Source organism: Mytilus edulis, chromosome 12 (assembly GCF_963676685.1).
Source record: "Mytilus edulis chromosome 12, xbMytEdul2.2, whole genome shotgun sequence".
Taxonomy (NCBI): Eukaryota; Metazoa; Mollusca; class Bivalvia; order Mytilida; family Mytilidae; genus Mytilus; species Mytilus edulis.
Window position 1 is genome coordinate 65,402,390 of NC_092355.1, and position 125,161 is coordinate 65,527,550.

General features: G+C 32.0%; 3 protein-coding genes and 1 pseudogene across 3 annotated transcripts; 2 read left to right on the forward strand and 2 right to left on the reverse strand.

Annotated features, from left to right (window-relative positions):
* Window positions 1-16,192: 16,192 nt before the first annotated feature.
* On the reverse strand, window positions 16,193-23,199 carry LOC139497782 (toll-like receptor 13; annotated as a pseudogene).
* A 7,651-nt stretch (window positions 23,200-30,850) lies between these two features.
* LOC139498944 (MAM domain-containing glycosylphosphatidylinositol anchor protein 1-like) lies at window positions 30,851-61,664 on the forward strand. The gene is made up of 8 exons (XM_071287534.1): window positions 30,851-30,927; window positions 46,432-46,499; window positions 47,583-47,723; window positions 48,350-48,444; window positions 49,554-49,686; window positions 54,214-54,395; window positions 58,687-58,771; window positions 61,468-61,664. The coding sequence occupies exons 2-8, from the start codon at window positions 46,436-46,438 to the stop codon at window positions 61,473-61,475; spliced, it is 708 nt and encodes a 235-aa protein (XP_071143635.1). The 5' UTR covers window positions 30,851-30,927; window positions 46,432-46,435; the 3' UTR covers window positions 61,476-61,664.
* Window positions 61,665-77,809: 16,145 nt separating this feature from the next.
* On the forward strand, window positions 77,810-79,347 carry LOC139497783 (toll-like receptor 13). Its single transcript, XM_071286017.1, has 2 exons — window positions 77,810-78,652; window positions 78,895-79,347. The coding sequence occupies exons 1-2, from the start codon at window positions 77,810-77,812 to the stop codon at window positions 79,345-79,347; spliced, it is 1,296 nt and encodes a 431-aa protein (XP_071142118.1).
* A 28,959-nt stretch (window positions 79,348-108,306) lies between these two features.
* LOC139497952 (leucine-rich repeat-containing protein 15-like) lies at window positions 108,307-111,298 on the reverse strand. The gene has a single exon (XM_071286204.1). It carries the CDS (start codon window positions 111,283-111,285, stop codon window positions 109,720-109,722), a length of 1,566 nt encoding a protein of 521 aa, XP_071142305.1. The 5' UTR covers window positions 111,286-111,298; the 3' UTR covers window positions 108,307-109,719.
* Between the last annotated feature and the right edge of the window lie 13,863 nt (window positions 111,299-125,161).

Genomic DNA, 125,161 nt, shown 5'->3' on the forward strand with positions numbered 1-125,161 from the left:
TTAGAAACACATGATCAAAACGAGTGCTCGCTGAACAGTTTGTATCGTTACTGTTAGAAAGAAATTCGCACCAATTAAAACATATTTGTCTTTCGTCTCATTTTTGTGTGAAGTTACGTCAAAAAGTCCGAATGAAAAAAAAAGGACTGTAAGGTGACTTATAGTTGTTATTGATAATTTCTGTGTCATTTGGTGTTCTGTGAAGAGCTGTCTCATTGGCGATTGTACCACATTTTCTTTTTTTATGCTACAAACATTTCTTGACAAACGGAAAATACGAACAGACAAAACAGATAATAGCCAATAAAACAGGTAAAATATAATCTTGATGTTCTTATAAACCAACTTTGAGAGATAACTTAGTCATCAGCAGTCTAACAATGAATGTTCTTGCACAACCAGGTGTAATCCACCATTTTCTACATTTGAAAATGCCTGTACCAAGTCGGGAATATGACAGTTCTTGTTCTTTCGTTTTTTTTTAGGTGTTTTGTCATGTGATTATGGACTTTCTGATTGTATTTTCCTCTGAGTTCAGTATTTTTGTGAATTTACTTTTTACTTTAATATGTGAAAAATCCGCCGGTGCCAAAATTGCAGGATTTCCTTCCTTTCCGGAACATCTGAGATAATCCCTGGTTTTGTTGGGTTATGTTTTTAGTTTTCTATGTTATTTGGACTGCTGTTTGTCTTCTCGTCGGTTACCGTTTTTCGATATGGCTATGTCGGTTTGTTTTCGACCTTTGAGTTTGATTGTTCCTTTGGTGTATTTTGCCTCTCTTTGCAAAAATAAAGACAAGTACTGTTATTCGAGGATTTGTACAGTTGAAAATAATGTTGCCAACATATTTTTACGGAAGCAGAGTTATGAGAGTTGATCCGATCTGAACACACTTTTAGAGAATCGGGTAGCAGTCTTGTTTTCTCGTGTATGGCCGAGTAGAGATCGAAGAGTGGTCGCGAAGGTATCGGGTATTGGTCGAGTTGGTCTGGGATAAAATAAATATACAAGTCGCAGTGATGTGGCAGCGATCGGAGATTGGTCGAGTTAATCTTGAAATGATCGAACCTTAGTCGAGCAAAGGTCGAAATGATCGAGTTCTGATCGGTAAATATTTTGTATTCCGACCACACTCGGTCTCTTCACGATCCTTTAACGATCAATTCGACCGCTACTCGACGAATTCTCGATCTCTTCACGAGTGACTTGCTCCTCAATCCTTACTCGATTGTTTTTGACATGTCAAAAACTCTCGGGTAGAAAGTCAGATCGATGACGAGCAAGGTAGACTATCCCGACCATTCTTGTCGATTGAGCCAGACCAGTCTCCCGATCACGTAATTTGGCTTGATCGGGCTTGATCGAGTTGATCTGATCGGCAGTATGAACCTAGCTTTATTGATAAATTATCAGTCACCAGACTTTTTACGATCTGATCGCAATGCTTGACCACCGTTAGTATTCTTTCACGATCATTTCTCTCGATAAACCGTGTAAATGGTCTAACAAGGAACGTTTTTGAATAATTTGTCGGATGGGGATATAGGTATAAAAAGATTGTGAAACATTAAACGACAGAGATGTAAGATAAATATCCTATATCAAAGTAAAAGTACATTCCCTAGGGAAAATTTTTTCGTGAAAGAGTGTAGATGTTTTCATGTGAATTGATGAAGCCGAACAGACATAGGATATATTGAATACGCTGGAAAACCAACATTAATTAAGATGAAGTAGTTTATATCACACTACCATCAAAATATTTTAACAAACAAAAACGAAATTAGTATTGTTATCTTCACGTATCATGTTTGACGTGTCGTAATCATATCTCGTACGTTTCAATAATATGTTGAGAAGGATATGTTTACCCTTCCTGGCGCGGATGTCAACTAGTGTTGTGAATGCTTATCCTTTCCCAGGTTATTTTCATGAAAGCAACCTCACTTCAATGTGAAATTGATGATTTAAAGAATGGTAATGAGGCCAAATACTTCATCAAAGTTATAAATTTTAGCTACATTTGTCGTCAATATGATACTCGTTCATTCGAGAAATAAAAACCCGTAGTATCTTGAATATTTTTTTATGAACATCAATTAACAACAAAATTAATGCATCATTTATATCTAAGAATGTCAGAAGCGCTAACTACCATGATACTAGGGATATCCTCGGGAATGAGAAGTACAAAGGCATCGTTCTTCTACTTGTAAACATTAATCATAGGGACAATGATGCATTAGAAATATCAGTGGTGTCGAATGAAAAAATACAAAAAGCAATATGAAGACGAAAAAAATGAAAAATTATTTTTTTTCCAACACGTAAATACTCTTTGATATGATGTCTTTCGAACATAAATAAATAACTCACCCGAAACTTGATCACTATTAAAATATTTGATGTGGTAGTACTGCGTACCGATGCTTTTGTAAACACTTTTAAAACTACTCTATTTAATCTGTCATTCTGTCATTATCATATCCTTTTTAAAATAAAGAGTAATACTACCGTGATATTTTCAACAACAGGTGTTTCCATGTATTATGTATTTCAACAACAAAATATCGACTTCCGCATGGCATAATAACTTTTATATTCTTCATATCCATTCTCAATTTCATATGAGGCCAACAAGTTTAAATTGTATACAACTACATTTAAATCAAAAAAATCATTTTTATAGGAACTCAACAAGATAAATTAGCATTGTACAGTTAAAATCAAGGCATTAGACCACTTTGATATAGTTTTCCCAAATGAGACCTCATTATATTAATAAAAACATAAATAATTCTTAAGAAGAATCGAAGAAAATATAACTTAATACGACAGTAATAGAACTGCAACCTACGATCAAATTACATTGAATATAATTAACAACCATTTACCTTTTAAAAAGGAAGAATTTCAGAAATTTTATATTGTATGATTCTTTTGTTATATAACGAAAATGACTGTCGTTTACATGTTTGAAAGGATTAGTCAACGTAAAAATCACTATTTTGCATTTTATTTTAGACATTAAAAGAGGGACACAAGATACCAGAGGGGGGGGGGGGGTCAAACTCGATATCCGATATTATCTGTGAAACAGTTATGCCATAACGTCAACCAACTCCTGATGGCGTTAGTAAAATTTACAAAGGGATGATTTCAACTTCACCATTTGGAACTTTTAGTTTAATAAATTCCTTGTGACGTATCAATTGGGAGATATATACTACGTATGCAGGCGCAGCTGGAATTTTCCTAAATAGAAATGGGAAGTTCACAATTGAGAAATTGAAATCAATTCTTCTGTCGTAAAGTTTTGTTTTCAACCGACCCTCATTGTCAATTTCTAGATGTAAGTCAAGATATGAGGCCGACTTAACTGTATCTTTTGTATTCGTTATCTCTATACCAATAGGATAGATGCGTTCAACATAGTCACCAAATTTTGAATTGTTTAGTAAGAGAACATTATCTTTATAATATATATACATACAATGTATATATTAATATCTTCCAATCAGGTAACATTAATCGACCCCATCCCTGCTGTATACTAAGAAAATATGTCTCTGTATATTCAATCCGACGACTTAACTGTAACTTCCGAAGCTGATATATGGTTACAAAATTCGTGTCTTTTTTACTGATTAACCCGGTCTGAAACTAAATAAGATATACTGTTGTAGATACACAAACAAACAAAGAATAAATAAAACACAACACATATTGTCAATGTATTTTTATGATATGACTGTGTTAGATAACACCAATAGAGAGGGGAAAATAACATTACAATTAGTTACAGATTTTGAGATGACATAACGCTACGCAATGTAAAGTTCTCTGTTGTCAGCTATTGTAGTCCGAGATTTTTCACTCCAACCTGCAAAATATATAAAAAGTGAATTTGATTTCAAAAGTTTATTCGGAAACTGTTGTTTAGTATAATGTCATGAAAGATCTTGATATCAATTTTGTAAAATGTATGTACAATATTTCAGCCCACCACTCGATGATGGAATTAGAAATGTATTGCGTGTTATCTAACATATTTAGATAAATAATATAGGCAGCTGAATAAAACGCTAGTTACATTTCATACCATACGGACTTCATTTGTAAGAATGCCCCGTTCACAAAAGATTCTTCAAAAGAATTTTGCCGAAGAATGACTACATAAGTTTTACAATAGAGTTGGTTGACCAATACTATGTGCCTGTGTTTTAGTTGTGGGAGACTGATTTTTTTTTTCACATTGAAAGTGATTCATACTAAGCAGGAGACGTTCAATAAGGTGTATTGAGTAATAATCTAATGTTTGATGTAACGCGTCTTCTGATTGGATGACTTTGTTTTGTTTATCAGCTTATATACATAATTTTGTCATGTGACCGTGACGTATTTAACGTTGTTCATGATTTGCTCCGGTTTAAAATGAAACTAAGAATTACATTTTAAGAAATGACTTTGATATTTGTTCTGCCTATTGGAAGAAAACATAAAAATGTGGTGCACACTTTAAATAGCACGCTACGCGAGTTATTCAGAATGTCCCACAGTTTTAATGTTATTTCTTCATAGACAGAAAAATTATTACAGTCATTCCTTAATTGACAAAATACATGTATAGCAAAACAGCTGTTTTATATTTTCACTTGCAATATGTTGTAATGGATATGTTGTGCTTTATGTCAATGCAGACAGAACATTAATACGATTAGCCTAACTTTGCTATAACGAAGACACAATACTTTGTATGATTTTACCTTATGAAATGGTAATTTTCTGAGAGTAATTTTTCGATTACGTAAACGTATAATAAGAAATGAAATGCTGCGATTTAATAAATTACTATATTATGATTGATCGCAACGCGGGTAAAGTATCACGTTTTGGTTGGTTTAAAGCATTCATGTGGTGAACCGCTATGGATCCGTAGGGAGTCGTTAATTTCAAAGAGGGTTTGTGACTTCACATCTACTGTTTATGGTGACGTTATATATTAATGTTGTTTTTCATTATTTATTTTTCAACAAAACGCAGCAGCGAGCGATGATTTGGTTTTACGGTTTACTACTGACCCCGTACGGACCATCGAGGCTAAAATAAATTTAAAGAGGATAAGGCCTCTAGCCTCACCCCTATGGATGTTTATAACCTTATATGGATCTGTAGGGGGTCAGTAGCGACCATATAACTTTTAATGTAAGATATAAATTGTTAGATATTTAAAAAAAGGCCAAATAAAAAATGAAGCTTACTGCTTTTCACATATGTATGGAAGTTCTGTGTCACAATGTCCATCGTTCCATTTATATTGATAGTTTTTCATCATCAGAATGCAATCTTCACCTGTGGTGTTACCAAAGTTATCTGGTTGTCCTGGATACCAATCGTTTATAGTAATTACCACCTTGCTATTTATCCATATCCAAATTCCTTCGGTAACAATATCTGTCCCGCCTAGCCAGTAATCTCAAAACCAAAATTAAATGCATAATAATATTTATTGAATAATGAATAATTGATAATGTTTCTTTTTTTAAAAGAGTAGATTCGATAATGCCTTAATATGGCAAATTTTTTTAAGCTAAAATTTCAACTTAGAATTTATTGGCCATTATCAAAATAAAGTATAGCTAAAACAATGACTAGTCTTTTGTGGCAAATTTACGATCCTACGTTTTATTCATGACATCATAAACATTACTGATTTTGGAAACTTATTACAAGTGGAAATAAAATCATAATTGTTATGGTGATGTTATTTATAAAGCCAATACAACTCAAAATGATGGATCGTTTGAATAATTTGTTTTAAAGGATATCAATTTATCAAAGCTTATATATATATTTGAGCATGCCTTTAAATGTTTGTCTAAGACACTTAACAACGTAGTTGTTCTAATATCAAATGATATAATTATACTGATTCAAATTATGTTCTCAAACACAAAACTATTTTTTATTTATAACTATATTTAAGAAATGTCGACTTCTCTAATATCGTGAGGGGGTGTCTAAAGTCCTTTTTATAGACATGGTTTTTTTTCAGGTTTATATGTAATGATTTGTTGATTTGGAAGTTACTAAGCAGACAATGGTTATGATCTAATTTTTTTTAAATCAAGAATAATGATCTTACTAACACTCTTCTTTACTTATTTCACATAAAATTAGTTTTGGATGTAACGCATCTTCTGATTGGCAGATATTGTTTTGACTATCAGTTCAAAATACATAATTTTGACAAGTGACCGTGGCGTGATCAACGTCTGTTCACGACTTACTCCGGCTTAAAATGGAATTAAGAATCAATATATAATTAATCGAAAGAACATACAAATGTGGTGTGCACATTAACGAACCCGCTACTCTGATTGTTCAATGTGCACTTATTTGTAATGTTATTTCTTAATATAAACAGAAAAAAATATTACAGTCATTCCTTCTTTATACTGGTTAAGCTTTTTGCTTTATTTGTTCTAATATTAGTCATTGAACATCGTTTTCGTTATATGTATCAATTCAAATGTATTAATACAGGGAACAATAACAATGACATGAAAGAGGGGTGCAAGCCTGTGATATATGCAACATTCTATAACATTCATAAGATATATATTATATACTTTTCTGATATGTTTTGGCCACGGTCTTTATACAGCTCCTCTGCATAGTAGTTCTCACTTCAGCAAGCATGGAATTTTCACTTTCACAAGACACCTACAACATGTAACACATTGTATATCCCAAATGTATGAAAACTTTAAGTATTTATTGGCTATTGAATAATAAAAAAATACACTATAAAACTAAGTCAATATTGCATTTTTTTATCAACAATTTAACCACTCAACATAAACGGATTATATATATTTACTGTCGTTAGATTTTGTATCATGTACATGTTATTAGTTGTGATGTTAAAGCGTATACGAATACCACCACAAAGACTTACAGATAATTTGGAAAGAAAAGATGAAATTGTTCATCAATATTCATGATATTAGATAAAATTGAAAAAATATTGCATCAGGAAAAAAGTAATAAAGCAATCAGTTGATGTTAGATTAAAACTTGATTGGCAATAGAAGAATGTACATAGTTGATATACGTATTCAACATTTTAAAGAACATTTTACTCTTAACAATAACCACAATAAACCTATTTCTCGTATCAAACATAAACTAAAAGAACTAGTTAAGGAATTTGCTTTTGTCGCGGCCGATAAAGCTGCTAATGACATTATTATTGTTGACGTAAATTTTACATTGAGGTTTTACAAAAAGAAATCACCAATTCACGAACATTCTAACTGACTCCATTTTCAGAAAACGACATCTGTAACAAACATAAACTTTTAGCTACCGTTTTGCAAGCATAACCAAAACAATGAAAGTCCCAACTATGTATTGGCTTCCGAAGCTACACAAAACATCTTACAAATATAGATTTATTTCGTCTTCAAACCATTGTTCCACTACTAAATTATCTATTCTTCTTACCAGTACACTTGGTACAATCAAAAACCTGATAATAAATTGTTCAAATAAGGCCTTCGAAAATAGTGGAATTAATTACTTTTGGAGTGTCAAAAACTCGTTGGAAGTACTTGATAAATTGCATGCTTTTGTTTTTGAATCTGTTCAAAGTTTTGATTTTTCTACCCTATATACCACATTGCCTCACATTCTCATTTAGAAAAAATTCACACACCTAATTAAATGGGCATTTAAAAAGTCAGAATGAGAATATATATGTTCAAACTCTTTTAGGTCATTTTTTTAGTAGTAATAAACAAAAAAACTATGTCAATTGGACATGCTTTGATACTATATCTGCCTTTGAATTTTTACTAGATAACATTTTTGTTCGCTTTGGAGATTTCGTATATCGTCAGGTTATCTGAATTTCAATGGGGACTAACTGTGCACCACTTATTGCAGACCTGTTTTTGTATTGCTATGAGTTACAATTTATGACAAAAATCAGCAAAGACCCATCGAAACAACATCTGATACACAAATTTAATAATACTTTTAGATATTTGGATAATATTTTGACTCTCAATAATGACGACTTCAGTATGTATACTACAAAAAATTATCCTGTTGAACTTACTTTAAATAAAGCTAACACTAACAATGACCACTGCCCTTTCCTCGATCTTGATATATATATATATCATTTACGGAAAGCTTAATACTAAAATTTATGATTTGTCACCATCTTACGGTGTTTATATATCTTAACTTGTACGATTCGCTTGTGTATGTAACAATGTTTTAGATTTTAACGAAAGAAATTTATGATTTACTGAAAAATTAATACACCAAGGTTTTCGATATCACAAACTAGTCAAAACATTTACTAAATTTTATCATCGGTATACATGGTTTAAGAACATCATTCGTAAATCAAATGGCAAAATCAAATGATAAAACAAATCAAACGAACGGACAACAACTGTCATATTCCTGACTTAGAACGGGTATTTTGAAATGTAGAAAATGGCAAATGTAAACAAAGAAAACGAACAAAAAATATCATGGCAAGATAATAAAAAACTACCAAAAGACAAACAACAGCCTAGACAAAACGAAAAAAAAAAAAGAAAAAAAAAACACGAACTCATCTAAAAAATGGATATCATGTGTTCCTAAAGGGTAAGCAGAAACTGCCTTAAAAATGCACCTCGATAAATCACATAAAATGTTGGAGATTTGTTATTTATGAAGAATGGCCAAAAAGTCTAGATTGCTATTGCGATTTAAGAATACTCTGCATACAGATATATGTATCAGAAATCATTGCGATTTATTATTGAACTATTTACACAGTCATGATTTGCAATAATAAAAACCACACACTAATTTTCCTAATTTACAGTAATCTATAACTAAACTTACCTTTGCGTGGTGCCATGTTTTTATGTCAGTACTGAAATAATAACAGTTACTTCCTAATCTCAACCAATTCAGTGGACATGTGTTTTTTGCTGGAAAATATAAGGTTAAGATTCCTCAAAAAAGCAAGTTAGTCCGCTGACTAACCATGATAACCACATGATATATTCCGGAGACAATGTAAACAAATTATTATTTGTGTTGGAATTTAAGATAAACGTTGTATCTGTTTATCCTGCCGAAGCAATTGAGATCATCCCCAGTTTTTAGTGGGTTTCGTGTTGCTCAGTCTTTAGTTTTCCATGTTGTTTCATGTATACTATTATTTGTCTGTTTGTCTTTTTTTCATTTTTAGCCTTAGCGTTGTCAGTTTATTTTCAATTTATGAGTTTGACTGTACCTCTGGTGTCTTTCGCTCCTCTTTTATCATTGCCTGTCTGACATATTTTGACGTTATTGCAGTATATATCATTTTGGAATATTATTAGAAGCTAATCTGAAGAAAAGTAATATAAAGTGATATAAGTTACTGATCAAGCAAAAAATATATATGACACCTGATAGAAATAGAAATGTATTGCCTTTAAAGATGAAAGTTAGCTCAGTAGTAAGTAGTTCTGTACTTTGACGATTAGTTACAATCCTTTTTTTCAAATTGTAGTCTTGAGAAAAAGTTGAGGTCACGAAAAACATGCATAATCATTCCATTTACTCAAAGTACAAGTGCAAAGTCAGAAACCTGTAATTCAGTGTTGTTTTATGCTGATACCCGTCATTTATTTTTCGTCAATTGATTCAATCTTAAATAAGACCATTTATTTCCTTTTTTGAATTTGTTTACATATTGTCATTTCGAGGTCTTTTATAGCAAACTATACAAGTGACTAATCTTGAATAGTGTCTCGTGACATGCGTACTAGCGATATGTTAACCACACGCGCGGATTCGGTTTGTTTGAACGGGTGCTCGTATCCCCAGGAACATCACTAATCGTTCACATAATAAAATAAATCAACAAAAAAAAATCGGTAAGTTCATGTTTTACCTTTTTGGTTCTAAAAATGGCTGACATATATGACTATGTGCTTTCGGAATACATATTTCGTCCAGACTGCAGTTATGATCTTGACATACAGAGGCTAAGTTCTAAAACACACATTTCACAAAGTATGTGGCATTTCAATGGAAAAAGTTATAGACAAGCAATAATCATCTCCTGTTTCACTAATAAGTCATCGTATTTACTTGTAAGTTTTATGGTAGCATGACCAACTCGTAAAACCTTTTTTCTGTTTAACATTGTAATATACAAATTGCAAATAGATATAGAACAAATAATAATAACGTATTTGATGATTTTTTTTTTCTTTTCTAAAAAAATTTAAGCCTTGTAACATGAAACATTTATAATCAGAAATGATGTGTATCGGATAACACTAAAACGTTTGTGTACAATGAAACATTGGTATGATATAAAACGTTTTTGTGAACTAAAACGTTCAAATTTGCGTGAGATGTGTAGATTTCATAACAAGTAAGAATTGAATGATGTCGCTTGATATCATAAAAGTATAGTAATGCAATTTCATTTTAAAATAAATAAACCTTCATCCAATTATATTTTCATATTTTAGATTAAATAATGAGGGTTGATCAAGCGATGTGCAATTAAAACTAGTTATTGAGCATATTTCTCTTATAGTCAACACCCTAATTGGGTAAATAAAAAACTCCACGAAGTGTTAATCATTGCTGCTTATAATTATGAAGTCATATGTCCTGTTCCGGCGTAAGTTTTTCAACTTAACACAAGACATTTGAAACTTTTTGAACGTTTTAAAATGTAATAAAATGGGACAAAACTTTATTTCCAGATGAAAAGTGCGAGAGTGTTGTACATTATTGAATAAAGAACATACATGAATGTTCGTTGCCATGGAATCATCGTTGACCTTACGATAATTTAAATGTTGTAATATCGTTTCATCGTGATGGATTCGCCTATAAAAATAACATATTTTTGGCATCACTCAGTGCAGTAACAGGTCGCAACCTTGAAATTCATAACGTTAAAATTCGTAAGCGGAAAAAAGTAATAAAACAAAAATACTGAACTCAGAGGAAAATTTAAACGAATTTCATATAAAACAACTTACGGGTGGAAAGGTTGATGCTGCAACAAAACTATCACCATAGCTATCTATTAAGAGAGCAGTACACCGCTCTGGTTCAGCATTATTAATTTGGCACGTTTTATTGTGTTGTATAAAATTAATGGATCTACAAATTTTCATCCTTGAGCAAAGATGAGCACATAATGACCACATGCTAACTGCCTGTGTCTCAAACACCACATTTCCTACGAATATTTTATGTGGTGTTTGTCTTAGTACCACGATATCACCAACACGACAATTTGAAAACGTTCCTATTGCGATTAACAGTATTTCGATGAATTTTGCCATACTTAGTTCTCTCAGCTAAATATTCTTATGATAGTGCTTGCTAAGATTCTGTGTAATATTGGAAGAAGTAGCAACATCACTTATGTTGTTAGCAATGAGTGTAATTAAATATTAATCATTGTTGCATATACAAACACTTCATTTAATGAATAATATGGATTAATCTTACATTTTACGTGCACAATCATCCAATATAACATGTCAACAATGACACGATTGTAAAATTGTAATTGCAAAATAAAAGTCTTAAGAGGTATCGATAATGTAGTTGTCTTTGTTTGATAAAGTAACCACGATGTGTTATTGATGTCATTTTCGAGTCTGTTTATTATCTTGAATAGTGCATATTAAAAGGATTGACCAATATTTTGAAAATAGATTGTTACAACCAATAATGATGCACTTGATACAATATCTCATTTTTTAATAAAAATAATCATCTAATTCGACAAGATTGTGAAACCAAACGATGGTAACGAGTGCCAACAACGTATTTGAATTAAGAAATTAATAAAACCAAACATATTTTTATATGCATATCAATTCAAGTAAATAATTCAAAACCGTTTTCAATATTCAAAATATGAAACTTTTATTATAAATAAAAATTTAATTCAGAATTTATACGATTTAATAATTATGCAAGTATGTCTTAAATTGCTCTGCCTAATGAGTTTTTAAAATATCATATTGCACAGAAAGAGAAGCTTTTGAATAACTTCTTCCATTTAAATGAAATTGCGACGTCGGCTGAGAGAGCATGGTATATATTGTCCGTTATATTTATTAACAAAACCTTGTACATGTACACATTATCTTTTTAAAAATAAAAACAGAAACTTTATTCATTACCGCTTTCAAAACTTCATTCTTTATTCAATTTATGTTTGGAAACCACAGACTTTTCAAACCAGTTCGCATTGGAAAATATGAAAAAGAGAGAAGATTTTTACTTAATCTGCCCTTTGCCAACAAAGGTCTCGATGACGTCAACTAAGGCAATATCCTTCATCGTAAATTAGTTCAGTCGAAAATACCTCCTTATTTTAAAGATCAGTCTGTACCAATCATTTCTTATACCTATACCAAACCAATTGCACCTAAAATGTTCAATTAGAAACACGTTTTTCAGGATCTCAATATTGACGACTTCAATTCTAAACCTCCTGGTTGCACTTGTACAAGTTTCCAATTTACATATAATCCGGCTTGCCATGTTATTACCGGTGACCTCAACATGGTCAATAACACTTCCCAAAGGTCCGAAATATCGTGAGCCTAAATCCATCAATTGGAAATACATCTTCAAAATATTGATGAATTCAGTCGAGGATTATGACAAGCAATTGGCTAAGCGCGAGAAGGAAGTCGTAGATACTCTTTCCGAATGGATTAAGACTGTGAGGTCGTTGATACAAATCAGAATTAAGAAATTTAATGGGTCTATCAATCCCCATGCTACGTCAAAAGACCCAAAATGTTGCAAAACACTTGTCTTACCTCCATGACAAATATGTTGTTCTCCCCGCAGAATAAGCCCCAAACAACATCGTTTTTGTGTGTAAAACTCATTACATTAACTGCTTGATAAATGAATTAGGTATTGACAATTCACTTGGAAACTCAACATATACCCTCACGACACTTACCAAAGAGGAAATCTCGGATAATCATACGTCTTTTCTATATTCCTTTGGAATTTCAACCAAAGATGAAGAACAACTGGATCTCCCATCACTGTATTGGATACCGAAACTACACAAGAGTCCTTACAAACAACGGTATAATGCTGGGTCTTACAAGTGCTGAACGAAACCTCAAAGTTATTTTGAAACTGCCTATTCTAGAAGTGGCGTGAATCAGATCTGGATATTAAAAAGTTCCAAAGATCTTTTACAGTACATACAATTTAATTCTCTTTCATCTTGCAATAGTATTAACACTTATGACTTTTTTTACCTTTACACAAGTATTCCACATTCCAAATTAAAAGACAAATTGAAAGAGTTGGTATTGCTTTGTTTTATTAAAAATAATGGCCAACGTAGTTACAAGTATCTTGTTTTAGGGAGGGATAAATCTAACTTTGTAAAGGATTCACAAAAAATTCTCTGAAACTGACATTATCAAGATGATTGATTTCTTGATTGACAACATATTTGTTACGTTTGGAGGACGTGTTTTTCAACAGACTGTCAGCATTCCAATGGGAACCAATTGTGCCCTTCTTCTTGCCGAGTTGTTTCCTTATAATTTTGAGGCTGACTTCATACAGGAACTTCTTATGAAGAAAGATAAGAAGTTAGCAATATCCTTTAACTTTACTTTCCGCTATATAGATGGTGTTCTCTCACCAAATAATTCAAAATTTGGTGACTATGTTGAACGCATCTATCCCATCGATAATGGATACAACAAAGTACAGTTAATTCGGCCTCATATCTTGACTTACATCTAGAAATTGACAATGAGGGTAAGTTGAAAACAACATTTTACGACAAAAGAGATGATTTCAGCTTGGCAATTGTGAACTTTCCATATCTAAGTAACAACATTTCAGCATCACCTGCATACGGGATATATATCTCCCAATTGATACGATATTCCCGTGCTTGTATTTCCTATCATGATTTAATTGATAGAGGGTTGCTGCTCACAAGGAAGCTATTAAAACAAGAGTTCTAAATGGTGAAGTTGAAATCATCCCTTCGTATATTTTATGAATGCCGTCACGAGTTGGTTGACCGTTATGGAATAACTGTTTCACAGATGATATTGGATATGTTCCTTACGTCGTTACTACAATCCCCTTCCCTTTCATGATTGTGACCTAACGAATTAAACTATTTACTGGGTTTGTAATAACTTAAGTAACACGATGGGTGCCACTTGTGGAGCAGCATCTGCTTAGCCTTCCGGAGCACCTGAGATCACCCCCTGTTTTGGTGGGGTTCGTGTTGCGTAGTCTTTAGTTTTCTGTACATGTGTTGTGTCATGTGTTCTATTATTTGTCTGTTTGTCTTTTTCATTGTTAGCCATGGCGTTGTCCGTTTATTTTCGATTTATGAGTTTAACTGTCCCTCTGGTATCTTCCACCCTTCTTTTAAATATATAACATAAAACTATCGTCGCAATGATATGTGATTGTCTGGAGTGGGATCAAAAAGGGAGGTATTCATTTGTATGATCTGTAATGCGATTGGACATTTGTCTTTATTCAGTGAGAAATATGCTTATTCTGTAAAATTCTTGAGTTCAGATCCTGCATATGAAAATTTCATTATTTTGACATGATAGATCAGTTTGTCTATATTGACGACACATGAATGACGAACACTACCCCGTATCCACCCCACCCACTGTAATCTGTCACTGCACAGTAGAAATGATACCATTTATCAATTTTATTACTATATGATTTAAACTAAACACAGTATCTTAATTTCTTTGTAATAATTTGAATATCTTTGATAATAAACAGTAGATAAGATGACATTAGGCATATTTGATCATATTTGGTATGTGATATGAAGTAATAGTATTGAGAAGCTGAACATTCAATTTTATAACAGAGACAGTACCATTATAGTTAACGAATATTGAAAGAAATCTGGAATTTTGAGTAAAAATTTTATTAACTGAATTAAATTCAACACTTGATATCTAAACTGTACAACAAAATATAAAATATTGCCTATCAATCATTTGTTTAGATAATATTGAAATATATTTTTAAAACATTTATTGTAAGTAAAAACAAATTATCTATACCCCCACCCCCACCCCATAGAAATTCAAGGAAATGGCACCCGTTCTAGAGCATTAGCCTTCCAGCCCTTTAATACCAATACATTTTTGTTTTAAATTGTAATAAATTATTGGTCCTTCAAATATGAAATTAAAGACGTAGGAATTATGCTTGCAAAAAAGACGTTTTGATTCTGCAATCTCATTCAATTGTTTACTTATAATATGACTAAAGCGTTTTAATTTCGACTATAACACACCTCATTTTTGTATATATCAAACTAAATTAGCCAACCACAGATGTACTAAATGATATGATTGATAAATAGATGTTTACGCATGAGCAAAATAATCCGCTAAAAAAAAAAATAAAAAAATAAAAAAATAGCGTATTACAAATTGCAAAAAACGTAATGAGTTCGTAAGTATTATAAATGAAAAAGTACAGTATTTTAACGAAATTTAGTATCTTATTTGATGAAGATAATTTCAAAGTTGTTTAAAAACTTGTGTCTACAAATGCAAAATTGTAAATGCAAAATCATGGTTAGACTGGTGGACGTTTCGTCCCCGAGGGTATCACCAGCCCAGTAGTCAGCACTTCGGTGTTGACATGAATATCAATTATATGGTCATTTTTATAAATTTTCTGTTTTCAAAACTTTGAATTTTTGAAAAACTAAGGATTTTCTTACCCCAGGAGTAGATTACCTTAGCCGTATTTGGCACAACTTTTTGGAATTTTGGATCCTCAATGCTCTTCAACTTCGTATTTATTTGGCTTTTTAACTATTTTGATCTGAGCGTCACTGATGAGTCTTATGTAGACGAAACGCGCGTCTGGCGTATAAAATTATAATCCTGGTACTTTTGATAACTAATTAGACATCTGAGTTACATAAGACAACTCATCTGCATTAACACGACACATATAATCCGAATCATTAGTAAAAAAAAAAACTACTACCTAAATTTAGATTCAAATGCCATTATTTACAATTCACATTTAACAAACTTTTAAGAATCATATTTACACTCATTAATAAAGTCAATCTTTCATTTGCTGGATCGTGGAATTCTTTTAACAGATAAATTCTGAAAATGTTTATAAAAGTGCTGTTTGAAGATGATTTAACGGTTTCCGTAAAGTCTCAATTGCGCCTGCCCAAAACAGATCCTCGCCGACACCAGTTTGATACCGTAGACCTAGACCACTATCTAATAGGGCTCGTAATTGATTAGTCATATGCTTAAAGTCGATAGTCTTCAGCATTTTTAAAAAGCAAACGTCTCTTCCATAACGTCTGCGTCTCTCCTGGAGAACATCAACTTCCCATTGACACCATTGACTTTTCGCAAACTCATTAGATAATATTACAACAACTTTCCATGATTTCTCTAAATATTTATTTATGTTTGCAGTAATTGATTCTCCTACTTCAAAATTTCTATGGTGAATACATACCTTGATACCTTAGGTTTGTTCTATTTTTGGAAAAAAAATGTTTGATGAACCCATTTGCGGTCTGCATCACAATAAACGACAAAAGCGTAATATTCGAAATCATCTGCTTCTGGTAATTGGAAATACCCTTCACGTCTTTTGTGTTTAATTCTCTGTAGGTATATACAATTCTTAATATTTGTATGACATTTCATACCTAGAGTTATCACTCTTCCTGTTCAAAATTCCTGTACATGATAATACAATTGCAATAGTATAATATAATTGATTCCAAGGTGGACACTCCTTTTTAGATTCAGCATATTTTTGAAGCAGTATATTGTCAAGTTCGGTAGGCTGTCGGCACTTGTGAAATAACGGGTACCTTAACAGCTTGACTGCTGTTGCCTGTCACCATTCAGTGAACCATAGTTGATCACAAGTACAGGCATACGGGTTTCGACTAAGATCTAATTATTCTTATGCATTCAGTACTTTCAGTGGAAATGATGTTTGATAGATTATTCTAATTTTGTTGTTTGCCAAGTAAAGCTTTTTAAGCGAAGTCATATTACGAAAAACAGTATTTCCGTCAATCCAACTAATCAATTTATTTGCATCCAATTGCAATGTCTCCAAGGATTCTAAGTATAGAAAGACGTCTTTTGGAAGAAATTTGAGTCTCCCGGACGAAATACTTAACACTTTAAGTTTTATCAAAGATGAAAACATTTGTTGCATCCGTATCTCTGTGTTGGGTAGGTAACTCTTATCAAGATAAAGGAATGTTAGATTTGAAGCGAGTAAAAAAATAGTTTTTGGGTTAAAGTTTTCCAGATCAAAATGAAAGTTTGTCTCTTGTAAATTAAGACTAGACAACGATGAACTGTTGAATGCAAGGTCGTCTATCTTTTTCAAAGGACTACCTATTTTGATAAGCTGAACCGAATACAGAAGTGTATTGTTTACAAATACATTATTATAAATTCGGCTGATAGGATTTCCATTTAGGACTAGCATTTCTAATTTTGGCAAGCATACAAAGGAATTATTCTGAATAGGACCAATACTATTATAACTCAGATCCAGATACAACAGGTATTTAACGGCGCTTATGTGTCCTTGTCCATCGACACACCAGTCAGGGACTGCTGGAAGTATATTGTTATCTAGATGTAGTTTTCTTATAGTACTTGATACTCCGTTTATATTAATGTTTTGTATCAGATTATTGGACAGAGATAATTCAAACAATTTGTTAAGTGGAGAAAGCAAGTAACATTTAATGCCAGTAAATGTATAACCCGTTATTTTCAGCCTTTTTCACCTTATTGCTTGTAAAATTTGAAAACATCAAACGGCAAATGAGACCAACTGTTGTGTTCAAATATTAAACGTTCTAGACTCCGTTTGGTAGAAAAGCTGAGTGCTTTAGTTTAAACATATTTTATTTGCTGAATTAAAGCAAAATGGATTAGACACAAGTAAATCATACTTATGAAGTCTTCTCCATAATACAATATAAAGTTACAATAATAGTATAATATAATGGACATGCATATAAAACAAACAATTTATGCAATATAATACTAGCTTTGATAGGTGAACAAAGAGGATAGAAAGTAAGAAGAGAAAAAGAAAGTTTGAAAAGTCGTGTAATTCTGTGACGATGACTTGTGAATTGATGACAATGATGACGTTCCGTGTCAGTAATAATAACGCTCTATCAAGGTATAAGAAATCTGTTTGACCTTTTTATGAAATTTTTGAACATGTTTGAAAATTTGAATATTTTGTTGAGTGCTATTTTAATAACCTCCACTTTCAATCGTGTTTCGTCTGATATATGCATATTAGAAAGAAATCTCAATTTAGCTAGCGCCATTGGGTGAATATACGATATTTAATTGTCAGTTAAATATAACTTTTTGAGAACAATCTTTGTCAAATTATCAATTGCGCCTGTTCCAAGTTAGGAGCCTCTGGCCTTTGTAAGCATTGTATGAGTTTATGAGTATTTTTATTTTAGTTTATTTTATACATTTCGTAGTTTAGTATGACATTCATTATCACTGAACTAGTACTGAGTTTCACTGTTTGGTCGTGTTTTTATCTATTTTACACATTCTCCATTTCCATTCTCAATTTTATGTGATAATATACAATTCAAATATGTTTAGGATTTTAATGCAAGAAAGCATACTTCTCTAAGGACAATTATAAGATATCTATGTGGTTAAATTGCTATGTGTTAATCTTATAATGCATTTCAAAAAAGTTTCTTTTTTAACATTTTCAGTAAGTTCTTTGAGACTTTAAAAATCCAAAGTTTGTTTCACTTCAAATACTTCATATGAGTTATTCAACCAATGGTCCTATTTTACATTATCTATTTTAATGATAAATGTCACATTAAATGAATTAGAAATAAAAAAAAACCAACAAATTATGTTCACAGGTAGCTAATACGAAGTCTCCTTAACAAAGTCTATATACTGGCTGTCCGAAAATATTCATTTATTTATTCGAATTTCAAATCTATTTAAAAGTTTTCTATAAATTGAAAACAAAATCTGTTCAAGCTCAAAGGTCATTTCAATAATTAACCACTGCCCTTTTGACTTCTGACCACTGTGTTCTGAGTAAACCTCTGCCTTTTCTTAGTCTTTCAAAGTACCCCTTTATAAACACCAGTGTACAAACAAAACCCTGAGCTGCATAGTTTGATGAAAATCCAAGTTGATTTGTAAAGGTTATAAAAAAAATTAAAGATGCCTATCTGAATTTATATAATAATTTTTATTTTTATAAATTCCTTTATTTCACAGCAATAAATCAAACCACCTAATAAGCATGAATTTTGTTTGATCAATATTTAGTTTAGTTAGATAGGCTGATTAACACCAGTCAACACTAAATTTGAAGGTCAAGACTAGTCGAGACAGGTCGAAACTGGTTGGGACTGAGCCGAGACTAGTCGAGACAGGTTGAGACAGGTCGGGACTAGTCAAGACAGGTCGAGACAGGCCGAGCCTTGGTCAAGAACATTTCAGACTACACAAAGATCATCAAGTACTGAATCAGACTAATTAAGTAAAGTCGAGACCTAGTCGAGTACACTTAAGTACAGTTAAGTACTGTCGATACAATTTCGAGACTAGTCGAGTAAAATGTGTGCTCGATTTTACTGGTCGAGCACAAAAACTGGTCAATTCAGACACTGAGCAGTTTGTAGTGATATGTTTGGATGAACTATTTACCTGACTCATTCTACCAAATATTTATGTTTTTCTAGATTTTTTTTTGTATTTTCCGATAATAAAAATGACTGTTCGCATGCAATAATTAATACTGATGAAAGTGGCATTAAACACTAAAAATCGATAAATCCATCATTGCTTATTTCAGACGTGTTCTACACCGATCATTGGTTTTGTAGACACAGAATGTATTAACTTGAATCGTTATTTTGCAATGTTTTGCATCACAAACTTGTTGCTATACTTTTTACATTATGACTTTAATAGTTGCCGCTGCTATTGATGCAGTTTCAGGCAAATTAATGTTTACTTCGATACCTCTTAGAAAATAAGGATACTTTTAATCCCGGAGTATGTTGAAAACGCCTATCAACTTTGTTGACAAACAAAGGACATACAAAAGTGGTGCAAAATGTTGGAAGGACAAAACAATAAAGGTCCCACCTGCTTTTTAAGGTCCTTATGTCCATCACAGATTACGTGTGGTGAGCTTTTTTTTTATTAGCCTATACTAAAATTAACTTTCAAAGTTAAAGTAAACTCGTCTTGCAACTGTTGATCAACACCATTTGATATAGAATTTTTATTTTCAAAATGGAAGGGTGTTTTATATGTCGAAGAATTTCAAAAATTTTGTAAATGTATCGCGCAGTCTCTATTTCAATGCATCATTCTGTAGTTATTCTTCGTGAAGCACAACTGTTTCACACTAACTGTTTCTGTAAAAGTCCTATGTGCAAATATGACTAAAAAGTAGCTTTAGAGTTTAGTCCCTGCTAAATTGAAGTCCTTATCCTTTCTGGAGTTCCTAGAGAAGACATTTCTTTGTTTTCTTCACTCATTAAAGTTACTAAATGTAAAAAAGGATTGAAATTATCTAGAGCGTCTTGACATTTACTTAACTGTTAACATATTTGAACTGCTTAGATATTTAAATGGAGTCAATAGACACATTGGAAATGTCGCATTTGTAATCCTACGATTTTCTATTTCATTTGTTAAATAGACAGATTTGCCATCCATACAAATCTGACACTGAAATCCACAATGCATCTGAAAAAAAAACCATAATGTTTAAAAAATTATGATAATCTTCCCTATAAAAGATAAAGCATAACAAACATTGATGTCCCCCTAAAAGACACAGTTTTTATAGTTTACATTCATCAAAATGACAGAAAGTATATTTATAGACAATCGAATGACGAGCGACGGAATAGATATTTTTTTTTAATAAGCTCGTTTCTTCTTTTTTTTTTCTCTTAGGTCCTTGTATTTTCTCTTGTCTTGTATCATATATGAAATAACACTTTAACTGCATGTTTGATAATTTGTAAGCTTCATCAAAAACAAGTGTCGCGTAAACGTCAATAAGCCGCAACCTAGCGACACAAAAAACCAAAGGCATGTGCAAGTTCGACGTTGCAAAGAAATGTGAGTTTTTCTCAACGAGACACCATCCGAGCGACAAAATATATGTATAAATGAACTAATCATTTGACTCATGCTACCAAATATGTTTTTCTTTCTCGATTTTGGGGGTATTTCCCGATTATAAAAATTACTGTTTGCATGCAATAGTCAATACTGACGCAAGTGCCATTAACACTAAAAGTCGATAAATCCATCATTGTTTATTTTAGACGACGTGTTTTACACCGATCATTAGTTTGGTAAACATGAATCTATTAACTTGAATTGTTATTTAACTAGAGCAATGTTTTGCATCACAAACTTGTTACTATTATTCTGCATTATGTCTGTAAAATTTCGCTGGTCATGTAGCAGTTTCCGGGAAAATTAATGATTGCTTCGATACCTCTTAAAAAAGACAATTTTAAGGGGAGGGGGCGCAGACTGACTTAAGGGGGGGGGGGGCTCGTTCAAGTCATGCTTCAGTGATTCCCTATATTGGAGTTTATCAATAATAGTGTGAAGATTCTTGGTAAGTTCGTATATAATCTTTCTCTTTTTCGTGCACTTCAGGAGATTCAATACCTATGGTCTCGAGCTACAAAAAGCCTTCTAAGTCGTGTTCCTCGGTTTAACGTGAAATAGGTACAATGCTCATGATGCTGATACTAGACGTTGTTGAGTACTGTGATTTTTCTGAATGTAACGGTCAATAAAGTAAGTAACCTAGTTTTGATTTGACTGCGATGGGTTTGTTTCCGCGAACACATTTATCTTCAACTATTTCTCAATAAAAATCGGCCCCAATTAATAGTGCAATTTTTAAAGGTATCCTGTTGCGTTAATGGAAGTGCCAGTTTTAGTCCTTTTAAATAGTTACTGATCTTGTCAATGTAACGATTGTGGTTATGTAACGGCGTAGCTATCAAATGGACGATTAGCAACAGTAACTGTATTGGGAGTTTAATGTCCAGTTTCATTTTCAATATAAACTAGCACTCGTGTTTCTTTCTCCAAATGAAGATTGTCGTCCCCTTCTCTCTGCAGTTTAAATATATGCGCAAGACTCTCCGTTACGAAAGACTTTTAAGCGCCTTTATCAAACAAAATATTCGTATCTGTACAATGACAATCAGACCAAACGGGGGCTTTGGCAGTTTTGAACAATATGTTTGAGCGAAATTGTGCTGACGAGCGTAAAATTGTCGAGTGTTCTTGTATTGTATTCTTCAAAAGATTTACCCCACTTGATGTATATGTCGTACTTTTGTTCATTCAACTGTGAAAAGAATCACTTGTGTCAGTGAAACGGTTTCACATCTTTTATCAAGGTTTGCGGTGTTTTCATATACACTAAGTGTGGTTTCGTTAACTATAGTTACGACATGAGCTTTTCGATTTGCATTCCTATATTTGATGTGTACCGAGACAGTTGAAACTAATAAATTGTTACGTTTAACAATAGCCAGGTGTTCATCTTAGTCGCGTATTTTCGGGCAATTAGTAGGTAAATGATTATCTTAAGAGAAAATGCAGGGCTTAGCTGTTTAAAAATGCTGACCTGCATTGTTAGTACGTGCATTGTGTTTTCTTTGTGATTTAGCAACGGCTACAAAAGTTGAATACGTTATACACTGTCTATATGAGTAACTTGTCCAGCTTCCATGATTTGTATCTCTTTATGTATGCTTCTTCGAATATCTCGTAATAGCCTTTTTTCGTATAATGCTCCCGAGCGAGATGATTCCTAATTTCTCCGGGCAGTTAACTAAAGAACAGACAAACTGAAGTGCAACAAAAAAAATAGCAACACACACAGAAACGAACTATAAAATAACAACTGCCATTCTATTGATTTGGTATAGGAATAAGCGACACGAACCCCATAAACAAACTTGGGGTGATACCAGGTGCTCCGTAAGGGTAAACAGATCCTGATCCACATGTGGAACCCGTCATTATATAAGACACAAGGTCTATAGTATAATTCGGTAGTTCATATTCGTGAAAACGGAACGGGATTGTAGTTACGATATAAGGAACATATAAGATATCATAAAGATTTTCACGCATAGTTACAGGGCCGTAACTAGCGTCTTTTAAAAGTGAGGCAAAATCTATTTTCGCGGAGCGTAGCGAGTCGAAAAAATTTTGGGGAGGGATCTTGGGGCCGCTCAAAGCCCCAAGAAGCTCTGAGAAAAATAACACAAAATCGTTCATTCTGGACGTTTCCCGGACTTTCTCTTCAACTTTGTACTTTATTTGGCCTTTTTTACTTTTTTGGATTCGAGCTTCACTGATGAATCTTTTTGTAGACGAAACGCGCGTCTATACAAAATTTAGTCCTTGTATCTATGGCATGATGAGTTTATTTACATTGAAACGCAATTAATTTTTAGCAATTTTTTTTTGACAATATTCTGTCTATAAGCAAACACATAGATTCATTGTAATTTTAGACTTTTAGGTTTTAGGGAAAACATTAAAAGACCGATATGTAGGATAAGGCAAAAATCGTAATTCTCACTCATAATCATTAATACCGGACTGTTCTTGTCTTGTATTGTGCCTCGACTTTTTTTGGTGATTTTTTTTTACTAGATTTAAATATAGTGACAGTGCAGTATTATACTTTAAGTACTAGTACTGTTTAAGTCGACACTAGGGACCATATTGACCTTGTTTTACGGTATTTATGATTTTTTTTTCTGTTGAAGACCCTCGAGCAACTATCAAGATGAAGAACAGGAAGAAATACTCTGACCATTGATCATTTGTATTTTTTCTATGTATTGGCTTTTTGTGCGATTAGGTCCAGTGCACGTTTACTCCATATTCCTTTATTTTCTGTTTAAGAGTCTGAACACGTCGTGATACCAGGAAATTGGATACCTAGCTTACTTTAATGTGAATCATTTCAGCTATTTAGTTTTATCTACCCAAAAAAGCCAGTTTTGGATTCCTTAATATCAAGTTCAATTCTCCATGCAGAAACTCCTTTTTTTCTGTGTCCAGTAGCATCGTAAAAATTTTCTCGAGCAATGTCTGGACATCGGTGGACATGCAACATTGCAAAACCACACGTTTACAAATGAAAATCAACACTCAGACTATAGTCATAAAGTTGGATAATAAATGAACAAAAGACAAACCGGGACACAAAAGTACAAACAATAGACCATCAACTCTGAAAACTAAAAGTAGAATAGAAACATAATCACGCAAAACATGCAGGGGCGACACCAGAGAGTGAAGAGAACTTGCCTCTTGCAAGACGCTTTCCGTGAAAACAATGTCAATCTTTTGTTTCATTTTTTTTTTAATTTCTAACATGAGGTATTTGCCTCATTTGCTTCAATGTAGTTACGGCCCTGCAGTTATAGCATGATGTAGATGTTGTGTCTTTATTGATTATTTGTAGTATGTTGTACTTAAAACATAATCAATGTACGTTGTGTTTGTTTCAAATGTGAGACCCGTTGCTTCCTGAAAACAAAAATCCGGCGATAATTTGCATTTGATGAAAGAGTTTGAAATGAAATTGAACGCCATTAGAAAAATGGGATAATACAGAACCAATATTATTTGTATGCACTCTTGAACCAAAATTGCCAAACATATTCAACGTTTTGAAATCATACCTTCCAGGTAGAAGGATGGAAGAACTGATATATATATATAAGCTTCTGCAGCTTTTAAATTGAAAAAATGTATCTAATTAAAAATGATTCGAGCCAAAAGTGATTTGCAGTAAAACTTGTGCGTGCTTCACATAATGATAATTATTTTTGAGACCGGCAATATGAAATATTTCCACATTGGACAGAATTTCTCCGTAAATGTATATTCGAAAATAAATCAATAGAATTGATTGTGAAAGGGTCCGAATTCACAAGAACAAATAGCATCCGAAATACAGGCAAATTCTATTCAGAATACACAATGAAACGCGTCAATTGATCATTTAAAATATTAACATTTTTCAAGTGCAACAGGTGGTTCTAAATATACCTATATGAAATGGAACAGTATTTCATTAAGATATTTAAACCTCAGCTAAAAATGAACGCTCAGTTCAAGAGTTTTAGAACTTCCTAACAAACAATGGTATAAGTCAAGTCTCCTCTTCTCTCTTCATTGACAATATTTACATAATCTTGACAGTTCTCTACAAAAGGACAAAAGCGCTGGTGAAAGAAGACTCGATTTTATAATGTTCATGTTATTCTATCAGTTATTGGTAATTTATTTTCCAACTATCAATTCCTGTATCAAGGAACCTTTCATGTATACATTTATATTGCACGTCCTCTTTGAAAGAACCATGTGAAATTCCACAGACGTAAGCATAATATAACTATAAATCAATCAGTAAATAAAATGTTGGAATAAAATATTATAGACGTAACATTTGCATCATTAAAAAGTGTAGAAATTGCATAATCAATTAAATTAACATAGGAAAGCAGAGTGTGTCACAAATCAATTTCGCCCACCTTGTCAGTATCATAGATGTATTCTTAATTTTCTCTAAAATGTCTAATATATTAAATGTTAAACATAATATAATAAAATAATGTTACAGCAACTTTTGCTACAACTGCAAATTAAAGGTGGTATGTTTGCCATTGAGACAACTTTCCACAAGATAGCAAATGACATAGGAGTTAAAAATATATGTCACAGTACAACCTTCATCAATGAGCAGAATTTATTCTAAAAAGTATAACAATTAAAACGAGACACTAACGCCCGTATTTATGTACATAACAATGATACAGCAACAAATAACAACAACTAAATAACAGACTCCTGACTGAGGACAGGCATATACATAATATGACAGGGTTAAACATTTTTCCAGGTGTCCAACTCTCAATTTGCCTTGGACAATGGTGTAACCGTGCAACATATAAATAAACTATAAACATCCGTTGAAAAGGGCTCGACTCAACAGATCCATACAATGTCTGATTTACATCTGAATGGACATACCTTTATAAATGCAAGGGCAACATCCTACATGAACAAAGAAACACAGATACAGATTTAAAAAGCACACCCATTATAAATGCAAGGAAGACACATTAACTGATTAAAGAAAAACATATTACAGATTCAGAGAAGTGCATTTTTTCTTAATGTAAGGACAACACATTAAATGAATAATAAAAGACAGATCATAAATTTCGAGAATAACACCCTGTATAAAGATCGGGACAAACTATTTAAAATATTTGTAAGAGATAAGGTGAATGAATTTTGTACATACTTACACGTTTATTTTTTGAACACGTATCATTATACTCTAATAAGCACTCTCTTTAAAATAAATCGACCACACAATTAGTAAAACATCACCTGCATCTATCTATAATAACATTAACGGTACCATGTTTTCTGCGTCAGATGTGCATTTCGACAATACATGTATCTTCAGTGATGTTCGTGGCCAAAATATGTAAAGTCCAAAGCTCATATAAAAGATGAAGAGGTATAATCCAAAAGTTAACATGCTATTATATTTATAAATAAACAAACGGTCCCACTCTTTTCTATAAATGCATTTTGTTTTTATCTTTTTGTAATTTTCACGGGAACATTTACTAAATAAATCGAGGATTCGACAGAACAATTTTGTTATCAATGATACTCATCTTTTTCCATCAGTATTCTGATTCGTGCTCCACTGATGAGTCATGTGTAAGAGTGTCGTAATGAGGTTACCTTTTTATGTTGTGTCATGTGTTCTATTGCTTGTCTGTTTGTCTTCCTTCATTTTCAACCAGGCGTTTTCAATTTATTTTCGATTTGTGATTTTGACTGTCCCTCTGGTATCTTTCGTCACTCTTTTACAGATAAATAACGAAAATTCATGCACAATGTTTTTTTTTACATTTTGAAATGTTAAAAAGATATTTTAACCATTTAAAAAAAAAAAAAATATCAGTGAATATGTTATCAGAAATATTTATTGAAACGTATAGTACTACTTTCATTTACATATATGTAGGTGTTTTTTTGTATATTTCGTGTAGATATATTTTGCCTTTTTATTTGAACGAGACATTCTTTATTTTCTGATTACAAATTACAAAATCGATCATTAAGTCAAAAAGTATAAACAACAGGGGAAAGATGTTACATATTCATAAATTATTTGCGTAGTCAGCTAAGTTAGGAAAAAAAGCAACATATGCCACTAATCGTTGTTGCACACCTTGCAGAATATATTCATCTTGATATATCAATAGGCAATTCATTTTAAAAGTTATCTTTCTATCTACAGGTCTTCTATTACACCTCGTGGTAAGTTTTGAAATATTTTCTTAGATACAAAGTTCTTGTGATTTGAAATTGTTAAATTCAATAACTGAGGTAATACTACAGTATTTTCGAACATCAAAACAGTGGTGACGTTGCTTCGCCAAACATTTTTAAAGTCAATGTACCGTTTTAAATAAGACGTAACCGCTGTTTCGGAGATTGCAGTATTTTATCAAATAATTGTTAGCTCAAGTTTTTTGCCGAGGGCTTTTGACAATCACAACAAAGGTATCCAATGTGCATGTAAAATTCAACTGAGAGACAAAAATTGATACAAACATTGCTTTCATTTTACTATTCGTCTTTGGTTGGATTAATTACTGATTTATAATATCGTCATATAATTTCAAGAAACAAATTTGAATATCGTCAGATTGGGAGGATGAAGTTCTATATTCGATTATAAACAAACCACTTTGACATACGAAAGTATTTTTCGCGATAGTGTAGTACACCAAAAGAAGAAAGATGTACTGATTCTCTGAATTCTCAGTTGAAATTTGTTTTCTGATTTGTGATACCGCCATATCATTGTCATAATCAATTGTAAATATTGTCAGCTTTGGTATCTGTTTGTTTTATACAAACTGTGAAATCTTCTAATATTTCATTTGATTGATTGATTTCAATTAAATGTATGCACATTTAATACCTTTCTATTATCAAATTTTGTTTATCTCTGACCTTGTTGTTATTTTATGCATGAACAAAACGTTGACCAATCAGGTCAATGTTTTAAGCAATGCAGAACAACTCGTCCAAGAGACAAGTCGGACCGTCTAAGATGACAACTCGGACCGTCTAGGATGACAACTCAGACCTCTTGTTTGATTTTCTTAGGATTTCATAAAATGTACGACTAACTACAGGAGCTTTCGTTTTTACATGCGGGACAGTTAAGGGGTATTTTGAGGGGCCTAAAGTTGGCAGGGTTAACCGTAGAACCCTATGGGATTTTATTTTCAAATAACTATTACTCGAAGATAGTGTGTGATTGATACCCGGACTCTTCAGTTATGAGATGAGGACAATAAAACAAATGAAAATTATAGGGTGAGTCCATTGGGGTTATCCCTTCCCCCTTCAATTTGAAAAATTGCTTTTATCGAAGTTCCCACCCCTGAACCGTATATATTCGTGTATGGAACAAAATAAAAAATAAAATAAACTATAGGGAGAGTCCCTGGGGTAACCTAACCCACTCATGTTTAAGAACTCGTAAACAGTCGATATCTCTACCCTAAACTCTATATATTCATGTATTGGACAATATAACAAATCGAAAAAAATATAGGGGCCTAATTCCTGTATCAAGGAACCTTTCATGTATACATTTATATTGCACGTCCTCTTTGAAAGAACCATGTGACATTCCACAGACGTAAGCATAATATAACTATAAATCAATCGGTAAATAAAATGTTGGAATAAAATATTATAGACGTAACATTTGCATCATTAAAAAGTGTAGAAATTGCATAATCAATTAAATTAACATAGGAAAGCAGAGTGTGTCACAAATCAATTTCGCCCACCTTGTCAGTATCATAGATGTATTTTTAATTTTCTCTAAAATGTCTAATATATTAAATGTTAAACAATGTTAAACATAATATAATTAAATAATGTTACAGCAACTTTTGCTACAACTGCAAATTAAATGTGGTATTTTTGCCATTGAGACAATTTTCCACAAGATAGCAAATGACATAGGAGTTAAAAATATATGTCACAGTACAACCTTCATCAATGAGCAGAATTTATTCTAAAAAGTATAACAATTAAAACGAGACACTAACGCCCGTATTTATGTACATAACAATGATACAGCAACAAATAACAACAACTAAATAACAGACTCCTGACTGGGGACAGGCATATACATAATATGACAGGGTTAAACATTTTTCCAGGTGTCCAACTCTCAATTTGCCTTGGACAATGGTGTAACCTTGCAACATATAACTAAACTATAAACATCCGTTGAAAAGGGCTCGACTCAACAGATCCATACAATGTCTGATTTACATCTGAATGGACACAACTTTATAAATGCAAGGGCAACATCCTACATGAACAAAGAAACACAGATTTAGATTTAAAAAGCACACCCATTATAAATGCAAGGAAGACACATTAACTGATAAAAAAAAAACATATTACAGATTCAGAGAAGTACAATTTTTCTTAATGTAAGGACAACACATTAAATGAATAATAAAAGACAGATCATAGATTTCGAGAATAACACCCTGTATAAAGATCGGGACAAACTATTTAAAATATTTGTAAGAGATAAGGTGAATGAATTTTGTACATACTTACACGTTTAATTTTTGAACACGTATCATTATACTCTAATAAGCTCTCTCTTTAAAATAAATCGACCACACAATTAGTAAAACATCACCTGCATCTATCTATAATAACATTAACGGTATCAATTTTTCTGCACCAGATGCGCATTTCGACAATACATGTATCTTCAGTGATGTTCGTGGCCAAAATATGTAAAGTCCAAAGCTCATATAAAAGATGAAGAGGTATAATCCAAAAGTTAACATGCTATTATATTTATAAATAAACAAACGGTCCCACTCTTTTCTATAAATGCATTTTGTTGTTATCTTTTTGTAATTTTCACGGGAACATTTACTAAATAAATCGAGGATTCGACAGAACAATTTTGTTATCAATGATACTCATCTTTTTCCATCAGTATTCTGATTCGTGCTCCACTGATGAGTCATGTGTAAGAGTGTCGTAATGAGGTTACCTTTTTATGTTGTGTCATGTGTTCTATTGCTTGTCTGTTTGTCTTCCTTCATTTTCCACCAGGCGTTTTCAATTTATTTTCGATTTGTGATTTTGACTGTCCCTCTGGTATCTTTCGTCACTCTTTTACAGATAAATAACGAAAATTCATGCACAATGTTATTTTTAACATTTTGAAATGTTTAAAAGATATGTTAACCATTTTTTTTTTTTAAAGAAATATCAGTGAATATGTTATCAGAAATATTCATTGAAACGTATAGTACTACTTTCATTTACATATATGTAGGTGTTTTTTTGTATATTTCGTGTAGATATATTTTGCCTTTTTATTTGAAAGAGACATTCTTTATTTTCTGATTACAAATTACAAAATCGATCATTAAGTCAAAAAGTATAAACAACAGGGGAAAGATGTTACATATTCATAAATTATTTGCGTAGTCAGCTAAGTTAGGAAAAAAAGCAACATATGCCACTAATCGTTGTTGCACACCTTGCAGAATATATTCATCTTGATATATCAATAGGCAATTCATTTTAAAAGTTATCTTTCTATCTACAGGTCTTCTATTACACCTCGTGGTAAGTTTTGAAATATTTTCTTAGATACAAAGTTCTTGTGATTTGAAATTGTTAAATTCAATAACTGAGGTAATACTACAGTATTTTCGAACATCAAAACAGTGGTGACGTTGCTTCGCCAAACATTTTTAAAGTCAATGTACCGGAGTAAATAAGACGTAACTGCTGTTTCGGAGATTGCAGTATTTTATCAAATAATTGTTAGCTCATGTTTTTTGCCGAGGGCTTTTGACAATCACAACAAAGGTATCCAATGTGCATGTAAAATTCAACTGAGAGACAAAAATTGATACAAACATTGCTTTCATTTTACTATTCGTCTTGGGTTGGATTAATTACTGATTTATAACATCGTCATATAATTTCAAGAAACTAATTTAAATATCGTCAGATTGGGAGGATGAAGTTCTATATTCGATTATTAACAAACCACTTTGACATACGAAAGTATTTTTCGCGATAGTGTAGTACACCAAAAGAAGAAAGAAGTACTGATTCTCTAAATTCTCAGTTGAAATTTGTTTTCTGATTTGTGATACCGAAATATCATTGTCATAATCAATTGTAAATATTGTCAGCTTTGGTATCTGTTTGTTTTATACAAACTGTGAAATCTTCTAATATTTCATTTGATTGATTGATTTCAATTAAATGTATGCACATTTAAATACCTTTCTATTATCAAATTTTGTTTATCTCTGACCTTGTTGTTATTTTATGCATGAACAAAACGTTGACCAATCAGGTCAATGTTTTAAGCAATGCAGAACAATTCGTCCCAGAGACAAGTCGGACCGTCTAAGATGACAATTCGGAAGATCTAAGATGACAACTCAGACCTCTTGTTTGATTTTCTTAGGATTTCATAAAATGTACGACTAACTAGAGGAGCTTTCGTTTGTACATGTGGGACAGTTAAGGGGTATTTTGAGGGGCCTAAAGTTGGCAGGGTTAACTGTAGAACCCTATGGGATTTTATTTTCAAATAACTATTACTCGAAGACAGTGTGTGATTGATTCACGGACTCTTCAGTTATGAGATGAGGACAATAAAACAAATGAAAAATATAGGGTGAGTCCATTGGGGTTATCCCTTCCCCCTTCAATTTGAAAAATTGCTTTTATCGAAATTCCCACCCCTGAACCGTATATATTCGTGTATGGAACAAAATAAAAAATAAAATAAACTATAGGGAGAGTCCCTGGGGTAACCTAACCCACTCATGTTTAAGAACTTGTAAACAGTCGCTATCTCTACCCTAAACTCTATATATTCATGTATTGGACAATATAACAAATCGAAAAAAATATAGGGGCCGTCATGTGGGACACCCTACCCCTCCTGTTTGAGAACTTGCAAACGGTCGTGGTCCCCGCCCTAAACCACATATATTATATGGGACAATATAATATTGGGTCTCCCAACCTCCTCTGTTTTTAGAACTTGTAAATGGTTGAGATACCCACTCCTAAACAATATTTATTTCTGTTCGTTACTTCAAAAAAAGATTTGAATGACATACAGGGTCAATTTCGCAGGCGTCACATATGCATATCACTTTATCATGTTTATCTACACCAAAAAATAGAAATATCAATGAATATGTTATCAGAAATATTCATTGAAACTTATAGTACTACTTTCATCAACACATAGGTGTTCTTTTGTATATTTACTTTTCGTGTAGATATATTTTGCCTTTTTATTTGCAAAAGACATTCTCAATTTGCTGATGCAATAACAAAATCGATCATTAAGTGACAAAGTATAAACAACAGAGAAAAGATGTTACATGTTTGAAAACTATTCGTAGTCGGCTAATTAAGGAAAAAAAACAACATATGCCACTAATCGTTGTTGCACACCTTTCAGAATATTTCATCAATTTCTTTAATTCAACTCAGTAGGCAATTCATTTTAAAAATAGTCTTTCTATCTACAGGTTTTCTTTTACACCTCGTGGTAGGTTATGAAATATTTTCTTAGATACGAAGTTTTTTGTGATTTTAAATTGTTAAATTCAATTGATGAGGTAATACAACAGTTTTTTTCGAACAATGGTGACGTTGTTTCGCAAAACTATCATTTTAAAGTCAGCGTAGCGTAGTATAGAAGACGCAACCGCTGTTTCGGAGATTACAGTATTTTATCAAATAATTTTTAGCTCGTGTTGTTTGCCGAGGGCTTTTCACCATCACAACAAAACTTTAATGCAATATTTTTTCTGTTATATATGCATATCAAAATATAAAGAAGTCTACTGTAATGTTTTTTGAAAATCAATTTTAATTTTGCTGAAAATCCCGGGATCCCTTTATGCATGTGTATAGCGCAGGAATAGATCACTGAAGATTATGAAAATAGTTTTGGAAACAACGGTTTATCGAAGTGTAAACCAAGGGGGAAAATGTAACTTACCAATCCCGTTCAAGTATTTAGAGATATGCAAATCATATAAGAATTATTGATTTATAATATCGTCATATAATTTCAAGAAACAAATTTAGATATGGTCAGTTCGGGAGGATGAAGTCCTATATTCGGTTATAAACAAATATCATGAAATTAGAAAGTATTTTCGCAATAGTGCAGTACATCGAAAGAAGAAAGAAACACTGATTCTCTTAATTCTAAGTTGAAATTTTTTTTTTTTTATTTGTGATACCGCCATTTCATTGGCATTCTCAAGTGTAAATATTGTCAGGTTTGGTTTAAGTTTTTTTTTTGCAAACTGTGAAATCTACTAATAATTATATCTGTGAAATGTTCCGAGTAAAAAAAGTAAAATTACTTGTACAATTAATTGATACAGTCAATATTATTGATTATTTTGCACAGATAGGGCTGTAATTTGTATTTAAAAATGTATTCTGAGTTAACAGGTTTGCTTATTTATATTTCATATGAATATTTCCCCCTATCTATCTTAAATGCATTTGCAATTGGATTAGGAAACGATGATAGTCCGTCGGAAGGGGGGCGATAAATGGCTGACCCGTGTTAAGAAAGGGTCATATCTCTTGCACGTTAAAGACACCCTTGTAGATTTCGAAAAAGAGTAGGCTAATGCCTCTACAAGGCAGCACTCGCACCCGCAAAGTGGAAAGGGATTAATATACGTTGCAAAACTTGTTTCCCAATCCACTATAAATAAATATGTTTAAATTAAACTAATTGGATTAGGGACTTTTAGTTTCGAATTTTCCTGGGCATTCGGTATCTCTAGTATTTCATTTCTTATATTTATCACGAGTATCTTTTGAAAAATGAAGATGAACCACAATGTTAACCTGCAAGTATACTATTAAACATTAATTTGTCTTGTCTTTGCTGATATTCGCAGGAAGTATTTCAATGTCAATAATATGTATGAATTATTTAATAGTGTTCCAATTCAAAATATTTTTCATTCTAAAAAGAAGTTGGAATATTTTTTAAAATGTTATAAAATATAAAAATGTCATGTTATATTTAACACTATTTTATCTTTTATCACGTTATCTTTATTTGTCTTAGTCAAGAATCTTAGTTTGTTGAAAGACCTGTTGTCTGATTTTTGAAATATACTTTAATTTGTAAAAATATTCGAATAAGCTCTTTGTCGCTTTGTGCTAATGTGGCGTAAAGCAAACAATAATTAATCAATCAATACATAGTTTATATTTACTCCTGTAGGATAACTTAAAAATTGACATCATGTACAAACATTATCAGTTTTCAATGGTGAGGTCAATTTTTATTATCTTAAAGAGAAACTATTGCATGGTACTCTAAAATAATATTGCTGTCTATTGTCTCATATGAACAATCTCGATTTTGAAAAAAAAGCATTATCAGAACTGATTTACGTACAAGCAAATTGTTTGAAATGTACTGCATTAATGGCAATCAACAACCCTGAAAAAGGGGGGGACAAAAAAAAATAAACAAGACTTAAAAACAATTTTTATCCAGACTTTGCAGATGACGATCAAATGTAGGCAGTTTTAAAAGCTTCCTGATGCTAGCATCCTATATCTGATGATAATTTATATAGTCCGATTAAACAAAAGTATTGTTAATCACGATATTCTTTAAGTTTAAGAAGAGTGTGATTATTTAATTAATTTCAATTGAATTTATGCACATCAAAATTCCTTTCTATTATCAAATTATTCCGTTTATCTCTGACCTTGTTGTTATTTTGTGCATAAACAAAACGTTAACCAATCAGGTCGATGTTTTAAGAAATGCGGAACAACTCATCCCAGAGACAAGTTGGACCGTATAAGATGACAACTCGGACCGCTTGTTAGATTTGCGTAGGATTTCATACAATGTACGACTAACTAGATGATCCATCAATATTTCGTTTGTTCATTTGGGACTATTTAGGGGTCTTTTTAGGGGTCTTAAAATGGCAGGGATTAACTGTAGAACCCTATGGGATTTTATTTTCAAATTGCTACTACTCAAAAACCGTAAGTGGTAGACACACGTAGTCTTCGGTAATGAGATGAGGACAGTAAAAAAAATAAAAAAAAATAAGGTGAGTCAACTGGGGTTATCTCTTCCACCTTCAATTTGAAAATTTGCTTTTATCGCAATCCCAAACCCTAAACCGTATATATTCTTGTATAGAACCAAAAAATAAACTAAAGTCCCTGTGGTCACCAAACCACTCCTGTTTGAGGACTTGAAAACATCGAAATCCCCGCCCTTAAACCATATACATTCATGTATGGGATAATTTTACAATTCAAATAAGATAATGGGGTAGTTATTTGGGTCACCCCGCCTGTTTGAGAACTTGCCAACAGTCGTTATCCCCACCCTAAACTACATATATTTATGAATGGGACAATTTAACATTGGGTCTCCAACCCACTCGTGTTTGAGAACTTGTAAACGGTCGATATGACTACCCTAAACCATATATATATTCATGTATTGGACATTATTACAAATCAAATCAAATAAAGGGGACGTCATTTGAGTCACCCCACCCCTCCTCTTTGAGAACTTGTAAACGGTCGAGATCCCCGCCCTAAACCACATATATTCATGAATGGGACAAAATAACATTGGCTCTCCGAACCCCCTCCTGTTTTAGAACTTGTACATGGGATAAACATGATAAATGAGATACCCACTCCTAAACCATATGTATTTCTGTTCATCATTTCAAAAAGATTTGAATGACATTCAGGTCAATCTCGTAGGCGTCACATACAAATGTATGCATATCACTTGATCATGTTTATCTACACCGAACCATTAAGTATTAGACTTTACTTAAAGTCAGGCGACCATAGGAATTACGAATTATGGCAGCTTTGTCTGGAAGACCTCGTTACAGCATTCTGTTACAGTTATTTTTTGTTTATTTTAAAATTTTATTGATGAAAAAAATGAATCTATGTTAATCGAATTCACTTTAATTATCTTTTGAATATTTCTGGGCCTATAAAAAATTTCATTTCTTGCTTATTTTAAAGAAAACATATAAATTGTTCAACCAGTGTAAAGCCCACGAATGATTGACCAACTGTTGTATAAGCACATGTCATTTTATACCAAAACTTCATATGGAGTGACATCATGGACTTAGGGTAAAGTTTGGGGTCATTTACATTAAATATTGGGAGGTCAGTCAGACCTCACCCCTGATCCCCGTAGAATTTAACATTCCAATGATCTGTGTCTCATTACTTTCGTACTGAAGGACCGATGAATATTGTTCCTCCCTGGATAGCAAGTCCATTCATAATATTACAAACTCGTACTAGGTTAACGTATATCACTAAACGTGCACTGGTACAAACGTTAACTAACAGCTGGAATAACTGCAATAATTGCGAACTTGTACCTCTGCAGATTCACCATTACACATATTATTAGTTACATAGTGTGCTAGTGACCTAATATGGTATATATGGGGTCAGTAAATTCCATATGGGGTGAGAGAGCGAATCTCGAATCCCCATATGGAATTGACTGGACCCATATATACAGTACTACGTCACCAGCACACTGTGTAACGAATTTATCTTACCGACGATCTTAACGTGTGAAATTAAGACTAAAGATTCTCAAATGAGCAAGTCTTCATTACTGTTAGCAGTAAAAACATACTTCCATTGATCCTACAAAAACAGATGCCAACAATAACGACTTGTAAGGTTTAAATGTGTTTTATGAATTTATTACAATCGTAATCATCAATATCTTCGTCTGTTGGAACTTTTAAGTTTTTTTTCTCAGTACTTTTTTGTTTTTATAAAGGGACATAAAACCATTACTAACAGTGTATGAAATAAGCCCCGCCCCCTTCTTAATTTATATGGAATATAAAGGGACGTAGCTCCACTGCTAATCATTTATGAGATAAGCCCCGCCTCTCTACTAACCTAATTTCAAATATACACGGTTTGCACGCGGACGCTTTTAACCAATCATATACCTGGAATTGTACAGGAGGTAAGATAAACATTGATGTATGCGTTGCTTTTAAAAACCTTGATACAGTATCAGGGCGTTCTTCAATAAAAGTGTGAATTTCAGACCAAAAAAAAAATTGAAAATCAACTTCAGATTTATTTTGAATACCTCCATTATAGACCTGTTTGTAAATAAAAAGTGCAATCTTAAGTACTGTTTTGTAGGGGACAATTGTCAACCACGAAACTGCTTCTAAACGACATCAAATTGCACTTTAAGTCTCCTATAGACATTACAATTTGTTTTACTTTATATACTAGAAAGAATTGGAGAACCATTTTTTATCGATAAAGATTAGACAGTTCTTCAGTACAACTTATGTAACGTAGTTGACAATTTGATGAGTTTCATAGTTGACAAAACCGTTTCGTAGTGGACACAAAGTTTCGTAGTGGACATCAACCCTATTCTATGTTGATGAAAATAACATGAAATTGAGCTGACATTTGTGATATCAATGTTGCGCCATCTATCGGAATATTAAAGTCACGCCCATTCCGAATATATTAATCTAGACCAAAAGTAGCACTTGGTGTACTCGACTAGGTCTCGACTTTCCTTAATTAGTCTGAATCAATACTTGATGATCTTGGTGTAATCTGAAATGGTCTTGACCAAGGCTCGACCTGTCTCGACTAGTTTTGACCTTCAAATTTAGTTTTGACTGGTGTATTGCTGTCAAATTGAAGAATTAAATTAATCTTGGTAAAAAAGCTAGGATTTGCAATTCGGACAAAATAGAGAGAGTACATTTCAATTTTTTTAATAACTTTTTCAAATCAACTTGGATTTTCATCAAACTATGCAGCTATCTTAGATATATATTTAGCTTAATGAATCTCATGTCATTTTGTTTTTTGTTGTATTGCTGTCAAATTTAAAAAAATTAAATTAATCTAGGTAAAAAAAGCTTGGATTTGCAGTTTGGAAAAATAGAGATAGTACATTTTAAATGATTTCAGAACTTTTTCAAATCAACTTGGAATTTCATCAAACTATGCAACTATCTTCGATATATACTAAGCGTACTGAATCCCAGATCATTTTTTTTTTTTTTTGTTGTATTGCTGTCAAATTTAAGGATTAATTTAAGCTAGGTAAAAAAAGCTAGCATTTACACTTCGGACAAAAAAGAGATAGTACACTCTAGAAATTGACAATGAGGGTCGGTTGAAAACAAAACTTTACGACAAAAGAGATGATTTCAGCTTTCCAATTGTGAACTTTCCATTTCTAAGTAGCAACATTCCAGCAGCACCTGCATACGGGGTATATATCTCCCATTTGAACCGATATTCCCGTGCTTTCATTTCCTATCATGATTTTTTTTATAGAGGTTTGCTGCTCACAAGGAAGCTATTGAACCAAGAGTTCCAAATGGTGAAGTTGGAATCATCCCTTCGTAAATTTTACGGACGCCATCACGAGTTGGTTGACCGTTATGGAATAACCGTTTCACAAATGATATCGGATATGTTCCTTAAGTCGTAACTACAATCCCCTTCCCTTTCATGAATATACCTACCGAATTAGACTATTTACCGGATTTGTAATCACATAAGCAACACGACGGGTGCCACATGTGGAGCAGGATCTGCTTACCCTTCCGGAGCACATGAGATCACCCCTTGTTTTTGGTGGGGTTCGTGTTGTTTATTATTTAGTTTTCTATGTTGTGTCGTGTGTACTATTGTTTTTCTGTTTGTCTTTTTCATTTTTAGCCATGGCGTTGTCAGTTTGTTTTAGATTTATGAGTTTGACTGTCCCTTTGGTATCTTTCGTCCCTCTTTTAATTCTTTTTATAACTTTTTTCAAATCAACTTGGATTTTCATTAAACTATACAGCTACCTTGGTAATATATTGTTCTTACTGAATCATAGGTCATTATGTAGTTTAGTGTAATGCTGTCAAATTTAACAATTAAATTAATTTAGGTAAAAAAAGCGAGGTTTTGCAGTTAGAACAAAATTTAGATAGTACACTTTAAATTTTTTCATATCTTTTTCAAATCAACTTAGATTTTCTTTACAACTATACAGCTATCCTGCTAATATATTGATCTTACTGATTCACAAGTCGTTATGTAATTTGTAGTATTGTGGACAAATTTAAGAATTAAATTAATGTAGTAAAAAAAGCTGGAATTTGCATTGCAGATAAAATTCAGATAGTACACTTTAGATTATTTTAAAGCAACTTGGATTTTCATTCAAACCTACAGCTATCTTTATTATATATTTTCTTACAAAAAAAACAGGTTATTTGGTAATTTAGATTATTGCTGTCAAATTTAAATATTTAAATTATAGGTATCTATCTGAATTTTGTCAAAACTGAAAATGTTATTACCTATTAACTAGGTCATTAAATTTGACAGCAAAACACCAACATACAAAACAACCTTGGTTTTTGTATGAGAAATTTATAATAAAAATAGCTATAAAAGTTTCATTACGATCCAAGCTGATTCAAAAAAGTTATGAAATCTTAAAAAAAAAACATTTTTGTTTGTTTAAACAAGAATTTAATGTCATGAACTTTCATAACAATCCTTGATAATCTTTTAAAAAAGAAAATGTGTTCCAAAGTTTCAGTCAAAATTTATTTTAATAAAATCTTAAAATATTTTTTTTGTCAAATGTAATGACATGGCACTATACGTGGTTTAATAACATCAGTACAAGTGAGTTTTACAAGTAATAAGAAAGCCCTACTTTTCTTAAACTCGTGTATTAATAATCTAGTGAATTCATAAAGCCTTGCGATTTAGATTTTACCAGGATGATGCAACTTTGAATGAATGTTATTTAGAATTTAAAACTCTCTGGTAGATGTGATCTTTTTAATAAGTTTGCCCCTGGCACGATGTATTGCTTTATAAATCACCACAAATCAGAAGAACTATTTTGATAATTTCTTTAATGTTTTATCCCTTTTTGATATATTTATATAATATGTATCAAAAAGGAATAACACATTAAAGGAATTATATAACTATTTCATATATTCTTTTTTCCCAAATTATAAGGAAAGATATCTTTCTAATATCATAGCTGTTTGACCTAATTTAATTAAATTCTTAAATTTGACACCAATACACCAAACTAAATAACAACCTAGGATTTAGAAAGACGAATATATTACAAAGATAGCTGAAGAGTTTGATGAAAATCCAAGTTGATTTGAAAAAAATATTGAAAAATTTAAAGTGTACTATCTGAATATAGCATGAACTGCAAAATTCTAGTTCTTTTAACCCAGATTTTTTTGATTCTTTTATTTGACAGCAATACACCAAATTTCATAACAAACTGAGATTCAGTAAGATTAAAAGATCACCAAGGTAGCTGTATAGTTTGATGAAAATCCAAGTTGATTTGAAAACGTTATGAAAAAGTTAAAGTGCACTATCTCTATTTTGTTCAAACTGCAAATCCTATTTTTTTTACCTAGATTAATTTGATTCATAAATGTAACAGCAATACACCAAACTTCATAACAAACTGAGATTAAGAAAAATTAATATACCACCAAGGTAGCTGTATAGTTTGATCAAAATCCAAGTTTGATTTGAAAAAGTAATTGAAAAAATTAAAGTGTACTATCTGAATATAGTACGAGCTGCAAATTCTAGTTCTTTTTACTCAGATTAATTTGATTCATAAATGTAACAGCAATACACCAAACTTCATAACAAACTGAGATTAAGAAAAATTAATATACCACCAAGGTAGCTGTATAGTTTGATGATCACTGGGTCGATACCTCTGCTGGTGGACTATCAGTCCCCGAGGGTATCATCAGCTCAGTAGTCAGTGCTTCCGTACTGACATGATTAAACAAACTTTACAAAAATTGTCCGTTTATAAATTTTGAAATTATTATGAAACTAAGGTTTCAACTCCCTCAGGCAAAGTTGGCTTTAGATGAATTTGGCTATTTATTTTAGGTATTTTTAACATATAGCTCTTCAACAATTTTCGGTACTTATACATCTCGGATTTCAAATGTTTGGCTTTGAGCGTTCCTGATGAAGGTAAATCCAGAAAAGCGCTTCGGACACAATAAATTATTAAACGTGTTGTTTTATATTTTTACATCACTGAGTCGATACCTCTGCTGGTGGACTATCAGTCCCTGAGGGTATCATCAGCTCAGTAGTCAGTGCTTCGGTACTGACATGATTAAACAAACTTTACAAAAATTGTCCGTTTATAAATTTTGAAATTATTATGAAACTAAGTTTTCAACTCCCTCAGGCAAAGTTGGCTCAAGATGAATTTGGCTATTTATTTTAGGTATTTTTAACATATAGCTCTTCAACGATTTTCGGTACTTATACATCTTCGAATTTCAAATGTTTGGCTTTGAGCGTTCCAAATGAAGATAAATCCAGAAAAGCGCTTCGGACGTGTTGTTTTATATTTTTGATGAAAATCCAAGTTGATTTGAAAAAGTTATAGAAAAAATTAAAGTGTACTATCTCTTTTTCGTCCGAACTGCAAATTCTAGCTTTTTTGACCTAGATTAATTCAATTCTTAAATTTGACAGCAATACAACAAAAAACAAAATGACTTGTGATTCAGTAAGATCAATATATTACTAAGATAGATGTATAGTTTAAAGAAAGTCTAAGTTGATTTGAAAAAGTTATTAAAATTTAAAGTGTACTATCTAAATTTTGTCCGAACTGCAAAACCTAGCTTTTTCACCTAAATTAATTTAATTCTTAAATTTGACAGCAATACACCAAACTACATAGTGACCTATGATTCAGTAAGATCAATATATTATCAAGGTAGCTGTATAGTTTAATGAAAATCCAAGTTAATTTGAAAAAAGTTATAAAAAGAATTAAAGTGTACTATCTTAATATAGCCCGAACTGCATATTCTAGCTTTTTTGACCTAATTTAATTAAATATTTAAATTTGACAGCAATAAACCAAACTAGATAACAACCCATGATTCAGTAAGATAAAATAGTACAAAAATAGCTTAAGAGTTTGATGAAAATCTAAGTTAATTTGAAAAAGTTATGAAAAAAAAATAAAGTGTACTATCTCTATTTTGTACAAACTGCAAATTCTATTTTTTTTTACCTAGAATAAATTATTTCTTAAATTTGACAGCAATACACCAAACTCCATTACAACCTAGGTTCAGTAAGATTAATACATCACCAAAGTAGGTGTATAGTTTGAAGAAAATCCAAGTTGATTTGAAAAAATTATTGAAAAAAATAAAGTGTACTATCTGAATATAGTCCGATTTGCAAATTCTAGTTCTTTTTACCTAGATTAATTTAATAATTAAATTTCACAGTAATAAAACAAAAAACAAAATGACCTTGGATTCAGTAAGCCTCATATATATCTAAGGTAGCTGCATAGTTCGATTAAAATCCAAGTTGATTTGAAAAAAATTAAAGATGCCTATCTGAATTTATCATGTTTATATAATAATTTTTATTTTTACCTATTGTAAAATTAAATTCTTTCATTTCTCAGCAATAAATCAGACTACTAAATAAGCTTGAATGTTGTAAGATCAACAATTAATTTAGTTAGATGTGCTTATTTACACCAGTGTAAACTAAATTTGAAGGTCAAGACTAGTCGAGACTGGTTGAGACTAGTCGAGACAGGTCGAGCCTTGGTCAAGACCATTTCAGACTACACCAAGATCATCAAGTACTGAATCAGACTAATTTAGTAAAGTCGAGACCTAGTCGAGTACACTTAAGTACAGTTAAGAACAGTCGAAACAAAGTCGAGACTAGTGGAGTAAAATGTGTGCTCGATTTTACTGGTCGAGCACAAAAACTGGTAAATTCAGACTCTGAGCAGTTTGTAGTGATTGCAATAGTAACAAAAATTATTCTATTCTTAAAAGCACGTACCAAGCTGTACAGTGATTTTTTTAGAATTTCAGAATTTAAAAAAACAGACTGAAGGAGATATAACCCGTTTTGTAGTGAACATAAGCTAAAAAACAGTACCACTCTGGTCCATCTGATGTGCTAAATACTTTTTATCAACAATTTAACTACCGTTATAAAAGTATTAACTTAAGTAAAAGTGTTATTAGAATTCATTCAGAACCTTCTAAAAGACAAACCGAAAAAGCACCTTGCGAAATTCTTTAATTTTCCTTTTGTATAATATATTGGTGATGTCCTATCATTAAATAAACCATATTTCAGCTCATATATTCCAGCAAATTTGAAATTAGGGATACTACTGACACTAGAAGTACTGATTCATACTTTTTGACACAGATGAACGACTTCACACGAAAATCTATGATGAGCAGGACGATTTCAACTTCCCGATTATCATATTCAAATCTTCAGCAGTAACATACCCTCTGCTCCTTTGTATAGTGTTTGCATATCTCAGTTTATACGTTATGATCGTGCATGTTCATATTATACGAACTTCATATACAAAAGTGTGCTACTAACACAGAAACTGCTGCAACAAAGTTACGAGGAAGACAGACTAAAAATGACACTCCGTAAATTTTATGGAAGCCATCACGAAGTTGTTGATCTATACGATGTGTTTTTGTCCAAACTAATTAAGGACATTTTTACCACGTGTTAGGTTGAGGTTTTTTCAATACGTCGTCTGATCTTTTAAGTACCGAACGTGACTTATTCCTGATTGTGAATGTTTTGCTGAGCGTGAATTCGAACTTTCGCAGTATTTTGCTATCCAAAACTCATGTATTTAGTTTTGATGTTATGATTGTTATTCTCATCAAGTTTTGTTAAATGTCTTATCGTTTTTTTCTGTTCTTTTCGTGTGTGACGGAAACGATAATTAATCACCGACTTCATTTATACGGTTTTTGGTTTGGGTCAACTAAATTCATACCATGTATTTGGTTTACTGTTTGATTTAGAAGAAATACCGACATAGCTAGATAATAAAATTAATTATCTATTTACTACCAACATTTTATATTGATAAGTATTGTAATTTACATAGTTATTAATACATGTTATATCAGTATTGCAAACCTAATCTTGAACTCTATCCTATTTTTTGGAAATGTTAAGAAATTTAAATGTGACGTCACTTTGTGGGTCGATTTCTTCGGCTCACATATAATGCATTGTTCGGCTGTCTCTTTTTTATGTGCTGATTAAGTTTGTTTTACGTGTTCGTTTTTATTCCGTAGTTAGTCACCACCTCGGTGTTCACATGTATATATTTTATATATAATAATATATAGATCATGTGTATAAATTTACCAATGGAAAAATTATGAATTAATTCTAAATACTGAGGATTTTCTTATCCCAAGCAGATTAACTAAGCCGTAATTGGCACACTTTTTTTGGCAATTTTGGTCATCAATGCTCTTCAACTTTTAACTTGTTTTGCCTTTCGAACTGTTTTTATCTGAGCGTCAATGATGAGTATTATGAAGACGAAACGCGCGTCTGACGTATTAAAATGTAGACGAAACGCGCGTCTTGCGTATTAAATAATAAGTCTGGTACCTTTTGATAGCCTTTTTTGTGTGTTTCTTTGTCCTGTATGTTCTGTCATTTATTTGTATTGTAGTCCTATCATTTAATGTTGTCATTTGAATGTTTGAGTTAACATTGCCATAAAAGCGCAAGGTTTGACTAGTTACAAAACCAGGTTCAACCCACGATTTTTTTTTTCTAAAACTGTCCTGTACCAAGTCAGGAAATTGGCTATTGTTATATTATAGTTCGTTTCTGTGTATATGACATTTTAGTGTTGTGTTTCTGTTGTGTCGTAAATCTCCTAAAAATATTTGATGTGTTTTCTTCAGTTCTAGTTTGTAACCCGGATACACTAGTTCTAGCTCACAGTGTTTATTAAACAAATATATTTCAAAATCATTAGTGATCATTAGTCTATTTTTATATTAAGAAAAACATATTTCTAAAAGCAAATTATACTTAATTATAAAGAGGGATTTTAAAAATCCATAGCTCTATTTTCAGTGATTTTGGAAACTCTCTTACAATTTCAGGGATTTTGCAAAACCACTGAAACTGTTAGTGAGTTTACAAAATCACTGAATAGTCCAGTAATTTTACAAAATCCCTGGTTTTACAAATCCCTGGTTTTACAAATTCCCTGTAACATATGAACTTGTTATTAAAGCTTTAGTGATACGGAAAACAAATTGCTCTTATTGCCCTGCCAAGTCTATTTTGTGCTTTAATAGTTCTCTATTCATGATGTATCTATTAATAACCTTCTATGATTGATAAACAAGCAGTTATATATTCATCACGTTTGCACGAACTTTTTTTCTCATCCGTTTCAATACTTCATTCTCTGTACAACTATCTGGAAACAACAAGTCAATACAAACATACAGATTTAATGCCAGTAGCAAACTTTGCAGACCAGTTTGTATTGAAAGACTGAAAAGTAAAGATGGTTTCCAATGTTTTTTTATCTACTTGGCATTCCATCTCCTTTGATTTGAGCGTCACGGTTGTGTCTTGTGTAGATGAAACGCACGTCTGGCGAGCTTGGTTGTGTTTTGACATTTACATCGAAGATTGTTTTATTAAAATCAGAATTGACTTACAGTTTTATATGATAAATAATAAACACGACTGTAATCGGTTTAGACATCTCAGACATTAAACAAATCACAAAGAACACCACTTAAAACTAAAACATGCGAATCCCATTAAACCAAGCAAGAGGTAATCTTCTTCTTTAAACATATGAAAATTGATTTAAAAATGTCGTAATAAGGTATTAAAATAATTGGAAAGCAAAATGTACATGATGTATGAGCCGCTTCAGTGCATACTATCTTGAAAATGTTATATTTAACAATCCGAACCCGTCAGGTTGTCCTTATTGGTAAGTTTGGACCTCAATTTTTGTTTTTTTCGAGCTTGAAATAGCAATCAAAATTGATCACAAGTAAGTGCATTGCACTTGCATCTGGCAATTAGCTCTTTCTCAATAATTCGGAATATAGAATTAATATAGAACAATATCAATTTCAGAATTATGATGAAGTTTTTTTGTTTGATTGTAATCATCCTCTGCACAGTGTATGTGATTAATGGCAATAGTAAGTATGTCATAACTACATGTAGTATAGCTTGTTCGCTTTTTGATCAAAGACGATTTTTTATAATTGCTTTTTTGACCACAAACAATTATGTTTTGACATGTACAGTGCTGAGATTTGGAGCGAGGGTCAAAACAAGGTCCACGTGCAAGATAACTTTGAACTTGGTTTACCAATCTAAACAGAGTTACATCCAAATAGAATTAGTGTACAAGACTGCTTTCAACCGATACACTGTTTACAAAATGTGTTAACACAAGAGTTTGGGAGACATTTAAAAAGGAATAAAAACTCAAGTTGAAAAGTGTTGCTGTTCAATAGAATTACTAGAGAAATGCGTATGAGCGTTGTAAAGTTACCAGAACCTCTTTTTTGGAGATGGTGACATTGATTATTACGATTTTTTAAGTAAATATGACTCAATTTATGTTTAATATTCAATTCAATACATTTCACCAGAAACAGAAACAACCTGTTTAGATGAATACGTATGCACACACTAAACAATTCGAACAAATTGGCAATGGAACTTTAACTCGTAAGTTACTTGTAAGTAAGGGGACGTGTTACAGTAGTAACTGAAGAACACGTAGGTAGATACTTGCATTCTGATTTCAGCTTTAAACCCCGTCAGCGGAGATTAAAATGAGAGGTGTGGTTTTCAAGAAATCATAAATACCACAATAACATAACACATTAAAAATCAACACTTTTCTCAAAAATATCACATTTTTATTTATGTCCTATATTTTACGTGGGTAATATTGAAAATATGATTGTGAATCATACCACATCCTCTTTTTTAGATGTATGTTTTCGTATGTTTCCCTCAAAATTCTGTTAAATACCATGTTTGATCTGATAATTAGATATACTAGAGCTTGGAGGGTATATCTCTATCTATTTGCTAGAATAACTGCCGAATTTTCAGCAATTTGACGGTAATATTTAGCACTTTTCCAATAATGGAATTGTTTACATTTTATGAACATATATCTTTAGTATTAAAACATGTATCACATCATAAACTGAATAAACAAGAGCGAATGATATCATATTGTATCGATGTACTGTTCTCTTTAGTACTCACTGGACAATGTCTGGCTTCTAATGGTAAATGTGGAACAAAAGGTCTAACGTGTGAACAAAAGTTTGGACCAGGATGGATTAATAAGGGCACATGCTGCCACGAAAAGCCATGTTGCGAAGAGGAGGAATCCACAGGCAAGTGTTTGAATAAGATACCATGCTGCCACGTTGCAAATAATATTGAACTGTAAAAGTTGTTTTTGAAACAATTCATAGAAAAGTGTTTTCCTCCTCTTTCATAGATAGTTTGTACTCGACTTCAAAGAAAGTGGCGACTAGTGCATCCAACAACAACGTCATTTTAAATCTAAAATTAACATATTTATACAAACTATATCCGATTTGAACTTTTCCCGTTGAAGACAAAACAATTACGGTAGATTGCATATAGTGCGACGTTGTCCTTAATGATGTCTTCATACTGCTATTTTATTTGTTTTGACTGTAACGTTAACTGCTAATTAAGTCATCACATATAGTACTAGCCAAAATGATTCCTGAATCACATAACCATCAACAGATAATCATTTCAATTTGTATATTATTATTGGTTGGAACAGATGCAAAATTAAAACCAACAATATGAACACAAACAGTTTTTATTATATTTTCGAGATGCTACATTGTACGCATGTTGTAGTGAAATATAAATCAAAATAGACAAAAGGACACCCCTAAATCAATGGTACAGTTAAGACTTATTGATCTTATTAATATGATTCCATCGACTTAAACATATTACGATTTATTATCATTAACAGTTAAACCAGAAATAACCTATAGCTGTGGATTTGAGACAACTGAACAATGTTTTTTTAAACTAGCTAGATATAATTTTGATTGGACTCGGGGATCTGTAAGTTCTTTAACAAAAACAAGTATATTTTGTCTCTGCAAATATACGGTAAACATATTGAATGTCCATGTTAGTTTTAATATTTGCATTTTAATATCAAAATTATATACACTTCTAACATATATCTGTGTCAATATTATATTATTTTTCCTTCACACATACATGAAAAGTACCTTAGGTATGTAAAAATCTGTAAATATAAATACTCATGTAACAAATAGTGTGTGTCTAGGTGTAAATAACGAATTGTATTAAATTGGCAGATTAATGGTTAAGATGTGATTTTTATCGATCTTATTTCACAAAGACAATTTACATGATTAAGCAATCAAGGCATACTTTGGATCTGCAACATGTCATTTGCATTAAATATTTAGAATCGGGTAGTTTTATCTGACCGTATTCAGATAGACAAAGGGGTCATCTAAGTGTAAGAGTATGTTTTAAATTGAAATATGTGAGTCCATGGTATATACCCCTCATATCCTTTTATTATAAAGTTTCTTATGATTCCGTAATTTTGAGTGACGTAGGCATACCAAAATTACAATTTTATTTCAGCATCTATCGAAAACCTACGACTTCCCGAGTTATTTGTGTCAGCATTAAAACAATGCAAAAAAAAAAAAAAAAAACGAAGCTTAATTTAACATGCACTTTAATGGTTCTGGTATTAACATTTGATTATTTCAATAAATCAATTGTATGCTTATTTTTGTAATCTTAAAGGGTTATAAAGTGTTAATCGGTGGCATATTTTTTAGATTGTTCAGTCTATTACATTACAAAATAACATACAATTTTTAAAAAGCAGTTTTGAATAAATTCACAGATTACAAAAGTTCTAAATGGTGAAATTGAAACCGTTATGGAATAACCGTTTCAAAGATGATATCGGATATGTTCCTTACGTCGTAACTTCAATCCCTGTCCCTTTCGTGAATTTGACTGCCCCTCTTGTATATGTCGTCCCTCTGTTACAATGATTGCTAGTTTCTAAGTTGATAAGGTACACCTTCAACATGTGTTTCTACAAATAACGCAATGAACGTGGATAGAAATACATATTAATTTTATTGGTTTTTATGTTTTAACTGTTGTCGCTTTAGGGTTCTACTCCTACCAGTGGCACTGGTCCCACATCAGCAGCCGAGGGGATATACTACATGTTCATAGAGACAACCATTAACAAACGCCCTGATTCATTGGCTGTACTCGATACAGATGGTACAAACTTTCAAGGTAGGACTTTCATAATAACTGGTTATTGTGTTTCCCTAGTTATTTTGTTCATTTTCATTATACTTTATGTTCACAAAATAACAGACTACCTGAAATCATGAAGGTTATAACTAGACTTTAGAGGAATGTTTGGGATTGACATGGTTGCCTCTTCTACAGGGTGGTTTGTAAAAGTTTTTTTCTCTATCAAAATGGTTTCGATTGATGGATTATTTATTAGTACAAAAATATGCCGAATTTAATGTTTTGGTTAGAAAGAAAAAAACTCATGAAATTGTATATCAGTTATCAATAATACCATAACACCATGCAAAAAAGCAACCAAGGATTCAAAAGGCTTTTTGATAAAACCAATAAGAGTACCTCACAATATTTTAGATTAAATATATTAGAGTTGATTATCATCCAAGTATTCTTTTAGATTAAATATATTAGAGTTGATTATCATCCAAGTATTCTTTTAGATTAAATATATTAGAGTTGATTATCATCCCAGTATTCGTTTAGATTAAATATATTAGAGTTGATTATCATCCAAGTATTTCTATTCTATAAGTTAGTATTGGACATCATTCTGTCCCGTTTAAACAGGTTTTAGTCAGTAAGAGTGGAGTAAAAGATATTGAGGTTACTGCTTTAAAAAAGATATACTCATTTAAAAAGACATGATATAAGCTCAATGATTTTATAAAAGAAATGGATGTCAACGATCATAAATTGATACCCAAGAATAAAAGTATCTAAAAAAAATCTTCTTTACAAATAGTCGTTCGTGTTTTAACGATATGTAATAAGTAGAAAATTCCAACTATTGTTCGATTTTTTTTAACTGAACGTTGCAATGTGAAATGATACGACTTGTTGGTTCTGGGAATATATTTTCAGTTTGTTTTTCATATACGTCTTACAGTATTTCGTTATCCAGTTTATGGATTGTAGGCAGAACGTAGGCAAAGGGTGTTTTTATATATTGGTTTTCGTATTTGATGTATTTCGATATTATTGAATATATCATTTGATCACTTGGTGTAAATTAACCAAATATCAGAATTGACGAACAGACGCCATTGATGCCTTGATTTGTATATCACTACAACAAATAACAAACACTAATTTTGTTTGGATATTGAACTGTCATGGCAACATTTAATCAAAATTCATTCAAACAACAACAACACGATTGAACTAATCAGTGTATCACAGCTTGGCGTTCCAAATTAAAGCTGGTGTACTGAAGGGCGGCCCATTCAGAAATATTTCAGAATTAGCAGCTGGGCTATCCATAGTCTGCATAAAATTGATTACATTTCGCTCCGGTTGTGTGACTGGGCTTCAGCATGTTACCATGACGGATATTTGTATGAAGACTGGAGCATCTGAAAAATAAATAAAACCAGCAGCAAACAAAGTTCAGTTCATAAGGGTGGGAGAGGACGGGTCTTAATTATTTAGCGTCCTCTCCTTTCGGTTTTCAATGTAAAAGTGACCGTTAAATTGCACGGACTTTTACTACTCGGCTATCACATGCTCAAGTTATCATAATAAGAGTAAAGGATGACTCGATTTGTCGAGTCTCAAAACATGTATATGTTAATTCAATAAATAAATTTAATTTACATTTAATTAAATTCTTTTATTTCGTCTAAGTAGCTGTCGTTGTTCATGTTGTATACAATTTCATTAATTTAAATCGTGGTATTTTTTTTGTTGATTTCTAGTTTTTCAACATAGTCTATTTCGTCGTTTGACTAATATTCACCCTCATTGGCGTAGATGTTGTTATGTTCAACTACTGTAATGTTGTTGTTTTTCTGCTTTATTGCTCTTAATTGTTTGAATGTGTAGTAAAGTACGTAGACATTGCATTTTCTTTTTTTGTCATGTTTTTTTTTTGTTTTATTTGGTTTTTAATATGAAAGTTCCATTTTTGTGTGGAATAAGTGTTCTATAGGATTGTCGCCTAAACTAGGAGAACACTAAATTTTCTGACTTTTCTGTAAATGAATGATTTGGTGGCAGTACAGTTTTCTATTCATAGAAGAAATGATTTAATCAGTTTACTTGCGAATTTTATTATAAATCTTTAAGGATACTTGTCCTAGAGATTTTTCGCGTCGGTATAAAGTCCAAGCCCTAATTACCACTGGTATTTAAAAAGCGATAACCGTAACTGGAATTACGACTATCCCAATATGGCGACGGCAGATATGGGTAAAATCTGTACAGTATTTTTTTCTCAAATGTAGCATTTGTGTTGTCAATAGTTACTCAGCTGCAAGGTTTTTCTATACCCTTACATCATATTTGTATCGTAACGGTGCTCTAGTTCTTTGAAAATTGCTGTTGAAAAGTTCGGGATGGTAATCGTAACTGGGAAAACAAGATAATCGTAATTATGGTACATATAATGAGAGGATAATCGTAACTGGATAGTGTTTTATTGTTATTGACATTGAAACGTATATCTGACAGCATACGATAAAATTATGGTGATGAATTAATCACGAAATCGTTCCAACATTTTATGTCATTCTTTTTTGTTCATGTATGAATAATAGTTTAAATGAAAACAGCTACGTACTAGTATATCATAAAATTGAAAGGGTGAACCGCAAGCTTCAGGAAATTTGGAATTTGGGAAAACACGAACTATGTTAAAATAAAGAAATTTCAAATAATAAGGAATGTCTCCAAAAAAGGGAATGAGAGAAGAGGCAATTTTAAATTTATAAATTTTAATAGTAACAATAAACTATTCTAGATCATTTACCATCCAAACTGTTTAACGAAACGTCCTAACATACAGATTGAAATAAACAATTAATTTCCCCATAGGCGACAATGATAGCCTTTTTTGTGATACAGACTTTAGAAAGTCGATTTTTTTAACAAATCCTTGCTAGAATTGGAGAAAAGTTATTCGGACAGTCATTTTTGGTCCAAAAAATATAGGTTCGCGTTGCTTTTCTTAACGTATTTTGTACTAAAAATCATATCAATTTTGCACTTAAAAAACGTGTCTCGTCCTAGCGTTGAAAAGACATGTCATTTCTGTTAGGGCTAAGGAAAAAAAAAGTTTGCCTATGATATTATGCAGAATGCACGAAGTCTCAAATAATAAAAATTTACGGGCGCACATATCAACCAATGAGGATTACCTATACTCTTAATTCTGAATACCATTGGTATTTTGGATTTATGTCATCGTTTAACTGGACATTTGCATTTTAATACGCAAAATACTATTGAAATGCTCAAATACACATTTTATTATTTTTCAGTTACTATTACCTGATAAAGAAATTACGATTATCGAAAAAAAAGAAAAATGCCATTGAGTTACGATTATCATCCCGAATTTTCAACAGCACAATTTTCAAAGCCTTTAGACAATTCTATTGCACCTTTACGAATCAAACATGGTGTATTGGTATAGAAAAACCTTGCAGCTGAGTAACAATTGACAAAAAAATGTTACATATGAGAAAAATGACTGTAAAGCATTTACCTATATCTGCCGTCGCAATATAGGGATAGTCGTAATTCAAGTGACGTTTATCAGTTTAATACCAGTGATTACGCAACGTAATAATTTCTGTGTTTGTAAATTATTTATTTGAATGGTTTAACACAAATTGTTTAACATTTTGTAGGTTGTTATTTTGTTGAGCAATATTAAATCGCTGTTTTCTGTGAATGAATTTATAAGCATCAAAACGTTCAAACTTATAATTTTGTCTAATAAAAACCAAAATTTTTATACGTGTGAATGTAAAAAACATATTTGTAGTGGGGTCTCAATACAGCACAGACAACATTTACAAAAAGAGCAGAAAAGTGGAAAAGTATATTTTACCAAAACGCACGGATGTTCTTAAATCCTGCTGATTGTCATTTCGATTGCCAATAAACGGATTACCAGAAAAACGAAACGTTCTTACTTATCAATTTTATACCCAACAGAAAACAAAAAACACACGATTGACTTGAGCAAAAAATGGTAAACTGCAAACATGAGGTGCAAAAAACTGGTACATCATATCCGAATTTCGACAATTAAAATCTCTTCAGAGATGTAATGAATCAAAACGGTATTTTGAAGGCCATATAATTACTTCGTTACTGACATGATTTAACAAACATGATCTAGGTTACTAGTATTGAATTAACTGGTTGCATTTGTCCTTTTTATAGACTTCGTATTCTTATAAAAAAGCTTCAGAGTCTGCAATTTGATTTTCAAGTATACGTCAGTTACGCTAGACGTCAATATTACAATACAACATGATTATACCTCTTCAGTAAACATGGTACATTTCTGAGAGAAGAACACAACGTATATTTAATTTCAAATCGAACTTGTAGCTAATGAAACTTTAAAACTATCTGCCGATGGGAAATTTCCTTTACGATGAAAGAATAAGTAATCAAAATAGTCACGTGAATAATATTGTATTCGTCACATCTTAATTTCATGTCTCATTGAGGTCGTTTCAATATATTGATCATTAACTGATTTTTTTCCAGCCTGTCCTTGGTGTCTGTCCTTCCAGTACCATATGAACGGACCAAATATAGGATCTTTGAGAGTATATACATCAGATAACACATCTTCTTTGACTCGCATATGGACAATAACAGGACAGCAACCTGATCCTGACTCTTGGAAAACTGCTACCATAGATATCCCACAATATAGTAATCTTCGTGTATGTATACTACGACTCATTTGTAACTAATGTATGAAAAATAAGATTTTAAATTGAACTTATGTGAGGTTTTGGAAATTGTATCAAATGTTCAGACTCCTTCATTTTCTTTCATACAAAACAATGTAAAATATTTTACCCTTTCACACCAATTTGTCTTTTTATATAAACTTAATAGGCCGTAAAGGGTCATTTGCTCTAAATTTAAGTAGATTCTAAATTTTTTTCTATTGATTCGAGATCAAAATAATACCAATGTAAAATAAAATAAAAGTCCGAGCTAGCTTTTTCCTGCCATTTAAAAAAAATAGTTATCTCAAAAAGGAGCTCCATGACCTATCGATATTTTCGCTTAGTTTGTTCCTTAACTATCGCTATTGTGACTTAAGGTATCAATTTGAAATTCTTCATTTTTAAATTCCACAAATCCTCACCTAAGTACATTCTTAAGCAGAAATTGCTATCAAAGTATGTCATGTTGCCGTTAAAATGTAAAAAGTGCTCAACATATGGAAATGCGGAAAAGTGGTATCTGCATATGATTGATAATGAGACGAGTATCCAGCAGTCCAAATGACATGGATAAATATCGCAAACATGAATACCAAATTGAAATGACACACCGTCACTGATCTAAATCGAACATTCATAATAGTTTCCTTTGATCTGTTTGTTATATTAATGTTGTAAGTATTATGTTACTAACTGCTTTGGTAGACTTTCAACAATTCCTTAACCATGTTGCAAGTATTGTGTAACTTAACATATCACTCTTTAAATCATCCTGTAAGTATTATGTAACTTGACAAACCAGTCTTTAGTTATCATCTTGTATGTCTGGTGTAACTTGACATACCACACTTTAGTTATCATCCTGTAAGTATTGTGTAACTTGACATACCAGACATAAGTTATCATCCTGTTACTATTGTGTAACTTGACATACCACACTTTAGTTATAATCTTGTAAGTATTGTGTAACTTGACATACAACACTGTTGTTATCATCCTGTAAGTATTGTGTAACTTGATATACCACTCTTTAGTTATCATCCTGTAAGTATTGTGTAACTTGACATACCACACTTTAGTTATCATCTTGAAAGTATTGTGTAACTTGACATACAACACTGTTGTTATCATCCTGTAAGTATTGTGTAACTTTAAATACAACACTGTTGTTATCATCCTGTAAGTTTTGTGTAACTTGATATACCACTCTTTAGTTATCATCCTGTAAGTGTTGTGTAACTTGACATACCAGACATAAGTTATCATCCTGTTACTATTGTGTAACTTGACATACCACACTTTAGTTATCATCTTGTAAGTATTGTGTAACTTGACATACAACACTGTTGTTATCATCCTGTAAGTTTTGTGTAACTTAACAAACCACTCTTTAGTTATCATCCTGTAAGTATTGTGTAACTTGTTATTTCACACTTTAGTTATCATCCTGTATGTCTGGTGTAACTTGACATACCAGATTTAAGTTATCATCCTGTTACTATTGTGTAACTTGACATACCACACTTTAGTTATCATCCTGTAAGTATTGTGTAACTTGACATATAACACTGTTGTTATCATCCTGGAAGTTTTGTGTAACTTGATATACCACTCTTTAGGTATCATCTTGTAAGTATTGTGTAACTTGTTATACCACTCTTTAGTTATCATCCTGTAAGTATTATGTAACTTAACAAACCATTCTTTAGTTATCATCTTGTAAGTATTTTGTAACTTGACATACAACACTGTTGTTATCATCCTGTAAGTTTTGTGTAACTTGATATACCACACTTTATGTATCATTCTGTAAGTTTTGTGTAACTTGATATACCACTCTTTAGTTATCATCCTGTAAGTATTGTGTAACTTGACATACCAGACATAAGTTATCATCCTGTTACTATTGTGTAACTTGACATACCACACTTTAGTTATCATCTTGTAAGTATTGTGTAACTTGACATACAACACTGTTGTTATCATCCTGTAAGTTTTGTGTAACTTGATATACCACACTTTAGGTATCATCCTGTAAGTTTTGTGTAACTTGATATACCACTCTTTAGTTATCATCCTGTAAGTGTTGTGTAACTTGATATACCAGACATAAGTTATCATCCTGTTACTATTGTGTAACTTGACATACCACACTTTAGTTATCATCTTGTAAGTATTGTGTAACTTGACATACAACACTGTTGTTATCATCCAGTAAAAGAAGAGGGACGAAAGATACCAAAGGGATAGTCAAACTCATAAATCTAAAACAAACTGACAACTCCATGGCTAAAGTTTTGTGTAACTTAATATACCACACTTTAGGTATCATTCTGTAAGTTTTGTGTAACTTGATATACCACACTTTATGTACCATCCTGGAAGTATTGTGTAACTTGACATATCACACTTTAGTTATCATCTTGTAATTATTGTGTAACTTGACTTACAACACTGTTGTTATCAACCAGTAAGTTTTGTGTAACTTGATATACCACACTTCAGGTATCATCCTGTAAGTTTTGTGTAACTTGATATACCACACTTTATGTACCATCCTGGAAGTATTGTGCAACTTGACATATCACACTTTAGTTATCATCTTGTAAGTATTGTGTAACTTGACATACAACACTGGTGTTATCAACCTGTAAGTATTGTGTAACTTGATATACCCCAATTAAATTATCAATATGTAAGTATTGTGAATCCATGAAGAGCCTGCTGATCGATATTTTATAAAAATGTTTCACAGATATGTTCACTGCATTAACTTTGTTTTGTTCCATGATGTCTTTTGTCGTGATATCACTAAATATATTCACTGTATTTACTAATTATTGTAACTTGATATCTCAAATTCAGTAAAATATATTGGTATATATTGTTAATTCTTTTAAACAAAACAAAAAAGATCAAGATCACGTATGAATTACAGCCATACAGAAAATAAATAAAATTAAAAACCAATTGTTCAGAGAACAATTGAAGGTCTTTCCATCAAAACAATGTATTTTGATATTAAAGTTGTGAAACTAAGTTTAAAATGTCATTTCAATCGTCAAATGATAGCTTCTAGTACACTGATTCCAAAAATATTTGGTTTCCATACATTTTTTTTAAATAAGGGAGATAATTTGTTACTTCTGGTTTGAAAAATGTTACTTACGATTATATTTGAATATTTACTTGACACTGATTCCAAAAATATCTGGTTCTATATACTTTTATATTAATAAAGTACAAAAAATAGCTACTTCCGGTTAACAAAAGGTCATTTCCGGTTGTTTCTTTCAAGGTTAAATGGTTTGATACCTTTTTCCAAAAGTTTCATAGCTTTATCATGTATACATATAAAATAAAAGCAAAGGTCAAAATCTAGAACGTCAAATTAAGCTATGACCTTGAGATCAATTTTAAGGTCATGAACTAAGGACCTCAAATCAAAAGACCATAGGTCTTAATTATATTTGGTTAATGACTTATATCACCAAACACGTATTTTTAAATACAAGAGGGGAGAAAACTCCCTTTTACGTTCAACGTGCCCTTGTAATAAAAATTTATGTGTTACGACACGTTGCAACTAACAATTTAGTAAAAATAATTTGTTGATATCTTATACGGTCTTTGGATATAAGTGAAAATAAGCCAAATTCAAATATTAGAATATGACCTTGTGACCTTGACCTAATTTTCATTTTTTTGGATCAAGGACCTCAAATCAAAAGATCCTAGGTCTCTATCACTTATGGTTTATAAGATAGAAATGCATATCACTTATATCAGATGCATAAGGGGAAATAACTCTCATATGGAGAGATCATATTGCTTCGGTCAAAATAGGACAAATCATGCAAAGGATATAACGAGCAATTTTGTAAAATAAATTTGTCGTTATCTTTTACGGTTGCGAAGGAGTTGTGAGCACAAGGAAAACAGTGTTTGGGAGATAACTCCTACAAAGAATAGTATTCGGTTACGCAGGGTAAATTTCAAAAGCGCATAAACTGTTCGATATCATATACCAAATATCAAAGCGACATATTGCGAAACAAATGTTTATCGCAAGAACAAAATTAGGCGGAAGAAAAAAACAAATAATTAGAAGAAAAACAATAGGTCTTTCCAAAGAAAAGTGGAAAGACCTAATTACAATTAACAATACATCTATAAAAAAGTTTTTATTTAAAACGTAAAAATGAAAAATTAGTACCAACATATTTAATATAGTTTGTGACAGTGTATTGCAATACCATTTACAAATGTGTTGTTATAGATCAGCATTGGAGCGACTCGGGGGAATGGTGACCAGGGTGACATTGCTATTGATGATATCATTCTCAAATCTGGTACTTGTACTAGTAAGTATTAATTTATTATTGTCGTTATCATGAATATTCATGAGATATTTTCCTTTTCATGTTAAACTTAAACTAATGGATCAATGTTTCCATTTCCATTAAATAAAGAGAACAAACTATGGTTACATGATGTTGCGTGTTTTTTTTCAAATATAAAAAAAAACGATCTAAATACAGAATGGGGAAAAAACCGACAAACATCCAAAGAGGTATTATACTGAATGGAAAAATGTCTTCCCATTTTGCATTTGAAATTAATCGACCATTTCTTACTAAATTCATTTTGCATTTGAAACTTTGATATATGTCACTAGAGATTTGTCAACAACAATCGAGCGAACAATCGATTTAAAATGTTTAATACTTCAAAATTATCATGGGAGAAATAAGCTGGTACAAAATTATATCTAAACACGATAACTTGTAAAGAAATATTTATTTACAATCGTTAAGAAAATTTATTTGTTCTTTGATACCATTGATGGCACCAATTGTACTGCATCAGATGCTTATATTCGTCGGTAAATATTAAGTGACTTAAAGTAAAAATTTAGTTTGAAAATGAATTGTAGATAAATGCTTCATATCGCATGTTTAACATGTATAAGTCGTTAATCCCTGCATGTGGTCCGTCACACTATGTTGATATGTTTATGTCTTTCAGTTTGGTTTCTTTAATTTGTAGTGTCATAGATGTATACCTTACATCGCGTTTAATTTATATAATATTTGCATTATACAAATAATCCATATTTCATGATAAGAACTTATTACTTACTGAGACGTATTAACTTATCAAGATGGTCTTTGTGATAGTTTTAAGTCAAAGTAAAATCTCACAGATAACCAAATTAACAGATAACTTTGATAAAATACATAGCTATAATTCTTATATGATTTGCATATCTATATCTATATTTATAATTGGTCAACTAGAAATTTTCTCTAAGGTTACACTTCGATAAACCATGTTTCCGAAACTACTTTTGTCATCTTTTAATGCGCGGTACACAAGCTTGCAGTAATCCTTGGATTTTCAGCAAATTGAGATAAAAAAAAATGCATTTCAGTTGTGACTATTTTATTGCATATATATCAAAAAAAGAAATAAAATAAATACACTAAAGCTTCGAAAATGAATCAAATTTTAATTCAAACAAAAGTCCGCGAAATTTTATGAATGATTTGGCGAATTTACGTCATGGCAAAACACGACGTCATACGAATGAAAACTTACATTAGATATATTATTTAAATACTTGCACGCTTCATATTCAGATAATACCTCATTAAAATGAAGTTTTCGAGGTAGGTGTTATTCCATTTTAGATTCCGTTGCATTTTACGAACATTTGTGGATTTTAGAAAGTCAATATGGCGACCAACTCCTTAGTTACGGCATGTCAATTGTGCATTTGATGGTTTTTATAGTAGCGTTTACACAAAAAAATGTTAATAAAAAAACCGATTATTTGACTTAAGCATTATAAGGGCGATCAACTCACAAACTGAATAAAAGTCCGAAGGATTTTTATGTTAAGTTTGTGATTAAGAGCCCTGCTTTACACATCAATAACTCTAGAAGAAAATTTTGTTAATCCTATAATGTTTTTCAAACATTTATTGGGCTATGTGGATAACAAGTGAACAATATTTAACGTTTTATTTTTTAATGTAAAAAAAGTTTTTAATTAAGTTTTTGAAATATTCCATAAAGAATTTGATGTAAGAAAACATTAAAGATAACACCTATTTTTCAATAAATACAATAAAGTTGCCGTTTTTTTCTTATGAATTATAACATTTAAAGTGTTTTAACAAACAAATTAATTGATTGTAAGAGTAAGTAACATGGTTATTACTCTATTTAAAACAAAACAAAAATGGACTTAAATTTTACTTCTGCTGCATAAATCGACAGGTGTGGGACATTCGAGTTATCTGAATTATTGATTTATCAAAATTTACTCAACCATACCAAATTCATGTGCATTACTGTATTAAAAGGCATGAAATGCATTTGGTTTTGAACCTTAAGAGTTAAAATAGATTTACATAAATTCTACAGATATCAATAAAGGCAAATCCATAAAACATGCAAAATACCAAGAGAAGCAATTCAAAAATCCAACAATAGGTTGGTGTTAAACTAATTGTACAGTGAAAAGATTTTTACCTTATTTTCATAGTGCCTTCTCTTGGTCTCATGTACGTTTGAATTAAACATCCTTGAGTAGTTATAAATATATCATGAAGATTACACATTGAGTAAATCAATCGACAATCATAATTCCGTCTCATTATAGACTTACACAACTTAAGTAAAAATTTGGCTTGCAATATTTTTTGAAGCTTGTAAGTTGGATTGTCGGGTTTTTTGGCAATGGTAAACACTTTCAACAATTTGTTGAAAATACTAAACGAAAAGTAGAACTGGGTATAACCAGATTAGTGTATGCAGAATATGAAAACATGCTCTGTAAATTTTATTAGAAAGTGAAACAGTTAAAAAGAGACAAACCTACACGTGTCTTTCATAATCTACACATAAGATAAATATTCTCTCTCCCGTTATGACATTAGATAATACAGTCGTGAATATGGCATTTACATTCATAATGTTTTTTTTTAATATCAGAAAATTTTCATAAAAAGGTTGGGGACATTGTGTAAAACTATTTGTTTCTCTTTTTTAGATCCTTGAGAGTGAATAGAAAACAGAAAAAAACCGATGACATTGATTGAAGGATATTCATAGTTGCTTGTTCATTATAATGATCATGGTGATATTTAGTAGCTAGTACTTTATAATGAACGTGTGATAATAACAGTTACCTTTTAATTATAATGATGCGGTTATACAAAGATAAAAAAAAATAGCACAATTGAAATTATTTTTTCTTTATATATTTGTTTCCCTTTAAAAAAGAGGGGATATACTGCTTTCTGTTAGTGTCTTTTATGATCGCTCATTCGTCATAGCATGAGTCAATATAACCTCCATCGATTTCCATACGGAACTGCCAATATATATAACAGGAAAGAGGCTGACCTTATTTTAATAGTTCATTGACTGCTTTGTTTTAGGTGATTTGCATATTTATCGTGAGTAGTAATTTTTCTAAGGATTTCTTGCAAGGTCTACATATGTATCAAACAGAGTTCACCTTACCTTAACCTTATTCCATGTATCAGTAATAAAAGTTAAAATTACATAATTAGGGTTCATTTCGCAGATACTATTAATACAAGCAGTAGATACACTATATATGGTGTATGGAATGATCATAAGGTGTAATGTCACACTGGCAAGCTTTGTCTGATATTGGCCTAATTTGCATTTTTAATTTGACAATGTTATTATTTGCTAGTTTTGATTCGTTTTGCAGACACTATTTTCATAAGGTATACTATAGTTGGTATATGAAATAAATGTGAAATGTACGTGTCCATCTGACAGGTAGCATAAAACCATTACCCCTGTGCATAAGTCAATGGTATCATATTATCTACATTGCAGACCTCATCTCGATGGTTCATTGGTTAGTGTTGAATTTTCGTGTCAAAATGTGTTACTACATTCAAATATAGGTTAATTATTTGTGTGTGTTTAAAATTATTTTAAGGTATATTTTTTTGTTTGAAGCGTACATCTGACTTCAACCTGAGTAACACTGTTTTTTATATTCATAAGCTTATTTGAAATTTGTTTTAACGCCTTTGTCTAAGAGATTGCACCATTAAATTAATCGTGATCCACCTTTAAATATACTATGCAAAAACAGAAACTTTACATTGGTTTTTAATTTGAAAATATCACATATATTAATTTCAAATATTTTCATGATTAAAACTAGTAACCTGAATGATTTATCTATCATATTTACTAATTTATAAAATATCGGGAATGACGTGACGTCATTTTCTGATTTCAAACAAATAAGCGTTTTTTTTTTAAATTTACCTGTATAGAGTTGGAATCGAGTTATTCTTTTTGTCATTGTTTGTGTTGCACACGATTGTTAACAAACGGTCGCATTAAAAAATTGAAAAATTTACACGTAAAACAATGCCCCGTCCACGCCAAAATGAGAGAGAACGAGCTATTAGGGTGTTAGCAGCAGGAACGACTCAAGTGCAGGTTGCAAATCATTTGAATGTCTCAAGAATGACTATTGCAAGGCTTGAGACTCGTCTTAGAGATACTAGCACAACACATGATAGCCCTCGTAGTGGCAGGCTAATTGAAACGACGTTACGTCCGGACAGACACATCCGCATCATTCATCTCCGGATTCTATTTGTACACGCGTCACAAACTGCACGACAAACCCACGGACATGCCAATAGAATATCTGCTAAAACAGTTCGTAACCGATTTCGTCAAGTTTGTCTAAGAGCTCGTCGTCCATTAGAGGGACCTATCCTTAAGCAGTGTCACAGGATGGCGCAACCTCAATGTACACGGGTGCGGATCCGATGAAATAGGCAAACATGGAGACAGGTCCTTTTTACCGATGAATCTAAATTCAACTTGAATTTAGCGACGACAGAACCAGGGTTTACCGGAGACGCAATCAACGATTTGCTGATGAATGGTGCAAGAAACAGATCGGTTTGGTGTTGGCGGCATCATGGCATGGGGCCTAATTACCTACCAGGAACGCACCGAGCTCAACATCATCGTTGATAACCTAAATGCAATAAGGTATAGGGTCGAAATTCTGGCTCCAGTTGTCCTCCCGTTTCTCCGAAGACATTGTTTTAACCACGTTTTCAGCAGGACAACGCCCGTTGTCACGTGGCACACATTTTGATGACCTTTTTGGAGAATAACCATATTTCTGTGTTGCCTTGGCCAGCAATGTCTCCAGATTTATCACGAATTGAACATCTTTGGAACGAACTTGGACGACGTATCCGAAATAGTCAAAATCCACCGGAAACATGGGGAAAGCTAGCTCAGCTCCGAACAACACTTTTCAGGGAATGGAACAACATCCTTCAAGATTTTATTCAATGTCTTATTGATTCCATGCGACTGAGGTGTCAGGCGGTCATAAATGCAAGAGGTGGTTATACAAAGTATTGACATTTTAACCCGAATTCTGTACTCGTCCTGTTAAAATTGTTGGAAAATATGAAAATTTTGATATTTATTATAAATCCACAGACACCAATCAATACTTAAATTTTCGTTCGTGTCATCCGTCCCATACAAAACGAAATATACCTTACTGTATGGCCAGGCGGATTTGTGCTTAAGTACAATAACATTCGAGAAGTACGTTTGAAGGAATTAAAAGGCTATTTGACACAACAGTTATACCCAGAGGGTCTAATTGAAAGTAGAATTCGAAAATCTAAACTACTGTCACTTCAAGAATAACAAACCCCGAAAGTGAAAAACACGGATGAAAACTTAAAAAAAAATACCATTTGTTAGTACACATGACCCGTATTTACCAAACGTTTTAAATACAATTGAATCAAACCTTCCGATTCTTCATGAAAGTGAAACTATGAAAAAAATGATACCGGAAGGAAACTTATTCTACAGCCGAAGACAACCTACAAATTTAAAGAAACGCTTAACCAGAGGACGGTTCGAACCGAAGGTTAGTGACTTTGAAATAAAGTCTTGCGGGGATTCAAGATGCGGTGTTTGCGGTCAAGATATAAAATATTTAGAAACGGGTAAAATGAATTCATTTAAAGATGGCAAAACAAATTCATGTAAACGGCAATATGACTTGTAAGACAACAAATCTTATTTACTGCGTCACATGTCCTGGTTGTCACGAAAATTATATTGGACAGACAGGGAATAGCCTCTGTGAACGGGTGCGAGTTCACAAAGAACAAATAAAACACCCACAGTAGAGAAATTCCCCAATTAATGCCCATCTTGACACTTGTGGTAAAAAACATTTTCAAATAATGACTATTTATAAATGTAGACGAGAAGAAGCATAATTATAGAAAAAGAGATGGAACGATATTTCATAAAAACATTCCGATTGAGATTTAATCCAGAGAATTTCTAATAACGAACAATGCCGGAACGTCACAAACCTCCTTAACGACGTCTTCTATAGCGACACTACATCAGTTATCCTGAAGAGTCCCAATTGAAGGATGAAATCGATATAATGGAACTGTTAACTTTTCCTTATTTTACTATATTATTTAATGAATATATACATCTGCACATTTGAAAATTATTTTTTACGCCTATATATATATAGGTTAATGATAATTAGTTTTCTTGATTCACTGTTCTTTATGTTATTAGTAAACTATATTCAGTGTGTAGAAAAATCTTCTTCATTTTATTAGCATTAAATAAATTTGGCAACTGTTAGTGAGACAGAAACATTTAAATCCAGTGGAACAGTTGAGTGAACTCACGGATAATTGAATGTTTCATTTTATCAGCTTTTAATTTCTTGCATGCTTGGTGAAAATTGTTTGTCAAATCGACATTTGTCGGTTTTTTCATTTGAGTTGTCATTATAAAAGAGGGACGAAAGATACCAAAGGGACAGTCAAACTCTTAAATCTAAAACAAACTGACAACGCCATGGCTAAAAATGAAAAAGACAAAAAGAAAAACAATAGTACACATGACACAACATAGAAAACTAAAGAATAAACAACACGAACCCCACCATAAACTAGGGGTGGTCTCAGGTGCTCCGGATTGGTAATCAGATCCTGTTCCACATGTGGCACCGGTCGTGTTGCTTATGTGATTACAAATCCGGTAAATAGTTTAATTCGGTAGGTCACATTCATGAAAGGGAAGGGGATTGTAGTTACGACGTAAGAAACATATCCGATATCATTTGTGAAACGGTTATTCCATAACGGATAATCTGACGGATCGTTTGTAATTAAATGCTTATGCTTAATTTACGTTTTTTTATTGAGTTAAGTCTGCCAATTGATATTTTATCGTGCGTTTTTCTATGTTGTGATGTTATGCTATTGTTTCAGAAAAAAGAGAAGGTTTGGATCCATTAAAACGTTTAATCCCCTTGCAAATTTTGTACCTGTCCTAAGTCCCGAATCTGATGTACAGTAGTTGTCGTTTGTTTATGTAATTTATACGTGTTTCTCGTTTCTCCTTTTGTTATATAAATAAAACCGTTGGTTTTCCTGTTTAAATGGTTTTACACTAGTTATTTTGGGGCCCTTTATAGCTTGTTGTTCGGTGTGAGCCAAGGCTCCGTGTTGAAGTCCGCACATTGACCTATAATGGTTTACTGTTTTTTTTAAATTGTTATTTGGATGGAGCGTTGTCTCATTGGCACTCAAACCACATCTTCCTATATCTAATTATGAACAAACCTGGTTTTTATTGTATTGCAATTTGGGTGCTTTTAAAGCACATACACAACTCTTGGAATATTAGTTTTTTTAAAAAGGTTTTTGAGAATTAAACTTATATTGAACACACCTTTCCCATTGAACATAAAATAACAAAAGTAACAGATAACAGATACAGTCCAGTGTACCTTTTATCTTGAAATTGACAATAAGAGTCGGATGAAAACAAAAGTTAACGACAAAATAAATGATTGCAGCTTCCAAATTGTTAACTGTTCATTGGTATGCACCAACATTCAAGCAGCGCCTGCATGTAGAGTATATATGTCTCAGTTGTAACGGTATTCTAGAGCTTGCATGTCTCATCATAATGTCCTTGAGAGAGGTTTCATATTTTTGAGAAAGTCATCAAACCAAGATTTCCAAGTACTGAAGTTGAAATGATCCACCTTCGAAACTTTTACTGACACCATCACTAGATAGTTGAATTTCATCGAATGTTTGTTCAACAGATGATGACGTCTATTTTCTAATTGTCATGACCAGAAAAAGGAAGTCTTATCTACGGGTTTGTACTTACAGGAGTAACACTACATAATCCCCATAAAAACAGGCTCACTTGGGGATTGTGTTGCTCCCTATTAAGTTTTCTATTATATGTGTTCTGTGCTGTGAGTCGTCTTTTCGCTGTTTCTCTTTTTGGCATGGCGTTTGCAGTTTGTTCGCGACTTATGAATTTGAATGTCTCTTTAGTAAACTTTCCTTTAGTGCTATTCAGTGAACAAAAAACAATATATACAAGAAAAAGGACCGATACATTATAAAAAGCTGTATATAAAGCAAGTCTACAAAAAACAATATGAGTATCATTTAGTTGGTTTTTTTAATACTACAAGGCTATTGTTAAAATGTAGTCACGGAATACTGGCATTATATCAAAACAGGGTAAAAATTGGTGATCATAATAAAAACTTTGATGGGTTGGCAGAGGTCTAAAAAGGAAAAAGGAAAAAAATGTTACAGTCATCCACCTAAGTACAGTAATTTAATAAATAACGTCACTTTTAATGTCCCGAAAGCATTGTTTATTTAAATTATTATTCTGGAAGAAACCTGGTCAAGTTTTTTAAACGCCATTACAATATAACTGTAGTACGTGACAAAAAGTACAATGTAAAATGATTGATTTTGAATGAAATACAAAATAAATTAAGCATACTTTGTGTTCAAACCTTAAAAAAAGCGAGGCAGTATTCAGGGAACGACTTGATAAGCGAAATAAGAAAAGATCATTTTTGTCCAACTGTTTAATTTTACTAAAATATCGGAGGACCAAAAACCAATCTTAAGGGTTTTGCTAAATATTATGTAAGTAAATAAAGGCAACAGTAGTTTTCTGCTGTTCGAATTTCATAAATCGATTGGGGAAAAAACGGGATTACAAACTAAAATTGAGGGAAACATATCAAATATAAGAGATAAGAGGAGAAATACGACACAACACTAAAATGTAACAAAACCAAAAACGAACTATAATATAACAATGACAATTTTCCTGACATGGAACAATACATTTTAAGAAAAAAATTGTGGGTTGAACCTGGTTTTGTGGCTAGCAAAACGTCTTGCTTTTATGGCAATGTAAAATATAACATTAAATGAAAACATTACATGACAGGACTACAATACAAATAAATGGGAGAACATATAGCATAGCGAAACACACGCATAATAGCTATCAAAAGGAATCAAGTTGATAATTTAATTCAATATATTACAATTCTATATACGGGATACATATATTGAAAAGATATAATAAAAATGCCAAACCTGAAGTTAAATTCAAAGAGGAGAAGTGCATAAAACTAATTTAAGAATATATTAGTCCCATTAGCAACAAACGGAAAGAAAAGAAAAAAAAACTAACATATTAAAAGTCATCAGATTTATATGGCATGTTTACATGTGAACTCCTAACTATTATGACTATATTAAGACACCTGCTAAACAAAAAATAAAATAAATTTATATCATTTATTAGAAAGAGTTACTCGAAAGTCTGAGATAAAATAAAAAAATGTGCGTATCAAACAGTATTCTAAGAAAAAAAACCGCTACCATGTCAGTACAAAATATAGAATTGAGAATGGAAATGGGGAATACGTCAAAGAGACAACAATTCGACCACAAAGTAGTCAACAGCTGAAGGCCACCAATGAATCTTTAACGCAGAGTGAACATCCCGCAATCGGGGGTGTTCCTCGGCTGGCCCCTAAATAAATTTAAAGTTCAGTGAAAATATAGTATATATGGAAAGTTATTTCTATTTCCGTTATCTCATATTGCCATGTTGTTGTCCGCTGTCTATTGTATTGCTGTGTTACATTATCCTTCCAATCTTAACAAATGTAACATTTTAATTTCGAGTACGGGATATCTATCTAAATTTGTTTGTACGGTTAATAAACATGTAGGCAAACATTTCACGGAATTGACATTTTTGGAGCTGGCAATTTCAGACAGCAATGCAAGAAAAAAAGCTTGCACTACGTTTATTTTATTTATTTCGCATCAACTATTACGGTTTCTCACTGAATAATTATTACCGACTTCCTTAAAAGGGATTCACCTGAACCTTTTCATTTCCAGATACACGAACATTTTTAGTAATTATTTACAATTTGAAATTGCGTCTGAATTCAGCTGGGAGGTGTACGTTATTTTGGTGAATTGTTACCCGTATAGTGCAGTGAAGGATTATGACATAGGTTATCAATCATATATTTACTGAGAAACATTAAACTTTTTTTTAATGTATATCAGTGTATATCAAACTATCAAATTAAGGTAGCACAATACAAAGATTTTTTCACCCCCAATCAGACAACTATAAACTGATGTAATTTCTTCATTTCAACTTTGAATTTTATAAATGAGGTACCAAAACAAAGAACAAAGATTAATCTTTCAAAGGTGATAATTTTATTATGACATAATTATTACAATAATTAATTATTATGTAATTAGTTGCTATATTGTGATGTCCACACTTGAATGATATTAGCCTCTTTGTTATGTATAGCATCCCAAAATATTTTATAGATTCTTGTGCAGCACAGTTTGACCTCCAAAACTGTGTCTCAGATTTTTCATATTGTATTTCATTCTCTCATAAACCGCCAATGAAGTTTGAAACCTCAATTCATAAGAGATCACTTAATTCAATTGGGTATAAATTGTGTTCTATTGATGTTTTTGGAAATCTGAGACACGGTTTTGAAGATAACTGGTCAAGGAACAACATGTGTGAAAATTAGGCATATAGGGACACCTATTTAGGAGCTAATTTCATTTAAAACTACATTTTCATGACAAAAATGAATGTGTCACAATTGATTAAAAAAGAATTTTCCCACTTGTACCCCATTAACTTCAATATAATTCACACATGTACCATGGGGATACTTCAGGATTAGCCTTTAATCATAAATCAATTAGGTTTTGACCAGTAAGAAAGGATTCCATTTCAGCAATTCTAAATATATATAAAGAAATGCACACCCTATGCAACAAAAATCAGATCTGGCGGGAGATTTTATATCATTAGTGACCTTGCTGGAAGTCAGTTGCTACAGATATGGTCAAAACTCCACCTACCATGATAAACCTTTACTATAAATGATCTCAGAAGTTTAAGTACACATTGCATTTACTTTCTTCAATATGGCTATTATTCATTTAGTACATAAAATAATATGTTTTGATTTTTGCATTGTTACAAAAAGTAAGTTATGCTTTGTACACAAAATGATCAGTTGGTCAGTCTAGATGATCCATATGGGGGATTTCTAAAATTGTAATTGTATACAATGACAATAAGGTGTTTTACACAAACTAAGTACATTTGTTTTTCATTTTTTTGCAGTTTCATAATGAAATATTCAATTTGTATTTTCTTTCAAAAAGAATTCGTACGGTGACCTATAGTTGTTAATGTCTGTGTCGTTTTGGTCTTTTGTGGAGAGTTGTCTCATTGGCAATCATACCACATCTTCTTTTTTACATCATATTTCAATATTCTCCTTAAGATATTCTAGTATAAACATCAGAAACATTAATTGTTGTACAATTATATCTGTTTAATATCTGTACATTTATATTTTGATTCTCTCTATATCTCCTAATACATGTAATAGTTGGGTTTTTTTCTCCTGGCAGCTCCAATAAAGAAATGTATTTTTATTTGGAATTCAATAACTTCTTTTTTTCATAAATCCCTAATCCACCTCTTTTTCATAACTGTTATTTTTATTGATGGTCAGTGGTCATAAAGCTGTCAAATGATTCTATTGATAAACCACAAAGTACTGCCCACATGTTTCTATCTTGTATCAGTCAGACACGTGCATTTGTTTATAAAACTAATTATCATCAAAACTCATTAACAGTGCAAGATATGTAAATAAATTTTTCTTCTGTGGTTTTGGAATATTAAAAAGTAACAAAAACAGCTGAAAATGAAATTTTGATAAAATTTAGTTGTTTTTGTATTGTGCTATCTTAATCTAGTGCAGATTTTGCACACATCTTAATAGAAAATAATTCACTACGTAACTGAATATAAAATTCGTATATGACATTTATCCTGTAAATGTTATAGGATTAAACGCGTTTTTAACGGGTTTACATGTGTAGGTATATGAACTGGACCAATGCACTCACAAACAATACATAAAAACGAAGGAATTTATCGGTGTATAAACTATACAAATTTCAACCTTACATCTAAGCATCCAACATCAATCCGTTTTTCAACCGCTTTTTCTCATAAGTTAGAATGAGATGTTATTGAGTAAAAACAATTTGACAATACGGTGCAACAGTATCCTTCTAGTAAGAGCATTTTTATTTTGACTTTCTTTGCATTTTATTAAAGGGTGTGTCACTTCAATATATCGTGATATGAATTGGCCGCTGGAAGATGCATGAATTTATTATTAATGTTTCCAATCAGCCTTAATTTTTTGTGTCTGTTCAAAGTAGCACGTACTCAAATCCGACTGAAATTGTCTTTCTAATACAACACAGGGTTCGTATAACTTGTTGTCGTTCTCATATTCACATGATATTTGTCACAGGACGTTAAACCCTAATTCGTCAGCATCGTCCGATTGTTTTTTTTTCTCTTTCTATTACTTACTCATAATTATGTTCTTTACAAATCATTGTAAAGAAGTAAATGGAAAAGAGCGAATGCAGCTACATTTTGGTTATCTTAAGTTTTAACTCATTTTATTCCGTTTAGTTCCTTTCTACATAAGTGCAGAGGAGAACTGTGGTTGTCCGCATTTAAACTTCTAGCATTTTCACCAATATGAGTACATCGCAATCTGTTACTGTTTCAACACCCAGGGGTGTTTCATGTCTGTATTCTTAAAGTCATAAGAAACCTCAAATTAGAAAAAAATAATGCATATGTTTTTTATAACTCAATTGATAGTTTTCATTATAAACAGATACTTTTTTCTGAAGAAAATTCTTTAATTTGTTCATATTTAGAAGAAGTTTACTTTATTTTAATTGCTTTAGGGACCTTCCAGGAAGCAATTTCCCGACATATTTTCCGTATGCAAAGTGACGTAAGTGTGACCCATCTCGTAACAATCCGGTAATCGCAATACGCATGGATGTCCTTAAAATAAACTACTATCTGATTGTACATGTTAAACACGTGCTCAATATCCATGCTTTTTGTTGTTTGTTGACAAACAGGTGACAATCGTTAAACTTCGGCTTGAAAACACGAACTTTAATCACCTGCCATATTTTCACAATAACACTGACCGATTAAAAAAAAATTGACGATTATACGAAATTGATGCGAAAAAAATGATAAAATCGTGCACAGAAGACTAAGTTTATGATGTTTGTATACATTGGCTGATGGGAAAAATGAACCGAACCAATTCTTTCTCATGGAAATTTTAGTCTGCAGGAAAATTGCTATGAGTCTACTTCAGTTATTGTTATTATTTCAAATCTGCCGCCCCCCCCCCCCCAAAAAAAAACAACAAAAAAACTCACCAAACACAACCTAGGAAACTAATAACTGAGGAATATAACCCAACAAAAACCGGGATCAATGTCAGGTGCGCCGGATTAACAGAGCCGGCTCTTACGGCATCCATCTGTTTGGTAATGTTATAGCTATACATATTTTTCAGAAATGATTCAACTATCGCTGTAACGTATTAGCCTCTAATTATTTGAAAGTGTAATAATATAAACAGAAAAAAATGAGGTGGGATTGCCACTTGAACAACTAAGAGAGTCTTTATGAAATATAAGTTAGCCATTGATCATTGTTAGGACTCCATTAATTGTAAAACAACGAGTCGGAAGAATTCAAATAAAGAAAAATGTTCAACGCATGACCGAACGACACAATTATTCACGAATGAACGTACACAATACATAAGCAATAATTTAAATCAGCAAAACACTGATATCCGAGGAAAATTCATAACGGAAAGTCCCTAATCAAATGGCAAATTAAATCTAAAACTCGAACACATCAAACGAAATGATAACGACTGTCATATTCCTGACTTGGTACAGACATTGTTTTATGTAGAAAATGGTAAATTACTAAAGAGTATATTCAAAATACTAAATAGAAAAAAAACTATCTGATAAATATTTAGCAAAGGTACCAGGATAATAATCTAGTACGCCAGACGCGCGTTTCGTCTACACAAGACTCATAAGTGACGCTCAAATCAAAATATTTATAAAACCAAACAAGTACAAAGTTGAAGAGCATTGAGTATCCAAAATTCCAAAAAGTTGTGCCAAATACGGCTAAGGTAATCTATACCTGGGATAAGAAAATCCTTGTTTTTTTCGAAAATTAAAGTTTTGTTAACAGGAAATTTATAAAAATGACCACATTATTTATATTCATGTCAACACAGATACATCGAAGTGCTGACTACTGGGCTGGTGATACCCTCGGGGACAAAAAGTTCACCAGCAGTGGCATCGACCCAGTGGTGTAAATAATTATCAAAGGTACCAGGATTATTATTTAGTACGCCAGACGCGCGTTTCGTCTACATAAGACTCATCAGTGACGCTCAAATCAAAATATTTATAAAACCAAACAAGTACAAAGTTGAAGAGTATTGACTATCCAAAATTCCAAAAAGTTGTGCCAAATACGGCTAAAGTAATCTATAAAAGAAAGTAATAGTTTAGAAGGGCTAGTGACATGAGAAGAAATTACAGACGCAGTGTTTAAAATGAAGCATCAGGTTTAGATGAACTAAATGTAGAATTCTATAGAAAAGTTTGGCTCCAAATTCAAAAGATACTAACCAAAGTATATAATGAGACATATCACAAGAAAAGTTTGACAAATTCGCAAAAAAAGGGGGCAATTTCATTGATTTTTAAAAAGAATGATTCAAAATCTCTGGACAACTATAGGCTAATAACTTTATTTAATGTAGATGTTAAAATTATTGCTTATACACTTGCACAAAGACTAAAAAAACGTTCTACCCAATATTGGTAATGCCGACCAGAAGGCTATGTAAAAAATATATACATTGGTTTTAATATAAGACAAATACAAGATGTCATTGACTATGCTGAAAACTTAAATGTAGAAGGAGCAATTTTATTTCTAGATTTCTCAAAAGCTTTTTAAACAAATTTGGATTTTAAAAAGATTTAATACACTGGGCTGAGACTATATACAATGGTATTTCAGGGTGCATTGTAAATAATTGGTGGATATCAAACCCCTTTCAGATCTGTCGTGGAATTCGACAAGGATGTACGTTGTCCGCTTTGATTTTTGTACTAGCAGTGGAGGCACTAGCATGCAGAATTAGATCTGAGAAAAATATTAAAGGGTTCCAAATTAAATTAAAAGGAAAAGACTGTAGTATTAAAATATGTCAATTGGCTGACGACACAACCTTATTTTTAAAATCCAAAAAGGAAATATCTTTAGTCATGAACTTAATAGAAACATTGGCTCAATCTTAGAATTAATAGAACAAAAACTGAAGGAATATGGCTATGCAGACTTTAACATACTAACGATAAATTCGAAAGAATCAATTGGACGAAAGAACTTTGGCTATAATAAAGAAAACTGTGAAAAACTTAATTGTCAAAAACAAGCTGATAAAATTGAAAAAAAATAAAAACATGTGTTCAAACAGAAAGCTAAGTATGCTAGGAACTATTTTGACAGTTAAGTTGACAGTAATATTTGTGTAATACTTTTTGTAAACTTTTGTAAAATGAATCTTGTTAAATTTTATTTTTGATTTGTATATTTTGTTGGCTACAATTTTAAGGCGATTTCAGGCCGTAACAATTGATAATCATTTTCGTGATTTCCAGTCTGCAGAAGATTTCAAAATAAACACACGAGTTTCATTTGATGCGGTCCATTCGGGATTATAATTATATCCTGATTAAAAAAGGTTAGGTTATTCTACAGGAAATTGTTCTTAATATTTCATTCAATTTTATTAAAATTGTTGAGAAAATATTCACTTTTTTGCGATAGAAATGTCATAACAAATTAAATAGAAACAAAATATAGCAAACCGTATATAAGTCAGATAATGCATATTTTAAAGTTTTTCTTTTCGTAGAACACACCTAGGGGTGTCAGGATTGCCCAACGAAAGACCTCACTACGGTTGGTCTTTCATTTGATCAATCCTGACACCCCTAGATCACCTTCGGTGTGTTCTTCGATAAAATGGGAAAGGTCAAACATAACTTTTATGCATATCAAAAGTGTACCTCAAAATAGTGAATTGTAAATGTGTGTAAAAATACGCAAATATATAAATATAGCCCTCAATTTCATTGAAACTTTTGGAAGCCTTTCTGGAATGAAACTGAATAGAAATAAACAGAGAGTTTAAGGTTTGGCAAATTTAATAATTCAAAAGATAAATTTTAAAATATAAACTGTAAACCAGACCACATTAAAATCAAGGAATATATTAAAAAAACATCAGTTGTTCGACCTGTTAATCGTTAATGCGTTTTGTTAAAATATACTTTTTCACTTTTTTGATCTTTTGGAAAATGTTGTTTGTGCTGTTTTTAGACCCTTCTACAACGAAATTTGTTTTACATGCAGACGTATAAAAATTGCGGTTTTTATCCAACGCAATATTTTTTAGATGCTGATGTTCCTTTGGTACCATCTTACGGTGTTTTTATTTCACAGCTTGTTTGCTATGCCCGTGTCTGTTGTGACTTTTTTGATTTTAACAAACGTAATCTTTGTATTACTGGTAAATAATTAAACCAGGGATATCATTACCATAAATTACTTAAAACCTTTAATAAATGTGTCCATAGATATAAAGATTTGGTTTTGAAGTTTGGTTGTGTCTGTAGAAGACTTATTTCAATCGGGATAGCACATCCTCATTTTTACGGAAATGTTGTTAACCGTGCCAGAAAATTAAGAAATGATCCAGGTAAACTAAAGGTACCAGGATTATATTTGTATACGCCAGACGCGCGTTTCGTCTACATAAGTCTCATCCGTGACGCTCAGATCAAAATAGTTATCAAGCCAAACAGGTACAAACTTGAAAAGCATTGAGGACCCAAATTCCAAAACGTTGTGCCATGTTCGGATTAGGCATTATATGCCTGTGATAAGAAATCCTTAGATTTTTTAGAAAATCATTGTTTCGTAAACAGGAAAGTTATTAAAATGACCATATAATTGATATTCAAGTCAACACCGATGCTTATATTTATCTAAATATAAGTATTATTGTTAATAATATCGATTAATTTGCAAGGTTTAAAATCTTGTCGTCTTTGGATAATTTAATCAATAATTCTTTAAATACACGTACGTTATTCGGATTTTTTAGATCATTGATACTGCTATCTTTTATAGCAAATACAACAACGATTTAAACTTTGTTTTTAAGAATATTATTATCAAAAAATAAGGAGGCAATTGCCGGTTTATCACAATACTTGACACTATCTTGAACAAATATCAATATTTTCGATACATTCTTACAAACAAAGAACAGTTACATAGGAAGTGTAAGTATTTAGTTTCTATTTAATTTTGTTTTTTCAGAAACAAATAAATGATTTTATTTCATTTCAGTAAATAAAATAATGTGTCTGATGACATGAATGCTTCCGCTCAAGATTGTTTTCGACGAAAATGGGACGGACGGAAAGATTGAAAGACGGAAGGAAGAACGGTCAAGAGTAACACTGAATGACCCCTTCCCCTTGCAGTGGGGGCGTCCAAACCTAATTGTGTGTTGATGTACATTATTTGTTAACATAGACATTTGGTATGAAGTTTATTATTACTTTAACAATGAGCACCTCACAAAATTATTAATTATTTATAACATGTATTTTTCATTTCATTTAGAGATTTTAGAGATGCAAACGTCTGTAATTTTTTTCGAAGACTGTCCCTCTAAAACCTTGCATAGTCGATCCCATTTCAAAAATAGATATAAATATATATGATCCAATGCCTTATTCAATACATATTTTGAATTGTTCAAAGATGCAAAATATTCTTTGTTTCGCCATGTCTTATCTAATTTAGTTTAAAACAATGTTAAAAATGGCACTCATATAGAATCTTTTTAATCAATAAACGAGATTTGAACAACATAAAAGACTGCAGTCTTAAGCTTGATATACGCATGTCAAGAGTTTATGACGTCATTGTTACCTCATAACTGACATTTAAAAAAACAAGTGTCTATATATTCTAATCAAATTCGTTTATCAATAGATTTCAAGGATTGACAAATTTGAACATTAGGAATCTTTAGGGAGACAATTAAGGCTTGTTATTGATATATTGTCTTTTTTTTAAATCGGTTGTAAGACATTATGTTTTCGTAAGGTGTTATGATAAATATGAATATGTTCATAAGTGAAATGAAATATTTGTAAGAATATGTCCCTCTTTTAACTCTCATTGAATTGTCCCATCTGGACGTCAATTGATATGTAAAGATGTTCACAGGTGATTTTAATATGTTGTTATATCTTTCGGATTTAGCTCCAGAATGAGAATAAGAGACCTAGCCATCTGGTTATGGCTTAAATTTTATTTGATGCTCGAATATAGGACAGACATTGTCGATTGTGCCAATGATTGTCAGTGTTTAAGTAAACATGTCGTCATTTGTTCAGGTCGAGATTTAAATAATATTCCCAGAATGCCGAACGGAACGCAAGTCGTTGTAATAAACGGGCCATCTAAGTCACATCTGGGAAAATGGATTGGTCAATCTTACAGATCATGTTATTACAAAAATTGAGTTTGAAAATAATTTGATTACGTACATACATCCTAATATCTTTAATAAAATGGTATATCTGAAAAGCTTGTACATACGTTATGAAACAAGACTCAACGTGAATATCCTGAAAGTTGCCATCGGTAATATGCCAAAAACTCATCTCAAGTTTCTTCATTTTCGATCTAATGAATGTTCACGCAATTCCAAAAAAAACTCCCTTAAGACATTGTGGATGGAGGGTAATACAATCTATAGTATGAATTGTTCCATATTTGCACCTTTGAAAAATCTTAAAAAGCTATACTTACCTGGCAATTCAATATCACGCATCTATGTTAACGGTATACCAAAGACTATCATGGATATATACCTAAACAACAATTTGCTGCTTCGAGTTCCTAATTGGTGTGAAGATCATCACATATTATCAAGTGCCTTGCCAGATTTGAGAGTTATAGAAATAAGTTCTAACAGCATCACTGATATTGGTAAAAATGCATTTTTATGCCTCCCAAGAGTTGAAGTGCTAAACTTGGATGGTATCAACATTGGGAAAATTAGAAGCAATATATTTGCCTCAATGAAAATGTTGAAAACCTTCACGCTATCAAATATAGGAAGTTCTCTATTTAAAAAGATTGAAGACTACGCTTTTAATAGCTCATCTTTGATATCGCTTTCGATGGAACATACAAACTTTCATTTCAATAAGGATAGGTTCAACCCACAAACAATATTTGCATCATCGCCTAATCTTGAATATCTCAGTTTGACTAATAACTATCTTTCGAACGATGAAACAATATTTTGGAAAATGTTTTCACCTTTAGTTAAATTGAAGAAACTTATACTATCATCAGCTAGTCTCTCAATTCTTCCTAGATACGTTTTCACCAATTTAAATAACTTGAGGGAGCTGAGTTTAGCTGCAAACAAAATAAGAAGCTGGGGCGATGGTACTGTCATATTTCAAAATATGACATCGCTAAAAAAACTTGATCTATCAAATAATCTGATTAAAACCGTAAATAAAACATCATTTCCAAGTAATTTGCTGCATTCAATAGGAGGTATTGACCTAAGTAATAATCCGTTTACATGTGACTGTGACCTTTTATGGTTCAGTGATTTTTTAAAGAGCACACCAACTAAATGTATTCGGTACCCGTTATCATATAGATGTAATCAACCGTCAGAAATGGTAGGAACTTTGTTGATTTTATTTTTTTTTTAATCCCAGAAAACATGCCCACCGTGGAATCCGTTGTTTACGATGGCTATATGTATAGCTTGCTTTGGGATAATATTGGTGACGTTAATTGTGTTAGGAATGAAATGTCAAACAAATATCAAAAACTATATCTATCTATGGCGAGTACAATCTAGTAGAAAAAAAGGGTTATATCTCTTTAGCAGAAGCTGACGATTATCCGTATCATGCAGGACCCCAGGCTATATCATGCATTTGTAGTGTATTGTGACTCAGATCGTTCCTGGGTTCACGAAACTTTTCTTGGAAGAATGGAACAAGAAAAGGGCGTCAAGTTATGCATTCATCATAGGGATTTCGATGTTGGCGAATCCATTACCGAAAATATTGACAAATATTTAGAAAGATCTTGGAAAGTTGTAATCATCATATCGAATGAATTTGCGAAAAGTGAATGGTGCCAATGGGTAGTTGACGTGGTTCAGGAAAGACGTCGAAGACATGGACGAGATGTTGTCTTGCTTATAATGTTAGAAAGCATTGATTCTAAACATATGACAAGGCGACTACGAACACTTTTAGATAGCGCAAGCCCTATAATGTATCAAAGAGGTTTGGGCGAAGTCACTGAGGAAACCATTAGGCGATCCTCCAACATCACTACTGTAACAATAATGAAAAACTAACTTTTTTCCGATCCTTACATTTTTTCGACTTTTAACATGATGTCAAGAGTTCAAAAAATGCTGCGAAAGAGTAACATAATTATCGCTTAGATATCTTCACCTTCATTTACAATGAAGGTCAATTGTGCACTTCTTATATGTCCTTTTTTTAGCATTCAAACAACATATGTATATGTTGTATGTAGTATACACATCTGAGTAGACTATTATATGGAATGTGACTTAAATCTTAATACTTACTCATTATGATGTCTATCACATCCCCTTACTTTTATATAACTAAACACAAATAAGTGTTTAAGAGGGTGTCCATGGAAAAACCAGGCAGTGGATGGCACATGACATTTTTTTTTTCAAGACTTTTTCATCTATTTCATATCACAAATTCATTCTTTCTCAAAGTAATTTTTTTTTATTAACTGCAACAAATAAAGAGGAAATAAAAAGCACTAAAAATTCATTGAAAAGGGGAGATAACTCTTCATTTTGTACATAATTTTGTTGCATTGTTAGTGAACTTTAATTTTCTGAGCCATCCACTGATGATTAAAAAATATCTTTGACATATGTATGATATAAACATTGCATTGGAACCAAAAATGTGGGAAAAAAATTATGTTGTGTCTCCCATATCATAGGATTTGCCTGGTATTTACTTGGACAGCCTCTTAATTGTTATAATTTTGCATTGTTGTTTACTATAATTACGTATCTGGATGTTTATAGAACGCAATATGACTATGAATTTAAGAACAGCAACCAATGAACCAATTCTTTGCTTTGGTTTGGCATATTTTTTGTAATGAATTGATACATCATATCTTTCCTTCCTTTTCCATTATATATGTATGTCACTGTTGCTAAGGAAGTTCTTTATTGGCGGAAACAACCTAGATTTCTCAAATATAAATATCAAAGGGCCCTGCTTGTTTTCATCTTTTGTATTTAAAATTAACAACATCTTATTTATTTAAAAATTAACCCTTTCAGCATCTTAAAGAATTGAGGATGGAAACAGTTGTATGTCAAAGAGACAAAATTCAGTGGTTGTTATTTATTGCTGTGTTACATGAATGTAATTGTTTTTCATTCATTTATTTTTTGTAAATCGGCTTTTAGTTTTCTCGTTTGAATTGTTTTACATTTGTCTTTTCAATGCCATTTATAGCTAACTATATGCAGTTTCTACTTTGCTCTTTGTTGAACGTACAATAACCTATAGCTGTTGTTTTCGGTGTCATTTGGTCTCTTGAGAAGAGTTGTCTTATTAGCAATCATACCACATCTTCTGTTTTATAATAACAAAGAACAAAAATTAGCCCAAGGCCACAAATTGATCTTAAAGACAGGGAGAAAATACTGAAACTGGAAGAGGGCTTTACCTGTCCTCTAAACAAATATATATACAAGTTCAGCAAAATAAATGCCACATGCATTCTAGGGATTGTTGTGATGAGTTAACTAAATAAACCTAAACGAAATGTGTTTTTATTGCAAATATGGAAATAGGAAAGAAGTCACAATCATAAAAACTAGATTCGATATGATGATTACAAATCTTGACTTAAAAATAGCAAACAATAAAGCTGTCGCAAAACCTTTTCATGTCTACAGTAATCAATCAATGTCATATTGCAATTTCTATTTTGATTTGTGAGTCAGGAAATTACCACAAATTCTTAAGATTCTGAAAAGGCAAAGCTATATCACGATTTGTTTTTAAATCCATTGTTTCGGATTAAAGTAGTGATCTTCTTGTGCAGTTTTTTTTTTAAAGAAATCGAAATTCCTATAACACCAAGGATCAAAGGCAATGCCAACTTTATCTTTAACAATGATTCAAATAACATAATATAAAATTCACAATTTATTTTTCTGTCACGTCAGTATCTGCAGCCTTGGTTCTGGTGCTGATGAATTATGCATTTGTTTTTCAAGTGCCTGATATTCATCTGTCAGAGTATTACGAGATTCAAAGCTCTGGTTAAGGTCAGATGCCTCCATTCCTTCAATATGTGTAAAGTGGTGTTTTTTAAAAGTGGCAATTTCATTCCATTTAAAGCACAAACACATTGAAGAATTGCGACTGACAAGAAGAAATATTATTCAATCTAACAGATTATAATTTTCTATAAAACTAGAGTTATTTCCCTTACCCCATCACAAAGACATCATTTATACTACATATTTTTATTTGTTTTTAAGTTCTTTACTTTATGAAACCGTCATCAAACAATCAATGAAATGAGTTGCACCTTATTTATTGATTGTATATTGATAAGGGTAATTAGAGAAAGAAGGTGAAAAAAATCATTAAACCATTAAAAATAGACAGGTCCAAAGTTTCTCCTTCCTTGATATGAATGTTATAAGTTATGTTGTACTGCTTTTGTTGTTAGGACGGATACCTGATATCCTTTGTTTTTCTTTTATTTGTTTGATTACAGAAAAATGAAGATACTCGATGCAGGCTAAAGTAATTTTGTTAAGACGACTTTTACTGTAATCGAGGAACAATTTCCGGATTTCTTTTAACATATTACATATTTCAGATGTTATCATGTAATTAGTTGTTTTGGAGCATTTTTCGTTCTGTTGTAGACATCTGACTGTTTTTCAATATGGCTTGGCATAATCCACGTCAGATGGACACATTTTAAATTTTCACTTGAAGAACAGTTCAAAAGACTTTTCTGGCATCTAAAAAACACGATTTTTAAGACAACAAGGTTACGCATCAAGTAATACTTTAGGATGATCATATACGTATGGTACATGTCAACAGTACCGAGAATTTTGCGTCGGAATTTTACCCTTGCCAAGTCCATAAAATGTAAACATGCATAATCATAAAATCTATGATACTACCGAACGATCAATACAACGATCAATACAAATCGTTTAAAAAACCGGATTCATGATACATGTGATATCCCTCACAAAAAAAAATGTTAGAAAGAATCTGGAAATTGTTCCTCAATTGAAGTCAAGTCGTACTTACATTTAAATATCTGGAGAGTTTCTATGTCAATTGAGCTGTCGATGGTTGTCTTTTAGAGCACATTCAGAATATCAAGCTGGAACTCGGTGTCCGCTTTATTTAGACCAAAACCAGAAAGCTCCATAACCTGCTCGGAATGATTCTACTGCAGGCTAAACTGTGTTGTATGAAAATTCAAATATCAGAAGAATTGATCATCACCTATTTGATCACGAATCCGTTTCCTCTTACATTTGCTAATTAAAAGCAACCGATAGAGAAAAGAACAAATCCGGGTTACAAACTAAAACTGAGGAAGACGCATCAAACATAAGAGAACTACGACACAACAGAAACACAACATTAAAATGTAACACACATAGAAGCGAACTATATTATAACAATGGCCATTTCCATGACTTGGTACAGGGCATTTAAGAAATTCCTAGACATCGTTAGCTATGATATGTATCTATGTCTTATCTTACTTGTGGTCAATAAAAACCAGCATTACAATGTGTACGCATGACTCGTGTTTCGTATACAAAAAACCGGTCAGTGACACTCGAATAAAATAAGTAAAAAAGGCCAGATGACGCACGACGTTTAAAATCAATCAAGACAATGTCATTGACATCAAGAGATCATGCATGTGTTACGATAATTGATCATGAAACGATTAGGAAATTTTGTAGTATATTTGGAATGTCACAATGGCTTCAAGTGTCAATTTCCAGAGAATGTTTTATCATTATTCATGTTATTCACGTCTCAGTCATTACTACTGAAATATCTCGCGAGATCAACTTTTGTTTATCCGTCATTTGGCATATTTTCCTACGGATCGTATACAAAGCCCTTTCATAAACAGTAAACAAACAAAACGCTGTTAAATAACCGTCGGTAAACAACTATTTGGTTCGGATCTCATTCGTCCAATGGTAAAGTGTAAAAGAATGCGTGTTTTTGTCCGAAGATATATGAGGACAATATTATCTGAGGTGTTGGACATTTGCCCATCATTTAACTGTCAATATACAGGCTCTCTAGCTAGACGCGGTCCCCAAATGCAATCGCTGTGAACAAACCATCCTCAAATACATACGGTGACTCATACGCAATATAAATCTACGCAGCTGTAACAACCAACTCATACATTTAGGTACCTGTGTCGGTCGTTAAATAACTATCTCACATTACATGCTGCATGCATGCATGTTGATTGAATGTTTTTCTTAACTCAAAATGTTTTAAAGACTGAGAGATCAGAAATGTCAATTCATAATCATGGAATCTGTTTTTTTTTTACGTTTTTAATTAGATTATCACTGCTGAGCCTGTTGAGATGCATTAGGCGTACACAATGTCAATCCTGGTATCTATAGTGAGATTACACGTTCTTGATTTATTTGGATTTAGTATTTATTTCTTCAATATGAATCCAATTAAAAACCGTATAACTATGCAGAAAGGTTTATGATTATCATTGTTGCATGTGTTTGCATTTTTCCAAATAGCAGCAATAAATTCACATGAAAATGCTGCAGTTTTCAGAACCTTTCACATACATTTCTGAAACTATGGTATACAGATGCTTACGGTCAGTCAGACATTAGAAATATCTTGGATACTATGAAGACAAACAGTGTTGTTCGCACGAAAATTCATTTCATAGTACAGTGTAATATAAAGCGTGTTTCGTCAGGAAATATATAATTACTGTATTATTCCAGCTGTTGGATAATTGTCCATTATTATGTAACTGCCGTAAAATGTTGGTCCTGATCTTTCGTATTATATCAACGACTGCGTCAAATATGTTTTGTACAAGTTGACATAGACATATATAACGGGCTCCCTATTATCTTAACTATACATTTTATAGATATCAAGATTGAAATTGAGTAGGCCAGACGTGTTTGTCGTCTAGTAACGTTTGAATCAAAAATGTTAAGAAAATGTCTGTGTTGATGAATGGACATATGTGATCAGTCACCCTTCAGAACAATTTGGTAGAATTAGAAAGATGAAAAATTAAAGGAAGTTTGCTTCTCAGTTTCAAAATAATTAACTTTTAAAAAACTTGTTTATATGTGATAGTTGATAGGAATAAAAAAAAGCAAGTTAAAATTATGTAGGTCAATGTGTTTCGAGATATATCAGTCATTGAAATTTTGTCGGCAAAATATTCTCACTTGACTTTTCATAGATTTATCATTTAAAAGTTTGAGTTCTCAAAAACTACTAAAAATATTTTTTTTTTTTTACAGATGGCTTATCATTATACATGTTAAAGATTTATAAAAAGAAAATTCGGGGTCAATGGTCAAGTTTTCTAAAAAGGCATTCAAATTGATAAACCCAGAGTATTCCAAAATTTGACAAAATCCCAATACATGACAAGCTAACTTCCTTAATGGTTATATGTTTAGTCATACATCAAACTTGTTTGTTCGATGTATGATTACTTGTTTTTTGTTTATAAGTCTTTTGATCGAGTTCAGCAGTTTCAATTGATATTTTATTGTGTTTATTTATTTTGAAACGTCACACTTATATCGCAGGTTAGGGATATTTTGGCACCCGAATAAACTTTTTAAGGCGTACTAAATTATAATCCTGGTATCTTTTATAACTATTTACACCACTGGGTCGTTGCCACTGCTGGTGGACGTTTCGTCTCCGAGGGTATCACTAGCCCATTAGTCAACTCTTTGGTTTTGACATGAATATCAATAATGTGGTCTTTATAAATTTCCTGTTTACAAAACTTTTAATTTTTCAAAAAAAACTAAGGAATTTTTTTATCTAAGGCATAGACTACCTTAGCTGTATTTGGCACAACTTTTTGGAATTTTGAATCCTCAATGCTCTTCAACTTTGTACATGTTTGGCTTTATAAATATTTTGATATGACCGTCACTGATGAGTCTTATGTAGAAGAAACGCGCGTCTGGCGTACTTAATAATAATCTTGATACCTTTAATAACTATTAACCCACTGCATTTTTATCCACCTATTTTAAGTCCGCAGCTTGTTGTTCAATAGTTGTTGTTTGTTGACGAGGTTCATACGTCATGTAAGTGTTTCTCATTTCTTTTTTTTTTTTCATCAAGTTAGGCCATTGGTTTTTCCGTTTGTATTTTTTAACATATCCGGTCATTGTTGGGGCCCTTTGTAGCTTGCTGTTTTGTCTAAATCAAGGATTCGTATTAAAGGCCGTGCGGGGACCTGTAATTGTTTATTTTTTTTATATATTGAGACTTGGATGGAGAGTTTTCTGATTGGCACTAATACCTTATCGTCTTATTTATAATGAAAATCCTCCAACACAACTACGATAAGGACAGTTCAACAGTTCACTTAAGTAAAATTGAAAACACCAACCCACCAACGTCTTACTCAAGTGAATCGTAGAGTAATGAGTTCCTGCCAAAATTTCAAAATCACATCAGTCTACATGTGAATTTTTGCAAGTTAGAAGCCGGTAATAAATTGCATCTGTTGCCGACGAAATAAAATTAGCAGAATGTTGTTTAGAAGCCTGCAATTCAGTGGTTGTCGTTTGGTTATTTGTTAAATATTCGTTTTTCGTTCATCTTTTCATATAAATAAGGCCATTTCTTTTCTTGATTGAATTGTTTTACATCGTTATTCCGGGGCCTTTGATAGCTGACTATTCGATATGGTATTTTCTCATTGTTGAAGGCCATACGGTAACCTATTGTTGTTAATTTCTGTGTCATGTTTGTCTCTATGTGGAGAGTTGTCTCATTGACAATCATACCACATCTTCGTTTTTATATTGACAACGAAAAATTGTACATATCAGTAATGTTGTCATCTGCGACACATGTTTGACATAACGGTAAACCAAAATGATATCGATGTTTGTAAAATGTTACAAAGTCAAAAGAAAAGGAATAACTGGTTGCTAAATGTTCAGTGGCAAACATTTCATGCATTTTTAAGACGAAACAGAATATTTTGGACAACATGGACACGGATTATACCTAGCTGTGCTTTAAATTATCCCTTCAAATATTTAACGGCCAACATTACGAGTTAGTTGACTGTTATGGAAAATCAGATAACAGATGTCAAATGATATCTTCCAAAAATGGTAACAACAATCCTGAGCTCTTTTCAAGACTGTAACCTACTGAATTAGACTTACCATCGGGTTTGTATTTATTACAGAATACAACGAGGGTCACATGTGGAGCAGGATCTGATTACCCTTCTGGAACGTCTGAGGTCACTAAGTGCTTAGAGTTCGTGTTGTTCGGTCTCCATATTTCCATTTTTTGTTTTCTTTAATACTGTTTATCTTGTTGTCGTTTTTCGTTTTTTTCATGGCATTGTAAGTTTGTTTCTGACTTGTGAGTTTGAATATACCTTTGGACTCGTTCACCTCTCTTTCAGCTGTTAAATTCCTGTGTCTTGACGCAACACTTTATGTTTGTCAAAGTTATTGGGTTACCGTCTCGTGACATTTGGCATTTATTTTAATGATCATTATTTCCCAATTTGGATGAATTTTGCATATTCCATTTGAGAAAGGTAAGCATGCTGCATGTTCCGTTGGAAAAGAAAAGATGAAAAATGAAAAGAAGTTATAATTCAAAGTGAAATTTATTCGTCAGAAAAATGGTCAAAAACCCGTTTTCCTGTTCAATTCCATTCTAATATTCAGGTACTAAGCTTACGTATATGTATAAATCAATAAAAATTTTAACAAACAACACCGATATTAAATAAGAGGTTCTTAAGAGACTATGTCGCTCACCTTTCATATTCAGCAAAAGACACACTCAGACATTGCAGACGAGAATACCATAAATGAAAAAAAAAAATAGTCTTTTAGTCTTGTATTGCTAATCCTTGAGATCTGTTTGGTTGCTCTCTATCTTCATAATCTTATTCCGCTTTTTCACTAAACACAAAAGAGGGTAAACAACTCCTATATAGAGTAACAGTCTTCTAATTATACTAGCAGTTTTATCTCTATCTATCATAGTTTTCAAGTTAAAGGCAAAACACCAACAAGTGGTATAATTAAGGGCAATAACACCTCCGAGAAATTGTCTGACAATTCTTGACGTATTGTAAATCAACTTATGTTTCGCGAGTACTTTATTTCGCGTTTCACTGTTTCTAGTACACTCCCTGGCTTGTTTTTTTTCGCGATTTTCTAATATACTAGATGTTGTTAAATAAGGAAAGATCCAAATTATACATATTCGTGACGATTTGTATTTGTGATAATTTTTCATTCGAGCAAATCGCAAAATAATAGCTCGAGAAAATAAGTTGATACAGAATATGGATAATTGTTGTTCGTTCGTTTAATGGGTTTGTGCTTTTGATTTTGCCATTTGATAACGGAGTTTCTGTTTTGAAGTTTCCTCGGATTTCAATATTTTTTTTGATTTTAAAAGTACAAACCAAGCTTGACTTCAAGTATTCAATTGACAGATATACTGAAAATTGAAACAAAAAAGAAAAAAAATCCATAAACATGATAAATAAAGTTATACATTTTCAGTTTTTAAAACTTTTCCACAAATATAAGTATTATTTTTTATTGGCCGTTTATCGACAAGAAAACATTTTTTACAATATACTTAATTATTACATTAAATTTAACATAAAAAATTTAAAGTGAACTATTTACAATTGTGTTTATCTTATTATTGACTGAAGTGTGTGATTTATCATGTATTAAATGTTTTTCAACAGAATAATTTTTCGTTCGAGTTTTATCGCCACTGACAGATAAATCATAATAACAAAATCAATAGTTTAGATTTAAGACGTTCTAATCTTGACCTTTTAACGCACAATTTTGCAGTGATAATTATTCCAAGGCAAACATCTTTTCTTCTAATGTCTAACTACGTTCTTACTATTCGGTAAGGGACTTGATTCATCTGCAGTTATCCATATCTTTATGTTTAAATGCTTCATAACCATATCTTTCACAAAGTTCTATTTGAAATTTTGAAATGAACGAGCTCCAGTATTTTGGAGATTAAGCGAGAGAAAATGGCTCAATTGTCCAATTAGGGAAAACTTTTTTATATTTCCTGTACTGGTGTAAACAATCCCCGCCGTCTTTCTCGGAGAATTGACATCTCAAGCTCATATCAATTACATTACAACGAAAGGTTTTATCTGAGGATACTAAACAATTGCAACACATCCATGCAATCATTTGAGTTAGTGTCTGCCGTATACCAATCACAGCTGGAGGTCTGTGCTGAATACAAGAATGCACCTCCCCTACGTGTTTATCTCTCTTCTGATAGAATTCATTGCAAAAAGGGCACTTCGTCGTGCATCCCCATAAATGATTGAACACTCTTTGATTTGGTGAGTCTGTCTTTTTAACGTTTTCAGCAACCTCTGATTTGAAACGATTTTTAATTTTCTGTTCAACTATTTCAAACTCATTCAATGTAAGTTTCTTGAAATTACAAACGATTACAATTTCGTCATCAATATCTGCAAGAATAGTACCTTTTGTGACCATGTAATATTTATTAAGATTCTCCTCAAATATAGTGCACCATTCAGAAATATGTGTTTTCTTATAATCACTTATTTTCATGACGGTCACCATACATAGATGGCATATTTTTCTTGAAATTCATACATATTTCAATAATGTGCTTCTCGGCAAATTTTTATATTCATTGTCCTGCCCGTTTTTAGTAAACATATTGTTGTTAATATACGTTGTCAGCCAATCGAGGGCATATGAAGTACTATCGTCAACTTATCATGATATTGCATAAATTCATTAAAATCTGATTTATTAACTAGATCTTCCATCATACCTATCATTAGGCTATACTTTGTTGTGAAGGTGTCATGAATGATATTTGTTACAACATTGTGAGTGATGTATGTGAAACGGTTTCGGTAATGAATCGTTCTACATTCCTAACAAAAGGTTGTGCCATCCTCGCCTCTATTGTTTTTTTCTCTACTATTTTCATGTAATAGGACAACTATTTTCGTTTTTCAGACTGCAATTGTTTTTTTCATATCATTTTTTTCCAGCAAGTCGTTGTTCAAACAAGTAAAAACTTCCACTATATACATTTTTAAATGCACTGCTAGTTTTGGGGTCAGAATTATGGCTATCAATGCTGTCAATCAAAATTTTGAATACTTTTCTTGCGTACGACTCTTTGAATTGGCAATATTCCTTTTGTAAAGGAGAAATATAGTCATCAATTTTTCTCATTATGATATCGATTAGGGATCTAGCAATTTTTTTATCTTTCATCATCACTTCATCTTTTGGCTGGTCATCGCCTGATGACAATCCCCATGTGATATAATCATCTTGAAGCTGTTTTAATCCTACACTATCCGTTAGCTTCTCCATAGTCCGGTAATTATCTCGAAAATTCTAATTTTTCTGTATTTCTTCATTTAACATGGGTTTCTCCGCTGTAAACATATCAAATATAATTTTGTCGACGATCTTTTCAACTCGATCCGGGTTTCCTTCATTAATGAATATGATGCCTTGAAACCAATTATTCCTTATTTTGTCAAAAAATGTATTCGTGTCTTCATATGATAACTTATTTTCTTTATATTTAGCAACATGACTTTGAGCTTTTTTGTTAGTTCTTTTTTGTGGCTTGTCCTTTCTGCAAGTTGTTCCAAAGAGGACTGATGGCACGCTTTAAGAAGCTGTATATCATTTGTTCCTTTCTGAATGTGTACATCTTTTATTTGTTGAATTTTAAAAATTTCTTCTTTCTGTATATTGCTCCATTGAATTTTTCATTCTGTGTTTGTATACAAAATCTTTAAACTCCAAATGTTCTGCCTGATCTGTAAGAAATATTTCAAACATATCAGATAAAATTATTGTACAAGTCTCCTGAAAGATTAATCTTTTTGGTTGAATTAATAATATATTCGTGGAATAATTAAATTGAATTATTACCCACATATTACTTCCCTAATATCAAAATTGAAATTGACCACTCTTATTTCTGACAACGCACTTCTATAAACATCTACAATATATGTATAAATTATTTTCCAACGAAATTTGATAGTATTGAATAATGGGTGTTTTATTGTGTCCCTATTATATGTCAAGGGTATCTTATAATAGTCAAGGATGCCTGCAATGACATAATGCTACACCGAGGGACATTTCAGACCCCGAATCCATTGACCAACATTCAATGTGTAATATTTAACAAAGCCAAAATATTTTTGATGGATAAATTGTAAATTATATGTTGCTGACCAAATGAGTACCATAAACCGGGTTATTTTCGCGGAATGTAAATTTTCGTTTATTTTCGCGAAAAGATTGAAAACAACAAAATAAATTCCACCAATTTAAATGTAACATGCAAAGGAATCGATAAAAGTTTTGAATCTGAAAAAATAATATCCGCACAAATATTTCGTATACCATTTTCAATGAAAATCGCGAAATGTTACACCCACGACATTATCCACTATACAATATTTGGACCATACGCATATGGTCATAACCATTTCCATACATACTCATATGGTTCGACCAGATTCATATGATCCGTTAAATTGACACGATCGACGTTGAAAAGTGACTCATAAAACCTGAATATATATATATAGTTATACCAAATGCAATAGTAGTAAGAAACTTTAAAAGTTATACTATAGAATAACATTTCAATATCTATACAGTTGTAGTGTTGTCCTATTTCATGTATTTAATGCAATTTATGGCATACAAAATTCTAGATGTCATTCCGGATTTAAAAACTCAAAATGTAATCAACTGATGCACATCATGAAATGTGTAATGCAATTATTAACTTAACAACTGGCTCAAACAAGATACTGAATCAGGATTCTTGGAAACTTTCAAATTCTTAACCTTCTTTTCTCCTAAAATGTGTTTACATTGATAACAACTTTAAATTCGTAAAATCCTTGATTATTCAATATGACCCTTTGTTTTATCTCCATGACCCTGTTTTTCATAATGGTTCTGGTTTTTTTTATATCATTATTGCCCTGCTTATTCATATTAGACCTTTTCATTGATAATGACTCTGTACATGGACCAATGCCCTGTTAGTCTGTAATGAACCAGTTTTGCTTTAATTAATAAAGCAACAGTTTCATACGTAATGCATTAACTGGTTAGTAAAATGAAATTATGTATGAAAATAAACCCTTCAAATAAGGAATAACCCTGTCTATAAGTATACTAAATGAATGAACACAGTTGTCGTAAACCTCGTGGTTAGGATTACGATACGACAAATGGAACATATTCGTCGTCATCTGTGAAACAAATATACCATTACGTTGAATAAACTACTGATAATGGCCATAAATATTTCGAATAAATGTTTTTCCAATCACAGTTGAGAAATCCTGGTTCAAAAGAAGAAGGGTGAAAGATACCAGAGGAACAGTCAAACTCATAAATCGAAAATAAACTGACAACACCATGGCTAAAAATGAAAGACAAACAGACAAATATTAGAACACAAAAAACAACTTAGAATACTAACGACTGAGCAACACGACTCCCATCAAACACTGGGGGTGATCTCAGGTGATCCGGAAGGGACTTCAGCTCCTGCTCCACATGTGGTACCCACCGTGTTGCTCATAATATTACAAACCCGGTAAATAGTCTAGTAAAACTCCTGATGGCCTCCGTAAAATGTATAAAGGGATGAGTTCAGCTTTACCATTTGGAACTAGTGGTTTATATTAATAACTTCTTTGTGAGCAGTAACCCTCTATCAAGGAACTAATGATAGTAAATACAAATGCGAAACTATCGTATTAATTAGAAGATATATACTCTATATACAGGCGCTACTGGAATGTTGCTACATAGAAATGAAAGGTTGCCTAGCAACGGTTTTATTAAATAGCGAAATTATCACTTATGTATTGCTTTCTCATTAAAAATTAGCATAATTCAAAATAGTATTGTTTGTGTCACCTCAACTATGGTACTGTTATTCCGATTCTAATACATTACAAAAAGAAATAATACTTTAGAGGTTGAAAAAAGGAATAAATTTGAAATAAAATAAAATTCCCCGAAACTTTATGAATGATCTTGGCACAAAGTCGTAAGGCTAAACGAATAAACGCTAAACGTGACGTCATAAAAGTAAAAGCTCACAAATTGGAGGCTGTTACGTTACCTCTATGATTCAAAACTGGGTGAAATCACATTAAAACGGCGATTTTGAGGTTGGTGTTGTTTAACATATATGCATGTTTAATTAGCGATTAAATTGTAGAAATCGAACATTTGAAGATTCAATCAATTCAAAATAGCGGGTCCCCCTTTAGTTAGAAATGGTCAACTGTGGATTTGACGGCAACCTTTAGTCAATGAAAAAAGGCGTGACATAAAAGATGCACTAGAATTTAGATTTTACTAGGACTTCTTTATTTTTTTATTTTTTTTTTACTTTTTACAAAACAATGAAGTTGAATTTTAATTCCATATTAATATATGTTCACACAAATTATGCAACAGACGATGTTTAGTGATGGTGATCTGTTATATGCTATAATTTGCATAATTAACAAATTGTTGAACTGCTGTAAGTACTCACCAAGTGTGAAAACTAGTTAAATCATCATTCCTATGTCTTTTATACATAATAGTAGATGATTCTGACACGTAAAAATACACTAGAACACATAAGAATTGCTGATTCAAAACATATTTTAATTTGCACGCAGTAATGACTTTTTTTTCACATGCAAGATTATACTGAGTTAAATCAAAGAAACTTCCAGATTAATATCATGTGGAGCGATTGTTTTTAATTTTCGATGATGTTTTGTGTTTGTTTTTTATTTTAGATTTAATGAACTAGCAATTATTTACAAACATAATGTTAATGAAATAGTGTTCAAAGTATCTCTGTTTCTTTGCTTTTGTGTGATTTTGGTTTTTTTGTATATTAGAGAAATCGGTATAAATTTTGTAATTACCTCCAAATCTAATTAAATATCTTCTGAGGAATATTGATGGCAATGACTAAACCTCAACACACTATTTAGTTTGAAATTGAATATTGATCAATTGATAAGTTAAATGGACTGTGTACGTGACGGAATAGTTTTTTTATAATATTTTTGACTAATTAACTTATTCTACATGTACATACATTTGTACTAATGTATTTGTTTTAGTTAATCTTTGAAAATCAAAATGTATGAACTATTACCTCCTGATTGTTCTTCCCGTAACAAAGATATGATATTCTTCAAACATTTATCAAAACTTTCACCCCAGTTAAACTTTAAAAGGCTTCTTCTCAAACCTCACTGTAGGAAAGCAAATATTACAAAATTATATATAGCGATGCACATTTAAACAACGGATATATACAATAGAAAAAGACATTAAATGAACGTACTATTCATTTTTACATTTTACTATATTCATTTCGTAAAAAAAAATCTTCTCTTTCGTTGAATAAAACATACATGACATTTTTTTACTTTTCATATCTCCTTTCCTTTTCGTTTTTTTAGTTTTCCTCATGCATTGCGAATTATCAACATATCAAAACAAGCCAAGATACTATAATTTCTGGATGTATGCAGTGTCTACACTAGTTTTGCATAACACAATCTTTTTGAGTCTTTAACGAAATATGCAATTTTGTTTTGACGGAATCGATTTTTTTGTAAGTCTTTTATTTAAACGACCAAAATCACATGATTTATCGTTATATTCAAAAGACAGTTGTTTTATAAATACAGAACATATTTAATTGATGCATGTTTATAAAACTTTGTCGTATCAGGGGAGATAAAAAGAAATGATAAGTGAATATACCTAATTTGTTTTTTAACACAATTAGTATCAGAGCAATTTTCTTATCTTTAATTTTAAAATTCCATTGTTTAGCTTTCAAATCTTATCGCTTATCGTCCTTTCTCAAATTTTACAGACGCTTCACGAGTTGATTGTTCGTTATGGAATATCTGTTTCACAGATGATTGATACATTAGAAAAGAATGCGATAGATACCAGCTAGAGGAACAGTCAAACTCATAAATCGAAAATAAACTGACAACGCCATGGCTAAAAATGAAACAGACAAACAGACAAATAAAAGTACACAAGAAACAACATATTAAACTAAAGACGCCACACCCACCAAAACAGCTGGTGTCGTCACTATAATCTCTACTCCTCTTCCCTGATTGTAACTTTCCGAAATAGATTAATCAGCGCGTTTGTAATTACACGAGCGTCAAGACGGATGCCACATGTGGATAAAGATCTACGTACCAGTAGGTGACTGGTTGTGGTTTAAAAAATCGTGAAATCAAAATGACTTTAACATAACGCCAAAAACATGTGCTGAAGGAGGAAAGACTGTTGTCTAACAGTTGAGAGTAGTTCACAAGGAGTTATCATGTTATTATATGTTATAGTTTTTAAAAGGATTTAAGTCCTATAACTCCTCTTAACAATAAAATGAAGTTTGATGTTGGTCACCCGCACGTGATTGAAAGCAACTTGTCGTACTAAAAGAGATTCCTGTATAAGCGGTGTTTTGTTCTTCAATTGTTATCGCTATAATGATTAACAATGACCAAAGTTCACGAAGTACCGTAAAACTTATCAAATCAAACTGACGGTATGGAATTTGTAACTAATTTACGTAAGCTTTTTTGTAAAATAATCTTTGAGTATTCTTGCATTTTGGAACGAACGCATGGACGAAAAATAATTATATCTCCTGCCACTCTAGCTTGCTTGGAAAATTGTCAATATAATAAATTAAGAAATATCAAATATATAAACATTCGTAGGGGAAACTAGACGTGTGTCCTATTGATGAGTGCAATAGGTTTACACGAAAAACAGATTTCTCCTAAAGAAACAAATTTCTCTAATATCTATTGTATTGATACATGTCATTAGAGTTTTGCAAACGAAATAGGGCTAGACCAAAAACGAATTGCCTTTGTTCAATATATACCTGTATGCAAGTAAAGTCAATGATGATTTTATGAATTAAAATGAAATGACGTCCATGTAAATTTGCTTATTAAATGACAATAAAAATACAATGCATTAACAATGTTTAAGATAAATAGCATGCCTTACATTGTATGAATTCTTTCTCCTTCATAGATTTTCAGCATTTTTGTATCAATCCTATGCATTTCATGTCCAATTATCTGCTGTTCGAAATTTGTCTTCTGGAAAAGAAAAATATCCATTCTGCGACCAATATTCTGAAAATTGTCGAAGTAATCATCAAACATATTTGCATCAATATTGGTGTCGCATCGATGCGCAACTTGATTTCTGTAGCATCTTATTCGTTCAATATCTTCTGCTAATTTGGTGTCTGCTTTGTCTGGAACAGCACCCCATCCTTGCATTTGTGTAAGAGTAAGTACTAGCTCAAACTGTCTCAAAAGTCTATAAATTAATGTAACATCAAACGAGCTGTATGTGTTTGAATACTGTTATTGTCGTAAGCTTGCCTGCTGTTCTGGGTTAAAGTAACCAGTTGATGCACTGAAGGTACAAATCACATGCAGAAATAGTTGATCGAATAACATCTCTTAGAATTTTCGTAAAAGTGTCGATGACGGCCATCAAGAGTCTAGAATATCTTTCCCTTTTTTCACTCTCAGTATCCGGTAGGAATTCTGCCTCTACAAAATGGAACATGTTAAACAAAAATGCTTACTGACTTTAATCGACTGTGGATTATTAATCATTAGTTGAGTACCAAGTTTGTGCATTTAGTGTTACAGATAAACCGCGAATTTAAATGTTTGACGAATTACAAATGTTCGATTATGTTGTTTGAATCCCCAACTCAAATATCAAATAAAATGCAAGTTTTCCTCCAGGAGAACTGTTATCAACGATTGATTGACACATGTATCATACAACTGAAAATTTATTAAAAAAAAATTGTAAGTATAGGACTTATGAATTAGCGGATGATAGTGTATACATATAATCATGATGATATCGATTTCAGTTTGCTAATCTAACTAATCTGTAAACGAATCCATCGAGACAAGTGCAAAAAATAAAGGTAAAGTGGGAAATCATAAAAGGATACATAACATATACGACCCTAAAATTATTTATATGGTACTTACACGTAAAGTTTATGTTAAACGTACCACTAATTGCTTTGACCTTTGTAAGATCCTGTAGAATGGCAACACAATCTGTGTCGGATCTGCACACACTGTTATTCATACTTCTCAATGTGTCTTGTTGTAAAAAGTCATCAATTCTTGTAACTATCAATCTGATTTCTTCAATCGACTTTTCGAAATATTTCTCAGTCACTTCTTCAGATTTGATGCATTGTATTGAATTTTTTGCATGAATCAGTCGTTGGATATCATCGGATATCATCGGATATTTCTACTTCTGTAACGTGGGGAGCATTTCCCCATTTGCATTTAGGCTCATCTAATATATTTTCAGATATTTTGTAACATATTTCAATTGTAAACTCATCCATGTTTGGAAGCTTGTCCATTAATACGACTTCATTTTCCGTTAAAACAAAACTGAAATGCCGCTTTGAATATTTCTGTTTTAACCATGATGGAGTTAAATAATATCTTAAAATCATCTGCATAACTTTGGGAAATAATCTCAGAACAATGCATCCCAACTTTGCATGTCGATCTCTGAATAAATTGGACATTATGTTATCTTATCCTGTTTTGCCTCGACTTAATTTCTTGCAGTCAAACCTAGTATATATAACGCAATGAGTTATGTAGGAATAAAAAATATATATATATATAATAAGCAAAAGCCTTTGGTCATTCATTACCTGATTACATATAATATTTTTTAACTTAGGATTTTCTTATCTCAGGCATATATTGTTGTTTACTATATACGTCGTCTTGTCATTAACATGTTTAAAGAACCGAATTTTACCTGTTCCTAAATTTGACTACTATGCTGCGTGTGATTTCGATTTACTACAAGACGTGTCTGGGTAAATTTATGTATTTAGTTATGATTATGATATATGATATTGTTAAATGTGTTCTTGTTTGTAGGTGTGGTTCTTTTTTTAAATATTCTATTCGTATGTAAAAGTAAAGATAATTAGTCACTCAGTGTATTTATAAGATTTTAGTTTGGGGCAACTTCACCTATACAATTAATTTGTTTTATAGTTTTATTTATACCTACATAGCTAGATAATACAAATGACGATCTGGTTGCTAATTCAATTCTATATTAATTAAATTATAGTTGTAACTTTTATCTGTGACATCATTTTGCAGCGTAGCGTTATATTGTAGGTGAAAATGCAAGGTTATTTTGTACTGTTTTATGTGCTTTCGTTTTTTGTTTACGTGTCTGTTTTTATTCTGTGTAAGTCATAAATTCGGTGTTGACATGAACATCATTTATATGGTCAATTTTACCACAAAAAATTACAATACACACAGTCATGAGGATTTGAATTACACTGCTTCCAATATTATGTACGGTATTGAATGTACACTTTGTTGATTGATCTACGTCGGAGAAACTCGACAAAGACTCAATGTTAGAATGAATGATCATCGGTCCAGTGTAAATGATCCTAAAACAACAAATTTATCTATAAACATTTCAATCAGCCTGACTATTCTATTGTTTCAATGAAAGTCCGAATTATAGAGAAAATATATCATTCAACAAATGACCCCATATTGAGTACACCATATCGTTTACAAAGAGAAGAATTTTGGATACGAGAGTTGGGAACAGCCATTCCCTATTGATGCAAATACAACATTGATGGTTCAGGTGTTTTGTCTAGTGTCAGGTGTAGTACTGTCAATACATTACAATTATTTAATACTTCTCCTAGACGAGATAGAAGTCTTGGTCACAAAAGATATATAAAACCTGCTGTCCACTCCTTGACAATTGATAGGCTGTTAGCTTCCGTTAAAAAAACCTTTAGGAATTCATCGTATTAGCAATATTTTCCACCAGAAATCTGTACAAAAAACTATACCTGAATACTTAAAAAATAAAGCTGCACTTGTTATTTCTTATACTTACACCAAGTTTATTGCATCCAAGATTTTCAACCACGAACGGGTTTAAGAGGCCTTTAACCTCAAAGATATGAGATCCAAGCCTCCGGATTGCTCATTTGTATCGTCGCAATCGAGGTAACCAGTGAGATCACGAATCACGTACGAATCACGAACGTATCATCTACAATGCCGTATGACACGAAGCGGGATCATTAATTTCAAGATAGGATGCCTATAACAGTATTTATGATTATGTGAACGTGGAAAAAGTCGAACTTATTTATGTATTTCTTATTTCGGACATTTGGAATTGTTTCTTATATTATTTATAGTTTCTCTTTAATCTTAAAGACAATTTCATTCTATTTCAACAGACAATGTGCTTTGATTTGCATTCTTAAAGATCTTTCATGTGTGTCACTTTTTAATTTAAAACTGTGAGAAAAACCATGCAAGGGATTGTGTTAATTTATGTTACACAACTATTTCGTTTTATAATTATTTTAATCCGTTAATGTCGTACATAGATAATTCTTTTCAATATATATTTTATCAGTTCTTGTCCATGACATGTATGATAACACTGACATTAATCCATTTTTCAATTACGGTCTATTGTTACTTTAAAGTGTTAATTTTATGTTTGTAAAATTTGTCAACTCTATTATTATGTAATCTTAATTCTTTGACAACCTGTAAACATTGTCTATCTTTATAATGTGTCGACTGAAGTAAAGTCTTCAGTCGGAGTCAGCCTTTTGAACTGACATCATCCGTTCATTAAAGTGAAAATATCCATCCTGAAAGTCTTCGTTTGTAATCGCTCTACCAGTCTGTGAGTTAGTTCCGTCAATGGATTTATGTTCAATAGGCAGGGGACCAGTCTTCAGTCACTGTAATTCGTTTCGGCATCTTCGACAGTTTCAGCAACAGAACCTGTTGCACGGTAACAAACATTCCAGTAACAACATCGTTGTCACAATTATCTCGCTTTTATTATACATGTAATTGCATTTTTAATTGTTGATACGCAAACTGTCTGTTTTATCTTTTTATTTTGTATGTCGTCAGTCACAGAGCATTTTCTGGTGGGAGGGGGGCTTATATTTTTTAGAAAAAAATATTTTGATTCTGATTTTGGTAAAAAATAATTCTGGCCAGCACCTAGAGTAGGGAACGACCGTTTGATTTGTAGAATGGCTGAAATAAAAAGGCAGGACAGGTCATCCAAGATGGGAAATAGCATCAATTGTAGAGCTGGGTGCAGCTCTTTCTAAAAGAAAGAGTGATTGTCTACAGATATAGCATATCACTTAAAGCATGAACCTGTCATCTGAATTACTATATTTACTTCTTGGTTTGAATAATGCATGAGCATGCTGGGAGAGGAAAAAGAACAACAGTTCATGTATGCAAATAACGACTCCTTTGATAGAAAAGTGATATCTGACAATTTACAACTACCTGCAAACTTAAAGTCTAAAAAAAAAGTAACAACTTTAATTGGATGCAGTACCAAACTCTCCCAAATGGTGCACACATTTCGCGTTAAAATGGTGACCAAAACATGAGTTTAGGGACCGTCCATTTAACTTGCATGGAAAAGGCATGGGGGGGGGGGTTGGAAATTAATAAATTATTTGTTTTCTCAAATATATCTAATTTTAAGAGACTGAACGAAAAAAATGGCTAGAAATGGAAGAGACAAAAATAATTTCGGACGGGAAAATTGAACATGCCCTTCCTTGTACATGCCCTTCCCCCTGCCCCATTTTTAATTTAAATGGCTGGTCCCTTAGTTCAAAATTTCTGCCCCAATCATAGATTTGCCTGATATGTTTTGCCTAGTCATATATTAGGCCTGAAATTACCGGCATAGTCATATAATAAGGTTTAAATTTCATACCCAGTCATGTATTTGACAAGTTGGAAAATTACCAATTCTAACGGAACGTCTGTATATACTTTTATATAGGAAGTGACCCCTCCTTGGGTGCATAAATGCAAAGCTTAAGAATGAATAAACTGAAAATTTGTATAAATCCGGATCATTGTTTAGAATAAGCTAAATAACAAAAAAAGGGGATTCCTTATACTCTTTGTGCTTAGGGAGAAAAGAAAAAAAAACGAATACCGAATACTTTTAAAACAGAAAACTTCATATATACTATGTGTTCTTTCGCAGAATAAACGATAAATGACCAAATAAGATATAATAATATAATTGTATAATTCCAGCGTATTAAGTTCCAAATTATTTTTTCGGCGTACTATTCTTTTTCCCCGAACCAAATATCTGAAATAATACCAGCAATACCGCATACTAAATGAGGGTTAGGGGACGACCCTTTGAGTCTAAGATCGGAGCTGGCAGATGTTGTAAATGTGATTGGCCAGGAAACAAAATTACCTATGCTTGCTTCCACCTAAAAAAAACTGACCTCCAAATTCTATTATACAGTAAAATGATACATGTGTAATACATAATCTTGCGTGTAGCAGTTGGAAATTTGTTATTAAATAAATAATCTGATTGACCAAATCTACCAGGCCGGTCCCCTCAGAATCAAATGGTTGCCTCCTTATACTCTCCTTAAAGACAAATGATCGATATCCGATATAACTGCGATATAAAATAATATATAAGAAAAAGACGGGGAAAAATGTGGGTGGGTTGGAGTCAAATGATTTTTTTTATTTTTCGTTGCAAATTTCTTGTAAAGAACAGTCCCTTGCAAGAAATTTGCAATGAATAAAAAAAATCATTTGTCCCGGACCGACCATTTAACATGAAGAGGGGGCGGGGGCATGTTTCTTTCGGAAATAATATATTTGATTCTGAATATTGAGAAAACAAATAATCTGGGCAAGTAAGGAAGAAAAAAATCTTATTTTGAATAATTACTACAAAAAATAATGTTAAATTTGAAAAGTAAATAATTTGTCGCGCCGCATAAAATAAACCTTCAAGTTAAATTGGCGGTCCGTACTACATGTACTAGTTTAAATGTTTATTTTTGAACAAATATATATTCAATATCTTCTATATGTTTTTCTATCAAAAACATGCACCGTGTTATTTAAAAGATTGTCCCCATGATTAAATCATGCTATCATGCAAAAGTGAAGAAGGTGATCACCACAGGTATACATTTATACGTACTGTTTCGTTTTAATCCGTACATAGGCACTTCCGGTATATAAGTTGAAAATACATAGTCTTATATATCCATACTTATACTTGAAAGTTCGTATTTTATCATTGTTTTCTAATATAGAGGAAACTTTGTGAGGATTCAAGGAATATATTAGTCGATCATTCGATTTTAATGAGCTTTACCCAATATGAAAATCACTGCTCCCAATACGTTCGTTCGTCGTTATTCGTCGGTTCGTGATCTCACCGGTTACCTCTAATACAATATAGTCCAGCTGGTCATGTTATTACTGGCGACCTTGGTATCGTTACTTATGAATAACTAAGAGAGTTGTTAGCCAAGGAACCAAACTATAGAATTCCCCAGCCCATCAACTAGGAAAAGATCGTCAGGGTACTGATCGATGCAGTTGATGACTATGCAAGAAAATGGGTAAAGCGCGAACCAGACGAACCAGCACTGAACACTTTGTCTGAATGGATCAAAGCTATTCGATCATTCATTTAGAGGTGATTTCAAAAACTACAATGTACTACGATCACTAGAGTTACTAACCCTTTCAATACATCCTCTTTTCATGAAAAATATGTCTTTGTTAAAGCAGATAAAGCCTCTAATAAGATTATCTTCATATGTATTTGCAGAGCCTGGAATAAATAGAACTACTGGTAATTCTACATATTCTTTAACATCATTAACAAAAGACGAAATTTACAAAATCACAAAACTGTCATTCTTTCTATTGGCATCAAGATCAAAGAAAACGAAGAAAATTCACCGTCATTATACTGGATACCAAAACTTCACAAAACTCCATATAAAGAACAATACATAGCCGCGTCATCTAAATGTTCGACTTAACATCTTTCTAATTTCTGACTACTTTTCTTTCTTCAGTTTAACATGGGCTTCAAAATTACTGTGATGATCTATATTCTACCAGTGCTGTTAACCAGATGTTAAGATTCTTCAAAATTCGAGAGAACCACTGCTTAATCTTCGATCACAATCTTTGCAATTTTGCAGCAACATAAACATTTTTGATTTTTGTATGCTTTACACAAAAAGTGTGAACGATCGACTTCACCATCTCATTAAACAGAGCTTTTTCTGTGAAAATGGAAATCGTACATACACATTTCTTGTTTTGGGTTACAATCATTCATATTTTGTGAGGAACCACACTGAATTTAACAGAAAACATACTGAAGGTGATATTATCAAAATGCTGGACAAATTAAAAAAAAATTCTATCGTTTTTAATTAAGAAGCTCCAGCCACTTGAAAACTATTTTTGTGTATTCAATTTTTGATATATAATTTGGTGCAACGCTTAAAAAGAATTTTTTTTGTCTAGCATTTTTTTTGGGTATTTTTACGTGAAACATATATTAGTTTATACAATCAAATCGTGTTCTGTTTTGAAATTGTCTTGTGCTTGGTTCTATGCTATTATAGAATATAATGAAAGATAAAATCTAAAATCTCAATAAGAATAATTCAATCCGAAGGATAAGTCGCAGATTTAATATATATGAGATATATTCAGAAATTCAGTTCTCACACCCTATATAATTCTGTATAATCTTTCACCATTTGCTCTATAAATTAAATAATCTTACCTTAACAGTAAGAATGTTACAAAACATCACTTAGATATCCATGATGTCCATGATACAGTTTTTATTCGGAACGTTTTTAAAGTAACCCCCTTTAAGCGACATTATTGATTGAAAAGATAACCTTTAATAATATCTACCGATTTTAATATATATATATTACTTTGGATTCGGTGCGTTGTGTCACATGTTAGTGCACAATACAATTCATGTATTGACTATGTATCCTCACAATGAATTCAAACACCCATTCATTGAATAGTTAACAGACTGAAATCTGTTTTGGCAATATGCGTCATCGTTATCTATTAGGTCGACTTATAAGATTGCTTCGAATAAAATTAAGTATTTAAATGGTTAAAATTTGAAATACAAATTTGTGATACGTTTGCATTACGTGATATAAATCAATAATATCAATTATAAACAAGTAGGCAACAAGGATATATTCAAATATACAAACAGGAAACACACAAACACTGCTTGGATGGTATAACCATCCTACTAACACCCTACACCATTACAACATTCACCATATACCAGTACACCATACATTCTGTGCAATTACAACATACACGTTACACCTTTGCATCATACGCCTTACACATTACACCATAATGTTATTTAATTTCAAGGAAGGCGTGCGACTACAATATTCTTTATTTATTTTGAAAAACATATTTTAATCATAATATTGTAAATTAATGTATAAAAGCAGTTCTTATCAATATTTTTTCATAGTTTGAAATGTTGTACACCATTACCGATAGCACGTTACACCATAACACCATTCCTCTTACACGATACACATAGCACCATAAACCTTCTAACATTGTACCGTACGCCATACACCATTACACCATAAACGATTTGTTCACCTTCCAAGAGCTGTACTAATATGCATAAAAAGTAAAATAACAAAAGTTCCGAACTCCAACTTGGCAAAGACTACATCATAGGCAATAATATCCATCAATTTTAGGCACAACATTCAACGTTGTGTTAAAATCTTAAGCCATGTAACAAAACAAAAACTATGTCAACAAATAATAACAAAATGCAGATAAACACTTTATAGACAAAAGTAAAATCACAAAAATACTGAAATTGGAAAATGGAAAGTCCCTAATTGATGGCAAAATCAAAATCACCAACACATCAAACAAATAGATCCAACTGTCATAATTGGTACAGGCATTTGCTGAAGTAAAAAATGATAGATTACACCTATTTTGATAGATAGCTGCACCTTATATACATGATATATGACGGTTGCATTAAATTCCATGGTAGTTAAAAATGTCCAAAATATGAATACCGCAGTCAACACTGTGTTATAATCTTAATCACTTTAAAAATAAACATGCATGTGACAAAGGAGCACGTTATTAAGACGATAAACAACACCAGTACCCAGAATCTATACTTCAAAACCATCGTGCATTATACGTTAAGTTAAATATTTATCAACAAGGTTTTGGTACCTACCGATGAACTTTTTTTTAAAAGGACATGACGTTAGTTGACATTACCCTAGTTCATCAACTTTATACTCAGATATTGGTGACGTTTAACAAAGTATGATAAGGAGCCAAAAGCTCTTCAATACCGAATAAGTTTGGAAATGAATATCCCATATGCAGGCGAAGTTGGTACATTGCTACTCAGGTGGGGTAAATTGATAATTTCAAAATTAATTTCGTCCCGTTTCTCATAGATTCTGGTACTAAGATGGCCGTGTATGTCAAATTCGAGGCATAAATCTAAAAATGAGGAGGAAGAAGCCGTGTATGTTGTTACCTTAATTTCTAGTCCTGGGATACATGTATATATCAATTGAACCCAATTAGAAAAGTTCAGATTGTTAATGGAAATAACACCATCAAGATATCTGAAAGTGAAATTAAATGACCTGGCTTCTTTGGTCTACTTTTTTTTTACAAGTGTGCGAAGGAACTCCGATTCATATGAATATAAAAAGTGGTTGGTAAGGAGAGATGCACAGTTCGTTCCCATAGAAATGCCGACGTGTTGAAAAATTTCACCTCCAAATTCAACATATATGATTTCAATAAAAAACTCAACCATACTGTTCACTTGTTCCTCTGTGTAGCATGTTTCACATTTTTGTTCACTATTAATAAAAGATGCCGTATTGTATCCCAAAAGTAATAAATGTATACCATATAATGCTACATTTTTTTCTTTTGAAAAACAAAGTGGATCATTTCTCTTAGACGATTTTTTAATTTCACATGTGGATGATGGTATATATGGTTGAAAAATCGAAACAAAGGTGATGATGTATGAAAGTCAATGAGACTGTCCACCATCGATAAGTAGAAAATAACAACTACTGATCATCGTCAGGACATAAATACCGCCTACTAAGCTATGAATGGCCCCGAAATCACAAAAGTAAAACAATTACAACAATAAAAAAACGGCAGGACTATGCGTTTGTAAAGCACCCGACTGAAAATTGATTTTTTTTTAAAATTACACACAAAACATACATTAATTTGTCATATAACCTTGTTACACAGATAAATCTGCTTCATATTTAGACCTTTTTCTCAAAATGACTACTGATGCTAGGTTGAATACCAAAATTTATTACAAACGCGATGATTTTACCTTTCCTATAGTCAACTTTCCATTTCTGTGTAGCAACATCCCAGCGGCACCAGCATATGGAGTGTATGTGTCTCAATTGATACGTTACTCTAGAGCTAGCTCAAAGTACGCTGATTTTGTTGAACGAGGAATACTGCCTTCTCAAAAGTTGCTACGAGTCATCAATCAAGAAATTTTACGGTCGCCATTATAAGCTGATTTGCCATTATGACAAAAGTGTGTCAGAAATCATATCTGATATTCTTCCTCAGTCATAACAACCTTCCATCATTACCGGATTGAACAAAGAAATAACACGAGTGGTGCCGTATACGGTGCAGGAAATGTTTACCCTTCCGGAACATCTGATTTCACTCCCAGTTTTTAGTGGAGTTCGTGTTGTTTCTTAATTATTATTCATAACTGTTCATGTAAATGTCCTTCGGTTTTTGTGAGTCTTTGTTTACTGCTTGGTTTTGATTGTTAGTGTCTTGTTGTCAAACCTCATTTGAATTTGTATTTTTTTAAGAATAGTTAAGCAAAGCTGCAAAACAGAATAGATGAAAAAAATATATTCTACAAAATAAAAATAACAAGCTATGAACTATACCTTTAAAATGCAGCAACTAGTACATCACAAATTGTCAAAAAGTTAGAAGGCAGCCTGTAATATTAGGTATAAGACAGATGTTTATTCATTATCATAAGTTCCAATTCGTCTAATAGTTATGCAAATTGTAATAGATGTAACTATATAGAATAACTCATACTTTTGCAAACAGTAAATTTTATAAAATAATGACTTTATGATAGATATACATGATAAAACTGAAGTGGTGACTAGCTACAGAATAAAAACGGATACATTACGTGAAACAACCTAATCATAGCACAAACAAATACAGAGCCAAGTGAGTCAAAGCATCAACGCACAAAGTGACGTCACATTTGAAATTCTAAAAAAAACACACTAAGTGAAGTCACATTTGAATTTGAATTTTTTTCCCTAAAAATAAGATAACATTAGGATTGATTTAAGATTAGATTTGTAATACTGATATAACATTTATTATTAACAATGAAAATTGCAATAATTCTTTATTTCAAATTGTGGTTGTAATTAGATAATTAATTGTATTATCTAGCTATGTCGGTGTTTCTTCTGAAACCCTTGATAATTTTTCATGATTTTTTCAAAGAAAAAAGTTGCTAATTTAAAATGTATAAAAAGTCTACAGATAATTAATTCCCGCAAATTTGTTAATGGCTATTATCTCGAAAACAAGCACACGAACCCTTAATTTGTTCTGCTTGTCTAGTTCTTTTACTTATATACTATCAATTCATAACAGTCTTTTTTGAAGCTTGTTATTTTCAAATAGAGTATCTCACACCCTTTATATATAGCATTAACATGTTATTGATGAATGTCGATATGTCAATATTGTATTATCCATTTCAGAAACGTCTTACTTTTCCATAGTATACAGGTTTATAACTGGCTTTTGGTGGCAGTAATATAGCTGTTTTATGTTATGTTTATAAACTTTGTTTGTTGCTTCTTTTTTTCGTTTAATCGTTGTGTTTCCTGTCCTTCGATTTATTTTAATAAATTGCTTGACCATAAGTAACGTTTCCTCTTATATAAAGAAGTAATGCTTGCTTTATGCGGACCATTCCATTTAATGTCGCATCGTCTTTAAAACTGTTCATTGTTGTTTCATCCGAACAATTTTCCGATTACATGTTAGATAACTCATTTTATTGTATAGCAATATGATATTTCCCACAGAAAGTAACCAAAAGTTAGCGTGCAATAAATTATAATATTGCTCTAGTGCAATAAATCTTCAAAATGCATGACGTCATGAACGACAATATCTTAGTTTAAACCAGTGTTTACTTTCAAATATTATATTGCTATACAATATAAGGGTTATTGCATGAATATTGGGTAATATTGTCCCTCGTAGAACATATATTGCACTCGAAAGCTCGTGCAATATAAAATTCTACTCGGGACAATATTCCCCAATATTCATGCAATAACCCTATATTATCACATTGGTTGCAAACTTGCGATGAGTAACATTGATTTCTTAATGAAATAAAAATTTATAATTTCACATGTAAAATAATCTTGGTTATTTCAGTCCTCTGACGCCATAAAATAAAAGACATTTCCTACTTTTATTTCATAATAAAAAAACATTTGCCAATGTACTGAAAAGAATAACTAATCAAAGAATTAAAAAATCGAAAAATATTACACTCCTGACCGAAAACACAGATAACTAACTCATGAGCAACGCTCATTCGTGATTTGATATGTTGTTCTGTCACTTGTTGAATATTGTTCGATATTTAAAGTCTTTGATTAGTTATTCTATAAATCTATTTTCTTGTCATATGTATTTCAAGTGAGAGGTGTGTTAGGTCATAACTTTGATTAATTCAAAAAGAACTTAATGACAGAATTGATTACGTGATTTTAACCCCCCCAAAGAAATATAACTGCGAGCCCTTGTCATCCTTAAAAGGCTCTGACTACTACACCATATATGCGGACAAAATGTAAATTATCTATGGTGCTATTGCGTAGTGAGCAGAAAAAAGATGTTCAAGATTGCAACTTTAATTTCAAAATTTAAACCTGTTTACAATTGATGAAAACATATCTTTGAATCTGTTTTGTGTGTTTGGTTTGTTGTCCAATTAACTTATTACATCTACGTTTTTTATTCATATTCATATCTTTTATTAGATAGCAAAATATAAAATTATCATATTGGTCCCATTTAGTCACCAAAGTCGTGATTTCTGTTTATATCATCTTATTTTCTAGATCTTCTCACAAGTCATTCCTAACAATACGTATTACTTTTGTCTACATATATCTTCATTTACATCTCGCAAAAACGTAGCCAAAATAACATGCACCTCATTTTTTATCTTCAAATTAATATTCATAAGCAAAGCAACAAAAAGACACTATATATACAGATGTTCATTTTGTAATACAATTATAATGTGCCTGCTTAGGTTGTAAGTCATGTCAAATTTCACCGAAATCTGTGCCTAAAACAGCAAAGTTGCTGTTCAAATATATACATAGGTATGACGTCTTCCAGAGATCAAACAAGACTTTCATAAACTCCAATTTCACAGAATATGTCATCCGATTAATGTACGATGAATAAAATATATTATAAAAGATAAAGGAATAACGACATTTCAGAAGTTTCAGTTATCAACTATATGCACACGTAAAGAACATTCCATAACATATTGAAATGTTTTTTTGCACGCCGGTTTTTAAATATAAAAATATAAAATACTCTTATAAAAGAGCGGTTGTAACCTGTTCTAATGGTTTCCTCAACGTCTCAATTGCAGCAACCCAAAAAAGATCCTCGCTGACCCAAGATTGATATCGTAGACTTGGCGCACTGTCCAATAGAGCTCTTAGCTGATTTGTCATATGCTTAGAGTCGATAGTTTTCAGCATTATTAAAAGGAACACGTCTTTTCCATACCTTCTACGTCGCTCCTGCACTACATCAACTTCCCATTGACACCACTCACTTTTCGCAAACTCATTTGATAATATTACAACAACTTTCCATGATTTCTCTAAATATTTATTGATGTTTGCAGTGATCGATTCTCCTACTTCAAAGTCCCTATGATGAATGCAGAGCTTGATACCTTCGTCTTGTTCTATTTTTGGTAAAAACGTTCGATGCACCCAGTTGCGGTCTGCGTCACAATAAACACAAAAGCATGATATTCGAAATCATCTGCATTTGTTAAAGGGAAATAATCTTTCTTTCTATTGTATTTAACTCTCCATAAGTATATATAATTCTTAATATTTGTTTGACATTTCAAACCTATTGTTATAAAGGTTACCAATGATAATCATGAACAGGATAGTACAATTGCCATGCTATATAACGGATTCCAAGGTGGACACTGCATTTCAGATTCAGCATATTTTTTAAGCTCCACATTGTCAAGTTCGGGTGACTGACGACACCTGTTATATTCCGGGTACCTAATCAGCTTAACTTTTGTTGTCTTTATCCATTTAGTGAACCAGAGTTGATCACAAGTACACGCAAATGGGTTAACAGTAAGATCTAATTCTTCCAACGAATTCAGTACATCCAACGGAAAAGATGTTGCGTTGATAATTTTTATAAGATTATTTGACAGGTACAGTTTTCTAAGGAAAGTCATATTACCAAACACTGAATGTCCGTCATTCCAACCAGCAAATCTATTTGCAGTCAAACTTAATACCTCCAAAGATTGAAAGTTTGGAAATATGTTTTTCGGAAGAAAAGTGAGGCTCGTCGAAGAAAGACTTAAAACCTTTAGTTTTTTTAAAGGTAAAAACATCTGTTGCAGTTTTATTTCTGTTCGTGGAAGATAACTATGGTCGAGGTAGAGAGATGTTAGATTCTGGGAAAAAGAAAAGATAGTTTTGGGGTTATAGTTTCCCTGATCACAGTGAAAATTTGTTTCTTGCATCATAAGGCTACTTAATGATGAACTATTGAATGCGAAGTCGTCAATCTTTTTTAAGGAATATCCTATTTTAGACAATTGCACTAAACATAACATCGGATTGTTCATAAATATGTTACTATGAATTCGGCTAATAGGATTACCATTTATAAGAAGCTTTTTTAATTTGGGCAAGCATGATAATGACTTTTCCTGAATTCTACTAATGGTATTACCGTTTAGATCTAAAACTGACAAATTTCGGAGTAAGCTTTTTATTCCTTTTCCATCATGTCTATTTACACACATATTGGGAATTGTTGAAAGCATATTGTCATTTAAAACAAGCCTGATAACAGTACTTGGTATTCCGGTCATATCTATATCTTGTATGAAATTTTCGGAAAGAATAAGAAAGAACAAACTATTCAGGTCAGAGAATGTTTGACATTTAATGCTAGATAATGCATTGCCCATTATTCTGAGATTGGTTACTTTATTCCTTGAAAATTTTGAAAACATGTCTAATGGCAAATACGACCAATTGCTATGTTCAAATATTAAGTGTTCAAGTTTTTTGGAGGGAAAAAATACTAGTTTTTTCAGAACATCAACATTTAATCTATTTTCGTTTGAAATATTTAGTGTTGCAAGAAATGTCAGATTTGTAAACGCATTTGGGTGAATGTATGATATCAAATTATCAAACAGGTCAAACCTTTTTAGTATGATATGTGTCAAATTATCAAACCCATTTTCATCAATGAACGTTAGGTTTGTTCCAATCATTCTAACGTTATAAATATTTTCAGGAAATAATGGAATATAATGCAAGTCGCGTCCTCTGCAAATTGCTTCGTGTTTATTAGACTGCATAGATGAACATTTACACTGTTTATGACAATCTATAGTCTTCGCCAACATGCTAAGTGTTAGTAAAACAAACACGAAAACACATCTGGTTAACAAGTTCATTGTTATAGTGTATATGCCTGCAATCAAAGAAAAGTATAACATTCAGCGTGTGTCTTTAATCAGACATCCACAATATAAATCAAATATCAACGTCATCATGAATGAATGCTTGTACAAATTAAAGAATAGCAACAAAGCACACGTTGTTTTTTGAAATAGCAACTCAACTTATCATAATTAGACGTTTTTGGATCAGTATACTGTCCGATAAGGTCAATATCGTAAAATAAATTCTAATCAAAATCTTTTTAATCGTTATCAGGAAGGCTAGTATTAGATGCTTGATTGTGTTTGCTTTCTTTTCTGAATCAACAAAGCAAGATCTCACAAACAGCATCACTTCTTCTTCTTCTTCTGGTATACAGTGACTGCTTCATTGATATTGAAGATATATAGTCATATAAACAATAAGGATAGTATTAAAAAAAAAGTGTTTACTGTTTAAAATAATTCGACAAGCCGCAACCAATAGACACACCAACTCTTTCAACCCTCCGAATTCACGGACGGAAAACAATGGTTACATATACATTTTTAAAGCAATTAACTATGAATTGTATAACAAATAAGTGCCAGTCTTTGTAAGAATCAGGCAATTTAGGTTAAAGTTAAAACATGATTAGAAAAAACCCAACGAGCTTATCATGCTTTTTAATACTAACCATCATCCTGAGTAAAGTGTCAGTCTTTCGTTTGTGTGTGTCTGGTAATATCAAATAACTTGGTTAGAAAATTGGTTAGAACGATAGCAAATTACAGAGTTATCGTCCCTTATTCGTTAACTTCAAATGCATTTCAACCAAATTATATCTTCTTTTACCAGAACAGAAAATGGAAATGAATGTTATTTTTGTGCAAAACTGCATATTATGAACTGAAACCTATGTCAAATTGGGTGGGTTTTTTAGGTCATGTTTTCACCACTGTCCAATTCTTAGGAAGACTGGCACTTTACTATAAAACTTATAACAATATAATTTTTATACAAAATGACATATTGTTATAGTCATCACCACAATTAATTGTATGCATAAAAGATATATTAAACACAACTCAAAGTAATTTATTAATTTTATATAAATATTAATGTGTCCATGTAATAGGCATTACATTTTACAAAGGAACTTTCTCAATCTTACAATTGGTAAATCACAATAAAGCAGAATCGAATTTCCAAATGGTTGATATTGTGGTTTCAAATCTGGTGTTGAAATCACCATCGTCACGCATTCACAAGATCTTCCATTATTTATGGTTATCGTATTTTGTGATTTCATATATTTTCTTTATTTATAAATACATTCAGGTTTTTTTTATATCCTGTTCATATTACTTATGCACACAAACGTAATAACGGATTTTTTCTAAATTTAGTTGTGATATGTAAATGTAACCACTTTAATAACGATAAACAGGAAGATGAATTACTTGTCATCACTATAAAAATCTATCGAAACAAGGTTTTAAGAAGCCACACTTAATAGCATTTGTATCGAAATGATTTAGATCCAATTTGAGTGTTATTAATTTCAATTTAAGGTGACGTGAACAAACAAAAAATATATTTAAGATTTATACAGTAAAAGTTATTTCCCCAAATAAACGTCATTTATGATAGAGTGTACATGCTTTTAAATGGAAATTTATCAACCAGAACCGACTAAAGATAAGAATCAATACGCAAATTAAAGTCGTTTATATTTTTGAATTCAACTACCGCTAAAATATTTTGAAATAAGGAAGCATAAGGTTTTGATATGATATTGAACGTGTCGTGGATTTTGTGGGCACAATCAAACCAAGAAATTAAATAATCAACGAATGATACTTTTTCTATAGGTTTGTATTAAGACTTTAGCAAAACCACGAAATTAAATATCCACAAATATGCAAGTTTTTCTTAATCCACGAAAATGTGTACCCACAAAAATAGATAATTCCATAGTATCTACTTTCGCATGTTACATCTCACATCATAGAGTGGAATTATATACTGGAATATAAACGATAACTACATTTATGTAAGAAATTCTTTTGTATAGTAGTACAAGAAGATAAATTATTGTGGTATCAAGGTTGAATCAAGATATTCGAAAATGTTTTCATAGTTTTCCCAAATGAGACCTCTTTGTGTTAATAACAAAATGTTTTAATGAAAAGTCATAAGCAGAACCGGATGAAAGTAACGTACTTTATACGATAATGATAAAACTGAAACCAACGATCAAACTAAAACGACAATCAATAACAAAAATGTACCTTTATATTTCAAATGATATTTTGAGAGATAACTTGAATGCCTGTCAGTGCCATGCATGAAAGTATAATGTACACAAAAGTCACTGTTTTTAATTTAAAACTTTAAAAGAAAATTATCAATCCTTCGCATAAACAACTAGTATAAAAAAAAAAGATGTGGTATGATTGCCAATCAGACAACTTTCCACAAAAGACCAAAATGACACAAACATTAACTATTATAGGTTACCGTACGGCCTTCAACAATGGGCAAAGCCCATACCGCATACAGTCAGCTATAAAAGGCCCCGATAAGACAATGTAAAACAATTCAAGCGAGAAAACTAACGGCCTTATTTATGTAAAAAAATGAACGAAAAACAAATATGTAACACATAAACAAACGACAACCACTGCATTACAGGCTCCTGACTTGGGACAGGCACATACATATATAATGTGGCGGGGTTAAACATGTTAGGGGGATCCCAACCCTCCCCTAACCTGGGAAAGTGGTATAATATAATGTACGGTTGTTACTAGATATTAGTTTGTAAGGCTAAATACAAAACATTCTTTATTATCTTACTGTGGTATATCAATGCATATGACTACAAGTCTTGTCTATAATCAAACTTTGTCACACGTTGACTGAACTAGAGAAATAAATGTAAGTAGACGATTTTGTGATTGCATTTTCCGATATTACTAGCAACTGTGTATACGCATAACAAAGCTACCAAGACCTCATTAATAATGCTTTGTACTAAAATACTACATAACATCACCCTTTGTATGTCTATAACGTTTTTTTTTATTTGAGCGTTACTAATGCGTCTTTTGTAGACGAAACGTGATTAATTGTGGTTTGACATATTTGAGATTCTACGAATTATATAGATTTAAAAATAACAGCAGCCCAACAATAGCTCTATTTTAAAAAACCTCAAACTTTAGATATGCTTTTTTTTTTAAATAATTCTTTTCTTTATAACTTTGGTGTTTCAATGGGTGTCCATAGATATATATTATACACGACACGAGCATTGCACACATAAAAGGCTGTCGGACAAACAGATATCAATGGTACCTGGATTATAATTTAGTACGCCAGACGCGCGTTTCGTCTTCATTAGACTCATCAGTGACGCTCATATCAAAACATTTATAAAGCCAAACTAGTACAAAGTTGAAGAGCATTGAGGATCAAAAATTTCAAAACATTGTGCCAAATACGGCTAAGGAAATCTATGCATGAAAATCCTTAGTTTTTCGAAAAAATAAAAGTTTTGTAAACAGGAAATTTATAAAAATGAAGAATACATGCAATAGAAATGTTTTTTGTGTAAAATGTCGTTTAATTCTAAACTTGAATAAACATACGGTTTGAAAAATTCATATGAAAATAATAAAACAAACGTGCTTTGTTAAAAGAAATAATGCCACATTGGTGTTTGGAATAATGTATGCTTAGAATTCTGATGTTGTTTTTCCATTTCCGGTTAGAAGTATGATTCTATAAAACTGTACATTACAATTCCAAATTAATCGAAATTTGACCTCACTACTCACTGTACATGAGGACAGTTTGAACAAAACAAATAGTAAAATAACACGTCTGTATACTCTTTACAAATTTCTATATTTTATCTCTCCTTACACCTTGTACTGTAATGATATGTAATCTAATGGTTTCAATCTTACTTAATGTAGGACAAAGCGATGAGACAATAACTAAATTTGTCCTTCTTTTCGGGATTGCTGATTTTAATAATGGCGTTGTCATCAGATATTGCAAGTCTGAAATAGACATGCCTCACACGCTAAAAAAATAATATACTTGAAACTTGCAAATTAAACCCGTGAAGGCTGGCAGTGCTAGTGAGTCCCTTGCATTTATCATACTAAGATGAAGAGAAATAATATATGTTTACATTGAGTTGTTGACAAAGAAGTTTGTCTTCTATATGAATATATATATACAACTCGTGGAAACAACCACCCATCAATGTTAGATCTGTTAATTTGCTTTCGTAAATATTTTTGTTCTTCCCTTGCCGGAATTCAAACCCATGTTACTGATATATCGTGACACCAAAAATCACCCGCACTGTAGTCGTCCTGCTAGACCACACAACCACCTGGGCTTCCTAATATTAAGCTTACGGTGGCCGGGTGTTACCTTTCCACGTCAGTTTGTATCTAGCGTCGTATTACAGTACATGATAAATAAGTCATACATATTTGTAACATAGACTAGTCATTGATACATTGTACCTATGTTTGTTTCTCGGATGATAAACGAATCCCAAAACAAGTACAATGTACATGCACCTTTGGACACCTTTGCATGAAATGATTCACTGAAACATAAATTTGTCTGATAGTTTTTATATCTTTTAGTATACCTATTTGCATGTATGCTTTTTAATGATAAATAATGCGTATGTTACATGTTTTTGGATAACTGAATATGCCCACTATACACATACAGATTTTGAGATGGTTCATAAAATGATGGAGGAAGTAGCAAAACATATTGGTCGAAAATTACCATATAAGAAGGACTAAAATGTTTCGGATTTGGCTATACTTTTTGGGACTTTTGTATTATAGCTCTTCACCTTTAATATAAGCTTTGGATTTCAAAAATTTTAACCACGAGCATCACTGAAGAGACATGTATTGGCGAAATGCGCATCTGGTGCAGGAAGATTGGTACCGTTAATGTTATTACAGATGTTACTTGTAAAATTGAATTGAGTGTACAAGGTAAAGGATGTAACAATTTAGAAAAATACCATATAGTTTGGTTTGTTGTAGAAAATCAAAATCTATTGACCTTTTTATTATAGATGTATCAATGTGTCATATATTCATATGGTTGGAATAAACCTGTGCTCTCATTCCTCTCTCTTAATTGTTTTGAAGGAATTTAATTGGTATTATTTTGGTGCACAATTATGTCTAAAATTTAAACTTACACGAAAAGATAGGTAAATGACACCAACATTCAATAAGTAAAAAATTAACCAACAACGCCAAAAGTAAAAAGAAGAGAAGGCAAAAAGCGAGCTACAGGATCCCCTCCAACAACTATGGGTGATCTCAGATGTTCCTGAAGGGTAATCAGATGTTTAGCAGAATGACAATTGATGACCATGCGCGACGACGTTTAGTAACTAATCATGATGAATCTTACTGGAAGCAATGTGTCCTCTTATCCCAAACAAGTTATAGGCAAACAGTCCTTTTAGCTATTCTTTGTTGATTTTTTTCTTTGCAGGAGCAGTGTCAACTGTAATGGTTTGGTTTCCATTATGCGATTATCTTGGTCACAAACCAAAACCTAGGGAAGTACATCAACTATATTAGAAAAACAACAGATAAACGGAAACACCTAACTCCAACAAAAACAAATGCCAACAAACATCTTCATGGACTAAATGATAACACAATTGTAGAACAAGGCAGTTTGTTGGTTTTAAGTATGTTCGATATAAAACTAAAGAATTTATGAATGTTTCGCTCTGCTTATTCCCCTGCATACCAAAGTGGTACTTTAAAGACAAATAAAAACTATAAAATCTACGTGAATAAACTCATCATAGATACCAGGATTGAAATTTTATAATTACGTCAGACGCGCGTTTGGTCAACAAAAGACTCATCAGTGATGCTCGAACAAAAGAATAAATAAACAAGATATGTTGAAAGGTATATTATAGACAAAAAACCCATAAAGTAATATAAATATTTTTTTTTAATCTCATAGTTGATACCAGGCTTATAATGTGGTATGACAGTCGAACGTTTTGTCTACGTAAGATTTATATAGTGACGCTCAAATCAAAACACATTTAAAGACATATAGATAGTTAAATAAAGGCAACAGTAGTATACCGCTGTTCAAAATTATGCCTGCTGATTAGGTTGTTTTTAAATCTTGAAAGATACTTAAAAAAACAAGATAAAGTGCCTTATTTGGAATAGTGAAATGCAGACGATCAATTTTAAACATTTGTTGGTGGAAAGCCATAATTTATACACTTAAAGTCATATGAAACCTAACATTAAAAAAATATGCCTTTTAAATAACAAGTTAAATACGTAATACACTGTCTATATGAGTAACTGTCCAGCTTCCATGATTTGTATCTCTTTATGTATGCTTCTTCGAATATCTCGTAATAGCCTTTTTTCGTACAATGCTCCCGAGCGAGATGATTCCTAATTTCTCCGGGCAGTTAACTAAACAACAGACAAACTGAAGTGCAACAAAAAAAAAAACGAAATAGCAACACACACAGAAACGAACTATAAAATAACAACTGCCATTCTATTGATTTGGTACAGGAATAAGCGACACGAACCCCATAAACAAACTTGGGGTGATACCAGGTGCTCCGTAAAGGGTAAACAGATCCTGCTCCACATGTGGAACCCGTCATTATACAAGACACAAGGTCTATAGTATAAATCGGTAGTTCATATTCGTGAAAACGGAACGGGATTGTGTGGGGTAGTTGCCATATAAGGAACATATAAGATATCATAAAGATTTTCACGCATAGTTACAGGGCCGTAAGTACCCTCTTTTAAAAGTGAGGCAAAATCTATTTTCGCCGAGCGTAGCGAGGCGATAAAATTTTGGGGAGGGGTCTTGGGGCCACTCAAAGCCCCAAGAAGCTCTGAGAAAAATAACACAAAATCGTTCATTCTGGACGTTTCCCGGACTTTCTCTTCAACTTTGTACTTTATTTGGCCTTTTTTACTTTTTTGGATTCGAGCTTCACTGATGAATCTTTTTGTAGACGAAACGCGCGTCTATACAAAATTTAGTCCTGGTATCTATGGCATGATGAGTTTATTTACATTGAAACGCAATTAATTTTTAGCAATTTTTTTTGGACAATATTCTGTCTATAAGCAAACACATAGATTCATTGTAATTTTAGACTTTTAGGTTTTAGGGAAAACATTAAAAGACCGATATGTAGGATAAGGCAAAAATCGTAATTCTCACTCATAATCATTAATACCGGACTGTTCTTGTCTTGTATTGTGCCTCGACTATTTTTGGTGATTTTTTTTACTAGATTTAAATATAGTGACAGTGCAGTATTATACCTTAAGTACTAGTACTGTTTAAGTCGACACTAGGGACCATCTTGACCTTGTTTTACGGTATTTATGATTTTTTTTTTACTTTTGAAGACCCTCGATCAACTATCAAGATGAAAAACAGGAAGAAATACTTTGACCATTGATCATTTGTATTTTTTCTATGTATTGACTTTGTGTGCGATTAGGTCCAGTGCACGTTTACTCCATATTCCTTTATTTTCTGTTTAAGAGTCGGAACACGTCGTGATACCGGGAAATTGGTGACCTAGCTTACTTTAATGTAAATCATTTCAGCTATTTAGTTCTATTTACCCAAAAAAGCCAGTTTTGGATTCCTTAATATCAAGTTCAATTCTCCATGCAGAAACACCTTTTTTCTGTGTCCAGTAGCATCGTATATTCTTAAAATTTTCTCGAGCAATGTCTGGACATCAGTGGACATGCAACATTGCAAAACCACACGTTTACAAATGAAAATCAACACTCAGACTATAGTCATAAAGTTGGATAATAAATAAACAAAAGACAAAAAAGTACAAACAATAGACCATCAACTCTGAAAACTAAAAGTAGAATAGAAACATAATCACGCAAAACATGCAGGGGCGACACCAGAGAGTGAAGATAACTTGCCTCTTGCAAGACACTTTCCGTGAAAACAATTTGATATGAAGTCAATCTTTTGTTTCATTTTTTTTTTAATTTCTAACATGAGGCATTTGCCTCATTTGCCTCAATGTAGTGACGGCCCTGAGTTATAGCATGATGTAGATGTTGTGTCTTTATTGATTATTTGTAGTATGTTGTACTTAAAACATAATCAATGTACGTTGTGTTTGTTTCAAATGTGAGACCCGTTGCTTCCTGAAAACAAGAATCCGGCGATAATTTGCATTTGATGAAAGAGTTTGAAATGAAATTGAACGCCATTAGAAAAATGGGATAATACATAACCAATTTTATTTGTATGCACTCTTGAACCAAAATTGCCAAACATATTCAACGTTATGAAATCATACCTTCCAGGTAGAAGGATGGAAGAACTGATATATATATAAGCTTCCGCAGCTTATAAATTGAAAAAATGTATCTAATTAAAAATGATTCGAACCAAAGTGATTTGCAGTAAAACTTGTGCGTGCTTCACATAATGATAATTTTTTTTGAGACCGGCAATATGAAATATTTCCACATTGGACAGAATTTCTCCGTAAATGTATATTCGAAAATAAATCAATAGAATTGATTGTGAAAGGGTCCGAATTCACAAGAACAAATAGCATCCGAAATACAGGCAAATTCTATTCAGAATACACAATGAAACGCGTCAATGGATCATTTAAAATATTAACATTTTTCAAGTGCAACAGGTGGTTCTAAATATACCTATATGAAATGGAACAGTATTTCATAAAGATATTTAAACCTCAGCTAAAATGAACGCTCAGTTCAAGAGTTTTAGAACTTCGTAACGAACAATGGTATAAGTCAAGTCTCCTCTTCTCTCTTCATTGACAATATTTACATAATCTTGACAGTTCCCTACAAAAGGACACAAGCGCTTGTGAAAGAAGACTCGATTTTATAATGTTCATGTTATTCCATCAGTTATTGGTAATTTCTTCTCCAAGTATCAATTCCTGTATCAAGGAACCTTTCATGTATACATTTATATTGCACGTCCTCTTTGAAAGAACCATGTGACATTCCACAGACGTAAGCATAATATAACTATAAATCAATCGGTAAATAAAATGTTGGAATAAAACATTATAGACGTAACATTTGCATCATTAAAAAGTGTAGAAATTGCATAATCAATTAAATTAACATAGGAAAGCAGAGTGTGTCACAAATCAATTTCTCCCACCTTGTCAGTATCATAGATGTATTTTTAATTTTCTCTAAAATGTCTAATATATTAAATGTTAAACATAATATAATAAAATATAGTTACAGCAACTTTTGCTACAACTGCAAATTAAATGTGGTATTTTTGCCATTGAGACAATTTTCCACAAGATAGCAAATGACATAGGAGTTAAAAATATATGTCACAGTACAACCTTCATCAATGAGCAGAATTTATTCTAAAAAGTATAACAATTAAAACGAGACACTAACGCCCGTATTTATGTACATAACAATGATACAGCAACTAATAACAACAACTAAATAACAGACTCCTGACTGAGGACAGGCATATACATAATATGACAGGGTTAAACATTGTTCCAGGTGTCCAACTCTCAATTTGCCTTGGACAATGGTGTAACCGTGCAACATATAAATAAACTATAAACATCCGTTGAAAAGGGCTCGACTCAACAGATCCATACAATGTCTGATTTACATCTGAATGGACATACCTTTATAAATGCAAGGGCAACATCCTACATGAACAAAGAAACACAGATTCAGATTTAAAAAGCACACCCATTATAAATGCAAGGAAGACACATTAACTGATCAGAGAAAAACATATTACAGATTCAGAGAAGTGCAATTTTTCTTAATGTAAGGACAACACATTAAATGAATAATAAAAGACAGATCATAGATGTCGAGAATAACACCCTGTATAAAGATCGGGACAAACTATTTAAAATATTTGTAAGAGATAAGGTGAATGAATTTTGTACATACTTACACGTTTATTTTTTGAACACTTATCATTATACTCTAATAAGCACTCTCTTTAAAATAAATCGACCACACAATTAGTAAAACATCACCTGCATCTATCTATAATAACATTAACGGTACCATTTTTTCTGCGTCAGATGCGCATTTCGACAATACATGTATCTTCAGTGATGTTCGTGGCCAAAATATGTAAAGTCCAAAGCTCATATAAAAGATGAAGAGGTATAATCCAAAAGTTAACATGCTATTATATTTATAAATAAACAAACGGTCCCACCCTTTTCTATAAATGCATTTTGTTTTTATCTTTTTGTAATTTTCACGGGAACATTTACTAAATAAATCGAGGATTCGACAGAACAATTTTGTTATCAATGATACTCATCTTTTTCCATCAGTATTCTGATTCGAGCTCCACTGATGAGTCATGTGTAAGAGTGTCGTAATGAGGTTACCTTTTTATGTTGTGTCATGTGTTCTATTGCTTGTCTGTTTGTCTTCCTTCATTTTCAACCAGGCGTTTTCAATTTATTTTCGATTTGTGATTTTGACTGTCCCTCTGGTATCTTTCGTCACTCTTTTACAGATAAATAACGAAAATTCATGCACAATGTTATTTTTTACATTTTGAAATGTTAAAAAGATATTTTAACCATTTAAAAAAAAAAAATATCAGTGAATATGTTATCAGAAATATTCATTGAAACGTATAGTACTACTTTCATTTACATATATGTAGGTGTTTTTATGTATATTTCGTGTAGATATATTTTGCCTTTTTATTTGAAAGAGACATGCTTTATTTTCTGATTACAAATTACAAAATCGATCATTAAATCAAAAAGTATAAGCAACAGGGGAAAGATGTTACATATTCATAAATTATTTGCGTAGTCAGCTAAGTTAGGAAAAAAGCAACATATGCCACTAATCGTTGTTGCACACCTTGCAGAATATATTCATCTTGATATATCAATAGGCAATTCATTTTAAAAGTTATCTTTCTATCTACAGGTCTTCTATTACACCTCGTGGTAAGTTTTGAAATATTTTCTTAGATACAAAGTTCTTGTGATTTGAAATTGTTAAATTCAATAACTGAGGTAATACTACAGTATTTTCGAACATCAAAACAGTGGTGACGTTGCTTCGCCAAACATTTTTAAAGTCAATGTACCGTAGTAAATAAGACGTAACCGCTGTTTCGGAGATTGCAGTATTATATCAAATAATTGTTAGCTCATGTTTTTTGCCGAGGGCTTTTGACAATCACAACAAAGGTATCCAATGTGCATGTAAAATTCAACTGAGAGACAAAAATTGATACAAACATTGCTTTCATTTTACTATTCGTCTTTGGTTGGATTAATTACTGATTTATGATATCGTTATATAATTTCAAGAAACAAATTTGAATATCGTCATTTTGGGAGGATGAAGTTCTATATTCGATTATAAACAAACCACTTTGACATACGAAAGTATTTTTCGCGATAGTGTAGTACACCAAAAGAAGAAAGAAGTACTGATTCTCTAAATTCTCAGTTGAAATTTGTTTTCCGATTTGTGATACCGCCATATCATTGTCATAATAAATTGTAAATATTGTCAGCTTTGGTACCTGTTTGTTTTATACAAACTGTGAAATCTTCTAATATTTCATTTGATTGATTGATTTCAATTAAATGTATGCACATTTAAATACCTTTCTATTATCAAATTTTGTTTATCTCTGACCTTGTTGTTATTTTATGCATGAACAAAACGTTGACCAATCAGGTCAATGTTTTAAGCAATGCAGAACAACTCGTCCCAGAGACAAGTCGGACCGTCTAAGATGACAACTCGGACCGTCTAAGATGACAACTCAGACCTCTTGTTTGATTTTATTAGGATTTCATAAATTGTACGACTAACTAGAGGAGCTTTCGTTTGTACATGCGGGACAGTTAAGGGGTATTTTGAGGGGCCTAAAGTTGGCAGGGTTAACTGTAGAACCCTATGGGATTTTATTTTCAAATAACTATTACTCGAAGATAGTGTGTGATTGATACACGGACTCTTCAGTTATGAGATGAGGACAATAAAACAAATGAAAAATATAGGGTGGGTCCATTGGGGTTATCCCTTCCCCCTTCAATTTGAAAAATTGCTTTTATCGAAGTTCCCACCCCTGAACCGTATATATTCGTGTATGGAACAAAATAAAAAATAAAATAAACTATAGGGAGAGTCCCTGGGGTAACCTAACCCACTCACGTTTAAGAACTCGTAAACAGTCGATATCTCTACCCTAAACTCTATATATTCATGTATTGGACAATATAACAAATCGAAAAAAATATAGGGGCCTAATTCCTGTATCAAGGAACCTTTCATGTATACATTTATATTGCACGTCCTCTTTGAAAGAACCATGTGACATTCCACAGACGTAAGCATAATATAACTATAAATCAATCGGTAAATAAAATGTTGGAATAAAATATTATAGACGTAACATTTGCATCATTAAAAAGTGTAGAAATTGCATAATCAATTAAATTAACATAGGAAAGCAGAGTGTGTCACAAATCAATTTCGCCCACCTTGTCAGTATCATAGATGTATTTTTAATTTTCTCTAAAATTTCTAATATATTAAATGTTAAACAATGTTAAACATAATATAATTAAATAATGTTACAGCAACTTTTGCTACAACTGCAAATTAAATGTGGTATTTTTGCCATTGAGACAATTTTCCACAAGATAGCAAATGACATAGGAGTTAAAAATATATGTCACAGTACAACCTTCATCAATGAGCAGAATTTATTCTAAAAAGTATAACAATTAAAACGAGACACTAACGCCCGTATTTATGTACATAACAATGATACAGCAACAAATAACAGACTCCTGACTGGGGACAGGCATATACATAATATGACAGGGTTAAACATTTTTCCAGGTGTCCAACCCTCAATTTGCCTTGGACAATGGTGTAACCGTGCAACATATAAATAAACTATAAACTTCCGTTGAAAAGGGCTCGACTCAACAGATCCATACAATGTCTGATTTACATCTGAATGGACATACCTTTATAAATGCAAGGGCAACATCCTACATGAACAAAGAAACACAGATTCAGATTTAAAAAGCACACCCATTATAAATGCAAGGATGACACATTAACTGATCAAAGAAAAACATATTACAGATTCAGAGAAGTACAATTTTTCTTAATGTAAGGACAACACATTAAATGAATAATAAAAGACAGATCATAGATTTCGAGAATAACACCCTGTATAAAGATCGGGACAAACTATTTGAAATATTTGTAAGAGATAAGGTGAATGAATTTTGTACATACTTACACGTTTATTTTTTGAACACGTATCATTATACTCTAATAAGCACTCTCTTTAAAATAAATCGACCACACAATTAGTAAAACATCACCTGCATCTATCTATAATAACATTAACGGTACCAATTTTTCTGCACCAGATGCGCATTTCGACAATACATGTCCCTTCAGTGATGTTCGTGGCCAAAATATGTAAAGTCAAAAGCTCATATAAAAGATGAAGAGGTATAATCCAAAAGTTAACATGCTATTATATTTATAAATAAACAAACGGTCCCACTCTTTTCTATAAATGCATTTTGTTTTTATCTTTCTGTAATTTTCACGGGAACATTTACTTAATAAATCGAGGATTCGATAGAACAATTTTGTTATCAATGATACTCATCTTTTTCCATCAGTATTCTGATTCGTGCTCCACTGATGAGTCATGTGTAAGAGTGTCGTAATGAGGTTACCTTTTTATGTTGTGTCATGTGTTCTATTGCTTGTCTGTTTGTCTTTTTTT

Excerpts from the sequence above, each read along its gene's own strand:
- LOC139498944 (XM_071287534.1), top strand. The coding sequence starts at position 46,436 with ATGATGAAGTTTTTTTGTTTGATTGTAATCATCCTCTGCACAGTGTAT. Across the intron at positions 48,445-49,553 it reads TTGATTGGACTCGGGGATCT|GGTTCTACTCCTACCAGTGG; the intron begins GTAAGTTCTTTA and ends TTGTCGCTTTAG. Across the intron at positions 49,687-54,213 it reads AGATGGTACAAACTTTCAAG|CCTGTCCTTGGTGTCTGTCC; the intron begins GTAGGACTTTCA and ends ATTTTTTTCCAG.
- LOC139497783 (XM_071286017.1), top strand. The coding sequence starts at position 77,810 with ATGGATATATACCTAAACAACAATTTGCTGCTTCGAGTTCCTAATTGG. Across the intron at positions 78,653-78,894 it reads GTAATCAACCGTCAGAAATG|GACCCCAGGCTATATCATGC; the intron begins GTAGGAACTTTG and ends CGTATCATGCAG.
- LOC139497952 (XM_071286204.1), bottom strand. The coding sequence starts at position 111,285 with ATGAACTTGTTAACCAGATGTGTTTTCGTGTTTGTTTTACTAACACTT.